This window comes from Myodes glareolus, chromosome 8 (assembly GCF_982192425.1).
Source record: "Myodes glareolus chromosome 8, mMyoGla1.1, whole genome shotgun sequence".
Taxonomy (NCBI): domain Eukaryota; kingdom Metazoa; phylum Chordata; class Mammalia; order Rodentia; family Cricetidae; genus Myodes; species Myodes glareolus.
The window spans coordinates 70,110,168-70,229,060 of record NC_142033.1 but is presented as its reverse complement, the minus strand read 5'-3'; the positions used below and the strand labels follow the sequence as shown (position 1 = coordinate 70,229,060).

At 52.0% G+C, this 118,893-nt stretch overlaps 1 protein-coding gene across 1 annotated transcript; it reads left to right on the top strand.

The window, feature by feature from the left end:
* The first annotated feature begins 19,856 nt into the window (after nucleotides 1-19,856).
* Ablim2 (actin binding LIM protein family member 2) lies at nucleotides 19,857-118,112 on the top strand. Its single transcript, XM_087909093.1, has 22 exons — nucleotides 19,857-19,967; nucleotides 32,345-32,488; nucleotides 36,506-36,689; nucleotides 41,289-41,404; nucleotides 44,579-44,705; nucleotides 47,291-47,384; nucleotides 58,058-58,145; nucleotides 60,511-60,569; nucleotides 64,242-64,298; nucleotides 65,669-65,746; nucleotides 69,598-69,747; nucleotides 73,665-73,785; nucleotides 75,290-75,388; nucleotides 80,626-80,727; nucleotides 82,005-82,058; nucleotides 90,062-90,114; nucleotides 90,722-90,860; nucleotides 98,587-98,648; nucleotides 104,428-104,482; nucleotides 105,880-105,887; nucleotides 106,076-106,156; nucleotides 116,446-118,112. The coding sequence occupies exons 1-22, from the start codon at nucleotides 19,943-19,945 to the stop codon at nucleotides 116,557-116,559; spliced, it is 2,010 nt and encodes a 669-aa protein (XP_087765219.1). The 5' UTR covers nucleotides 19,857-19,942; the 3' UTR covers nucleotides 116,560-118,112.
* Nucleotides 118,113-118,893: the final 781 nt, after the last annotated feature.

Here is a 118,893-nt window from a genome sequence, read left to right as displayed (position 1 = left end):
GGTCCTGGCTGCTGTGCAACCCAGGGCTGCTACTGACACTCTCTGATATGCTTCTTAGATGCGCGAGGGCTGGATACTGGCTCCCAGGGGCCTCCTGCCCTAATTCCTGGAAGTTGTCACTGTGTCAGCTTTGCATGGGCAGCGGGAGTATTCGGATGTGACTAAATGAGGACCTCGCCGTGGGGACGTGATTCTGGGTTACCTGGGTGGGTCTTCATTGGCGCGAGGCAGGTCAGAAGAGATGGAAAAGTGATAACCAAAACAGAGTCAGGAGGGGAGCTTCCGGGCAGCTGGCTCCAAATATGGAGGAAGGGTCATGCGCCATGGGATGTGGAAAGCCAACAGGGCAGATGTCTTAGGAGAACCAGCTTTGTTGCCCCTCAAGTCCTCTCTGCAGCCACCCCAAACCGTTTCCCCTATGGGGGAATCTTGCTTTGATGGAGTTCAACTCCTGCACACTCCTAAGTGCCCATTTGAACCTCACTCTGCCAGGAAGCCCTCCCAACACCCCCATGGGGCTTGTGCATCCCTGGCACCTCTGAGGATAGAAGCCAGATGAGATTCTTCACCGTGGTTCTGTGTTCCCAGGGTAGGGTGTAGTGGAGCTGGAGTTGGAGAGGCTCTTGTCTCCCATCCCTAAACCCACTGACCTAGGACCCAGCTCTGTTGTGCTGGTCTCTAAGGCCTCCCCTCTCTCAGATGTGGGATCTGGTTTTCTCTTGATGCTCACGGTGAGGGGAGGTGACCTAAAGCCAGGGCCTTCCCTGCTGCTCCTGGTCACCTGGAAACTGTAACCCAGAGCCAAGGTCCAGGGCGGTGCCTGGCTGTTGGTTGTCCCTGGGAGCCATATGGAACAAGCAGAAGAGCACAGATGTGTCCATCAGTGACTCGGGAGGCTAGTAGCTCAGCCTGGCTGACGTCAATGTGTAGCTGTGCTGCCCACAGTCCCTAGGATAGTCAGCACTTGTCTCTCCCTGATTTGGTGACCATCTACATTTCATGACTCGTAGCCTCATCACTTCAGTCTCTAAGGCCAGGGCCTGCAACCCTCTCTTCCATTTTCCCATGGTGACCTGCACATGTAAATTCCCTCTGCTTCCTTCTTATAAGGACAGGTGTTATATCACCCGGATAATCCTGAGTGACATCGATTTTAACTTCATGGCATCTTATCCAAACCACAAAACCACCATTATCCACATGAGTACAATATTTCCAGATATTTTGAGGAGGAAAATGGCATCTTTTGGAGACCATCAGTCAATACAGGTTCTGCAACAGTCTGTGGCTGGGGTGGATGCATCTCCTCTTGTCATAGGTAGAGTCTGAGAGTGGGGATGACTTCTCGTGGGTGAAGAATCTATCTCTTAATTTACGAAATCTAAACACCTTGTGTGCCTTGAGCTTGCCACGCGCTTACCTGGTAGACAGGGCTGTCTCTTTGGAAGCAGTTAGGGAAATATACTGAGCCTTAAGTACCTAGGACTTCTGAGAGCAGGGTGCTGCCTCGGGAGGTGCTGCCTAGGAGCGGCTGTGAGTATGGTTGGGGGGCTGGGCATCAGAAGCCACAACAGAGGGAGGATGATGTCATCTACTGTCCATCCAGGCAGAAATCACAGGCCAGGAAGGCCAAGGTCCATGCCAGCAGCATCTCTCAGGCTTCCGGTGCTCCAGGGCCCAGAGTTGCTAGGACCCTGAAGTGCTTTTATGTGGCTTGCACTTAAGGATATTTGCTGAGCTAGAAATTAAAATGCAGAATTTTTTAAAAACCTTTAAATTAAAAGTGTAATAAACTGCTCTCGCGTGAACCCATGAGCATAGTCAGTGAGTGCAAAGTCGCGCTTCAGATTTGTGAATCTCCTTAGCACCCAGCTTCACAGACGGTGACCAGACTCTGATGTCTGGTTCTGTGATCAGCTGGTTGTGATAGCACACGTGTGGCCACTGCAGTCAGGAGACAGTGAAGGTGACCGTCAGCTTCTGTCGCCACCAGAAAGGACCCACGGCGATCACTGATAAACAGATAATGCTTCTTTGAGCTCTTCTCCACGGGGTCCCCGGGCTTTCAGGTCTCTGGTAGGATGTAGGTACAATGGTGGGGGCACATGGCAGAGTAATTCTTCTTGTCTTGTGCCAGGAAAGAAAAAGAGGATAAGGAAGAGGCTGGTGCCCCACTGTGTGCCCTGAGGACACTCTCTCTCTGTGGCCTGGAATTTCCCTTGGCCACATTCCCTAAAGATTCTGCCACCACCTCTCAATAGTGCCACCTGAGGACCTAGACTTTCTCACTAGGGCCTTAGGGGGAAAAACAACCCCCAAGCCCCAAATCAAACTGCATCCCTGCGTGATGCAAATCCTCATGTTCACCTCAGGGCTCAGACTACAGCATGTCTCGCCTGTCCCAGCGCTTGTTGTCCAAATCCAAAATAAGAACAACAAAATCTACCAAACAAAAAGCCTAAATTCAACCAGGCAGTGGTGGCACACGCCTTTAATCCCAGCACTCTGGAAGCAGTCTCTGAGCTCAAGGCCAGCCCGTTCTACAGGGTGAATTCCAGGACAGCCAGGGCTACACAGAGAAACCCTGTCTTGACAACAAAACAAAACTAAACAAAAAACCAGGAAAACAAAAGATGAAAAAGTCCATGTTCGAAGTTTCTGAGACTCAAATATTCTAAGCTGTGAGCCCCTGGAAATTTTTAAAAAAGAAAATAGTACTTTCTGAGGTAAACATTGTTATTTAAAATTGGGGAATACAAAAATAGAAGTTATTGGCTCCAAACAAGACCAGAACGCAACAGTACAGACATGAAACCCTGAATCTGCATGGCCAGCATCTGAGGAGCACTGCAGAAGGGTGCAGGCCCCCGAGGGTTTATGCAGCCCTGGCACTCTGACTTGCTGGCTGTAGCACCCAGGGCCTCTCTCCAATGGGTTTCTGTGCCACCTACAGCTTTCCTTAGCATCTCTTTATCCGTAAGGTCCTGGACTGGGGACACCGCAGGCTACAGTTTCAGTTTATGGTTCTGTGCAGCACTCTTTCAGAGGCTGTTTGCAGGCCTCTTTCTGGGCCTTCCTTTGCTATGCCAGTGGAAGCCATCATGATCCATAACCCCACATTGTGCACCCCTGTGAAACCAGCATCCTGTGGATAGTCCAAGATCTGTGAGCTGGGGAGTTGTGTCAGAGCTGGCTTGGACCACAACAGCTGAGGTGACTTTTGGATGCTTTGTTGGTCCAACTTAGGGCTAGGGCACACAGAGCACCCTGGTGCTCTTTCAAGGAAGAATTCCATTCTGGAAGTTCTCTAAGACAGATTTGCCTTCTATGTCTCTCGTTTCTGTGATCATAGTGCCTCTGTGGTCACTCCCCTGTCCCTCAGGACTTCAGGAGCTCTGTAGGAGTCATATCGATCAGCTAAAACTTTATACAGGCTCCTGGTCTAGCTAAAGTTTCTAAATCTTTCTGTTCTGCTCCTCTTTGCTCCTCATTCTTCTTGTTAATCTAGCTAAACACAGCCTGCAGGTACCACACTACAGCTGGTGATGCCCACGCCGAAGTGTGGTGTTGTGTTGCTATGACATGGCTTCTGTCAGATAAACTAGCCTCTCCTCTTGATTTTCCTTATACATGCTGTCAGGCATTGAAAAATGCAGCCGTATTCTTTGCTGAGCTATAGCAAGAGAGATAACTTGCCGGGTTCTGGGTAGAATCCCCATTCCATCTGAATCCTTCTCAGCAGAGACTCCACTGTGCACACATCCTGTAGCATCTGGTTTCTAAGCTCCTCAGAGTGGTCCCCCTGAGCTCCTCCAACAGCTTCCCAGGTCTCCTCTAGCCCATTCCTCCAGAGGCATCCAAACTCCTTCCCCAGCTCATACACTCGTCCTCCTCCTTAGGGACAGCCTCAGTCAGCGACTTGACCTCTTAGACAATTTTCTGTTGCTATCACAATAGATCCGAGGACGTTTAACTTATGAAGAGAAAGTACCTATTTGGACCTGGAGTTTTAGAGATACTGGGCCCTCACTGGGCAGGTCCATTACTTTTAAACACCTGATGGGTTATCGATGGTGACGTTGGACATGTGTCTAAGAGTGAAACAGCAAGAAGAAGCAGAGAGGTTGGGACCTCACTGTCTGCTTTCAAGGCCGTGCCAGTTACTATTAATTGTCTGAAATCCCCAGGGAGATGGGACTATAGGGGTCATCTGTGCTGGAGGGTGTGGGAAGACCCACCTTAGACAGGGAGGGTCTGGACGGTATAAAATGGAGAAAGTGATCACTGACTATGATCACTCATATCTCGCAGTTTGCTAATTGTGGATGCCATGTGGCCAGCAGCCTCGAGCTCCAGCCGCCCCCCCCCCCCCCGATGGACTGGACCTTAATATGTGAACAAAACTACTTGAGTTGCTTTTGTAAGGTGTTCCATCACATCAACAGGACAAGAGATGAAGACAGGGGCTTAATCTTAGTGACCCAAGGACCTCTTTCTAGGCCTTTCCTCTTAAGGATTCTTCCTTCCCATAGGACCACCTGGGGATCACACATTTTGAGAACACTCAGTATGTGCCTTGTTAGTTTATTGCTGTGAAGACACCTTGACCACAGCAGCTCTTTTTGTTTGTTTGTTTTTTGAGACAGGGTTTTTCTGTGTGTGTAACTTTGGAGCCTATTCTGGAACTCGCTTTTTAGACCAGGCTTACATTGAATTCACAGAGATCCCCCTGCCTCTGCCTCCTGAGTGCTAGAATTAAAAGTGTGTGCCACCATCACCCGATGATCACGGCAACTCTTATAAAGGAAAACATTTAATTGGGCCTCCTTTCAGGTTCAGAGGTTTAGTTCACTATCATCATGGCAGGAAGCATGATGGTATACAGGTGGACGTGGTGCAGGAGAGGAAGCTGAGAGTTCCACATCTGGATGTGTAGGCAGCAGGAAGAGACAGTGAGCCACTGTCCCTGACTCAAGCTTCTGAGACCTCAAAGAGTACCTCCTGGTGACACACCTCCTCCAGCAAGGCCACAACTACTCTAACAAGGCCACAGCTCCCAATAGTTCCAGTCCCTATGACTCTATGGGAGTCATTTTCATTCAAACCACCACAGTGTCCAAATCAACAAATGGCCAGAACATTGTAGTCTTAGTAGCAAAATGGTCTTGAGCTTGCTAGAGCCCCAAGAGGCTCTTGGGACTGCCAGGAATCTCTGGACAGCTCTGAGAACTTCTGAACAAGGGTGGGATGTTATGCACTCATTAACATGATAGTGAGGTTAGCATCAGTGCCAGTGGTAGAGGCAAAATTGAGGATCTACATTTGTACACAGTGATGTCTTAGACATTTAAAACAAGCACGTTAGAGGAAAATCCATCACGAGATGACGGTGTTATGGCAACCCTTCCTTTACCTCTAACTGGGTGTGAATGATGGCTTTGCCCAGACTGGTCTCAAGGATGTTCCCCTGAAGTCCATTCCGGGCATTATTCCCTCACTGCAGAGCAAAGACTCTGAGTGACACCTGGCATGCAGCCAGCCAGGGATCCAAGTGCGTGTGTGATGTGATCTCTGGTGACGATTTCATCCACTGTTATAAATGAAAGAGGGATTTCTGAGCGGGAGCAAATTCCCCGCTGTTGATGAGAAATTCACTGCCGTTCTGAGATTCTGCGCCCTTGGTCAGATGGAATGCCCACACCTGGCAGGGCCTCAACAGAGAGCTAAATATACTCTGGGCGTGGCAGCCTCAGAACCCCGGCCGCTGACCGGGCAGATCCTCAGGGAGCCACTGTTTTATCTCATAGAAATCGATGCCTGTGCCGTTATAGCACCCGAGGGCCCTGGGTACACTGGGGACATGAGCAGGCGCAACCTCCAACCTTCCCAGAGCCAAGTGGTGTGAAGCCATCACTCCCATTCCCTAGCATTGTGCTCCAGGTGGACAGGAAGTGTCGCCTGCCTAAGGTCATGTGGCAGATAGGGCTAGGCAGTGGGGCTCAGATCTGCAGGCCAAGAACGTGCGTCTCCCACAGTGCTTTTCCAACTCTAATACCGGGGAGGAGGCAGCCCTGTGTGTGATAGAAACCGTCTGTAATGGCTGATATTGACTGCCAATGTGGCAGAACCTAGAATGACCCAGGGTGCACACCTGGGAGCATATCTGGGAGGGAGTTTCTAGATTGGGTTTACTGATGAGCGGAGGGAAGACCCACCCTGAACACGGGTAGTACCATCCTGTGGGCTAAGGGCTCAGATGGAATAAAACGGGAAATATAGTCTGGGTAACAGATTTGAAGTAACTAACAGTGTCCCTCTCATGGGTAGAGCAAACTGCCTGTGAGCTGGTGGCATAGGGGCCATCGATAGCAGAGCACTGACCTCACCTCCCTGAGGTGTCACCCATTTTATAGGAGGACACACTGAGTCAGGGAGGAACCTTCCCAGTGACACTCAGCATTGGGCCATCCTTCTGTACAAACTCCTTCCTCTCTCCAGCCCCTTCCCACAGATAGAGCCAGCGCTCAGGGGTGAGAGAAACTGTTCTTCAGCCATTGTGGTGCTGGTGTGTCGTATTAGTGTGTGTAGTGCTGGTGTGCTGTGCTGGTATATTGTGGTGCCAGTGTGCTGTGGTCCTGGTGTGCTATGGTGCCCGTGTGCTGTGGTGGTGGTGTGTGGTGCTGGTATGTGGTGCTGGTGTGCTGTGGTCCTGGTGTGCTGTGGTGCTGGTGTGTGGTGTTGGTGTGTGGTGCTGGTGTGCTGTGGTCCTGGTGTGTGTGGTCCTGGTGTGTGTGGTGCTGGTGTGTGGTGCTGGTGTGTGGTGCTGGTATGCTGTGGTCCTGGTGTGTGTGGTACTGGTGTGTGGTGTTGGTGTGTGGTGCTGGTGTGTGTGGTCCTGGTGTGTGTGGTGCTGGTATGCTGTGGTCCTGGTGTGTGTGGTGCTGGTGTGTGTGGTGCTGGTGTGTGTGGTGCTGGTGTGTGTGGTGCTGGTGTGTGTGGTGCTGGTGTGCTGTGGTTCTGGTGTGTTATGGTGCTGGTACATACTGTAGAAAGGGGAGTCCTCCCTTTTACTTGAAATGGGACCTGTGGCCCCATGGCTGGCACCGTAGAAACTGTATATCTAACCATAAGTTAGAGTCTCGGGGTAATTTTTGTCCCATGTCAGGGGCCCTGGGGTTTCTTTCCCATTGGTGATCTGCTCTCAGGTAGGCCCCTCCTCTTTCTGACCCCAAGCCCCCTAACTACCCTGAGGCTCAGTGTGTCTCACTAGGGCTCTGCTCAGATCTGGGACCAGGGGCAGCTTAAGCTAGCCGGACATTTCTCCGAGGTGGGCAGCCAGCTGGTTCTATGATGTCCAACAGCTCCCCTTGAGCTGAGTCTGCCATCCATGGGCCTGAGAAGGACATGACACTTGCTGATGGGACAGATACCAGCAGGCATGTCTTCCAGATCTCACCTTCTGACAAGGTAGCCTCCCCCCCCCCCCAACAGTGTTCTTTAGGCAACTGGTCCCTAACACAGCCAGTATAGTACAGTGGCTGTAGAAAAGCTGGTAGAGCCACTTCTGTGTCAACCCCTGGCCAGAGTTGTCCCTGATGTCGTTCCTCCCCCAGAAGCTCCCAGCCACTGAGGAAGATAGACAATATGTTGACTATACATGGTGAGAAAGAACTTCTCAAGGAGGCTGTGGGTGGAGACTTATCTCGATGAAATCCTGGCATGCTGTCTGCAGGAGGTGGTATACAATCAAATAGAAGCTTGACAGGCAAAGGAGTGAGAGAAGGGCACCCTTGCAGGAGGATGTCGTGGAATGGCTTCATTTGTGCCATCGGCCTTGTGAGCTCCTCGTCTGTCTTTTGCATTGCTGGGCACTGCACTTCTCTGGTCCTGAGAAGTTGTGTCTAGGGAGGTCCCCAGCCCTGGAGCGTGGGTAGTGGTGAGGAAGATGAAGAGAAGCCAAATGACCTGAGCACCAGTAATGCAGATTCCTGGTCCCCTGAGCTGTGCTGATACGGCTGGCCTGTCCAGGACCTCCATGTTCCACAAGCCCCGCCCCTCCTTCGCACAGGGTTCTTATTTGGCCACAAGAACTGCTGTGGTGACATCGTGTTTAAGATGGGAGGGAGGAGAGGACAGTACTAGGAGCTGGTGTGATTGAGAGAGGACCTGGGCATTTGTCATTACAGATGGGAGGGAAGCAGGTACCGAGGCCACATGCTATGTCTCTTCCCAGTCCTGAGTGTTGTCTAGAGCCACTCCGGCTGACCCTGCAGTGGGCCAGGGGCTCCACAGTTCTAGTTGAGGGGCATGCTGGGGCAAGAAACCATGAGCCCAGGGCTACATGATTTGTCACGGGCAAGGTTTCTGTTTGGGAAACGCTGGGTCCCTTTCCTGTCCACGATGTGACCACAGCTATGCCCTGGAGTTGCCAGGAGCTAACAGCCAGCCACAAGGGCTGCAGCCTCTGCAAGCCCTCTGGGAACTGAACCAAGCTGCCGAGGCTGTAGAAGCCATGGCCTCAAGGCTTGGTCCTTCAGGATCCGGGCCACTGAGGGCGATTGTGAGGTCTGGGGACTAGGACTTATGTCCTCCATGCCCAGAGATGGAACGTCATCTAGTCACGAGTGCTCTCCCTGGGCATGGGGGTGGGGGGGCTGTGTTGTCCCCAGGTAGGGCATATGGCAATGGTGACAGAACACAGGGTCCCTGCCCTGGGGGACTTCCTGGCTAAGGACAGGAGACCACAGTGTCCAGGACCACACAAATCATGAGAGCCAGAGATGCAGGAGGGGCGACCCTGGAGTCGCCCGTCTTTGCTTTCAGTTCTGTAGAGTCAGGTGGGAACAGAACCTGTTTCCCAAAGGCCACTTCATCCTGGGGGGCTGAAGGGAAGGGCCAGCTACCTCTGCCTTCCCAACTCACAGGCCAAGAGCCAGAGCCTGGCGCCGAGCAAGCCTTCTCCTACTAATGGAGACTGGGTCGTTCAGATATCAGCCACCTGACCCACATCAATGTGCTTGTGTGTGTGTCTGGCAAGCGCCATTTCCCCAGGTGCCCATGAACTCTGGTGGGCAGAAATGAATTGCAGGGCGAGCTCTGAACTCTGCAGGGAGGCTGCGGTTTGCAGAGCAGGAAGAAACCAGCAATTAAAGCAGGTCGAGCCTCGGGCCTGGGCCTGTGGGTTTATGATCCATGATTACAGCTTCCATTTGCACAGGGCTGCACACATCTCAGAGCAGTCCGAAATTGGAGACTCATTAGACTTTGTGGAGCATCCTCAGAAACGTGCAGGGAAGAGAGAGCCAAGGCCACATGGCTGGAGAGAGGTAAAGCTGGATCCGAGGCCCAAGGGCCGGGCCCTTTTTGCCACCTTCTGATGTTTGGTGACATCTGGTCTGCCAGGACTTGAGTGGCTTGTGTGAACAGGGCCAGGCTAGGCAGGGGGAAGCCCAAGGAGGTGACATTATCTGAGCTTGGGGTCAAGCTGAGTGAACTCAGAGAAGAGCCCTCGGGGAGGCTGGCTCTGTTGTCTGTTGTGAAATTTCTAAAGACACTGTCCACTTGCCCAGGCCTCCTCTGTGTGGCATCTCTTGGCTGCCACTCCCCTACCCTTGACCCTGGAGTGTGGAAAATCTGGCTGTCCCCTCTGTTGGCCCGAGTGACTTTGTCACTGAGAGGGCTGACCTATGCTGTGGTTGTGCCCTTACCTGCATGTTCTCAAGGTTTCTCTTTCATCTTTAATATCAGCACAGGGCCAGGGAGGAGGGGCAGGCATGCAAAAGGAAGGTTTGTTTTGGAAAGAGCTGGTGGTCCTTTGGCCACCTGGGAAGGACTGTGGCCACAGTCTGCTTCCTCCAGCTTCTCTCAGGGGTCTCTGGACCTCCCTCCTGCCCCCACCTTGGGTACCTTGCCTGCTTTCCTCTGAGTCCCATTTCCTGAGCCTCCACAGCTTCCAACCTCCTGCAATGACAAGTCTGTCCCCATTGAGAGCAACTCCACTTCCTGGGTCCTGTTGTGGCTCAGCCATACTCTCTCCTGTCTTCAGGTAGAGAGCAGCTTTTGTTTTGGTGAGTTATTTGATCTGATTTTTATTGTAAAATATTTACAATGTAAGATTTATTTAAACCACGTTTAAGTGACCAGTTGTGATTAGTAATTAATAATCGCCATTAGTAATTTGTCCATTTCCAGAACTCTTGCATCCAAAACTCTGTCCTCACTGATCTCACCCCCACCTCTCCCAGCATTCCCTGTTCTGTCTCCATGTACTTGGTGTGTACCTTTGGGATCTCCTTCGAATGGATTCCTCCAGTGTTTATCTCTCAGCACTAACTTATCTAGGCAGTACAATGTCCTCCAGCTTCATCCGCGTTCTAGAAGGTGGAAAAATGTCCTTCCTTCCCCCCCCCCCTTTCCCCCTTTTTCTTTCTGTGGCAGAGTTTTGTTATGTAGCTTAAACTGGTCTGAAAGATGCAATCCTCCTGCCTTAGTCACCAAGTGCCGAGATTATAGGCCTGTGCTGTTACACCTGACTGTCCTTCCCATTGATGGTGAGTTCACAGTTTGGATGGACACTGTGTTTGTTCATGATGACGGACGCTGGATAGCTACTGCTGGCGTGGCTACCGTGTGACAGTGAGCCTGGTGGGGGACACCACCCGGGGAACCCGTGGTGCTTAGGTGTTTGGGGGACTGCCATGTTGATTTCTGTAGTACCTGCACTATTGGACCCTTGGTGGGATTGTTTCTGGGGATGGCAGCCTCACAGTAGCCTGGCTAAGGGCTGACTTATGGCTTCCCCTCCTTGACCTCCCCCATCACCTCACATTCCCTGGCCCTACTTTGCTCAGTTGTGGAGATTTCCGCTCAGGCCTCTCTTCCTTCTCACAGCCACGCCTTTGCACAGGCTGTTCCCTGTCTTGGGTAGCCTTCCCTTCCTGTCCCTGTCACCCACCCCCTCATGACACCCCATCTGGTAGCTCCCTGCTGTGCTCTTCTGAGAGGGTGCTGGAAGTGGGGTATGGAGCGCTCAGCTGTTGGCTGCCCCTTGCTATTCTGTCTCAGATGACACAAGGCTGTCTATCTGTCCAGGTTCTGTTTCATGGCCTCTTTGTCTACTAACTTTAACCAGGTGTGCCTGGAAAGGGGATGCCTCCGCCAGTTCTGGATGCCCTGATTCTTCAGCCTCTGAGTCACGGTGGGGCCCTATTACTGGTTGCACAGCACTGGACCAAGTATGCACACATTTGGGAATGCAGTGCCAGGCTGCAGGAGGGCTTGGAGACTCAACATGGATTCTCCCCACCCATAGGCCAGAGCTCCAAGGCCAAGGCAGACTCTCTGGTGAGGGCCCATGCTTGTTTCTGACTGGTGCCCTTTTACCAAGCTCTCTAGGTGTCTTTCATGAGGACATTGATCTCATCCTGAGGGTTCTGCTCTGACTTCGTTACCACTCAAAGCCTCCACCCCACAGTCACCCTGGGTAGAGGTTCCCAACATATGGATGGAGAGATGTTCACTGCAATGGCTGCAATGGCCAGCCTCAGTGTGCCAGACTCAGAGAGACATCTGAGCTCTTTGCAGCCTGCGGTGGCTGAGGCTTGAGCTGGGAAACTAGCTGTTGGCTCTTGAAAATCAAGTTGGACCCATGGTCATGCGGCTTGGTGCCCTGCAGTGTGACTAAGAGGCTTGGGAGCAAGCACTTTACACCACTTCCCAACATGTTCTGTCCCTGGCACCTTCATAGCTTGGAGAGTGGATGTTGTTGTCCGAGTCCACAGCCACTGTATTATCTGGCACTCTGGAGACTCTGGGGGATGATGGATTGATGACCCACAGACCTACCTCAGGGTGGCATGGTACTTCTCTCTAGTTAGCCCTGCCAGTCCCCACCCACCTCATTTGAGTGTCACTACCCCAGGTACAGAGGATGGCTGCAGGAAGTCTTGTGTTTGTTTTTAAATCATGGATACAGCAGAACATCACCCACTGAACCATTTTAGGAGTATTCGGGGGTACTGAGTACACTGTCAATATAAACATCATTACCTCCCACTTCCAGAATTTTCCATCTTATGCAGCGGGAATCCACTGGGCATGGTTGTGCACTCAGCACTCAGGTGGTTATCTATGAGTTACAGGCTAGTCTGGTCTACACAGTTCGCTCCAGAGACTAGCCCACTCTTTCCGACCTTGGCCTGGCCCTCAGCAGTCGTCTTTCTGTCTGGGTGAGTTCTTCCCACTGGGATTCTCATCTGAGAATCATCACACCGTTCTTGTCCTCTGGTGACTTAGCCTGTGTCCTCAGAGATCGCACGTGTGCTAATGCCAGAATGCCCTTCTTTTGAGACCTGATGCTGGTCCACTGGGATAAACTGTGTTTGTTTTTCCACATCTGCCTGTGAGTCCAGCGTCCCAGTCTGCAGCTGATAAATCTGAAGCCAGGTGGTACTAGGTACCAGCCTCTGGGGTGGGCACTGGGTTCAGAGGACAGTTGCTTCCCTTTAGAGCCAACCTCACTCTCATCACATTTCCCGCCCAGCTGCCTGTGATGTGCTTCATCCATACTCTAACTACACGCTAGTTCACTCGGACTGGCTGTGTCTGCTCCTCACCCTATACTAGGTTGAGCCTACCCTACACTCAGTCCTACTTTAGAACTCACAGGTAGGCAGCATTATTGTTGTTGTTGTTGTTGTGTGTGTGTATCTGTCTCTTCATGTGTGTGTCTGTTTATATGTCTGTCTGTGTGTGTATCTGTTTGTCTATATATGTGTGTGTTTCTCTGTGTGTGTATGTGTCTCTCTCTATGTGTCTGTCTATCTGTGTATGTCTGTTTGCCTGTGTGTGTGCCTCTTGTGTGTCTGTCTGTCTGTGTGTTGGGGTGGGTGGCTAAGATAGACAGATGATTGATTGGCTGTGTTTGCTGAAGGTGCCAGAGGTAGTAGGACAATGAGGAAGTTAGACTACAAAACGGATTTTCCAATTCTATGACAGATGGGGAAACTGAGGCAAGGGCTAGGTTTGCACAGCTGTGAAGCCAGTTCTGTGCTCTGTACTGCCTGTGATCCTGCAGAGGTCTTTGAAGGGCGAGCAAGCGAGGCGAGCTATCTTCTCCCTGGTGGAATTAGCTTCTGCTTCATCAGCTTGCCACCAGCTTTAACAAAATATGCGCTTTTGGAAAGAAAAATTGCAGAGAAATTGTAAAAATAAATTATGGCAAACACCCTGTAACCCGTCTCACTGGACACACTTGCTGTTGATGTCTTGTTACGTTTGCTCTTCTGCTCAGTACGTCTCGTTTGGCTCATGGCGTCAGTGGCAGGAAAGTTCAGGAGGCATCATGCTGGCACCTGGTGAGGGCCCAGCTGTGTCACTGCATGGTGGCAAAGCAGAAAAGAAGCTAGGAGCTGGACAACTGCATTAGCGTCTGGTCACATGGCAGTCAGTCCCATGAGAAATGCATCAGTTCTTTCCAGAGTAGAGTCCCCATGATCCACTGGGCCCCAAGACGCTTCTACCACCTTGGTATTATTAACTATTAACTGGGGAGTGAGCTTCATCTCAGGACAGGTTACTTACAGGTGTCCTGGACCTGTTTTCCCCCTTTCCTTGGAGGTCCCGGTTAGACTCCATACCATGACTGGCTGTCGTGTTTCTCCTTCCTCTGTCCTTTATTCTAGAACAATCTTTACCTTCTGTCCTTTTGCTTTTGCTTAATGTTACTGATGTGCTTGAAGAATCAAGATCTGTTTGCTTGAGGCATCAGGTTGGGCTGAGTCTGTAGGCTTGCGTTGGCTGCCGTGAAAATTCCCTTGCACGGCTCAGCGTGCACCCTGAGATAGAAGGGAAAGAACATTCCTGTGGGTGGGATGTCCACAATCCCTTCTACCAAACTGCCTTCCCTAAAAGTAGCCCAGTGTATACCTACACAGAAAGGGGCACAAGGGTCCCTTTTCTACACCCAGGGGCCAGGGGATAGAGTGGCCTGCTGGGCACTGGCCTCTGAGCTGATGCCAGGGTTCTGGTGATGCCTGATCATATTGGAACCTGCCTAATTGTACTTGGTGTGCAGTAACTAGTGAACTGTGGGCATCATCCATGCTCTGACCGGGAAGGACACTGGTCTGAAGTGGGGGAGGGGCATGCTGATGTTCTAGCGCTGGGATCCCGAGGGCCTGTGACTGTGGATTTTCCATCTACTCCTGGTTTGCCTTTTGCCCAGTTGTTTGTTATGGCCCTGTTGATTCAAGAGGGAGCTGGAGTGTGGACTGTGTTGTCATGGCAGCTGCTGAGTGGACTGCATCTTGTCACACAGGGAGAGGAGTCCCCTCTGGTTTTAGCCTGGCTGATGGACTAGGAAGGGTGCGTGCTGGGGGGCAGCAGGATGGTGGCTTCCTGGCTGGGGCAGCTGTTGCTGGATTCAGAGGCAGGGTGTGGTAGAGAGAGGCTCTCTGAAGGGGAAGCGTAGACCCTAGCCCTTCAGATCTGTTATTCTTTTAATTACCTTGGCCACCTACCAAAAAGATAAGAGACCCCTTTATCCTGTATTCAAGGCTCCCCTGGGCTCCTCCTGCCTCTGTCTCCTGGCTGCCGGGCCCTACCATCTGCCCTTGCCTTCTTCAGCTTCTTGTTGTCATTTGAAGGTTGATGTGACTGTTGTTCCCTAGAGAGGTCCTCTGCCTCTGTACTCAGTGCCTTCGGGCAGCCGGGAGCTCACCTCCTCCCCTCTCCATACTGTACTGACCATAGTCAGCCTAGCAGGTTACTTATGTGTCCATCATCTGCCACACCCCTAGCCTATGAGTGACATGTAGGATGAGACCATGCACACCTTGTCTGTGCTACCGTGCCTAGCTCCACAGGCCCTCCCTGCATTGCTGAGAGCAGGAGTGTGTATTCTGCATAGAGGAAGACATCTGCCTAAGGAGCTCCGCTGTCCAGGTTCAGGACTCTATTCCACTGTGGCTAAGACCTATGGGTTCCTTAGGGGCCCTGGGCATTACTCTTCAGGGGAGTTGTGTGGCTCACTTTCCCGCAGTGGCATTGGTTGAGGTGAGGAGGAGCACAGGTGGGTTGGCCTCCAGGGCGTGCACAGCGAAGGAGAATGAGGACAGGCAATGGGGTGGGACTGAGGGAGGGCTGTGTTCATGCTGAGTTCTCAAAATGCGGAGATGAGGGGTTTCCTCTTGTTCTGGGAGGGCTCATGAATACCCAAAGATGGCCCTTTGTACAGGGGGCCCCAGGTCAGGACGGCAGGGATTGAGGTCAGTAGTGGCAGAGAGAATGGGATGCCCCATAAAGTGTGAGGAGAGAGTGCTGCGGGGACTGATCCCTGGCTCTGGTTGATCCAAGCCTGAAGGTCACCTTGAGGAAAGCAGGAAGAAGGATGCTAGGAGGTGGGACACGCTCCAGAGGCTTCCCTGATTGCCAGCTTCTGCCCTGCTGTAAACATCTGGTCAATAAGAGTTCCTGACGTAGGGTGGCCCCATCTAGTCTGACTGTTGTCCCTAGATAGAGCCAGGAGGCCATGGTATGGCCATGGGAGTGGTACAGCCACAGGCCAAGGACAGCCCGATGGCCTGTGACCAATAAGGCCGGAAGGAGACAGGGAAAGGCCCTCCCTAGGTCACAGAGGAGATGCGGGCCTGGCATTCATCAAGTTGATGCCTTTGCTCTCTGATCTGTGGGGGAATCAATGCCTGCTATTCATGGGACTTTGTGCCAGTTGGCCAGGATATTGACAGGAACTGACAGAAGAGGCCTGCCCCGAGGGCCAGCCTTGTCCCAGCGTGTCTTCTTCTCAGCCTCCTGCAACCCAAGTGGGACATATCCCTGATCTACACGTGGACAGATAGGCCCCAAGAAAAGGTCACAGGGTGCTGGGTAAGAGAATGAAATGGCAGAGCTGAGGCAGTGGGTTTGCTGTGGTGATTGAGAAGACAGCAGTGAGGCGTTCCCTGGCTTTGAGAGTATGTGGGTCTCCCAGCCCAGTTCTTGAGAGAGCAGGGCTGACATTCCTTACCAGCACCTAGGCAAGGTCTCAGGCTCCTCCGATCCCGAGTGTGTTTGTCCATGAAAAGCCATCGATGTCTTATTTACTTTAAAGACACATTGAAAAATCTCTGTGGTGTCATAAGTGTTTCTGGTACCTGAATTTACTTGTTTTAAGCCACGTTCAAACGTGAAGATGTAGTCAGGCAGTGATAGTGCACACCTTTAATCTCAGCACTCAGGAGGCAGAGGCAGGTGGATCTCTGTGAGTTTGAGGCCAGCCTGGTCTAGAAGAGCTAGTTCCAGGGGGGAAAAAGGTGAAGCTGTTAGTCTAGTTGGAGGGTGCCTCAGCTGAAAATACAAAACTCAAATGCTCCAAACCCTGAACTTTTGGTGCTCCTGCTCACTGCCACAAATGGAAAATTCCACAGCATGCACCTTCATTTTTGTGCACAAAATTATTTAAAATATGATGTCAAGTTACCTTCAGACTGCAGAAGATCAACGTAAGGTAAATGAATCTGAGGTCTAGGCCAGGGTCCCCTCCATCCCGTTATGCATATGCAAATATCCCGAGTTCAGGTATACTTCTGGAAGTCAGTAGAAGTCACGACACTGGGGTGTGTCACATTGTGGTGGGCTGTGTGAAAATGCAAATAAGGGGTTCTTAGGGTGGGGCACTTCTCAACCCATCAGTAGAGCTCGAGAGAGAGAGAGAGAGAGATGAGTTGGACAGCTACACCATGATACCGAACCTTTGTTTCCTTCAACAAACGCTTTTCTCTCAGAAACACAGGCTCCTGGTCTGAGCTGGTACCTATGGGCTGTTGGGGTACAGGCAGCAGCCTTGGACTCTGGCATGAGGCCAAATATGGAGAGTAGGTGAAGTGTCCGGGTGGGATGGCATGGGGTGGAGTTTCTACTGTGGATTTTTGTAAACAGCTCACTTCTTCCCTTGAAACTTGCTCTTCAGGCTGTGGCCCCTACCCTGCCAGGACAGCTGTGGGGGTTGGGATAGAATATTCTGCACTGCAGGTGGCGACCCGTTCTCTGGCATGAAATCAGTTTAGTGGGTCGCGGCAGCAGGCTTTACATAAGAAGTTGAACTGAATAGGAAACGGCAGAGCACATCACTCACAATAAGGACAAGTATGGCTTTGAGGGGACCCAGCACACACTTACTGTCACATTAGTCAAACCATTGCTAAGTATGGGAGACTTGGAAAACAAGCAAACGAACAAACAAACAAACAAAAAGCCAACCAGCCCTGTAACCTGCAATTGTCATCTTAGTTTGAAAACAGGAGAATTACAGGTGGGTAAGAATGCTGAGACAGGAGACTGCAGAGGATGATGTTCCAGAGCCCTCTCCCCAAGTGCTGTCACAGACAGTTACAAGAAAGGGGAGAGTATAGTCAGCCCCACAAAGAAGGAAAATCACCCCAGAGGCAGAGATGGGAGTCAGCAGCTGGGAGAGGCAAGGATGGAATCTCCCCTTGAGTGTTCAGAGAAGCCTGGTCCTACCCACTCCTGATCTTCCCAGTGACCCCTCACTTGGCCTCTGGTCCCTAGAACTGTTATACTTAGTACCTAGTCTGCAACGATTTGTCCTGGGTGACCCAGGACACTGATATACCCACAGCAGAACAGTCCAAGGTCACAGGCATTCATTGACAACAAATTCTTTTTTTAAAAAAGAGATTTATTTACTTTGTGTGTATGAGTGTTTCACTTGCATGTAGTATGTATGTATATGCACCATGTAGATGCCTGGTGCCCACAGAAGTCAGAAGAGGGGATTGGATCCCCTGAAACTAGAGTTACAGATGGTTTTGAGCTACTATTGGGTGCTCAATATTGGGAACCCAACCCAGGTAATCTGTAAGAACAGCCGGTGCTCTAAACTGACGAGACATTTCTCCAGCTCCAATGGTGAATTCTTATCACTTGTGAGGGTGTGCAGTGGGCTGGAGATGAGCTGCTTTTGCTGGGTGTGTGGGACCTCTGTTCCTTTTCTCACCATCCTCCTAGGCCCACAGGTTGCCTCACATGTCCTGCCACAATCACAGAGGCTTAGCAGGAGTGGCCAGACTTGCTTGCTCAGGCTTGGAAGAGGAATGGGTCACATGGTCACTTCTGCCCATGAGCCATGGTCCAGACCAACCACATGAACTTGCTTGTACAGAGTCACGGGACAGGAAAACACTCCTAATAGTGAGAGGCTGTGGATTCTAGAGTGGTGAACTCCACCCACTGCAGGTAAATGTACGCACATGTGTGTGTGTGTGTGTGTGTGCTGTTTGCAGTGTGCAGGTCCATTTGTGTGAGAAGTTTGGAAGCCACTAGCTAATGACAGAGGACATAGTGCAAGAGGCTGAGGCCCCTCTCTCCACCCTCAGGGCTTAGAGATGTGAGGAGTGCAGTTCTGTCTCTCTGAGACCTTCTGCATTAGCACAGAAGGTTCCATGGAACACAGGAATAGTGCTTCAGCACATCTCCCTCACATCCTCATCCCAAAGCCTCAGGAAGAAAATGGAGCACAGCCTGGAGGACCTGGGACAGGGGAGTATTCTTCCCCCAAAGCCCAGGCCAGCGTTCCCTCATCCCTCAAACAAACATATCCCTCGTAATGGAGTATGCAGATTTCTTACTAGCTTAAGCCAGTTAGCTGGAGGTGGGACTTCTCTTGCTGAGTCATATGATTGAGAATGGACAAGCAGGGAGACCGTGTGCTATGGCTGGTGGGGAAGGCATGGTGGCCGATAAGACAGTCACTGTCAACTCCTGGAGCCCTATTACCCCACTGGTGAGCAGAGACCAGGTGCTTCAGCACACCAGACGGAGGCTTAAAGATGCTCCTGGGTCTATGTCACACCGCCTCTTGTCCCACTCAGAAAGCTAAAGGAGGACCCTGTTCTCTCCAACACCAAGGTGCACGGGGCAGGATGCAGACATAAAACTCCACCCCCAGCCAGGACTCAACTCTAAGGCTAGGGGCTTTCTCTCTCTCCTCTCCTTCTCTTTCCTCACAGGCCCTCCTTCAGAAGCTCATCTCTACCCCAACTGTGGGCATCACTGATTCCCAGAGCTCAGACTCCACAGGAAGGTGACCTGTGACAACCTTTGCCTCCTTCCCCTCCTTGTGTCCTCCGTTCCTGTCCCTGAGGCCACCAGTCATGACAGTTATTCCTATGATGAGGGGGAGATGCAGACAGAGTGTAGAAAGTGGATATCAGGTGTAGAGATTGTGGGTCCTCTATGTATGCCCTTTCTCAGTGAGTACCAGGCATGTGGGGAGGATGGGTGGGCCGAGCTTAGCCTGTAGCATCCCTGGGATAGCCTGCCCACAGGGCACTGACCTCAGCATGCCCAGACTGTCACTCTTTCCACTTGGCATTCCTGAATACAGGGCACCGGAGGCCAGGCTCACTATGCCTAGGTTATCTCTCTTCCCACTTGGCATTCCCTGTCTCTTAATAGTCCAACAGCTCTGGAAAGCAGGGCTGTAAACCTTCATGTGTGCCCCTTGGTGGTGCTGTTAAGGCATCTGGGAACACTGGTATAGGCTGTGACCCCTACTACCTAGAGCCCCGAGGGGTTGTAAACTCACCGCCCCTGGCACCAACCCAGGGGCTAGCAGTTATGCCACCCTGCCAGTGCCTTGTCAGAGTTCCCTTTCCGGATACTGAAAAACAGGTGCATCTCTGGAGCAGCAATGTGGATGAAATAGCAGGATGCTATTTCAGTGTTCCAGGAAGGGCTTGGCCCTGCCCTGCCTTGGCCCTGGGGGTGGTAGCTGCCATGTGATTCTCTGGCATGCCATTGGGAGATGTGTCAGCCACAAATGCCATAGAGGCTCTCCACTCTCCCAGATGCCGCCTGAAGTCTCCACATTGCTGGGCCTAGGCTTAGAAGGAGCGCCACTGGCACTTCCGGAGGAGGCTGCTCCATGGGGATGCCTGGAGGAGGGTCAGGTAAAGCTCAGAGTAGCCGTCCATTCACTCCAGTCAGCCAGGGAGGAAGACTCAGCTTCTAGCTAGAAGGAACAATCTTGAGACCCATGGTTGAGCTTGGAGGGTGGAGCCTGAGTGAAGGGTGTGCTATCCAGCTTGGCATCTCATGGTGAAAGCCAAGACCTATAGGTGTCTATAATATCAATCGTATATAGGCTCGGGGGACCTTCACAGTGTGTGGGATGAGGTGGGTGACCCCTTTTATAGATGAAGAGACTGGGGCTCACAGAAAGGAAGGTCAGCACCTCTGACCTGTGTTTGGGGTGGAGTTGCTGGGCTGTGGATTCTCTGTGCCTGCTCCCTTCTTCCCCAACTTCTGTCTCCATCAGTCTTTCTTTTCTTTAAACAGTGGTTATCAAAGGGGTCTTGCTGTTCCCCGGGGCACATTTGACAATGTCTGGAAGTACTGTGGTGGTCACAGCTGGTGAAAAGATAACTAGTATATGGGGGAAGGGGTCAAGGCCACTGTGACTGTTCTGTAGTATACAGGCCTCACTGCATTGACAGTTACACCAAGGAAGCCAGTCATTAAGGATTATAATAGGAATGTCCCTTCTTCTGGTATGGGCATGCCATGCCCCTGAGATTAAGGCATTAAGTCTAGAGGGCTGTGTGTTGGTAGGATGGCCTCCAGGGTGAGCATGGTGGGGCAGGTCTGGGGGCCCAGAAAGAAGGGGAGATTGGAAAGGAGCTGGACCCAGAATAGAGGTCTGAAATGGGTTGCAGTTGTGCAGGCTTCAGGGTAGCCATCTCTGGCCAGGCTCATGCTTCTATTAACAATGCTCCCACCCTCCTATGAGAACCAGGCACAGTGCCTAGCAGGTCTCTAGGGAGTAGGATCCAGGCATCCTGATCTGTAGGGTTTTTCCAACAGCAAGGACCCTAGCCTATATCCTTGTTCCCTGGATGTTGGTGCAAACAACACACACTTGATATTTGTCTTAGGGTTTCTATTGCTTTGACGAAACACCATGACCAAAAAGCAAGTTGGGAAGGGCTTATTCAGCTTACACTTCCACAACACTGTTCATCATCAAAGGAAGTCAGAACCTGGAGGCAGGAGTTGATGCAGAGGCCTTGGAGGGTTACTGCTTTACTAGCTTGCTCCCCATGGCTTGCTCAGCCTGCTGTCTTATAGAACCTGGGTTCTTATAGAACCCAGGACCTCCAGCCCAGGGATGGCACCACCCTTGATGGGCTTGGCCCTCCCCCATCAATTGCTAATTAAGAAAATGCCTTACAGCCAGATCTTATGGATGCATTTTCTCAATTGAGGTTCCCTCCTTTCCGATAACTCTAGCTTATGCCAAGTTGACATAAAGCTATTTTGCATTATATTGCACTCCCAAAAGGAAAAGCAGTAGCTACTCCACCAGATGGTCCAAGGAAGGAGTGCTCACTCCTGGCCTCAGTTTGGCTGGATTGGGTCTGGTGGCTGGGTTTTTAGTACCCTGCTTCCCTGCTATTCTGAAGATGCTGCGGATGCTGGAGCTGGGGACATGTGACCATGTCCATTTCCTAAATGACTGTCTCCTCTGTGGGGAGCCGACGCATTCAGCTCACCCATGGCAAAGAACAGACAGCAATAGCAAGAACACAGCACCACATCCCACCCTGGGACAACTGCAAACCACACCACCGCTCCTCAGAGGAAGAAGCTTGGAGAAGACTACAGAGAGCCGGCATCTGCTGAGATACTCAGCGGCAGGGGAGAGGCCGTTCTATTTATGGAAAGTTATAGAAAGAGCTGAAATGCAAAGGCTAAGATAAAAAAATAAGATAAATATTCATTATCTTGTATTGGGCGACAGTTTCTTAGAAATAACTCTAAGAGCATGAACTACAGAGGGAAACCCAGAGAAATCAGGCTTCGTCAGAGCTGAAGCCCTTTGTGCTGCAAAGAGCCCTGTGAAGCAGCAATGGTGCTGCTCGGAGGGTGAAAGGGGAGCCACCGGTCACAGGTGTGATGGGAAGCTTGCGGCCAGAGTAGACACGCAGCTCTCAAAGCGATCACAGCTGACAGCCAGCTCAAAACTGGGCGGAGAAGCCTGTGTCTCCAAGGCAGATATCTAACTGTATTTAACAGCACCAACCAGGGGCAGGTCAATCAAAATGAAGCAGCACCTCACTTCACCAGAATGTCGAAAATAAGGGGTTGGGACCTCCCAGGGTTGGAGGTGAAAGCAACCATGTCCCGAAGCAGCTTGAACTGAATAAATCCCTTCCTCTAGAGCTCCGTAGGCTCTGGACATTGATTGTGAAGGCAGGGCCTCCCAGGACAGGTGTCGCTTCTACACCAGGAGAGGATATCACTGTGTAGTCTCACCTTACTATGGCACCTAGAATCAGAATGGCCACCAACAGCATAAGGCCTTGGGGACTGTCATGTCCTTCAACCCTTGCTTCTCTTTGGGTCTCTGACAACAGTGAACTCATGTAATTACAGATATTTTTGTCTCCGTGTCTCCGGAAACTAGCCTGGCCAGGACTGGTCAAGCTGGCAGTCCGTGATGAAGTGTTGGTGTACCCTGTCCACCCTTTATTATTAACCTTGTGCTCTATGACTGGACCCTGTTGGCATGCACAAGTTGCCCGGAAGCCTACTTCTTAGGCATGGCCTGTCAGAACCTCAGCCCGGTGATAGGTCAACTTTCCAGGTTCCCAGCCAGCAGTTCCGATCTCAGCTTTAATTAGTTGTTCAGGAAATGCCTTCCCAACACCAGCCTTCCTTGGACCCACTGAGGAGGACATGAGAAGAGCCAAGAAGTCAAGGGGAAGGAGCCAGAGGGTTAGGGAACCAGCCTTCAGGGGAGCTTCAAAGCCCAGCCCTGCCTGCTTGTCTCATACTGTATGGACTTGTAGGTTACAGCACCCTCTAAGCTCCCTTAGATGGCCTATAGGTGACACTAGTTGGTGGCAAGCCAAACTGAATGTGAACTGTGTGCTCACACCTAGCAGGCACATTTGAAACTTGGGTGTCATGACCTGAACGAGCCCGTGCCGGTGATGGCCAGTTTGCTCCAGTCCAGTGCATTTATTTGTACATCAGTTCTCACATAGACCAGGCTGACCTCAGACTTGCCATGTACTGGAAGATGACCTAGAACCCCTGATCCTCTTAAGGGCTAGGATTTACAGGTGCATGCCACCACACCCAATTTATACAGGGCTGGGGGCCAAACCCAGGGCTTCATGCATTTTAGCTGAGTGAGCGCCAACTGAGCTGCCTCTCCAACCCTGAGCTGATGATTTTAGCGCTACCGATTCAGGTGTGCCCTGAGTTGGGGCCGCTTATGCCGTCATCACTTTGTGTTGAACTCAAGGCCAAGACTTCCAGGACCATTTGGATTGCATGAAGGCTTACAGATGGTCTACTGCACCCACCAGACTGGGTGCTATCTGCTAGCCACCCATCTACAGAGGCCTGGTGGGGAGGTGGGAGCAGCTAAGTTATAGCCAGGATATACCTGTTGTCAGGTCCCATTCTGGAATGAGCCATCCGGGTAAACAGAGCCAGTTTAATCAAATGTTGGCATCCCTGAGTGAGGTTGTGGCAGAATGGCCCAGGAGTGGGCCTGGCTGTGAGGAGATAATTGATTGCCCCAGATGCACTTCCTGTTTCCTATTAGATTTGAGGAGTCTCTGTGGGCAGCTACTGCTGCTGCTGCTGCTGAAGCACAAGGTGGTGTGACATGGAGACACACTGGGCAGAAGCCACCACAGGCCTTCTGCATGGCTTGGACACTGATGATCTGGGTGGGGGAAGATGGCCACATGCCCCTGACCATCTGCACGCTACTGTAAGAGCAGATGCCCTTGGTCCTGAGAGGCTGATTCATCTGGCAATGAAATGCCATCCTGCAGGTTATGGTGGCTGACGATGTTGACTGCTGCTTGAAGCTGCAAGAGCTAGGGCTGAAGCTAGTGTTCCCTGGGAGCCATGGCCAGATGGAGCAGCTGAGGCTGCTTCTCAGCTGTGTTCTTCCCAGACCTTGTCTCTGGAAGAGACCACCTCAGTTGTTTCTCTCTCACCAACCCCCACCATGGGCCAGCCCTGTATAGCCACTGTCGTGTGGACATTCTGTAATGAGTGGCGTTGGGTGGGTCACAAGGCTGCTTTTGACTCTGTCACTCCAACGTTGTCCATCCCACAGGCGGTGTGTAAGACTTCTGTAGTTCTGCCAAAAGGTGCCACAGACGGGGTGACTTCAGAAACATAGTTCTGGAGGCTAGAGTCTGAGATCTGGGTGTGGCCAGGTGGGGAGGGCCTCTGTAATAGGGCTGTTGGGTGAGCCTGGGTAGATGGCGTCATTTGTATGTGACTCCATGGTGTGTGGAGGTGGGAGGATCTACTGCAGGAGGCTGGCCTGAGTATGGCTGCTATGGACAAGGGATGGGGCTGTTGAGGATGCTTCTGGAGAGCAAAAACCCCTTTTCAATCAAGCAGCACCTAGGTCTTATGTTTGCTCATCCATGTGTCTTAGGGACGTACCCAGCCACGATGCCTCTGGTGCAGTCCTGCACAGTTCCCAGTGACTTGACTTGAGGGAAAGGCAGACCCACAGACAGACAGAAATGCTGGGTTTAGGTGGGCTGGGCTTTCTCATGGAGAAGCCTCAACACCCCAGAAGCTCAGCATGTTTATTATATAGTGTTGAACAGAGAAGCGAGGTTATTGTGCCTGGATGAACCAAGAGACAGGGTTATTATAGAGAGATGAACAAGCAGTGGGGACTTCAGCTAATCTCATTAGGAGCAGTTGCTATAGGGAACAGTTTCTGAGCTGTAAGCATCTAGGGAAGAGAAAGCTATGGTGAACATGTTCTGCACACGTTATCAACATTTTCACTTGAACCAGGAGGGAAGGCTCTGCCCTTTTCCCATGGGATGGTACTTTAGTACCTGACATGGCTGTCCCTATGTTAACAATACATATTCATTCAGGCCCTCGTGTACTCAGGGCTTCCTCTGTCCCCTACAACCTGGGGGATTTGTTACAATCACCAGAGACCCTGTCCTCTTCCCACCCTGTCCCTGGGCATCTACACACAATGGCAGCGTGTTGTTCATGTCCTGTAACACAGATTAAGCTGTCCTCTGCAGGTCATCATGGATTTTGGTGTGTTCAGGGCTCCTTCAGAATCCCCACCGCCCTGAGACACTGGTTGACACCTTGTGTCCCTGGAAGGGCATGGGTATGGAGGCAGAAGCGGGACACAGACAGGTCAGTTGACAGCCACCCACAGGGATCCAGGCCAGCATGCAAAGTGTGCTTTCTTCTGCCCCAGAAGGTACTGCCCAGCCCGAGCCTCCGTCCCATGCCACTTTTAGAGGCTCTCCCGCCTACCGTGGGTTCACCACGCTGCGATATCGGCCTTCCACCTAGAGCGTCCTCCCAGCTCATTGTCACAGAACCACCTGAAAGAGGGAGAGGGACTTAGACATCACACCCCTCTCTGTGGATAAACCAGAGCCACGGGACCGAGAAATGCCTGGTCACAAAAACCTTGCTTCGTATCTTTAGAACAAAGAACACTCAGGAACCTCAGAGCAGCTGTTTGTGTAATACACACAGCAGCTGGAAGGTTCTCCAAAGCTACCTTGGCTGCTAGAGTGTGACAACCATTAAGAACCCTCGCTTTGGCTAACCCACCTTTCCTACCCTTCCTCCTACCCTAGAAAAGAGAAAGTATAATCAACCTGGGCTTCTGATTAGCCAGGTCCAGGCCCCTGTTCAAGGGTCCAGGGACCACTGGTGCTTAGGCAAGGATGGAATACAGTATGGGAGTCAGGCCATGCAAGGGAATAAAGAGTTGAAATAAAGGGGTTTCAGCTTGGCTAATGCTTGGCCATCCAGGTCAAACAGGAGTTTGACTGCCCCACAGCTCATGTGCCTGATGTAGCCCCTCCTGCCACGAGTGTCTGTGGTGTCCGGCTGGCACATCCATCTCTGCCAGTGATTTCCAGAGCAACCTCAGACCCACACTGAGTCATTCTCCTAGCTGGGACCACCCCCAGCCGCCATCTTCTCCTCATAGAAGGTGGTTGGCCATTTCTGATGAGGTGGGGTCCACACTGGAGCATGTCCAGGACCAGGACCTTTTGTCTTGCTCACTGCGGTCTTCCAAGGCCCAGTGTGGTTCATCACACTGGATAGGGTCTGAAGTGTTAATCAGAAAAATTAAGGAAGGAAGAGGGGAACTGCTAATGTCCTTAGGGTCATGGCACTGGCCCTGCAGGCCTGACTTATACAGGGAAGTTGGCAGAGTTTGCAGAATTCCCAAGGACTGGTATCATTGAAGGATGGGCTGGTGACTGGGCAATGGGAACGGCAAGGCAGAGCTTTTAGACGGCATCCTTGCTCTGGATCCCGTGGGAGAAGCTGGAGATAACATATACACATGGGATACATGGTGCCACCTCCAGGTTTGATGAGGAGGGACTGCAGGACTTTTAGAACCTAGAATACCCACTTAGCCTTTCAAGGAATGTGTGTGGGCCCTGCCGCAGGTGTTGCGGTCCCTGGGGAGATGGTTTCCCTTTTCTGTAATCCCTTCCTGACCCAGCCTATGGCAACTCTGGCCTCTTAGCCCAGGAGGGAGCTCTATTCCCAGATGCCACCTCTGTCAGACACTATAGGGCGCTTCTCTGCCTCAGCGTGACCTTCAGAACTCTTCAGACTAGCCCCAATTTGCAGGTTTATACAAACAGGCTTTGAGAGCCTGGCCATTTCTCCGATATCATGCAGCCGACTTTCTCGGCTTCTCCAGGCTCTAGGGCAGGTGCCCAGCCGGAGTCCAGCTGTGGGGATAAGAGGTGTGGGTTGCAGTGAATTCCTGTGGGTGCTGTCCCCACAGATAGAGTTAAAGTTGACGGTTCCCATAACCTGTTCTCTTTTCTCTGACAAGGCTCCCTGGCGCTGGGGGTTCATTGACACAGGGCTTAAGTATAAGTAGTCACAGCCTGGTGTGACTGATCCCTACCACTTGAGTTGACACTTCCTGTTATTATCACAGTAAGAGGTTGTTAACCACCTATTAGAGCCGATCTAGAAATTATGGAGCAACAATCCTGCACACTTGTATTTAGGCCTTGGGTGTAGCAGTTCCTTGCGATTGACAGAAAGGGCAGAGTTCCCAGCATGGCTTTCCCCTATTGTCACTTCTTGCAATGCTACAATATGTGCATTAGGACTGCTGGGACAGCACTGACGTACACCATCAACAAGTCCATGGCTGAGTCAGGGTCCATGCTCGTTTTGTAGGCCCTGTGGGTTTGGACAGATACTATGGCATGCCTCTGCCTTTCCAGTGTTATCAGACTGCTCTTAGAGTTTCCCAGTTCATTCCCCTCTCCCAACCCTAAACTGGTTCTAGAGACCATGATGGCCTTGAACTCAACGGAGGTCTGCCTGCGTGTGCCTCAAGTGCTTGCGTTAGAGGCGTGCGCCACCTCATCTGGCAGCCACTTACCAACTGTCACCAGGTTTGCCTTTTCCAGAAAACCGTAGTGGAAATCATGGGCTGCAGCATTTCCAGATTGGCTGCTTTCCCTTAGTGACATGTGTCTACGGTCCCTCCGTAGCTCTCTGGGGATCGGCATCCAGTTCTGCTTAATGCTAAGTCACCTTCCTTGCCCAAGAGTTTCTCTGCTACCCTTCTGGAGGCATACAAGAGACTTCTGCCTCATCTCAATCCCTCAAGTCCACCTTGACAGGCTTTGAGTCAGGGCCTCAGAGGCTGTGATGAATCTCACTTGATTCCTTCCAAGGCCTTCCCTGTCCGGGGCAGTTGACAGACAGATGGCAGTGACCCTTTAGCATGCAGATGCTGTGCCCAGGTGCCCACCACATGCTGTCAGGTGTGAAGGCCTGCCAGCCTGGGGAAATCCTGGAGGACTTTCCAGAGGCAGTGGCACAGGGGTTTGCTCTTAAGGCGGAGGTGGAGACTGAGAGGCCTTCAGCTCAGACTCCCAGGAGCCTGTGCACATCCAGGAACAACGAGGAAGCTCAGAAGAAACCACCAGCTGTGATTCTGTGAACTAGAGCTGGGGTTGGCAGGGGACGCTGGAGATTGACAGGTCCTGAAAAGTAAGCATAGATGCCTAGAAATAAAGCTGGTGTCTGATGAAACTGGGAGTGTGGGTGCCTTATCAGCTGCTCCTCTGGAAGATGCAGGGGATGCTTCACCTTGGACTAAGATGCTCGAAGGTTCCATCTTTGGCCCTACCAATGCCAGGCCCCAGATCAGCCTCCTGGGAGCAGGCCTTCTGCCCTGTGAAGCCCCTTCCTCCCAAGTTGGACTCCCGTGGAGCAGAATATAGGGTTTCAGGCCTTGGATGATGCCTGATCTCCCAAATGCAGCCCAGAGAGAGGCCCTCTGATGGGACAGACATAGTCAGGTCCCAGCCATGTACCCAGCCAAAGTCACTGGGATAAACAGCTATGGGATGATTTGGAATCACCAAAGACGTTTAAAAATTCTGGGTTCCCTGGATTATTGGCCCTTTTATGAGCCTCAGGATTGCACTGTGCAGTCTCCCCACCCCCTCTTGATTGGTCTTTCCAAGTCTTGGCATGGCTGACCATGTCCCATTCAGCTGCTTTTGGCCTCAAGTTCCTCGCTTGTGAGGTAAGCACCATGTTGGCTTCACAGGGGAGTCAGGAGGGCTGAACAGACCCCTTTGCACCCTGTAGGTCTGAAGCTAAGCAGGGTGCTGAAAAGAAGTTACACTGTTATGTTCCCTGGTGACTGACTTCACAGTGTCTGGCCTGAAGCCAGGGAAGGGGGACTCTGTGCCCTGTCCAGCCCAAGCCAAGCAAGGACAGGAGATGTCTGCCTTGGAGGCGCCTGGGTCTTTGTCGGCTTTGTTCGGGTAGTTTATTAGTTGGAAAGATTGCTTTTTCTTAGCAGTTATGTGCCCCTGGTTGCCAGGCTGTCTTTAACCTTCAAGGACAGATTGTTCAGCCTTGGTTTGGGCATTTCTATATTTGGCATGGTTTTAGGGAGGCAGGGTCACTGGATGAACCACACCAAACCCCTGCATCCTGAGTACTTCTTCTCTACCAGCATTCAGCTCCCTGTCGTTGTTCCCCCTCCCCCCATAGATGCCCAATGCGACAGTTTGGGACTATGCTTTCCCGATGTCCTCCTATCTGTCTGACTCTGTCTTGTTGTCCACAAGTAGCTGGAAATGACCTGATTCTGCCTGCTGCTCTGAGAAACACTGACAGGATGGAATGAGAAGCAAGCAAGCAGGCTGGGCAGGCTTGCTATTACCTCTCTGTGGGTACACTTGACCTTGCTAGTCCACAACTGCCTCAGGTTCTAGGGCTGAATCCTACTAGGGGCAAAATCTGCAACCAGTTCACTAGTCTAGAGGGATGCTAGCTTCTCTTGGGATAGCTCAGCTCTTCCTCTAGCCACCAGAGGGCAGCACCACTACCAGATCCACAGCTCCAGGCAGCTCTAGTGGGCAGAGTGGGATTGGGCCAGCAAATCCACACTCTTAATATAGCTCTACCCTCAAACCAGATGCATTTCCAGTAACTTAGGAACTAACTGGTGCTGGGGATGGAACTCAGGGTCTTTGCACGCTAGGCAAGTGCTGTGCTACTGAGCCACACCCAGCCCCCACATATTCCTGAATACGTGGTGGTCATTGTTGTGGAAAACATCAGTGTTTGCTGGGCTGGTTGCTAAGCAAATCCTTATGCCCTTGATCCTGGTTTCCCCTAGGACCAGGGATGTGAGCAGAGGGTGGGTGGTTGGAAAGGACAGATGGAAGGACAGCTCGAAGTCAGAGGGTGGGTGGCTATGCAGGACAGATGGAAAGGCAGATAGAAGGCGGGGGTGGGGGTGGGAAGTGGAGTAGGATGGACAGGAACTCTCTCAAAGTCACACCCCACAAGAGGCAGAGCTGAGACTGTATCCCAGACCAGCTCACCCCACAGCCTACGGGACCCCAAAATCTGAAGATGACTTCCTGCTTACCTTGGCTTTGAGCCAGATTCAGGCCATATAATCCCTGCCTTGTCTGATCAGGAGAAGATGCTGCCCATTGTCCTTGGTGTCCCAAACTGGGAGGGCATAAACATTCTGGAGCGCTGCCCCACCCTGTATCTCTGAGTCACACAGGACTCGGGTGAGTGACATGGATGACCCCCTCTGGACCAGCTGTGAGCATTGACTCGAACTCAGCTTCTTATCCATAGCCAAAAGCCCTGGCAACACAGAGTCTCTCCAAGTCCTGCTGAGTCAGAGGCCCTGGCTCTCTGGCCTCCTGCCAGCTTTCTATAGTATGGACGGAGATTCCTGATCCAGTTCAGTAGTGAAGAGAGAGGGGGCAAGTGCCATAGAAGTTCCACCATGGCCAGGCCAAGGTGCTGGCTGGGAGGGTGTGGGCATAGAGACCAGCTGCCTGTGACAGCAAGGGCTGTGGGCTGCACCATGCTGCTGCTGAGGGGCCACCACTGTTACTGTGGCCTTCAGAGTAGCATAGGCCACAGAGGTGGGAAAAGTCCTGTGGAAGAGGGAGGGTGAAGAGAGCCCCCCGGAAGCCATCAGCCCGGGTAAGCTGAAGTGGCACCTCGAGGTAGATGTCTGAGTGACAGGTTAGAGGCTTCTATGGCTGGTCCTAGCTGGGAGACAGGGTCAGAGGTCAGGCATCAGCTGTAGGTGAGCAATCCCATTTTGGGCTTGTTGAATCATGCTGCAAAGGTATGGTTTAGCTCCCAGGATGCCACTAGAGATAACACCTGCCTTCTGCATGGCTGGCTGTGCCACGGGGTTGTGTGGTGGAAGGAGCCGGGTTCTCTGGCCCGTGGCTGTAGGCCATGGATCCCCACACTGAATCTGTAGTCCCCGGGCATGGCTCTGCATTCATTCTCAGCTTGATGGTTCAGACAGTAGCTGGCTAAGATTACTCTTGTGGACCGCTGTTGCTAGTGGTAGATCCTGCCCACTGCGAGGGGAGAGGGGCAGATAGCCAGTGTGCTCCTCTCTGTCTCCTCTATCACTGCCACTGTGTGTGTGTGTGTGTGTGTGTGTGTGTGTGTGTGTGTGTGTGTGTCTTGTGGCTATACTAATGAAGGTGGACAGCTCTGGAGGACCGAGGCTGGGCAGGTTATGCTGGGCTGAAGTTGAGGCTGTGGCTGTTCCTTCCGTAACTGCGTGTGGAACCCTCACATCACCTTTGCTGGCTTCTGAAGATGCCAGTTCTCATGGATCATAGTCCTTCCTCCTTAAGACTAGCTACACTGTGTCTCTCTGACCTCTTTCTTAATCATGTGTCAACTGACTACCCAGGAAATGTCCTTTGATGATATTAGACCATGCTGGACAGCCAATGGCCTTTCCTTGGCCTCCTCAGTCCCCGTCTGAGCTTAGGAGACCCAATGTCTCATACATGGCCATAATGTCCTAATATACATCTGGGTCCATTACTGGGGTGGCAAATTTATGCATCAACCGAGTGTGTGGCCTCTCTAGGCCAGGGTCTGGTAGTCCCTTCCTTCTGTCCACAGACCCACATGATCCCTGTATGGCAACCTGGGACCTGTGGCTCTTTAGTTCCTCTAGTAAACTCAGTTTTGCTTTAGTGTAAAATCTTGAGTCTCCTGGATACTTCCCTGTTACAGGGCTGCTGAGGGGCAGACCTGAGGCTTCCATACCATGGCCCAGCATCCCATGTGCTGGCATCTGCAGGTGCTTTAGTAGGCCACAGGGTCTGGTACCTGGTTGTGCCTGGTCTTAGGACTACAACCCTGACTCTTGAATCCTGGTCTCCAATGCCCCCTTCAACTGCCTACCTGACTGTGACTGACTCTTGCGGATCATTGACAATGTTTAGTCTGGTGTTTTGGGACTCGAAGGAAATGTGGGACCATCTCTCAGAGGAATGCAGCCCTCTGAAGAAGAGGCTAGAGGTCCCAGGGTTGCAGGACCACTGAGATGTCTGGCCGGTGATATCCCTCTGAGACTTTGGGTGTCGACATTGTACTGGATGAATGCAACAAGGGTTAGTTGCTCTTCCAGAGGGAACAATGGTTGTCTTGCTACTCCAGGAGTGCACAGAGACATGTTGGGACATCATAGATAAGTATGTAGTGATATGGATAAGACAGCTCCCTGAGTAGAGCAGCCACAGAGCCCACAATGGGTTTACCAAATGTCATACAACTTGAATGTCACTTAACCCCAGATGGAAGGAGGGGATGGACCCATCATCTCATGCTATGTGGGTCCAGTGCTGAGGGTGGGGGCATGCCAGGAGGCCTCCCGCTTGCTCTCCCTGTGCTGAGTGTCCCTCACTTTAACCTGGCCCCTTTCTCCCCACAGTGTCGCAGCCCCAGGCTGCTCATGACCCCCTGGAGAAGCCAGCCAGCACGGCGATCCTCTGCAGTACCTGTGGGAATGTGTGCAAGGGTGAGGTGCTGCGCGTGCAGAACAAGTACTTCCATATTAGGTGCTTCGTGTGCAAAGGTGAGTGTGTACTTGGCCTTGTGGTTGGCCACAGAGTGCTCCAAACTGGGCTTCCCAGCCACCCTTCTCTCTCTTTCTGGGTCTAGAAAGCTCTCTGGTCACACCTGAGCATCTGTAGAGTTCTGTGTCTTTCCAGAATACTGTCTGGCGTGACAAAGGAGTACTCTCAGGGAGATAGGGAGACTCTGGGTCCGCAGGGGTGGAGGCATGCAGCTAGCCCAGAATCAGAGATGCCAACCCTGGAGCCACTGGGACACTGCACAGAGTGTCAGCGGCCTTTGCTGGCTGTGCAAAATCAGTAGTAAGCAGTGTTCAGGGAGGATGCTGCACCGATGCTGCCTCCCTCCTGCAGTGGCCCTGTAAACATTCTAAATGAAAGTCACTCATTTTTCTTTGCTTATAAAACGTAGCCTAAAAAACACAGTAAACTTAAATAATACCAAGAAGATAAGAAGAGGGCCTGAAGCTGTGCGTGCAACCTCTCCAGAGGGTGTGCCTGTTTGCATGATCTCTCCAGTGTGTGCCTGTGTGTGCGGCCTCTCCAGCAGGTGTGTCTGTGTGCACAACCTCTCCAGTGGGTGTGCCTGTGTGTGCAACCTCTCCAGCGTGTGTGCCTGTGTGTGCGGCCTCTCCAGCAGGTGTGTCTGTGTGCATGGCCTCTCCAGCAGGTGTGCCTGTGTACGCGGTCTCTCCAGCATATGTGCCTGTGTGCACGGCCTCTCCAGTGTGTATGCCTGTGTGTGTGGCCTCTTCAGTAGATGTGCCTGTGTTTGCAGCCTCTCCAGCAGGTGTGCCTGTGTGTGCAACCTCTCCAGTGGATGTGCCTGTGTTTGCAGCCTCTCCAGCAGGTGTGCCTGTGTGTGCAACCTCTCCAGTGGATGTGCCTGTGTGTGAGGCCTCTCCAGCAGACCTGTCTGGGTTTGGAACCTTCCCCTCTGCCCTGCATCTCATGTGCATGTTGGGGATTAAGCACACCTCTACCCAGCATTCAAGAAATGTGAGAAAAAGTAGGACCCACCTACTGGGCACGGCGTGTAGTCTCACAGAACTGGTAGTGTTAAAGGGATAGTGTTTTGGAGCCCATGGATGCTTCCCTGCACTGTGGGCAAGTCCTATGCCCGTGCCCTCTGACTTGGCAGTGGCGTTCTCCAGGGCTGTCTGGAGACTGACACTGCCTTCATCACCGTGACCCTCAGTGAGGGGAGGGAATGTTAAGCTTATTGCTTGGGCAGAAAAAGTAGTAGTCAAATCCTTGGGACATAGAGGTCTATAGGGAACGTCCAGAGGCTTCCAGAAAGAAGTCCATTGAGGAGGTACATTTGGCTGTAACTTGAAGATAGAAATTTGCCAGACAAGAATAAGGCTGCCCTAGGTGGGAGGTGACCCCACCAAGTCATCTGTGTGTGTGTGGGAAGGGAGAGGGGCTGGTGACTGACCTTAGAGAGGGGATGTAGAACTAGGAGCATCTAGGGGTTTGATTCCAGGTCCTCTCTGGCCCCTGAGCCTATAGAGGTGCCTGGGCTTCTGTTTGAGGAGTTTTACTCGCTCCACTCTGGTCCTCTGGCCCAGCTACAGTGTATAAAGTCCCAGTATTGAAAAGAGAATCTTTGGCAGAAGGGGCCACCCCCAAAACACCCCTGGTGCTGTCAGTTTTGGATGGTCAGCCTCCACAGGAGAAACATGGCCTGTGGGGTGGTGACAGGAAACAGCCTTAGCTAGCTTTTACTGGGTCTCATTCTGGGACCCTGAGGATCTGCTGTCAGCTGAGCCAGATACCAGCCTTCAGAGGCCTCATCCTAGGGCATCAACAATGGCTCTCAGTGGTGTCCCAAGAGCCACCAGATTTGAGGGCTTCAGGGGCATCGCAGTCACCTTGGCCCTGATGCGTTCTCACAATGACCCCTCATCTTTCTAGCCCCTTCCCCACTGTCACACATGACAAAAGCTCCAGAATCCTTTGTGATTGCCACCCCAGGACTGTGACTGGAGCTGCTTGAGAAAAAAAAAATGATGATGACACGGGCGCCTCACTCTCAGCATAGCCAGGGAAGCCTGCACCTCTGGCTCCACAGAACGGGCATGAGTCGGGGGCTGGAGGGCCAGCCTATCCTGTCATCTCACACAGTTCCAAACCACCCATCCCCAGAGAAAAGGGCATGTCAGCTCTGGGGGACTTTCCTACAGAGAGCAGCAGCCACTGTCTACAGCCTGGATGCAGAACCCCAGGACCTGCAGAAAAAGCTAGGTGTGAGTGTGCATCTGCTTAGCCCGGCGCTGGTGAGTAGGCAGAGGCAGGAGGATTCCCTGCAGCTCACCAGGCAGCCAGCGCAGCTGAATCTGAGAGCCCCTGTTTCAAAAGCAAACATGCAGAGCAACTGTGGAAGACATCGGAGTTGTCCACTGGCCTCCATAGACACACAAAGACATACAAATTACACACAAGAAAGAATGAATTCCAAGAAGTGACCCTGCCCTCTCATCATCTGCTACCAACCCTCGTGTCCGTCAAAGAAGAACACCTCCCCACTCCCTCCAGGCCTCTGCTAACTTGATCCTTTCCAAACTGTAATGTGATAGAGGCGCATTGTCTCAACCAAGGACTTGAGTTACTGGTGAACTTGGACTTTTTATTTTTAGGAGCAGAGGTCTGGGATGTCACTGCCTTGGGGTGACCTTGGGATCCTCAGAGCAGCCAGAAACCAGGAGGCAGCTGAGGCAGCAGGGCCAGGAGCCAGAGTCTCACAGGGCATGGGGCAGGCCTGTCTCTGTGTCCCTCTCCCTATCTTATAGTGTGACTCTCGGCTCTGTGTCTCTGCACACATTCCTCTTTCAAGGGCTGACCAGTGTTGGCACAGCTGTGACAAGCAGACACAGCCCAGAGTCAGCACCTTGAATACTTGTGACTGTCTGTCTCCAAGGCACAGCAGTATAATCCTGTGCCTATCTGTCAGCCCCATGGCCTGTTCTCATAGAAGAACATTTGTTTGATCTATAGTGGGACAAGATTAAACCTTGGGTTTCATTCCCAGACTGGGTGTGGAGAAGGAATCCAGCAAGGCTCCAGGCTGGCATCTAGCAGCCATAGGCTGAGACAAGGAATGTACATGCTCGTACATGACATGGGAGGTCCCTCTCGGTTTGTACCAGCAGCCATGTTTCTGCAAGTGGCATTGTTGTGACAACTTCTAGGCTATTCTATCTGGGACGCTGAATGGCTCACTCGCATGTGCTTCTGGGGATGGAGAGTGTGAGGGAGGAGCACACTGTGTCCCCAGAAATTGACCTGAGGCCTGCCAGCTGTTGCTGACCAGCAGTCCACAGCCTGCAGTCCTCTCTGCTCCTCCACTAGGCTCAACAGTCTCCGCTCCCTGGAGCTGTGTGTCCAGACAAGAGACTCGCAACTAGTGTCTCACAGTGAGCCTGTGGCTTCCCCTCCTGCTCTGGATCTGGCCTTGCCATGCGACAGGGGTCAGGGGCTGAGACCTGTGAGAACCGGGTGCAAAGGGGAGGCACTGGGAAGTTTCTCTGTGGACTAGGGGGCCACGTATGGGCTCAGCTGTCCTCCACGGGGACTTGCAACCCAGAACAGAGCACAGAGTGTAAAGCTGGGCAGCCTCTCCATCTCTCTCTCTCTTTCTCTATACCATGCGCGCGCACACACACACACACACACACACACACACACACACCCCTTCTCACCCATTCTTCTAGCACTGGAACAGCTTGAAGGGGCTCACAAGGTCTTAGAGGTCTAAGAGTCTCTTCACGCCCTAGAAATGGTGGGAAGCTGGTCCTGCCCTCAGTTTCTCAGTGTCTATTTCTGGAAACTTCCACAAGAAAAACACACACGATTCTAGGCTAGCAGGGAAGCCTGTGGCTGTCCCTGGAGCACCATCCTGGGTAACCTTAGGCATTTGGATTTGTAGGACCTTGGATCAGGTGGGCTGGGGTCAGATCTGCTGGCCCTGAGACGTGAGTTGGTCAGCCTGCTAATCCAGCCTTTGATCTTCTCCCCAGCGTGTGGCTGTGACCTGGCTGAGGGTGGCTTCTTCGTGCGACAGGGTGAACACATCTGCACACGTGACTACCAGCGGCTCTATGGCACTCGCTGCTTCAGCTGCGACCGCTTCATTGAAGGGGAAGTGGTGTCAGCACTTGGCAAGACCTATCACCCTGACTGCTTCGTGTGCGCTGTCTGCAGGTGGGTGGCCCAGCCTCTGCCCTGCCGACCTCTGCCCCCTCCTTCTGGCCCCTCTACCCCGAGCCCTGGCTCCACTCCATCTTCACACACCAGGCACAGGGAGGTACAGCAGTTTGTTTGGGGGTCATCCAGAGCAGGTTCAAGGGAAAGCAAAAGCAAGGACCAGTCTTTGCACACCATCTCTGTGCACTTCCTCCAGGTGTTCTAGCTTCCCAGGCTCAATCCCACCACAGCCCTTACTGCCCTTCTTGCCCTCTTGTATTCTACCATCTTTTGACTCCTGGCAGGTCCCAGCTGCCACCACCCAACCACACAGTAAGCCCTCTTACCCCTGGCTTCCAAGGTGGCCCTCCCTAGCTTACCCTTGGCCTTGGTCTCTACATTGCTTCCTGCTATGCCTGCCCAGGTGGCAGTCTGTTCCTGCTCACCCACTCCCACAGGCCAAGGCTCTACTTCCTATGTCCCCACCTGCAGATGACATGCCCCTATCCACAGAAGTCTCACACATTACTGTCCTCAAACCCACCCAGCCACCGTGATGGCTCTGGACTCCACAAATGACTGCTCTCTGCCTGATCCTCACCACTGCCACCTGTTCCCAGCATCCCTGGACCCCCAACCTGCACCCCAGGCTCCCGATCCTGCCCCAGAGGTGTCTCAGCCTGTTATTCCTTATTTCTGTCATGGCCTCTTTCCATCATCCATTTAGCCCATGGGTGCTGGGCCCCGGGCTCTACAGGCATTGACTCTGGCCCTGGAACCTCAGCTCCTTAGATGCCTTCAGAAGGGGGAAGCAGACCCTGTGGGTAGCTCCGTGGTCCCCCAGTCTCCAGCAGGAAGCAGGAGTATGGTAGCTCCTTTATTCTCTCCTTTCTCCTTCCCTCCCACCCAGTAGGTCCCTTCTTCCTTCCTCCCTCTCTCCCTCTGTCCTGTCTCTCTGCATGCTGACCCATTCTGGTCCACAGCTGTGTCCTGCCCAACACCATGGTATGATCTTGTCACAGATAGCTGGGGGAGGGTGGGGTCTGGGAGGCCTGGCTCTGGTTCCTAGTACCTGGCATAGAGCAAGTGGACTCCCCGTAAAGAGAATGGATGCCACCCTGGCAGCAAGGCCTTATGATTACATATGCCTTCTGACCAATGGCAGACTTTCTGGGGTCCCTGTACCCCCCTCCCTTGCCCTCAGGAAAGGCCTCTGGCTGCTAGTACAGGTCAGAGTGAGGAGCAGAGTGTTCTTGGTTGTTCCAATGCTGTTGTGTCCAGCCTGAGTGGTGTTTCCTATGTCCTTTCCGAGTACTCGGCTATCGTCATAGCATGTACTCAAGGCCAGAATGGAGCCTTTGACCAGGAGACATCAGGGGAGGAAGCTCAGTGGGGGACATTTCCCATGGAAGAGTTGCAGTGTGCTCTCTAGTGTGGCTTGGTCAGAGGTCTCCAGAAATACCTTAATGGTTTCCATGCAGCATCCTTACGTGGTGGGCTCTGCCACAGCTGGCCTGAGAGCCCACATTGGGCAATCTACCAAAGTACAAGTGACAACTGGTAGCACCGTTCAGGGTGTAGGGTAGGGTGGGGCTCTGCCACTGCACATAGCCAGACTAGACACCACACAGAGTTGGCCTTCAGCAAGCACACACGGAGCCGGGGCCACAGTCCTGCTTCCTGCTGGAGGCTGACTCCGGGGGACCACAGGGAACAGAGGGAGGTGTTTCCTGACCAGGGCGAGATGACGAATGGAAAGGTGGTATTGGCAGGATGTGTGAGACAAGGGGAGAGAATGGCTGCTGTGAATCTCAGGCCAAACACCTAGTCACGTCAGCCACATCACCATCCTTCACTCCATGGTGACAAATGCCCATGTGAAATGCTTTAAAAGGAAGAGCCCTGCCCTTCCCTGCTCTGCCCTGCCCATCATGGTTTCAGAAGACTCTGCCCACACTAGATGGATGCATAATGTTGCTGCTGCTGCCCACATTCAAGACAGATTTCCTTCCTAGAAACACTCAGATAGATCCAGAGGTGGTGTAATGTCTGCCAGATATTTCTCAATCCAGTCAAGCCGACAGTCAACATGAGCCATCAGTGGGCTTAGGGACAGCCAGGCTGCTGTGCTGTACACAGTTCCCAGCGGCACCGAGTTCTAAGCACAGTGGATTATCCTTTTTGGGTACTGCAGGGGTGGCCTACCCTGGAGCAGAAGCTGTTATGCACTCACAGATGAAGGGTGAGCCTCCTTGAGATGTCCCTTGAGGCTGGCAGTCCACCCTCCTTCCAGGAAGGTGTGAGAACCCTGCATCCAACTGGATAAACTCTATGACATCCAGTATTTACTCAGAAGTGTGGACCCCAGATGAGATGATGATCCAAACATGAAGAAAGGTTAGTGGAGACTACCAGGGTTGATGTCAGTAGATACCGACATGGGGGCAGTCATGTCCTCTGTTGTTGTTGAACAGAGACTGTGCCCAGAAGTGGGAGAGCTATGGCGGTACAGAAATAAACACCTGGCCATCTAGAAGCCAAGCATGCTGATCCTGAAGTGATCGGTCACATGCAAAAAATAAATGGAAGTCCAAAAAAATGTCAGTATAAGCTTCCATACTGGCACACAGAGGAGGGGTGTAGAGCCACTGTCTGCCTCTTCATTGGTCTACCTGTCTGTCTGCCTGATTGGAGACAAAAACCAATCCTTATGGAATAATGGTTGAAAATTGTCTAGATTTGATGAAAGCTAGAAGCCTGCAGTCCCCAAATCTCAGAGACTTTAAAAGAAGAGCACCCTGATATTCAGTCAACCCTATGTATCACACCCCAGTGAGAACTCACAGCCACACTGCTAAAGATTTGCAAGAAAAAAAAATCCAAAAACATCAGAAAAAAAATACAACTGCCACAAGAACTCCCCACCCTCAAAATACAAACAAAACACCATTTGTGTGGAGGAGCACGGGAAACAGTAGGAAGATGTCTATAAGCACCAACAGGAAAACAAGATCCACCCGCGCTGTGCTTAGCCAAAGTCCTTCTGAAGAAGGCCAAGGTCATTCTGTAGGATGATTAATCTGACCCAAAGTTGAGTGACCTTGTTGATAAAAATGGTGATTGAAATGTTCTGAAATCGGCCGTGGTGATGGTGTCCCAGCTCTGGGCACACTAACCCCATTGGGTTATACACTGAGGCATGAGAATAGTGAGCATCAGTAAACAGGCACCATAAAAAGAAACGTATTGGACACAGAAGAGCTAAGTGAACTTGACCCCAGCAGGCCTGCCCTGCTACAGGGTGATGGTTTTGAAGCTGGAGGGAACTAACGTCAAAAGGTATCAGCAGAATCCCGAAGGAGCTTGAGTAGGAGGCTAGCCTCGGCAATAGGCTGAAGTTCTATGTCAGAGCAGACAAAAACATAAAATCTAAAGCAGGGAGTGATAAATCCTTCCTCTCAAGATGTTTTTTGTTGGACATTTTGACATAGCAACGAGGAAGTAACTGATATAGGCCAAATATGTAAAGAACTTCTACAATCCAAAGGAAACATCCAGAAGGAGCCAAAAGGGTTTAACAGATGCTTCAACAAAGAACATATACAAATGACCAAAAGATACAGAAAACACACCTCATTTGCACCATTAGCTAATGGGGACATCGACCACAACAACTGTGAAATGGCAGCTGTGCCTGCTGGCATAGATACAAAGTATGGTGGGTAACAGCAAGGGCTATGACACCAAGGCCATACAGCAAAGTCTGAGAAGTGAAGTGGTACAGTTTTCTTAGAGACAGAATCACATAGTAGCTGACCAGGAATTCCACTTTGGGAAAGGAAGTTCCACGATGCAGGTGCCATTAATTCCAAGTGGGAACGATGCTCTGGAGTAATACTCAGCCCTGAAAAAGAACACACTGCTGACATGAGGAGTGGCAACACCGGCAGGTCATGGCAGAGTGGCCCTGAACAAGTGCTCGAATGGCTCTCTCGTCTGGGATATGGGAAGTGGAGTAGCAGATGAGAGCCATGGGGACATTTTGCAGTGGCCAGGTGTTCCATGGCACGATGGCACTGATTATACTGAGAACATTTTCTAGAATATATCTCTGTCAAGTCATTTGAGCTTGTAGGGAAATGGCCACTGGGCATTCACAGCCCTGGAGTCTAGGCTAGCCTCTTCCACCATGGATGTCTGAATGGATGGCAAGTCTGTGGTGCATGCCATGAGTCTTCTCTTGCAGGTGAGAAACGGGAAAACAGAGAGGCTGCGTAAGGTATTGAGGCTGCACAGCTGGAGGATGAATTAGCATATTAGAGACTGCTAGGGACTCCCACTCAGTCCCGAAGTCCCCCCACACCTGGGAAAATGCATCATGGTAGCTTTCAGACCACAGCACTGGCAGGCAACAAGTGCTGGCATCCATGAGCTGCAGGGAACCCAGGTCAGCCAAGGGATGAGGTAGTTGCAGGACCAGCCAGCAAGACTGGGACCTGGGCCCAGTCTAGTCTGTGTAAGTTCTTGATCTCCCAGAAAGAGGGCTTTCTGCTAAGTCAGGAGCCATGCCCTGGAGTGACACTGAGGCGGCCAACAGGATGTTCACTCTCATTCCAGGTTGCCCTTTCCTCCTGGGGATCGTGTGACCTTCAATGGGAAGGAGTGTGTGTGCCAGAAGTGCTCCCCGCCCACGACGCTGGGCAGTAGTGCTCACCTGGCCCAAGGCCTCCGGAGTAAGTGCGGCTAGGCCTCTGAATAGTGGGTGCTAAGCTGAAAGTGGGGGGTGGGGGTGGGAAGGGGGTGGCTGAGCCTGACGTTATGGGACCAGCACAGTAACAGAGCGCTGAACACCGGGGACCCAGTAGGTAATCTCCCTGTTCCTGCCACTGAGCCTCTGCACAGGCTATGCCCGTCACAGCCACCTCAGGTTTTCCATTCCACATCCCTTCTGCTGTCACCTAGTGCTAGGCCACCTCCTCCTCCAGGAAGCCTTCCCAGTCTCCTCTCTGTCCTTCCCTTTTGGTGCCGGCACAAGACCCAGCCGACCTTGACGGCCAAGCCATATGCAATGAGCAGGGCCGCAAGCAGATATCTCTGGGAAACCCTGTAGATCTCTCATAGACCACTAAGGATGTCCTGTGACTGGCAGATAGGCAGTCGCTGTCACAGAACTGCTCTGCCAGTGGCAGAGCCATGCAGGGCTGCCAGGGCACCGGAGGCATTAACAGTAGGCACTGTGTTCCCATGACAACACTCCTTAAAACCTTTCAGGGACAGGCATGGGGGAGGTTGTTGAGAGCAACTTTGTGATGGCCCAGAGACACAGAATCGCAGGCAGAGGAACCCAGACAGTCCTCCACTCCCTACTCTGGAGTACCAGGTGGGTTGGTGGCAACAGAGCGGCAGTCATTCCTGGGACCTCTGCCGCAGCCCCAGCTCTGGCCACAGGACTAACCGTTAGAGCAGAGCCAGGCTCTCTGGTAGATGTCGTCTGTACCTGCCTTTCCTCATTCATTAGGTACAGCCTTCACAGCCAGAACCAGTGCCTGCCTTTGCTCTCTGTGGGTCAGAGCTATCATTAGCCCTCAAGAACATCACCCTTTCCTTGGTATACACAAGTGACTTGGCACCGGTCATGTAGCAGCTGGGAGGCAGTTAGTGCCTGGGCCTCGGGAACCTCACCTGGAGATCGCCTCTCTGACACCTTTGCAGGAGGCATGTCTTCTGGCTTTTATAGCAGTCTGGTGTGGTGTCACCCATAGGCCAGCCATTACCCAGAGAAGCTGCTCACTCCCAGCACGATGGATATTTTTCTCTGGGGTAGGCGCTATACAGAGCTAGGCAGGAGGCTTAGCATCTCCAATTCCACATTGCACACACAGAGGCCTAACCCCTATTGCAGCCATCAGAAGGGTCTCCAGATCTTGTTTAAAGTCCTTTGGGAATGAATCACCCCTGCCTGGGAGCCACTGGCTTGGTGCTCACAAAATGTGGCCTACCACCACATAAAACGCTGCACAACTGAGTGTCTCTGTAATCCCAGAACTTGCAAGGTGGAGGCAGGAAGATCAAGAGTTCAAAGTCACCCTCAACTACATAGTGAGTTCGAGTCCAGCATGGACTGCCCTATGTCAACAAGCAAAAGCCCAAAGTGTGTGTGTACTGAGCACGTGCCGACATCTTCCTTGTCGTTATTGCCAGTGAGTACAGCGTGTTGACTGTCCACGCAGTGCTTATGTGCTCCAGACAGCACTGGTTAAAGGAACGTTAAGGCTGTGGGAGGTGTGTACAGAAGAGCAAAGGCTGTGCCTATTCTGAGACAAGACTTCAGTGTTCCAGGGGTCCTGGCTCCCAGCCCTGGAAACTACAAAGCAGTTGTGCCCACACAGGCTGCACACAGCACATAATATACCCATACATAAGCCGGGCAGTGGTGGCACACGCCTTTAATCCCAGCACTTGGAAGACAGAGCAGGAGGATATTTATGAGTTTGAGGCCAATCAGGCCAACATATTAATACCCTGTCTCAAAAACAGAAACAAAGGGCAATGGTGGCACACACCTTTAATCCCAGCACTCGGGAGGCTGAGGAAGGTGAATCTCTGAGTTTGAGGCCAGCCTGGTCTACAGAAGTGAGTTCCAGGACAGCCAGGACTACACACAGAAACCCTGTCTCAAAAAAAGCCAAAAATAATAAAAAATAAAAAAATACCAGCGCATCTTTGCACAGATACATGCAGACAGGATACACACGTCCCCCACAGTCACCCCTGCATTGCTCTCCCTACACTCCCTGCCTGTTCCACTTTGCTGGGAGCCCACACATCCTTCAGTGAGTGACAAGGACCTTGTTACATCAGTTCCCTGTGTGGAGGGACCAGTTGGCTCAGCCAAGTAGGGCCAGGACCTGAGACCCAGGGCCCTCAGAGGCGTGGAGCAGGGTGGGCACAGCGGGAGGGCAGAGTCATCAGGGAGCAGGGTGGGCACAGTGGAAGGGCAGAGGCATCAGGCAGCTTCCTGATCAGGGCTTCAGACCAGGACACTGGCACACAGTGAAGAATGGCTGGTCTTCATGGCAGGGGTGGAGGTGGAGTTCAGAGAGAGAAAGCAGAGATGAGTAGAGCAGGTACTGAAGAAGTCGTCTGGGCCTGGGATAGTCCCCAGCCGATGAGGGGACAGAACAGAGAGCAGAGGGGAGGAGAATTCCAAATGCAGGGGCCTCATAGCCAGAGGAGGAGCTGGGGACATGTGGATCAAAGCGAATCCTTAGGAGGGGGCTCCAGGCAGGTGAGATGAGCAGGGAGTAGAGGTGAAGGCTGGGACTCAGCTCTCCAGGAGGGGAAGCCAGACAGGTGGGGATGTGGGGCCAGGAGTAGGAGTGACAAGAAGGGCTGGGGTTCAGATCTCTCCGGGGAGGCCATGTCCCTCTGGTGAGATGCCGTATTATGTGTAAGTTCAACATTCTGCCTCCAGCAAAGGGTGGGAAGTTCCTGTACCAGGAGATGCCAGTGCACAATCAAACAGGTCGCCCCAACCCCAGGCCAGCCTAGACTCAGCACACCCTGGTGTGAGGATATGGTTCTGCACTATGACGGATCCCATCTTTTAGAAGGCCAGCTTCATCTCCACCTTGGCTTACCCACTCTCCAGCCCAGGCTGCCTAGTGCCAGTGTTCCTCATACACAGGATCAAGCCTTACCACGACCTGTGCAAGGGCTCCCTGGAACTGTGGGACAGGGTCCTTTTAGCACGCCACCGTGCCTGTCCCTCTCCTCCAGGGCTGTTCTGGGTGATTCTGTGGGGCCTAAGATTCTGAGGGGTTGAGTGCCCCTGGTGGGGTTGCTGGGCCTTGCAGTAAGAGGCCCCTGGGCCCACAGTGAATGTGTCTGTTTGTTCTCTATTTCAGGTTGTGGGGGCTGTGGCTTAGAAATCAAGAATGGCCAGGCCCTGGTGGCTTTGGACAAGCACTGGCACCTGGGCTGCTTCAAGTGCAAGACTTGTGGGAAACTCCTCAATGCAGAGTACATCAGCAAGTGAGTGTGGCAGACAGAGACAGCCCAGAAAGGCCTTGCCGGATGCTGCAGGGGGAGCAGGGCATCCAGTCCTGGTAGGCCGATTAATCCTGTTCCTGGGTAAAGAGCCAAGGCCGGGACTTGCTCTGGTCCCCGAAGCCTTCCTTTTCCTCACTAGCAGCCCTGCTGAAGTGGTTTGCAGCTTCAGCTCTGACTTATGGCTAGAAGCAGAGGAGTGGAGCTGCCAGCTCTGCCTTCATAGAACACCTGCCTATGTTCCAGGATGCTACCACCTGTCTAGTGCCTGGACATTCCTGGCACTGGATGCCCTGCGGAAGACATAACAGCTGATAGATGCTAGCTGCAGGGACTCATGAGTCTGGCTGTCCCCATGGGAGCATGGGAGCTTACAGGCACATGCTCTGATCTGCAGAGATGGACTCTGAGATATCCTCTACCCATTGGCTCAGTACTCTCCCAGCATGCTGTTAAGGGGGTGAGCCTGCTTGGGGAGGAGGCAGCATTTGCCAGAGGCCATGAAATCATGTCTTGAGCTGGGACACACACACACACACACACACACACACACACACACACACACACACACACACACTCATGCACACACACACACTGGCTTTCCCAAAGCTACTGGGTTTCTCTGTAGCTTTGGAGCCTGTTCTGGAACTCTCTCAGTAGACTAGACTGACCTCGAACTCACAGAGATCCACCTGTCTCTGCCTCCTGAGTGTTGAATTTAAAGACATGTGCCACCACTGCTTGGCTAAACTGGAATATATTTTAACCCTGGGATCAGGGATGTGAGGCAGAAAGTGCAAGTGAAGTGAGCTGGGTGGTGATTGAAAGAGTGCCCCTAGAACAGGAATGTCCTCCTCCATGCTCCAAAATTGGAATCCATATAGGAATTGATTAGGTAGAAAATGTCCCCTGGTAAGATTGCATAGAGTGGAGTGTGTGTGCACATATGTATGCACACAGGTATGCACATACAGGCATACACAAGTACACGCACACATGTATGCATACAGTACACATAAACATGCATGTTTGTGCACACCCATATGTACATGTATGTGCATGCATACATCTGTACATATATGCAAATGTCCAGGAGGACATATACAGCATCCTAGAGGCCACTGTGCTCATGCTGGCACCCAGATTGAAAGTACACTCTGTCACACGGGACTGAATAGAGAGTACCAGGGACCTCTCTGTGTTCCTGGTTAGAATACTATGTGACCCACTGAGCACAAAATGAAACATTGCCTAAAGTGATGTCCCCAAGCCAAAGTGGGCTTCCACTCAGTCGGATGTGTCTGTGAAGCCCGAGTCCCCCGGCCTCCATTACCGTCATACTGTGGGGTGTGACTCAGGCGGACAGAGCCTGGTGTGTAGGACTCTGAAGAAAATGGCAGAGTTGCCCCATCAGGTACCACCACACACAGGGCGTTGGTGGCTCACCCACACCAGCATGTTACTTAGCAGCCTCCAGAGCCATCCCAGAACTGAGGGGGAGATCACACTGGTGTTGCCATGGAGATGGAATCTAATAACTTCCTGGGTTTGCTGTAGATATGGGAGCTTGTGGGGTCTCTAGGTCTGTGTCCTCTCTCCTGGGATCATTGGGGTCACAGAGGGGCACCCAGCTCTGGAGCACTCATCCTGGGGTCTTTTGTGGGTTCCAGTATTAAGGGAAAGAGTGTGGCACCCACTCTAAACCCCAACAGCCTGAATATGCCTGCTTGTCATGGCTGCAGAAATCTAGGTAGAGTTCACCATAGCTGTAGTGGGTATGCAGATGTCTCCCTCCTGTCACCTCCACACTAACTCCTGGTGAGCTGTGGCCCGTGGCTGAAGACAGCCACAGCTAGCAACAGCAATAGTCTTGGACACTGACAGGTGCTTTCTTAAGCCAGCCCCCAGCATCACCTTCTCTTATGAAGACCTCACTCACTCTCATTTCTCCTGTTTTACTGTGGGAAGGGCTGAGGTTCAGTGATGTTAAGTGACACACTTGAGACGTGGCATTTGAGTCCAAGACTGTTTGCATATCTCCTCTCAGGAACTCTTTCCCATCCTAAGTGGAGTGATAAAGGTCCCACCCACATCCTCCATGCCTCCCTCAGCATTCCCTTCCCTGAGCCCTCTCTCCTGCTTTTGTGTCCCTTCACCTGTTGCTAGGCTTACAGTGCTGGGGAAAGAGGATAGGTAAGCTGGGGGATATCCTGTCTGCACCGTCTTCCCATGACACTGGGCTGATGGCTAGCCCATCACGGGAGAGTTGGCCAGTCTCCTGAGCACAGCTTCTAGAACTGTCTGCCTCTGCACTGACTCCTGCTGCCATCAACGGGGCTGGGTGTACAGCCACACATGAAGACAGACTGGAGGAGGTCTCACCCCTTCATATTTCCCGTGAGTTGGCAAAGCAGGTGGTAAATGAATGCTACCTGTCCAGGAATTGTCCCTCGGAGTAGGAGGAAGCTGCCCTGCGTCCGTGTTGAGCGAAGGTTCTCTTATGACTTCTGTTGCTTGTTGGGGACAAAGCGGGTGACCCCATGCCATCCTGACTGCCTGTCTCATTGCAGGGATGGGCTGCCCTACTGTGAGGCTGATTACCACACCAAGTTTGGCATCCGCTGTGACGGCTGTGAGAAGTACATCACAGGCCGCGTGCTGGAGGTGAGAAGCCTGGGGCTGGGACTGGCACTTTCTAAGAGCTAAGTCATCTCAGAAAGAGCCCCGAATCCTTTAGCTGTCCCTTCCCTGTGTCCAGAACTCTTGGCATAATCCAAGCCTTTTCCTCTCCATACAGAGTTCTTGTTGATGGTGCCACACCATGTGGATCTCTTGTGATCCACTTCTTTTCCATAGCCTGACACTCATAGCTCACTCAGATGTATGCATGTGTCAACATGTGTCACACACCTCCTCACATAGGACCTGAGACATGCTAGGCTGTTCCCTTTGTTAGACACGGCATACTCTGATTTACTTGGTAAATAAGGCTACAGCGAACATCTTTTCCCAAGGCTCAGTTCATGCTAACAATCTCCCTACTCTCGTTCAGATAAGTCCACAGAAACATGGCTGCCGGATCAAAACTGCAAACGCTTGCACAGTTTGTGGCAGTCACTGTAAATTGCTTGCTTTTTGGTTAGAGTCTTCTGGTCCTCTCCCACCTCACCCTTGGCCGACCTGGCTCTGGCGTAAGGCTCTGCCTTTCCCTAGCCTCGAGGCAGGCTGGATGCTCCACCTCTTTATCATAAACCTTGCTTGCCTCTGCACTGAGGTCTTCAAGTTGTTTGAGTGGGTTGTGCAGTAAGGTTGTGACTTTTGTCTCCTGTGGGTCCTGTGAGTCTTGCCCTGTGTGGGGAGCACAGCTGGTATTCATACAGGCAAATCCTGGCTGAGGACAAAAGACCAGCCTGACCCATCCAACTGCCTAGTCCCACCCCCATTGACCCTTGCCCTGCCTTTTCCTCCCACGGACTCAGGAGTTTCACTCTGTCCAGGATCCTTCCCTGTTTCTCTCCCTGAATAAGAAGTTCATCCCTGATGACTTTTGTTTTCATTATTTTTTTTTAATTTTTTTGAATTAGGGTCTCATGAAGCCCAAGGCTGACCTTGAACTTCTTGCATAGTTGAGACTGACCTTGAACTCCTCCTGGTCCTCCTTCTTCCTGTTCCAGAGTCCTAGGTGCCCCAGGGGTTTTTAAAACAGCCTAAGTGGCTCCTGTTAAAAGAGCATCTGCCAGCGTCAGCCCCTGAGATGGCTTTGACTGCGACCGCTGTGTGGTTTTGCTTCCCTTTGACAGGGCACCTGGCCTCCCTGACTCAGTGTCCCTTCCCATGCACACTGAAGCCTGCACTTTGCCCTCCCACAGAAGAACTGAAGCTCAGGGAATCATCCCTGTCTTCCCTTATGGATCCGGGGCTCCCGCCTCTCCCTACTATCTTGGCACCTGTGCACCTGGCTGACCACACAGCTGTCCTTCTTGGGAATGAAGAAGGCTCTAGGACTCAGCCAGGTGTGAGGAAACCCCCAGCAGAGTCTCATTTGGACAAAGGCTGCCCTAAATCTCCTGACCTCTGCCTGAGAGCAGGCCTTGAGTGGCATGGCAACCTAATCTTGTCTCACCAAGTCGTGACCTTATGGGCTGATGTGGGTGCCTCTGGGGTCTGTCTCTGCCATTGTTGTTGCTACTAAAAGCACAGTTTGGGATCCCAGCTCAATTCATAGCAGAGCCCAGCAGACCCTCGCCTAGAAAAGCTAGTTTAGGTGGGCAGACCTGGCCCAGTGCTGAGAGCTGGGCTGAGAGAGAGTTGGTGAGGTTTATGTTATGACATGCGCCATGCCCCATACCTCAGCTCTGAGTTGCCCCAGGATAATGCATGGGAGGGACATCCCTGTGAGGCCATTGGTGTTCCTCATGCATGGTGAGAGCAAACACATGACCACATCTGTAGAGTGAGCACTCTTATTGTGTCTCTGAGCCAAGTGTGGAAGTAGGGACTAGGGGCTGTGGAGTACTGTTGGTGTACTCTATCTGGATTGTGGAAAGGGGCTCTCCTAGCCGGTAGGATCTGGACAGTCCTGGTTTTCCTCTATAGCCCACAGGGGAGGAGAAAAGGGCTTCCAGGGAATTGCATGCCTTTGGTTTTGCTTTTTCTGGGGGCGAGTGTGCTGCGGTGGTGGTGGTAGTAGTTACTGGAGGTGGCACGACTGAGCCATTGTGCCGCGGACTCAGCACAGCTCTGAGCATCCTCCTGGCGGGTGTGAGGTGGGAGCTGCGGGTGGAGACAGCCAGCTCTGCAGAAGGGAGCAGCGCTGCAGTGGCACCGCCTGAAGCTGGGCCAGGCAGGCTGGCGCCCGGCTGGTGACACCGGGCGCTTGGGGAGCTGCATGAACGAGGGACTTATTGGAAGAAAGGAAAAAAGGACAAGCATATGAAGGCTGGCTGAAGGCGAGGGTGACACCCTCAGGGCAGGTGGTCCGGGCTCGTGCGCTGACAAGGGCTGGGGACAGACCCTGTGCAGGTAGGAAGCCTGGCAGAGCTGGCAGGAGCTGGCAGGAGCTGTGCTGAGCCAGATGGGTGGGCTGCTGGAGGTGCCTGCGGTTCCTCTTGACCCCAAGACCATTTTCAGCCCCCAGCTGTCCTCTCTGTGAGGCCCACGTGGGAGCCTCCTGTGCTCCCCCACAACAGCCCCATTTGTGCTGTGACTGTGTGAGGTAGGCACAGTGCCATCCTAAGCGCTTGGTGCAAGCAGTCCTGCCTGGGAAATGTGCGTTCCTGGTGATGGAGGGTCCTCCTCCCTCTTCTTGTCCTGTCGCTCCTGTCACTGGCAGCAGTCCTGAGGAGCCTGCGCCATGTGGGCTCATGGGGTCAAGGAGGGGCATTAGCAGAGACAGACAGGTGAGGACAGATGTGGCATGTGGGCGAGGAGGCAGAGCTCACACCTGGCTGACAGGCAGAGACCTGAAGTGGCTGAAGTCAACACTCAGAGAGCGGCAGTTCGCTGGAGGATTCATGAGGCACGTCCTTAGGGAGTCCTTTGGAGCTGGGTATGGGAGAAAGGTGTGGAAGGAGCGTGTATCCCTTGCAGGGCTCAGAGCCTAGTCCTTAACGAGCCATCTTGTAAGCCCTATTTCTTCTTTCTGCAAAGGTGGGGGTGAGCATGGTATGAGTGTGTTACTTGGCCCCACTCTATTAACCCTGATGGCACCGTGGTGTGGACCCCACTTTTAGTGCAGTTTTATACCGACGGCTATCACCATGGCAACATGAAGCTCAGGCCCCACTGAGACCACTAATTAATTCCTTCCTCACTTCCTCCCTCCCCCCATCTCCCTTTTCTTTCCTTCTCCATTCCTGGCATTAATTTCTATGGGGTTCACTGTGTCCCACTGTGAGCTGGGGGCTTGCCCCACAAACATGAGGTAATTGGGTCCGGGGTCCCTGCCATGAAGGATGGTAGGAGCTTCTACAGGAGAGGAGGAGTTCGTCTGTTTGCATACGCTGTCTCCTGTGATGTGGGGTGTCGCTTTTCATTGCCCACTTCTGTGTCCCCGTGGGCACCTGCCTTGCCACTCTCTACGCATGTGCTCTTTACTAGTGGCAGAGAAAAAAAAAAACCTGTGTTTTCAAATAGTTGGGAGCATTTGAAAGCTGAAGACAGCAATGAAGATTGCATCTCAAGCCCCTAAAGCCGGTGTGCTTATTTTAGAAGCGTATTCAGGAGACTTATGTAAAACAAACGATAAAAATCACTCCTAAGTGAATGCTGACACCTAAACTATCCACTGGTTAGAAATGATATTTTTGTGTTTCACCTACACACACACACACACACACACACACACACACACACAGAGAGAGAGAGAGAGAGAGAGAGAGAGAGAGAGAGAAGCAACCCACAGACTTACACATGGATACAATACCCAGAGACACAGAAAAGCACAGACATCCAGCATGCCACATGCAAGCACACAGACACAGAGACATAGACATGTATGTACATATGGACAACACAAATAGGCACACAAGCACACATATAGACATGAATGTGTGTACCATGGTAGGCTGGGATCCTCTCCTGTTCCCATGTGTGTTTGGCAGAACTCTCTGTCTCCAGGGAGCACTTATGCTTGACTGTGGTCCTGTGTTCCCTCTCAGAGCACTTTTCATGGATGTGTCCCTGGGTGGACCTTAAGGGTGGTTGTGTGGGTATATGGCATGGCTTCCCAAGATGGCATCTTAAGTGGCGCTGATGGTGAGGATCAAGATGGGAGGTGGAGACAGGGGAACCGGGTGGGGGGCTAATATGTTGGTAACAGATCCTGAGAAGTGAGGAGCTAGAGGTGTGGTAAGGGGGTTAAGCACTGGGATACAGACAGAGTCTGGGAAGGGATGCCATTCCTCTGGGGCTTTGCTGGGCATGTACTAACTTGGCTCTTCTTTTGGGAGCAAATGATTCCCACAAGGACTCAGGTGGAAGAGCCCTGGGGACTCATTACAGCTGCAGCCATCAGCCACTCCTGGGCTGCCTGGCACCTGCTCTGGGTCTTGATTCTTTGCCTTGTAAATTTCATTTCCTCATACAATTAGGACTTTTAACATCTGGATTCAGTCTTGGAGATTCACAAGGAATTTGCAAGCCAGGTATGGTGACACCCACCTGGAATTCCAGTATTCAGGAGGCAGAGGCAGTAGATTTGCAAGTTCAAGGCTAGCCTGTGCTGCAAAGTGAGACTGTCTCTACAGACCAAAAGCTGGGATATAGTTCAGTGGGAGAGCAGTTGCCCAGCAAAGGCAATACTCTGAGTTCAAACCCAACATTTCAAAAATAAACAAGAATAAAGGCATATATACTTTTGAGACTGACCAAGGAATGCCCTGGGCTCCGAGCAGCCACTTGAAGGTCCAGATCTGCTTTCCATGGAGAAACTAAAGGAAGACTCAGGGGCAGAAGGAGACATGTCCAGGTCCCTAGACAACTTGCTTTATCAAGTTGGGTCTGAGGAAGAAGGTACTGGCCTCGGGTATGTGAGGCTCGGTTAGGAAGACCTGGATTTCTGCTAGCCATGTGAGGAGTGGTCCCTTGCTCCACCCTGCAGAGAAGAGGCAGTGTCTTAAGGCATGAGGCTTCTACCCCACTTAGGTGCCACTGACCCTTTCTGCAGGGCTGCTGGGAATAATCCTGGAGCCCTGTGTACTGACCTGGCCCTACTGGGGCTGCAGGAGCTTTGTGCCCTTGTGGGCTACTCATGTCTCCATAGCCAGCCTTGGTCTGTTTTGCTAAAGATGACAGTTGCTTGTTGGGAGGCATAAGCTATTTTTCTAACAGCACACATTGCCAAAACATTTTGGGCTTCTGATGCACTGTTCAAATCTGAGCCATCTTGAGCCCAAAACAGGCAAGGGGTTAGGCCATCTGCCTGCTGGGAATGCAGGGGTAATGGCACAGACATTCAGTGCCTAAGCAACCTGCTCTTGATGCTTTGGTTTTCCTGTGGGAAACTCTGCTTGGATAGATGACTAGAAAACCCCTCACTGTAAGGGAAACACAGTGACAGTGGGCTGTGACAGCAACAGTAAGGATACTTAGCTTTGACTCTGTCACCTTCACTGGCCTTTTGTGCTCCCTTTGTTTGTAGCAGCAGCAGCAGCAGCAGCAGCAGCAGCAGCAGCAGCAGCAAGAGAAATAGAGAGGTTTGACATACCTGAGTGTCCTCACAAGTCAAAGAGCCAAGGCAAGGTCACCTCTGGCCCCTGGCTGCCTCTGTGGATTTGCCTGTTCTGGGTTTTCTGAGTCACACATAACTGACCTTACATAACTGGCTCCCCTAGGCTGTCCACACTGTGACACCTGTAGGTACCTCCTCCTTTCTAACACACAGCATCCTATGGATGGTTGTGCCGTACTGCCTCCTTCACAGGGCACGTGTGAGCTTAGGAGCCATTGACCAGCATGTGCCATGTTGCTGTGAACTGGGTGTAGGAGTCTTTGCTCTTTCTTAGACACCAAGCAGTGGATTTCTAGTCTGTACGGCGAGTGGACACAATTCCCCACAGGCTTCCCATGGTCTTGATTGTTCTTGTATGCATACAACTGCTCTGAGGGGTATGAGACACCTCGTCTGCTCAGGTCAGGAGCTGGTTAGCAAGTCCCTTTGACAGTGACATGTGACACTGACCATCTTTTCTGCTCCATCACTTTCTTATCATCTTTGGAGAAGTGGCTATCCAAGTTGCCCCACCCCCACCCGTGGTGTCTGTACACACATGTGCAGAGCTGTGTGGCTATGTGCACCTGCACTCAGAGGCCAGAGGAAGGTGCTGGGGGTTCTCTCTCACTCTCCATTGTATTCCTTGAAACAGTCTCTCCTGGTCTCCTGGTCAGCCAACAATCCCCAGCCCTCCTCCTGTCTCTGCCCCGGCCCTCTGTATTGTTAGAGGAGCACATGAAACCATGCTCGGCTTGTTACATGGGTGTTAGGATCTGAACTCAGCCCCTGTGGATGCACAGCAAGCCCTCCTAAGCTCTTAAGAGATCTTAAGATCTCTCCAACCAATTTCTTCAGTCTTTTAAAGACATACCTAATTGGTGTCGTGATCAAACCAAGTACACTTGGCAATCAACTGGCTGAGTGAAAAATCCTGACGTTAAAATGCTTGGAGGCTGGTGGCGCACACCTTTAATCTCAGCACTTGGGAGGCAGAGGCAGGCAGATCTGTGAGTTTGAGGCCAGTCTGGCCTACAGAGCTAGCTCTAGGACAGCAAGGGCTACACAAAGAAACCCTGTCTCAAAATACCAAACCAAATCAAACAAACAAGCAAAAACAGTTTGTTGAGAGCTACATGCTTCCCCCGGAACAGAAGCAAACACAGCCGATCACAGGTACTGTCCTGAGTTCACAGTCTGTTGTCCCCCGGGCTTCCCTGTCACATCTCTAGCCTTCCTGGCCCACTAGACTTTGTTTCCTGACAATGGTTAGAACCTTCTGCCCCTTGGGTAGCACTGTGGCTGCTGGGGCCCATGGCAGTCACCTTGGTTTCCTGGTTTGGCAGAGTGTTAGGAACCTCCACACCATAGGACCAGAGCTCCTGCCTCCAGAGTCCTTCATGGGTCCAAAGTCTGAAGATTGAGTTTTGTGATTTCTACCTCCATAGGAGTCACCACCTACACAGTTGCCACTACTGCCATCGCAAAGCTTCCTTTCTGTCCCCCATTGTTAAAACTCTCACAGCCACTCCCACCGTAGCTGCACCCACCATTTCCATAGCCTCTGCCTTCTCCAGAGGAACCAGGACTGCCTCACCCGAAACCATCATCATTACCAAACTCCTTAGAGTCATCAACACTGCCCCTATATCCACCAATACAATGGTCACTGTCGTTTCCCTCATGACCAAGGTGGTCATTGCTACCCAAGCTGCCTCCACAACCACCACCAGAATTTCCAAACCATGTGGGCCTACAGGAAGCACTGGACATCTCAGGTGTGAACAGGGTTCACTTCCCAACCTTCTCTCTTCCCTGCGTGGCAGCCACTCTCAAGCTGGCCGCTCACAGTGTGGCATTTCTGGATGACAGCCTCATCCACAGAGTTGTGGTCCTCTGAGGTAATGAACAATGCTGTCCTTTCTCCTGCTGCCACCACGGTTCCAACTGCTTCACTTTCCCTAGCTTATTTGTGCAAAAATAATGTCTAGGTGGCTTTCCTCGGTGGTGGGCAGGGTAATGGCCGACAGGTTAGGTCAGGACCGACAGCTGTAAGGACAGAGGTGGCCAGGGTGTCTTTGGCTATGGTCATAGAAGGAAAGATCCTTCCCACGGTTAAGTGGGCACCTAGTCTTTGAGAATCTTCTCTCGGCTGCCTTTGGTTTCACTGTTCTCTTATGCACATTATGTGGCCTTTCATTCCTGGCTTCATCCGCCTCCTGCCCTGTGGCAGTGAGTGTTCTCTGGGGTGCCTCAGGTATTCGGAGATGGTTTAAAGCCCCGCCCTCCAATAAGAGCTTGCTTCTTGGACCTGACAGCAGGGAGATGAGAACTCTCAATAACACTTCCTCGGCATCATCCACAGGCAAAAGTGCTGTTCCTTTCCTCTCTGGGCTGGGTCTCGTTAAGTGGCAATTGTTATTTATATATTCTGGACCCTGTGCTCTTACTGAATCTATAACTTGCAAAGCTATCCTCCCCTTCTTCCATTTGTCTTCTTAGCCTCCTCATGTGCCATTTGCTGAATGGGAGCTTTTGACAGGTCTTGCTGAAGTCTGCTTTCTGATTGTCCTTCTTTTGCCTATGGTTTGGTTGTCCAATCTAAGTCTCCAGGCTAACAAGGGCTCTGTGAGAGGTTTCTCTTGACAGTTGTGTTGTTTTGGATCTTGTAGTTAGGTCTTATGTCTGCTTATGAAACTCTTAGACGTGAGTGTCCATGATGCACACTTACATGCAGAGAGGAGCAGCCATGTGCACCTGGACACACAGGTAGCCACTACTCAAGTTAGAACCACAAACACACCCAGCCTCTGTGGACTTTTTCCAGTCACCCCAGGACAGTCACCACCCTCTAACCATGTAGATTCCCTCTCAAATGGACCCGATAAACCTGGGTCCAGCACCTCTGTGCTGGCTGCTCTTCCCTACTGTTGAGACTATCTGCTTCCTCTCTGTCTTTGTTCAGGGCATGAGGGTTGAGGGGGACATGTGAATATGTGATCTGCACCCTGGAGTCGAGGACTTTGAAGTAGGTTGGGAGCCCACAGACCCAGTCTGAAATGTGTTCACTTGGGGCCTGCTGGGCTTCTATCCTAGCTCTACTGTGTCTGCCCACCAAATGGCCCTGCTCAAGTACCCCTCTGCCCCCATGGCTCTTATCACTTCATTTCAGTGAAGGCTGAAATGCACCCACAGTGTATTATATAAAGGACTGCCACAGAACTGAACCCCCCCCCCCCCGTATGTGTGGATCTGGCGTGTGTGTGTGGGGGGGGGCGGTGTTCACGTGCGCGCAGTGTGGCAAGTCACAGGAATGACAGCAACTGTTATAGAGGGAAATCTGTCTGTCTCTCTGTTGCTTTGTCGCTCTGTTTCCCTCCAATGTGCTTATATCTCCATGTATGTCATGTGTGTGGCATGCCTGAAGAGGACATAGGATAATCTGGTGCTGGAGTTACAGGTAATTGTGAGCTGTCCAACGTGGGTGCTGGGAACCGAATTCAGGTCCTCTGGAAGACCAGCAAGCTCTCTTAACCACTGGACCATCTCTCCAGCCCTGAACCTAGTATCTCTGAAACTGTTTCCATCAGTGTTCTATGTCCCTTTAAATTCACAAGTGGACACAGGGCTTGTTTACCCTGGGGCTGTCACAGACTTGCTGGGAGGACTTGTGGGGAGTAGGGAGAAGGAAGGAAGGTCATGAACTGGGGAACATCAACTTTGGCTATCAGCTGACTTTTCTAAAATTACAGAGTAGTTGTCAACCTTTGCTCAGAACTCAAAACACAGTGTTCCCCTGCCCACTCACTGTTCTCTATTGTAATTACCAAAGTGACCCGGACCCTTACCCTGTCATTCAGGCTGGCACTGGGTGCGGTCATTGCCCATGAAGCAGTTCAGTCCTGGACGGGCCCAGGCACCAACCCTGCCAGCAAAGCCCAGTGTGTTCTGGGAAGAAGCCTAGATATTTGCCAAGCCATGAGGGTCAGAAGGGATGAGATTAGGGGGTATCAGGAAGGCTCCTATGAAAGAGGTGGCTTTGGGAGCAAAAAGGCCATTTTGTGAGGCTGGGAGGTCCAGAGGAACCTGGGTGCAGAGTTAACATGAGCAGGGGCCCGGACTGGGGTCAGCCACCATGGTTGGGGTTTATTTTCTCTGCCTTGAGGATCCTTTGACCCAAGACATGAACATGGATGGGAGCTGAGTTGATAGCCAGAGGAAGTGCAGAGCAGCTGGCAAGGCCCACACAGGAGAGAGTCTTGATTCTCCTTTCCCATAAGCAGGGGCCTTGGCCTAGTTTTTCCAAGGGAAAACAGGCAGAGGTAGTGAGTGCGGTAAGGTGCTCTTAGCACCCCCCCCCCACTTCTTATTCAGGAAGGTGCCAATTAAAATTCAAGTTCAGAAGCGGGCGTGGAGCCTCTTCCCATTTTAGGCTGCTGTGAGACACGGCTTCATCTTTCACATTTAGCTGCAGGCCCACCTGCCACACCCTGGGAGCAGCACTCACTGTTGAGGATGGTGGAAACAGCACTTTAGGACTTTTTTTGGCACCATGGAGAAGTAAACCAGAGGCAAGAAATTACAATTAGTGTAATCTATTTATTTTAGGATTAAAATTCGTAATCTAATTTAATGGTTTTTAAAGAATTACTGAACTAGAAAGTGCTAATTGAGAGAATTGAGGAGTACGGAGATACAAAACAACACCCCCCCAAAAAACTCAAAACCCCCAAATCCCAATCTATCCTCCCTGTTTCCATCACTGGAGAAATTAAGTTGTCCTTCTCACCCTCCAATCCTTGTTTCCACCTCTTGTCCCCTAGGCCACGCAGAGGTGAAGGGACAAGGCCCTCCTTTTATGGCCTGTCCACAGTCATACCCAGGGTAGTTGACTACATGTCTGGTCTCCAGAGATCAAAGATAAGGCAGGCGGAGCTAGGTCTCCCAGCTTCTGAACAGGCCCTGGATACTCCCTAGCTTGTGTAGATCTTTGATCCCAGTGGCTTCTGGGCCTTTGATGTGCTCACTTCCCCAGATATGTGCACAGGACAGACGCCCACCCTGCATGCAATGGCCCGGTGGGCACCCACCGCAGTGGCAACATTTACCTGCTTTGTGCTTTGCTCAGGCCGGGGAGAAGCACTACCACCCTTCGTGCGCGCTATGCGTCAGGTGCGGCCAGATGTTCTCAGAGGGCGAGGAGATGTACCTGCAAGGTAAGCACTCGGATGTGCCTATTGCACGCTATGCTGGGGTGAGAAACTCCCACAGTGCTGCTGGGAGCTGGCATGTCACACACTGACTGTGATCTCGAGTCAGAGACATTGCCATCGAGGGTGTCAATGAACCCAAGTGAGTGAGATCAGGCTGCCAAAGAGTAGGCCACGAGGTCCCACCGCTGCCCCTCAGGCCTCATTGCACGCAAGGACTCAAAGACTTTAATTGTGCCCTACCTGAGCCTTCTGGTGCCCCTTCTACATTTCAGTGAGACCACGTTTCCTTCCTGCCGTGTGCAAAGGAGCTGTCTTCACAACATTGGCAAAGGGAAATTTGGAGAAAGGAGCCTTCCGATGCGTTCCCTAGAACCCTACCCACGTACCATTAAAACTCGTATTGATAGGGGCAGTGAGGTGGTTCAATGGCTGGAGCCCCTGACTGCACAAGCCTGACTGTGGGAATATGCCCTCTGCCCTCTGCCCTCTGCCCTTCACACACTTCACACGTGCCACAGCAGCCTCCCCAATACCAATAAAGTAAAAATAAATTACAATGATAGTGTCAAAATGGAAAACAACAGCGAAATTTACCCCCCTTCATGGCTATATGTCTCACTTAGAACCATCCAATGCTTCACTCCCTAAAATAGACTGAGCGGCCCACAGCCGAGCAGAGGGCATGGTGGTATAGACCTAATGAAGCTGCCAATGGCAGGAGTGGCAGAGAGGTGATGTCATTGCCAGGTCACTGTCCCCCCTGAAGCAGTATGGGGGACAGAGAAACCAACTGGAGGTGGTTCCAGGTCACACAGGTGCTTAGGAGCTTGCCAGTCTATCAGGCCTGAGAGGGAGGTTATGTCTGTTCCCTTCCTGTCCCGTCTCTTGGAAAGTCAAAGAGGCAGCATAGTTTCATCTCAAAACTCTACTGGGAATGACATCATTTAGGTTAAGATGTTCAGTCAGGGCCTGGTGCAAGAGCTTGGTCAGCCTACCCTCCAGAGCTGTTAGTCAGAAGGAGCAGCTGTGAGGCCAAGACATCCCAAGACACCAGCAGAAAGGCTGGGAGTGCTGCTTGGAGGAGGTGTGGGCTTGGCTTGGCCACAGTGAGAGGCTGGAGGCTACAGGGTGTATTGGTGAATAGGAAGGCAGACAGCCTACATTCAAACTGAAGGTGGCAGAGGATTGGCTCAGCCTGGTGATCTGGTCCCCACTAGACTGAATGCAGCAAGAGGAGAGAGCTCACCCCTCAACCCCTGCCCAGGGCTAGTGGGAGAGACAGATGCGGGAGGCTTGAGGGGCTTGACTTCATCCCAGACCACATGACCATGGGACACTGGAATGGCTGGGCGGCCAGGAGCCAACAATAGGGTGGGCATGATCAGTGGCCTTGTTTGTATTTCATCTCTTTGGCAACTTGCTCTTTCTCCTGGGGTCCTGGGCAAGGGCCCGAGCTGGTAGCAGCTGCATCTGTTGTGTTCTGTCTATAGACTGAGGCTGAGTAACCACAGAGAGGCATTCCAATCTGTGTGCGAGACAGGCCTCCCTTTTCTGAGGCCTCCCCTGACTGGGGTGATGTCAGATGTGTCAGTCTCATCCCTACTGTCGCCTGTTGTTTCCAAGGGAGATCCTGAGAGTCAGGCCAGCCACCATGGCTGCTTTGTGGGAGGCCCTCTGCAGAGGCCTCACTGTAGATGTAAATGGGGCCCTTAGACAGAGGGCCAGCCAATGCCAAGCACGGCTCACTGGCATAGTGGCTTGGGGACACGTGCTCACATGAAGGTGTCCTTATCTCTGGAAACAAAGATCCCCTTCATGAGTCTGGGATGTCCTACCAATGCAGTGGGGCCTGCCAGGGCTTTCTGTGGGCGCGGTGTCCAGGCTGCCCTCTCATGGGTTTTCCACACTGCAGTGAGGGTCTGACCAGGCTAGTGGCACTTACTTGTGCTCTCTGGGGAGCTGAAGACTATGGCCAGGAACTTATGTGGGACCCCACCATTCCCAGCTACTCCGAGGACTTCTGTTTGGCTCCCCCACCTACTCTCTCCATGAAGGTGGTCTCTGGCAGGTTGTCAATGCTATGACCAGAGAGAGCTCTGGCTAGTGTGGGTGCTATGACTTTCATGGTATCACAGCCATGAGAGCTTCTTCCCTATCCCTGCCTCTGTACTTGATGCTACCTCCAAGAATACCCCATTGGGAACTTCTCTGCTTTCCCTCATGCCATTACCCCACACGAGCCAATCTGCTCTCAGTGTCACGGAGAGGAGGTGTGGAGTCTGTCTGAAGGGTATTGAGCAGGTAGTCATGCGTGGGCACCACACCCAGAACTGCTCTTTGACCTCTTCCTCTGGGACTCTATCCACAGGCTCCTCTATCTGGCACCCGGCCTGTCGGCAAGCAGCCAGGACTGAAGACAAGAGCAAGGTTGGTGAGATTTGTGGCTTCCTGGTGTGTTCTCCACATGCAGGTTAGAGGAGGAGACGCAGGCCAGCCTACTCACGCTTCTCAGCCTGGTCTCTGAGGCGTCATAGGACAGCCAGGCTCAGGGGACAGAGGGCCACAAGGTAGGGGATCAGATAGGTCAATGAGCCATCATGCAGGTCTAATGGGGTCCCAGGGACACCAGATGGTCCAGCCCTGCTGATTTTCTTGTCTAGTCAGTGAACATAGATGGCCATGGCAATTTAGGAGAGCCCTAATAGTCCCTATGGCCGTCAGAACATTTGTGGGCCCAAATTGTGCCTGAGCATAACAAGTCCTACACCCTCACTGATAGCTGGCCTGCCTGCCACAAGGCAAGTTCTTGAGGGCAGATTGGTCAGAATACACAGCAAGTCCCAAAGCAGAACTTCTACTGTCTTCTCCCTGTGGGGACAGGCATGTCACCCTCCCACACAGATGCAGGACAGGGCACATAGAGCACTGCCAACCAGGCAAGCTCCATGTTCGAGATTTCACCGGGGCTCCAGCAAGGGAAGAGTGTGGCTCTTTGAGCCCACATGTGAGTCAGCTGAGCCCCTGCAACCCAAGGCTCTTGTCCTAGGGTACAGGTTGGTCTTGCCGACATGGTCACCCATACCCTGAGATGATCAGGTGTGGTCAGCCCTCTCTGAGCACAGCTGCTGCTGAGATGAGGTAACTATGGCCCCCTAGAGGCTGAGAGTAAAGGTCAGCCTCTAGGAAGGCATGGGCTCTGAGCGCCATAGATGCCCTGCTGTGTGCCAGGCACCAGGATTATGGAGAGACAACAACCACACTGGATGGGAAGGAAGCACAGCATTCAGAGAGTGCACTAGAGCCTGTACAGAGCTCAAACCCAGGCCCTGGGAGAAAAGCAGCAATGATTTCCAGGGTGGTTAAGGTACAGGGCAGAAGGAGGAGGGGGAGAGGGAAGAGGGGTGGGAGGAAGAAGAAGAAAAACACAGGAGAAGGAAATGATGGGGGAGAAGGGGGAGGAAGTCTGGCTGTAACCAAAGCAGAGGATACACAGGCAACAGGGAGGAGCACAGGGAGGCAGTGGCTAGCAGGGCGCTGTCCAGGATCCTCTCAGCAGCCCTGCCATTGGCTGTGAGGAGCTTATACACACCCCCGCACCTCCCCACCTCCCCACCCCCCAGTGACTGTGCATCATTCTGCCTCATTGCTCTGACATCCTATTAAGTCTTTGCTGTGGCTTTCCAGGTAGGAGGCCAATGAGCAACACACGTTGTATGCTCTTTTTCCGTCAGTGACTGATTCTCTCTGCAAACTATGAATCTGCCACGCAGGACATCCCTGCACTCAGTCTTGGTCTGTGGAGATCCTGACACCATCTTGTCTGCAGGGTCCCCTGTGCTGCCCAACCATTCAGCAGAAGAGGGAGCCTGACCTGCCCAGAGGCCCCAGATAATACTCTCACGCATGCGTACACTCAGGGAAGTAATCTGACCTGAGATTGAGCTAGGAAAGGGAGCTGGTACCCTGCTCTTCTCCCTTCCTCAGTCAGCTTCAAGGACCAGGCAGGGTAGGGTGGCCCTGCCCCACACCAGCTGCCGGCGACAACAGCCTGTCTCATTTTCTGTGGTCCCTGGCCAGATGGAAGGCCCTGAGGGATGGTTGCTGCCAGACAAGGGAAGAAGGCAGCCTTGTTTTCCTGGGCCTGTGCAGGCGGGCCCTACACCCAGGCTCTCTGGTCTGTACAGAAGCGAGTAGCTTAACCCGAAGGCTGTCTTCTTTAGTCAACATTTGGGACAGAGCCTGGGCAGCCTGAGACAAGCTGACTTCTTGGTATTGAGCCCGGGCTCCCCAGGAGTGGCTGATGTCTGGTCAGACCGGAGGGTGAAGGGGACAGACTTCTGTGAGCTGCCCTTGAGTAAGGGAAGCCAGGCAGGCCTGACTGGCTTATGAAAACTCCTGTCCCTGAGAAACACAGCATGAAGCCGGCATCTGTGTTATTGACTCTAACCTACTTTCTACCCAGTGACAGACAAGAAATGAATTCCCTGTCTTGGGCTTAATAGTCACCATAACAAGTGACTCTTGGGACATCTCTAGGACACTCAGGGGACTCATTCTCCTTTAAGACCCTGGCTCTTGATTGGTCTATCCATGCAGGGCCAGGCCAGCAGGAAGAAACATGGGCTTTCCTTGCTCTTTGGAAAGCCACTCCAATTGTGTTGCTGTCCCTCCTCTGCTCAGGCAGGGAGAATGTTGTGCACAAGGACCACTGGTTACAGGGTTCTGAACATCTGGAATAGGTGCAGTGGACATTGGGAGATGTAGTCATGACTGCCCAGATCCACAGGCATTGTGGAATCTTTAGCACCAGCACCCAGCACCCAGAACCCACAGGTATCATGGCATCCTTAGCACAGCACCCAATGCCCACAGGTATCATGGCATCCTTAGCACAGCACCCAGTGCCCACAAGTATCATGACATCCTTAGCATACCATCCAATGCCCACAGCTATCATGGCATCCTTAGCACAGCACCCAGTGCCCACAAGTATCATGACATCCTTAGCATACCATCCAATGCCCACAGGTATCATAGCATCCTTAGCACAGCACCCAGCACCTATAGGTATTATGGTATCCTTAGCATAGCACCCAATGCTCACAAGTATCATGGCATCCTTAGCTCAGCACCTACTGCCCATAGGTATCATAGCATTCTTAGCCCAGCACCCAATGCTCACAGGTATCATGGCATCCTTAGCACAGCATCTGACACCCACCATGTGTTTTTTTTTTTTTTTCTGTACCTGGAACTGGGGAGGGGGCAGCGAATGAGGCTCATGGACTTCCTACCAGGTCCAGGTCCTATTCTTATCTCTGTGTGTGGGAACAAGGCAGTGCCACAAGGCCTGTGGAACATGACACTGAAGTTCACTGTGGGTTTTCCTGGAATACGAATAGTACCCATCTTCTCACCATGGTGACAGTCACCCCAGCTCTTCTCCCTGTCTTCTCTGCTGATGGCGAGTCAGGTTCTGGCCTCTGGCCTCCCTCACAGAACTAGGCACTGAGCCCAAGGAGGGCTCACATCATCTCTGCTCAGAGTGGCTGGAGCCCATGGGACAAAGAGAGCTGACAGCAGTCATCTCTGCCAACTCTGCGGAGCTGGCTCAGATACTCCCCTGCCATGACCAAGGGACAATGCTCTGAATGCCACATTGGTCTGCAGTGCACGCCAGGAATAGCAGGCCCCTGTCTGGGCATCTTGCCATTTTCCAGAGAAGGGGCCAAGCAGGCATCATCCAGGGTCGGTGGAGCACAGTACCCACTTGGCCTCTCCCCGACAGAAGAGCAGGCCCTGTCTTACAGGCACCAATTACAGGCGTGAGGGGGCCACTGCAATGAGCAGTTCTGAGGTATGTGGTGACTAAGGACTGGACAGTCAGTACTGTGAGGCGATCCCATTCCTGTCAGCCTTGAAAGCTGTGGTGCCGGGGAGGGGTACCTGTCAGTATATTCCAGAGCTGAGGTGCTGAGAAATTAAGGGCCCCAAGGGGAGGTAGAGCTTGGTGCTGAGGGGTCCAGAGCACAGGAGCTGCAGAGGGATGGCAGGATACAAAGAGCAAGCTTCACGCCATCCCTCCTCTCTCCCTTCTAGATGCACAGCTCTGTTTGCAGCCAGCCCTGCCCGGGCACCCTGCCCTGTGCCTTACAGGTTTGTGCCCCCTGCTGCCTTGTGTGGCACGTCTGGTCCTGGTGTCTGCCTGTCCTTGCTGGTGTCATGCTAAGTGTAGGAGGAGCTCAGGAGGGGAGGCCTCCTCCAGGTCAGGCTTGGTTCCTCTAGCCTGGAGGTTTCAACACATTCCCTACCTCCTTGTGGCGGGGATCAAAGCAGCAGGTGATGGCCGGCTGGCTCCTCCTGAGGCCTCTCTGATTGGGGTTGGTGGCACCATCTTGTTTTCTTACATGCTTGTGTGTGCGTTCCCGTTCTAAACTCTTTTTAGGATGACTCCAAGCAGATTGGCTTAGATCCACCCAGTGACCCATTTTACCTTTGTGATCTCTATGAGGACCCCCATCTCCACACGGTCACACTCTGAGGTCCCAGGATAGGGCCTCAACATAGAAAATTTAAGAAAACCAACTAGGACCTTAATAGCTGTCAATTGCCTCAGGAGAGGAACATGGCAGACTCTGGAGGCACAAAAAGAGCCTCCTGAGGAAAAGTGAGGGAGAGGCGGTGGTGGTGTGGGTCACTGAAGATATGCAGGGGAGGACATGAGGCTGAGGGCAGAGGGGTCAGAGCTCCTGGTGGAAATATGCTCCTCTGAGATGAGGCGAGCAGGAGGAACAAGAAAGGGCATGCGGGGCACTAGACCAGTAGAAGGGGTCTAGAGTGACCAGGGGCACGGGCCTTGCCTGTAAGCATGAAAGCCAGGTGTGGGGCATTCAGGAGGCCTGTATGAGGGAGGGGAAGGAGGAGCTAGAGCTAGCGATACAGAGGGGAGGTGAGGAGGGCATGTAAGGAGGGTTGGGCACTGTCAACGGCAGACTGGGAGGAAGCTGGTTATGCAGTGACATCACGCACCACCTGTTACTGGCAGAGCTGAGCCTAGGTAAGGAAGGAAGGAGTAGCTGAGACGGCCTGGGTCAGCAGAGGGGAGGGTGTGACTGCTGGGTGTGGCTGGAGGACTGAGCTTGTTCCAAGGAGAGGGACTAAGCATCAAAGAATAGCAGAGGTTTCATGCACCATGGAGATGGTGCATGACATGGTTGTTAGACATGCCCACCTGCCTTCATCCTCAGAGACATGATAACCTCACCCCAGCATCCCTTGGGACATTCTGAGCTTTTCGTGAGTATTAGGTTGTGGACACCTTTTCTTCACTCATGGCCTGCTGTGTTTATTGTAGTCTTCAGTTGTTCTTCCAAGCCTGTGCGTTTGTTCCAAGACTTCCCTCGACCTACAAAAGGGGAAAAATTCTACCTGCCGAGCTCACTGGCATTCCTGCCCGTGTCCTGGAGATGCCTCCAGAAGGTGCCCAACAGCACCACTCCAGGTCAACCTGTACAACTCTGTTCTAGGAAACCAGGACTTCCTCAGAGAGCATTGTCTCCGTGCCTGCATCCAGCACGTCAGGGTCCCCAAGCCGTGTGATCTACGTAAGTGAGGGCCGTGGAGAGGGCCGTGGGGTGGTGGTGGGGTCATCACTGGGCCAGTTCTGTGGGGACTGCAGTCTGCTGAGGATGGTCACTGTGGGCTCCAAGAGTGAGGCTGGACCCTCAGCACTACCTTGGGGGAAAATGGGTCGAGAGCTGGAGAGTGACTCGAACTCTGAGGCCCGGACATATCCGTGCAGCCTAGGAAGGCCACTAGGACTCAACCGACTGGTGATGAGAGGGAAGCATGGAGCATAGTTGTGGTCATTATCTTACAGGAGGGCAATGCCTGGTCTCTAGGTAGTAAGCCAAGGCCATGTGAAGGAAGGATATGTGGGCCTACAAGCCGCTATGCAGGTCCACGCACCTTCACAGAAGGCTCCTGCCCAACTCCCCAAGAGAAAGGTGTTGTAAAATGGTGCCAGACAGACTTTGGTGGGCCAAGGGGTCACGTGGTGGGTGAGAATCAGAGGCCTCACAGTGGGTAGGAGACAAATATGCCTTGCACAATCACTGTGACCAGAGTGTGGAGAGGGTTCTAGAACCCTGGGAGGACACTTGTGCTGAGTCTCAGCCAGTGCCTGTGAGGTCCGGAGTCTGGCTGTGTATCGGAGGCAAGGTGTTTTCCCTTGGGGGCCTTTGAAAGCTCATTTGTAAGCTGGGGTGAATCCAACCCCACTGTCTAGGGTTCCCCATGTGAGGTTCTCAGTACAGCTCTGAGCCTAGATTAAGGACAGAGAACATGCCAGCTCTCAGTACCATGGGCCTGCATCCAAGATCAGGGACTGGGGCCCAGCTCTGGAGCCTGGAATCCAAGGCCCAAGAAGGGTAGGGCTTGTTCTTCCTGAGGCCTCTCTCCTTGGTTTGTAGACAGCATCTTCTCTCTGTGTCCTCACAGGGCAGGACTGTGTCCTTCTCATTTGTCTAGTCTCAAAGCCAAGTATCAAGCAGCAGCAATTCTGAAAGATCCTTTTAACCACCTTAGAACCAACCATTTATCTGTCTTTATTCCTTTCTGTTCCCCACTCCTTTCTTCCCTTCCTTGAGACATGGCTCCAAGCAGCTCACAGTCTCTCAAACTCCTTGTTTAGCCAAGCACAATCCTGACCTTGTGTTCTTCCTGCCTCCACATCCCGAGCACTAGGATTATAGGTGTCACTATGGTTGGCAAATGCGGTTGCCAGGGGTAGAATCCAGGGCTTTGTACTTGCTAGGCAAGTCCCCCTACGGACTCCAGCCCCTGCCTGTTGTTTACACAAAATAACAGTGGCCAGCAGGAAGGGGAACAAGATCACCCTTCTTATCCCTCCAGCGGAGCTTTCCTGCTGGAGCTCAGGGGCTGTGACCTGTGGTTGCCTTTCTCACAATAAATGTGGTTGATTGTTCATCAATGGGCAAAACCACAGTGAACAGTATTTTGGTGCCTCTTTCTGGTAGCGGCTACGGGCATGAGGAGAAAGAACAGTCACCACGCTGTGTGTTGTCCTTGGCTGGAGCATATTCATTTGCAGTGTCCTATATGGTCATCTTTAATTTGCTCCATAGAGAAGAAAGCAAAAAGGAAAACCACACACACACACACACACACACCAATAGCCTTCACCAATTAGAAAACTAAACCCACTGTCAGGGCAACCATCCAAGGCCTTTGCACAAAGAAAGTAACTCCATGAGCTATTTGGCAACCACTGTTTGCAACAGGCAGCTGCTAGGCTGTTGAGGCCCAGGTTGTACAGGAGCCTGAGGAAAGAGTGGATGGATCACCCAAGGTCAGGTGGCCTTCTAGTCAAGTGCTGCAGGCTGGGTGAAGATAGCCAGGGGAACAGGTGAGTTGGGAAGGGTACATCATTCCTGGCTACCTGGACATTCGGGTTTCTGATATGTCCCACTACAGCCTGCAGGACCCTCTGCGGAGCGTTTGAGTGAGATTCATAACAGTCTAGAAGTGTCTGAAGCACAGTTGATGGCCCAGCAGTGTAGGAGACAGAGGCCGGTGCCACCCAGTCTGTGCAGGTGCCTGATTGCTCAGCTTTAGACAAAATGTGGTCAAGCCGGTGGAGTCCCGAACAACTCTAGTCCTGAACTGGGGATGTAGGAGAGGACGTGCAGTCCACAGAAGGTCAGCCCTCCGATCTGGATGGAAGTGAGACCTCCATGGGTGGGAATAGCATGTTACACAGCTCTCAGATGAAGGATGGAAACTACAGGAGCCAAGGGGCAGGACATATAGAATGGGGCCAGAGGAGACCAAGATCAACTAATAGTCAGGGAAAGATCCCCCGAGCTCCATTCATCCAAACAGCTAGGACATCCCAATGGGATGGTCCATGGTGATCATAAGCCCTGGCTTAACATTTGACCTCAGGTATTTCAAGACCTGCCCTGGTCTCCAGAAGAACGGTCAGAGATGCGAAGCTTTAGGCCTTGAGTCTTAGTGCAAGGCTAGGTGCAAGACTCTCTCTGCCAAATGTCCCCAGGGAGTCCTGGAGTGAGTCTAGTAGTCAGGAAGGCTTCCTAGAGATGGGTGAGGGCTGCTGGACTCTGGAGGGCCTGATAGGTTCTGGAAAGACAAAGATGTGGGTGGCCTGAGGTAGAAGATGCCTGGAGGTATTGTTAGGAGCCCCTTGATGGTGTTGTCAGGAGCCACTTGAAGCGTCTGCGGTTAGAGAGAGTTGCTAGGATGGGGAGTACCAATGGGGGAAGTGTTCTAGAATCATTCCGCTGCTATGCCTTCTTCGGTGAGTGACTCTGGGAAAATTATCCAGCCTCTCTGAGCTTTGTACTCTCTTGTAAGTGGGAGCACTGTGAGTGTTCCCACCACAGGGAGCTGTGACTTTCTGTCACGGATATAGCTCAGTGTCCGCTGTGGCTGTTGAGGCTTTGTCTCAGAATCCCAGCAGAGGAGACCTGGCAGAGACTGATGCAGAAATGGAACCTGAGCAGGGAGGGACCAGCCCAGAGCCAGGCTGGGGACTGGAGAGAGTGGAGGTGCTCCGCGGGCCAGAGCAGATCCGTGGGACCATACAGAGAGCATGGGCACAGTGGGACACTGTCCGAGACGGCAGGGAGGAATAAGCAGGCACAACAGCAGCCACGCGAGCCTCATCTGAGCCAGCATGGTGGCTGACAGCATCTCACAGTCAGTGAACACATGTGGGCCGGGTCCCAGCACCCTGTCAAATGCTGAGCAGACATCTTGCTGCTGTTTCTGTACCTGCTCAGAACTGCTAAGAAGAGGGGCGAGAGAATGAGAATGAGTGCAGAGGTGGTCGGGTGTGTGCTCATCTGGTGCAGATAGAGTGAGTTATGCTAGTGTATGTGTCACACACATGTGTGTACAAGTTTGTAGGAGTCAGTCCTGGTGTGCAAGTAGGTATGCTAGTATATGGATGTGTTGTGAACCAGCCAGGTGTGTGTTATCACGTAGGAGTGGGTGTAGTTTTAGTTGTTGTGCATGCCCTCATCACCTCAGAGAGGCACATTCTCTGTCTGTCCTGATGTGTGCAGGCACACCTGTGTGTGCATTGATGTGAGCAGTGGATTGTGTGCATGTAATCTGTGATATACGTTCATGCTGTATACCTGTAACCATGGGTGGTTTTCGGTCATAGCCTGAGTCTCCTTGTCAGGCACATTATGGGTTCATCAACACATTATGGGTATAATGAACAACCTCAGTGTCTGATCCCGAGGCTCTTCCTGTGATCAGGTCCTGGGCCTTGCATTCCTGTCCCACCTTTCCTGGGGGCTCGGTATACTCAGACCTTGCTGTACCATCGTCACTGCTGGCTGTGAAGTTGCTCTGTCTTGGTGTGTGACATCAGTGTCTGCTCCTCTGCTCTCTCTTCCATCAGGCGAAGCTTGGCGATGAGATCCTGGACTACAGGGACTTGGCTGCTCTTCCCAAAAACAAAGCGATCTATAACATTGACCGGCCCGACATGATCTCCTATTCACCCTACATTAGCCACTCGGCCATTGGGGACAGGCAGAGCTATGGCGAGGTATGGATCGTCACCATGTGTTGCATGCTTTCCCAGATGCTGGCTCTTGTGGACAGAGTTTAGTCATGGCCACTGCTCTCAGCTTCTTTGCCCCCAGATAACACGCCCATCTTATTTAAGGCACTCCTAACTAACCACGCCCGCCTCCCTCAGGGAAGTGAAGCTGAGAGTGAATTGGAGCTGAGCAGAGTTGGGGTAGGGGAAGCATATTCTGAAAATGTCTGCATTTTCCTGGCTACTGAGGGTTTTCATGACACACGAAGTATGTCATTTTCCCTCTCTGGACTGTATAGGCTTGAACCCATATTCCTAGGCTAGCTTTTCTTCTGTGGGTTCCTTGAGTCCATCTCTAGGCTGGTTGAACAATATGGGTCATGATTTCCGGCTGCGTTGCCGAAAATAGGCAGCAATCTATTGATGGTGTCTGAAAGTAGGCAGCAACTATTAGTGATATCTGAAAGTAGGCAGCATCTATTGGTGATGTCTGAAAGTAGACAGTATCTATTGGTGATGTCTGAAAGTAGGCAGTATCTATTGGTGATGTCTGAAAGTAGACAGCATCTATTGGTGATGTCTGAAAGTAGGCAGCATCTATTGGTGATGTCTGAAAGTAGGCAGTATCTATTGGTGATGTCTGAAAGTAGGCAGCATCTATTGGTGATGTCTGAAAGTAGACAGTATCGATTGGTGATGTCTTATTTAGGCTGCCTGTTTCCATTGAGTGCTGCAGCTCTTACTGAGTCTCATTTTCCTTCTGTCAGGAGGTCTTAGTGTGTTTTTGGCTGTGTGTGGAGCTCAGAACAGATGCCCACCTGGGACAGAAAAATGGTTATTCCTAATATGTGCTCCTTTGACTCCTTTCTGTGGCTTCAGCAAGGCCTCACAGGGCCTAGCTTGGCCCTGCATAGGTTATAGCTTCCAGACAAGCCTGCAGGCATTGAGGGCCACTCAGAGATCAAGAAGAACAAAGGGACTGACAGGTGGCCATCCTGGTGTGCATGCCTGAGGAGGGGGTCACCAGCCTATTGCTACTGTACCACCCGCCGTGTGCCTGAGCTGGGTGTGGATGTCACCATCCCACATCCTGCCTTTGGGCATCAGGGAGCTGAAGAGGCTCAGAGACCAAGCAACTTGTCTGTGTCCCTCTGAGATCCAAAGCTTTCCCCCCCCTACAGACCGTGCACTGACTGTTTCCTTGGCTGATTCTCAGGGACATGGAAGTCAGGCCTCAGAGCTGGGTTCAAGTCCCACTGTGGTCAGCTTCAGGATGTCACCAGGGCTCTCCCTGAGTGGAGCATTGGCATTCCCGCACTGGCTTCAGGAAGCCGTGGTGGGAAGGGCTTTAGTGGGCAGTGGTGATATACAGGACCACAGACTGCTGACAACCTTGTCCTATATCCCTGGGTCACACAGTGTTGGCGTTCGTGTGTGGCATAGAGTGGTGAACACGGTCTGGAGACCTCTGAGGTTTCTTTCAGCATCTGAGACCACATAGCAAGATCCATGTGACCCACAGATAGTCCTGACTTAAGGGTCTGTCCATCAGAGGGCAGTGGGACAGCCTGGGAGAGTCTTTATGCGATTCAGGAGTTATCCTCTCCAGTATCTGCTTGGCCACAAGCTTGTACCGTCTGCCTATCCTGCCTGTGAGATATGCTTCAGCAGAGGTCAGTACCAGGCTGTCCTGGGGAAGGACACTTCCTCCCAAGGCCCGGGATGGTGCGTGGTGGGGAAAACATAACACAGAAAACCTCAGGCTCTTGTAGGGCACATTATATACAGAGTATCCAGTGGCTTCGTTATGGCCTCACTGCCTCATCCCTCTGGACCATTCTCAAGAGCAGAGTTTTCATTTCTGTCCCTGTATCCGGCCCTGGGAATTATTTTCCCCAATTGTACCTAAGAAAACCATGGCGAAGTGAGGCTCAGCTAGGGCTCACAGGGGCCCAGGTGAGCTGGCTCTGGCCCCTGCTCTCCGAGTGTCCTGAATGAGGTAGAAGAGCCATCCTTCTAGTGGAGAGGAGCCATTGGCTAGAAACATAAAGACTGACGCATCCTCTCTGAGCCTCTGTCTCCCTGCTCTCTCCCAGCCAATTGCCCTAGTCACCCTCTTTCTGCTGTCCCCCCACCCATCTGTCCTCTCCAGAGAAAATGAAAGAGTCAAGCCCAGTGGGTAGTGGGTATTACCACAGTGGTCCCTGAACCACCAACTGCTTTGTTATTGATCATGGTCTCTGTGGAGAATAAGGATGGGGTCAGATAGGCTGAGTAGAGGAAGGCACTGGGCCAAGCAGCACCAAACCATCTCTTGTGGTGGGGCTCTTTCTTAGCTAGAGTCTCAGGTCACCGAATGTGGATGCCTGTGTTGCCTGTGGTTACCAAACAGCCCTCTTACCCCAAAGCAACCCCTGGCACAGCGCACTAACAGACGGCTCTGTTGTGTCCACAGTCGCCTCAGTTGCTCTCACCAACGCCGACTGAGGTAACCACCACCTATGCCTGCGCCCCGTGTGCTCATGGTGCTACCAACTGCAGGGTTATAGAGATGACCAGCATGGCATCCTGAGGGCCATAGGGCCATAGCCGCGCCTCACCGGGGACCCCTGCTGGTTGTTTTTATAATCGCATCTCATCTGCATGCTCCCCCTTGTGTGTGCAGACAGGTCTTTACACACAGGGGATGTGGTGTTGCCTGGCAGCTCCTGGCCTGGGTCATGACTTCCTTGGGTGAGCTGAGGTCCACTTCTTGCCCCCCGCCAACTAGATATACAGGAAGTTCTAGGATCTTGTGGCTGAGCACTCGCTGAGAGCTGTGCTCTCCAATAGACTCAATAGCACTGCAGGGCTTCTTCTTGCCTCAGAAGCAGTGGGGCAGATTGTGGCCTCTCAGACCCTCAGCCATGTGACAGAGTCCATGGGGAGGACATAGCGGCACAGCACACTTTTGAGTCCTCTCTCTGTGCTGGACACAGCTACCATAATTTTATACCTGATTCCTTTAGCCCAGAACATTACCCAGAGATAGCTTCCAGAAGTTCTCCATTTTACTGATGGGGAAACTGGAGCCCAGATGTCAAGTAACTGGGCAATTTTTTTCCTACCCTCCCTATCCTTGGGGAGTGTCCCATTCCAGCCCACAGAGCTGATCCCAAGAGTGAGGATTTCCCTGTCACCTCAGACTGAGGAATGCTTTTTACTTCTTGTAGCTTTAGAAGTAGGATCTATGGACAAGAGCCCCTGCCTGTCCCTCCACGACCTCCTCAGCCTGTCTTCTTAGAAACCATACCTGGGGCATTGTGGGGACCCTGGTGCTGTGGGGTGTCTGGGGTTGAGATGAGGCTAGGGGGGCTGGATGACCCAGGCCACCAGACTTCATTGCCGAGGGATGGGCAGTCTGACCCTCAAACCATGGTGCCATGTCATCACATGCTGCTGTCGCCTGCTCTGGCTGCTCCTAGAAGCTCCTCTTCCTGCTAAGCTTGTGGGCCTTGTTGTTTGGCTTCTGAGCCCAGAGGGCACCTTCCCACCTCAGAAGGTACCCCAGAATATCTAGCGCCTCCCTCACACACGGGGAGCATTTCAGTGTGTTCTCAAACAGCTCCAAGAGTCCAGAGTTCTGGGGATGGTTAAGAGGGAGGGAATGGGGCAGGGAGAATGCAGGTAGGGTCTTTTCACCCCATCCCAGAGGGTCAGATGGACAAGAAGGGTGGATGTCTAATGGTCCCAAGGTCAGGCCAAGGGGACTTGTTATGGCTCAGACCTACCTCGCTGTCCGGATGTGCTCTGTCTGTGCTCTGAGACCCTGTTTTAGGGCTGTGTTGTTTCTGCCCTTGGGATCTAGAGGACAAATACAGTGGGGCAGATGAAAGGCGGGCAGTGCTTCTGACCCAGGTGCTCTCACACTGTCTTCCACCCAGGGGGATCAGGATGATCGATCCTACAAGCAGTGCCGGACCTCCAGCCCCAGCTCTGCTGGCTCCGTCAGCCTTGGGCACTACACCCCAACATCACGGTCACCCCAGCACTACAGCCGCCCAGGTATTTATCCCCACCCTGCTTCCCTTGACCCCTGACGAGACTGTACTTCTCAATGAGTTTGCAGATAGAAAGTAGCTGCTATATTCATTGAGAAAAGTGGCCGAGTTGGGGGTGGCGGGAGTCAGTGGGTGGTTAATGGAGAGTCACTTAGCCATCAGGAAAAGGATTGCCTTATGCCTAGGAGCAGGTAGCCATGAGGCACCCTGGGGCTGGAGAAGCTGGTTAAATCCACAGTGCACATCCTGAGAAGCATACTGCCCCAAGGCCCACACAGAACAACCAGAGTGGGGTTCTGGGGGGTAGTAACAGGACACTCAGAATGTGGAATAGCACATGAGGCAGGGCACTGAGTCACAGCCTGTTGTAAGCCTACAGGAGTTTGGAAGGACTTGATCTGAGAAGTCAAAGTCAGTGGCTACACCACCACCCAGGCAGGATGTCTAATGCTGTACCTATGACTCGCTAACCCTGAAGACAGCCATCCTAATAAAGAAGCTGGCAAAAGACCTCTATGTCCTTCCAAGCTGGGACAGAGCCCTGTGCAGGGCCTCTGATCCTGTTGCCTCATTCCCCCCACCCCGCCCCTCAGTTTGCATCGTCTTCCTCAGCTTTGAGCTGGCATGTGAAAGCCACAGGGGCCATGCACAAAAGCGATGCCTTTTGGAGGGATTTTTCCAGCCTGCTTCTTCCCTTTCCAGCCGTGCATGACCCATTTTCACACCTATGGACCATAGCTCTTATTTTTGAAAACTCGGTGGAAAAATCAACTTAATTGTTTGCAATCATTGTCATCGGTTCCTTGCAATACACCTGGCCCTTCCTGCTTAGCAAGTGTGAGGAACGAGGGTGAGTGAGTGTGGATGGGAGAGTGAGTGAGTGAGTGAGTGAGTGAGTGTCTGGGCTGGTGGATAGGTGTGTGAATGAGAATGAGTCAATGACTGAGTGAGTGAGTGACTGAATGAGTGAGTGAATGAGTGAGTGAATGAATGAATGAGTGAATGATTGAGTAAATGAATGGAGATCTGCGATTGAGTGAGAAAATGAACAGATCATGGGTGTGTGGATAGAAGTGACTTTCTTGAGCCCTCCCCCTAAGGCTCCTGTGACTTGACCTCTGACTTGGCATCCCCAAGAGGGCCTGCCTAACTGCTGAGTGCTTGGTCAGGGGTAAAGCCTACAGGGCCAAGCTTTCTATCTGAGCTGGCAAGTGCCTTGAGGATGCTGGTGACAGATCACTCCCTGACCTCTGGAAGCTGACACCCCAAAGTGAGCCACAGGCAGGACCAGAGGCTGTGTCCCAAGCCCTGGCTGCCACCCTGTGTCCCAGAGGCAGCATCTCCTGACCCCACCTGGAGGAGAATGGCCCACAGCCTGCTGGGTGACCCTCTTCAGGTGCTCCAGGAGAGCAGAGGGACAGTGTCCCTGGCCAAGTGGGGACTAGGACAAGTTGGTGGCTCTGGGGTGGAGGAGCCCAGGGTTACTGACTGCTCTCTGTTGCCCGCAGCTGGTACTGTGAGTGTTGGTACCAGTAGCTGTCTGTCCCTGTCCCAACACCCAAGCCCTACATCCGTGTTCAGACATCATTACATCCCCTACTTCCGAGGTAAGGCGTGCAGTACGCAGCGGGGGGTGCTCGTCCCATGTCTCCGCATGGCTTCCAGAGCCTTGTGTCTCATGCCTGTGTTCCTGTGTTGTGTGTGTCTGGCTCTATTTCGTCAGTGTGTCCATGTTCCTGGAAGGAGAGCAGGGTTGATTTGTCACCAAAAGTGCAACTGGAGGGAGCATGTCAATGAACACCTTGCTCCAGGCTTAGGGCCCCACTGGAGTCATTGCACACGCGTCCCCATCAACCCTCTGTGGTGGGGTGCGTCCGATAGCGTCAGCCTTCAGGAGCAGGAGCTGAGGTGTGAGAGGTAGTGATGTCCACAGTCTCAGACCCCTGGCGGCTGGCCCAGGACTCAACCCAGGGGGCTCTAATCCCAAGCTCTTTCCAGGATGCAGAACCAGCCATGATCCATGTCCTGTAGACTCATATGTGTGACTTCCTTGGGGAGACTGGACACCCTTGTGTTTTCCTCCATGCTAAGAACTGAGTTATGTGTACCCCAAGTTCACATATTGATGGCCAAGCCCCCATGTGGCCGTGTTTGAAGGAACACAGTGGAAGCAGCAGTAGAGGTAGAGTGAGGTCTCAAGGTGGGACTCCCATCTGCTGGGACTGGTGGCCTTGGAAGGAGTCCGTGGGCATTGCCCACACATTTAAACTTAGTGGAGAGGTCGTCAAGAAGCCAGGATGAAATTCACCAAAATAAAACAAACAACAACAACACCAAAACCCATTCCTGGGCTTTGATCGTGACTCCTGAAGTGTGAGAAATGAGAGACTGAAATGGATGTAGACTCTGAACTATGAGTTTTGTTACACAGCCCAGCTGATAAAGGCACCGGCAAATGACATCTGGGGACTTAAAACATAGCAACGATTTTCTCAAGAGTACCTGGGCGATATATTAAGTTCCCTGTCTCTCACAGCCACACAATGGCACCCATGGAAAGCTACATCCCACGGGGTGCAGGAGCAGCTGACAGTTAGCTCCTGTCACTGGCAGTCAGTAAACAGCCCGTTCTTCATCTTTATTCTCACCCCTGGCCCTGCTCTTGGCCGACTGAGAAGAGCGCTTGGTACTATCATGTCTTCCTTGCCCCTACATGGGCTCTCCACACATCCCAGTCTCTAGCAGGGGTTGAGTCTCCAGTGAAGATATACAACCCCAGATGGCACATCCCTAGAGCAGCAGAGTGGCTTTTGGGGCCTTGATACACACATATCATTTGTGTGTGGGAATCTCAGAGTGAGGGGTGCTCCCAGGACCTGGAGGGAGCCTGACGGCTCTGGGGAGTCAGACAGGCCGCATAGTCTCATGTTTTTCTTCCGTTTGCTCAATAGTGCTGGACACGGTTTTCCTCCTATCTGTGCGGCCCTGCCTTTGGTAGGTCTGTTATACCTCTGGATCCCTGGTCAGACTGTGACCAAAGACAAGAGCACATGCTAGACACTGGCCATTGCTGCTCCTCTTCTTAGTGGGGTGAAACAGGAACCCGCAACTCTGCCCACAGATTGATTTCCATGGGAGGCTGTGACCTTGGACTCTCCAGTGTCTTTCCAGAACATTCCTTGAGGAGATAAATGAGTTACAGACCCTGAGATCTTCGTGGGGAGCATCCTGTTCCTAGCCTCTGGGCACCCAGCTTATCCCTGTCCACAGGACACAGCCACAGGTGTGGCATCTGCCCAGGCTCTGGAGAATTCCTTCCCCCATGGGTGCTCTGCAGTATTTGGGACACAGTAGAGACACCTCACTGTCTGATGCTGGGTGAGGGCCCCAGGTAGACACGTCTTTCTGTGCCAGGACTCTCCTGACCTACCCTCTTTCCACCGTCCACTCAATCCAGACATCATCCCCTCCTGCTGTGTCTCAGTGCCTAGGGCCTCACTACCCCAGACCTGCCGCAGGTGAAGGACTAGTGAAAGTTATCAGTGAATTAGTGGGAATTTCAGACTTTGGTTGGGGTGGTATAAGGCTTAAACCTGACCCTTGCTTGATAAGGGACAGAGTGTAAGGACCGGAGATGTAGATTGACAAGGGGACACATGCTGCTGATGTCACTTTTCTGGGAACTGATGGGAAGCACTTCCACAGCCCTAGTGGCATGCAAAGGAAGGGAAGCAGAAGAACTTAGGGGCAGAGCCTCAGGCCAAAACCCCAGCATTCACTATGCCCAGGAGGCGTTTCTCATTCTGCTAAAGACTCCCTCCTTCAGCTCTAAAACAGGTTCCTAAACTTTGGTCCCTCAACCTCAGGATGTGTGGTGGATGCCTCAAAGAGACTCCAAGTAGAAACTGCACATGCCTTGGCCATGGTCCTCCAAGGTCCTGACATATAGTTGTGAACCAGTCTTGTTCTGATGTGACTTTGGGGAAGTTCAACCAGAGACAATGGCAACATCTTGGCCATAGCCAACTATAACATCTTCAGGGCCAGAGCCAACTGTAATACCATCCAGGCTAGAGTTAGCGACAGCATCTTTAAGGCCAGAGTCAACTGCAGCCATAGCAACCATAGTTGGAGCAAGAAAATAAATGATGAGTCATTAGACTCACAGATGACAGAATGTCCACAAATCTGTACCGAAATAAGAGCATGGGGGACGATTTCTGCACAGAATTTGTGGAGGTCATGGGTCACAGAGGTAGGCAGGACCCCTCCTCTTAGCCGAGTGCAGACTAAGATCTCGAACTGCATCACTCCCAGGCATGGCTCTTAGCTCCAGCTCCCGGGTTCTGCGACAGCAAGTGCCCTGGGAGGATGTGACAAGGATGACATGCCACCTCCATGCTTTCCCCCTGAATCTATAAGCCCTCTTTTTCTCTCTCCCAGGTGAGGGACATTCTGTAGCACCCTTCCCCGCCAGTGTTCTAGGAAGTCAGGATCTGTGACAAGGGATGCTGGTCACAGCTAGGAGAAGTCAAAGTGTGACCATTGGTATAGTGTGATGACCCAGGCGGGTGCTAAGACAGAAAAGATCTCAAGTAAAAGTGGGTGAAACTCAAATAAAGTATAGTTAACAGGACACAGTGGTTCCAGGTTCTGGAAGGGTAGCATCTTCTGGAACCATCTAAAACCATTCCAAAGTAAAACATTGGCTTAAACTGAAAGAAGTCATAGGCCACACCAGAACCTGAGCTGCCCAGTCCTGTACAGGCCCCTTCCACGGGAGGTGTCAGAAACACCCTGGATATGAAACCTTCAAAAAGAGGCATGAGCCTGGACAAACGAGACTCCATGCCTGTCCTTGGGTGGCATCAGTGTCCTGGGGACCTCATCACAGAGATCCAGTGGGAAAGTTGTCAGTGTGCCCACCTCACATAGCATAGTTCCTTGTCCTTCTCAGGAGGTGACAGAGATGGTGCCCACTGTGTGGAACTGACATGGCATACCATGAAAGCCCACAGCAGAGCTCCAGACAGGTCTGTGGGGTTGAGGTCAGCAGGATGTTTTCTCAGCTGCACGAGACAGGCAAGCATGCTTGCGGAAAAGAGAAAGACCTGTGGTGGCCTTGGCCTCCTGAGAGTTTTGTCAGCCAGATCCTGAGTCTGAACCAGGAAGGTCTAGACAGTGTGGAGCCTGGGAAGGACCTTGCAGGTCAGGTAAGGGGCAGGAAAGATTGGTGGTAGTGTCCAACACCAAGGAGGCTGGTGTTGAAGGCTCCTTTAGAAAATGTGACAGGGTCCTTGTGGATCATCAAGGTTACCACCCTGTGCCTCAGCTCCCTTGGTCTTGGCCTCTCTGATCAACTGAGGAACTGTAGCCCTCTTCAGTGAGTGCACCCATGTGTAGGAACTTCACTTATCACTTCAGAGAACATCACACTATATAAAGGTCAAGCCCTGGAGAGGATAGGAATGTTGGATCATTTTAGAATCCTCTGTCAGTTGGGCGACAGGGTAACAGAAATGACCATGAAGTCTAGATAGAAGAAAGAAAGGCGTGGTCATGTGTGGTTCTAGACTCAACAAGGCCAAGCCACAGAGGCTCAGCCCAGGGCTGCCAGCCAGTAGGGACAGTCTTCAGCCAGTGTGCATGACTTACAGTTGTGTTTTCAAAGCCGCCGTGTTTGTCATAACTTAAGTGACACATGGAGTCATGGTGTCATGCATAGGAGACTGTGGTTCCCATCTTCCTGGGGTGAGACCCCTGCTGTTGCCAGGAGGAACAGAGGCTCAGTGGATGCAGCCAGACAGAAGGCTCCATACAGTTCTAGAGCAAAATCTTTGAGTTCTCCAACTCCCCATTGGTGTTTGCAGGTGAATTCAGTGGCCATGCTCAGGCAGGAGAAGACTCCCAGAGTAGGAATCACGAGTCTCCTTTGGTGGCCACTTACTGGGCCCTCCCTGCCTGCCTGTGATGCTCCTGCTGTCTCCAGTCTACTCAGGCCTGGCTTCTGTCCCATTGGCGTTAGGGTCCAGCTGCTTGATCTCGCCATCCAAAGGCATGGTTCTCGCATCCAGGGAGCCCTTTCCTAGCCAGGCGATCAGGCACAGCCCTGCAGAGTTTCCCACGTCTAAAGGAAGGGAACGTTTGTGCCATGGGGTGTCCTGCTGTGAGCCGTGCTCCTCATCACGTGTCCAGTGCCACCGTGTTCTATCCATCACATCCTGTATTGGCGGGAGGTGGGGCATCCACTCAGGTATCTGATGGGTGATTTGATCATCTGACCTCCTTCACAAAACACAAAACATAGCTCCTGCTGAGACAGAGCTTGGAGGCAACAGAGTACCCTGATGCTCGTTTTGCTTGCCAGAAATAGCCTGTATCTAGGACTGTGGAAGTTGATGGTTGTTGACCCCCCAGTTTCCTACATGGGCAAAGTGTTTGTAAGAGATGCTTTTTGACCCCTTCCTACACCTTTGTCCCCTTCTCACAGTCAATTGGTGGAATCTCAAAGCAGTCAGGACCTTCCTGCATAAGTTACATCAGAGAGGCAGGAACTGTGAACCTGGGGTGTGTGTTCATACCCCAGGATCCTGGGCTCTACCCACCATCCACACACTAACACGCAGTTGGCCCTCCAATCACTGCCCCATTGTCCCTTCCACCTCCTGGGGCCAGGTACACTGCAGATCGGGGCAGAAGTCATAGAACCCAGGCTGGAAGACTCAGGTGTGGGCTTCCTTCAGGCAGGAGAGAGGGGGTTCATTGCAGACCAGCTCTTTTTGCCTGAAACCGTCTGCTTTGCTTTCTTGCCCCTCACCTGCTGCCTCTGCTCTTCCGTCTGGAGGCAGCGAAAGTGGCCGTAGCACCCCAAGTCTCTCGGTGCTCTCCGACAGCAGGCCTCCTTCCTCTACCTATCAGCAGGCGCCACGCCACTTCCACATCCCAGGTAGGTCCCCGTGTGCTTGTTGGTTCCTCATGTACCATTATGGCCACACTAAAGTTGTCAGAGCATCCCCAAACACCAAGCTTCCTTAAAAGTTACTCGGTGGAATAGGTTGCATGCCCGTTGTTTAGCACTGAGAAGGCAAAGGCTGGAGCAGCACAAGTTCAAGGCCAACCTGAACTAGAAAACTGCCTGGTGGTGGTGCACACCTTTAATCTGAGTTCTAGGCAAGCCTGATCTACAAAATGTGTTCTAGGACATCCAGGGCTGTTATACAGAGAAATCCTGTTTTGAAAAAAATAGCTCAGTGGTTAAGAGCTTTGCTTGCTCTTCCGAAGGTCCTGAGTTCAATTCCCAGCAACCACATGGTAGCTCACAACCAGCAGACATGCAAACAGAACACTGTATAAATATAATAAATAAATAAATCTTTTAAAAAATAAGGAAAATGTGGTACATTTACACAATGGAGTACTACACAGAAGAAAAAAATAATGACAGCTTGAATTTTGCAGGAAAATGGATAGAGCTAGAAAACATTATTTTGAGTGAAGTAACCCAAACACAGAAAGACAATTATCACATGTACTCACTCATAGGTGGTTTTTAAACATAAAGCAAAGAAAACCAGCCTACCAACCACAATCCCAGAGAACTTAGACAACAATGAGGACACTAAGAGAGACATATATGAATCTGATCTACATGGGAAGTAGAAAAAGACAAGATCTCCTGAGTAAATTGGGAGCATGGGGACCTTGGAGGAGGGTTGAAGGGGGTAGGGGAGAGGCAGGGAGGGGAGCAGAGAAAAATGTAGAACTCATTAAAAATCAATAAAATAAGAAAAATAATAATCAAAACAAAGAGGTTCTATCCCCAAACAATACAAAATCCTAATGCAATGGGTTTGTATGTCCCCTCAAACTGACATATTTGGGTTTTTCTCCAAGTCTCACAAATACCGAGAAAACGTTTTTTGTTCTGGATCAAGGTGGAGAAAAGGGGCTCCCCCAGCACCCCTTGTGACCCAAGGTTCTTGCTTGCCTCCTTCCCTGTTCACCTCTCTCCTTGTCCCCTTCCCATATGAGGTGGTGTCTAGAGTAGGGGATGCTTGGTGGAGGTGTGGGGCTCCAGCCTAGCCTGCTTTCTGTTTGTGAACTTTGTGGGTGATTCCAGGCTGGGTGAGCCAGGAGCTGACAGAAGCCATAGGGTGGAGAGCATTGCAGCTGCTTCCCTGCTTCCCCTCACGTTCTTTCCTTCTCTTTCCTTCTTCTTCCCAGACACTGGCGTAAAAGATAACATCTATAGGAAACCCCCTATCTACAAACAGCACGGTACGGTTGGTCTGTCGGGCTCTGCTGCCGTGCTTTGCCTGCATGCCTGTGCACCCTCTTGCTTCTGAATGCTTCCTTTGCTGTGTCCTGATCTGAGGCTTGGGGAGGCCCTGATGGCTGAACGTTAAATGCACACTCACTAGTAGGCTCCTGGGAGGTCACTTTTCACAGAAGGAGACATGTGGAGAGGCTAATGCATGGCACCTGGGGCGGGGGTGCGGCTGCTAGAACTAAGAACCTTTATTTTGTGTTTCTGATGCTACTATGGGGGTCCCAGTCTAAATGGCGAGGAACTGGGGGGCTTCTCACCCATGCCCTGACTCAGGCCTGATTTTGAAAAATAGTGACTTGGAACCAGCCGCAATTTAGGAAGGCTTTAGGTCCCATCTTTTGGGAATATCTGTGACAGAAGAGGATGCCTTGCCCTCAGCTGATGGGGTTCCTTGCATTGTGTGGGAGCTAGAGATGGTTGGTAGAAAGGGTATCTCTATCCCCCGACCCCCACATCTTTTCCACATGAACCTACCTGGGACAGATGTGCAAGGAAGAGGTTGCTTGGGCCATGCAGCAGGACTCTAGAAGAGGGAGAATGGGAACTTCTGGGTGAGCGGGGCAGGTCACCTCAGTACCATGAACCTCAGTTTCCTCGTCTGCAAACTGGACTCCTTTCCCACTGTGCCTTCCACCTCCTCACTGCCATTCCTGCCCCTTTGTCCCCTCATCCCTATGGGGTTGGATATGAGTTGCTCACAGAACCATTAGGGTGGAGATAGTTCTAAACTGTGAAGGGCTGCACGCAGCGTGGGGACTGTTATACCATCACTAAGATGCGAGGGAAGAGAGATTCCCACATGGACAGTTATTTTTCAGATGTGGCCAAGGAAAGCACCCCCTTGCATACTGACAAGCGGTAGCCAGCTTATTGGAGGCCTACTGTGTTGGGTTTTATTCCTCAGTGTGGAGAGAGGCCTGTGCTCTGTCTTTCCTCTTCCTCGCAGAGGGGAAGAAGGAAACTGAAGTCCTGGTTTCCAGAATCCAAGCAGAGAGCACACCTCTCCCCAGGAGATGGATGGGGACAGTTAGACTATGACACCTTTTACCAAGAAGAAAACCGTAGTCGTAAAAGTGGGGAAACAGGCCCAACCAAAGAAAAGAACACCCATTAGGTGACCCCTGCAGCACCATACTGGACAACCTTGGAGGAGGACCATGGGTTCTGTACCACCCAGAGCCCAGGAAAAAGACTGACTTACAGGGCCTTGATTAACCACTGTTACCTCTGCATCGCCACTAGGCAGCTTAACTGCGTGGTTAATACCCATGGTCCAGGCAGAGTTGGCCTCGGCACCTTGCCTTAGAAAGCCACTTTATGTAACTGACCAACTGTGTCTGATAGGATCAGACTGAGTCAGAGTGTTAGGGTTCAAATCTTTTACCTGAGCCTCTGGGGAAGATCAGGTTCCCAGTTCCCAGGCACCATCCTTGTCGTCTAGACATAAGACACTTACTGTTTGCAGGCCACTCCAGTGTGAAAGAACCATGCAGTTAGTTACCAAGTCTAGGATTCTGTACATTTTGTAAAGAAACAGATCTTGGCATGCACCACCTTGGCTAGGCATTCGGCAATGCAAACTCACGCCAGAATGCAGTGAGCTGTGCAGACTGCAAGTGACTCGAGAGCTTTAGCAGTACAGAAGCTCCTTAAAGACCCCTGGGAAATACAGATGTGCAGGGGTGCCTTTGGTTTCCAGTTCATGCAGAGACCATTGGTATGCACAAGGCCTCCCCACCCCTGATTACAGGTAGGACATGTGCATGCATGCCTTGTGCATGTATACCTGTGTACATGTACATATGTGTGTGTGCGCATGTGTGTGTGTAAGTGTGCGTGCACCGTTCTACCTCCACCAAGTGCTTGCTCCATCAAGGCAACTTGACCACGAGCCTTCCCCGAGGAGCTCTGGAGCCCGATCTAGGCATGGGCAGCAGTATTTTAATCCCCACTCCAGCTTGAAACAGCCCCTGCGAGATGACAGTGAATCACAAGACTGTTCCATTAGCTTAAGATCCTATATTTAACATGTCGCAAGCAGCCAAGCCTTTCCCCCAGATGCATTGGCTCACAGCGTTCAACTCTGTAGTCACTGGACACGGTTGCTGCTGGTTATAGTAGTGTTCTTCTCTGACGCCGGAGTCTCATTCCTGCTCTGAGAGCCATGAGGATGGCTGGGCCTCTGTGCCCACTGGTTGGAGGTGACACTTGGGGTGGAAAGCAGGATGCTTTTGAGTCCATGAAGCTCTCAGGACTGTGCGGCTGACTTCTGACCCAATCAGCTGCAGTTGTCTTTTTGTTTTTTTTGGCATTTTGGGAACAGTTAAGTTTTACTTGCTTAGTGTTTACTGGTTTTAAAGAGGAAGAAAAGAGATGAAGAAAAGTAGGAAGTGATGAAAATGGAGTAAGCAGGGGCAAAAGATAAGGAGCCGTCCATACCACCAGGCATTGCAAGGATCAGCTTGTAGTACCTGTCAGGAGGAGGAGGCACAGGGTCTTGGCAGCTGCTTGAGACAGAAGCTTCAGGATGGTCTGCAGCTCAAGAGAAGCTGTGGACTGTTTGTGTTGCCATGTGAAAGTGGCACCTCATGCCTGCAAACACACATACCTGCACATGTGTGTGCACACATACACTTGCCTGCACACATATACATACCTATGTGCACACATACACCTGTATTCACACATGCCTGTACACACACACACACACACACACACACACTTATACACACTTGCATGCAAACTCACCTACACAAACATATGTTGACTGAGTTTTCTGTCCCACCTGATCCCCGCAGCTGTTAAGTCCCAAAGAAATTATCCAGAGATCTACATTAGTTATAAACTGATTATACCATTAGCTCAGGCTTCTTATTAACTCTTATACTATATATTTGCCCATTATTCTTGTCTATGTTAGCCAAGTGACTCGGTACCGTATTCAGTGAGGCAGTCACATCTTACTTCTTCTGTGGATGGGTCACAACTGCAGACCAAGCTTTCCTCTTCCTAGAATTCTCTATTCTCATTGACTTGCTTCTACTTCCTGTCTGGTTGTCCCGCCTATACTTCCTGCCTGGCTACTGGCCAATCAGTGTTTATTTAAAATATAATTGACAGAATATAGATCATTGTCCCACACCACACATACACACCTGTGTGCACACATATACCTCCATTCACACACCTGCATACACACACATGCATGTATACATGTATAGAATCCAACCTTGTCACCTTGGGGAGGCAGTTATAGGTGAAAATACAGCCGTCCACATCCAGCTACTTAGCAGAGAGAAATGCTTTCTTCTTCAGGGTTCATCTCCTCCAGAATGGGATTAGGCCTGTGCCTCAGAGCTTTCAGGCAGTTTCTAAGAATGGCAGAGCTGCTTGACGGAAGGGGCTCTCTGGAGGCGGCCAGTCTCTCGGAGGAAAGAAGGCATCCACTTTTAGACTGTTTAGTTTGTTTTCCTGCCGCTGTGATAAGACAGCCTGACAAAGCGGCGGAAGTAAGAGGTTCTTTCCAGATCCCAGTTCAGGAGTGCCATCCCTCTCGGTAGAGAAGTCACAGTGGCGGGAAGCACCTAGTCATGGCATGGGTGCCACCAGGGAACAGGGCGTGTTGAAGGGCAGTGTTAGCTAGACTTCTCCTTTCTATACAGCTCAGAGAATGGTCACCCACGTTTAGCGTGGGTCTTCCTACTCCAGTTAACTTAATCAGCACCACCCTTCCTTCCCCAACGGGCATACCCGAAGCTAGCGATTCATCATAGATGCAGCTGGAATCACTTCCAAGGTGATTCTGGGTCCTCAGAGGTTGACAGTTTACAGTGATCATTACGACTGTCTAAGACAAATAGTGCTTCTTCAAAGACTTTTTAGACAGTTTGGCTGTCCAGGTCCAGAATGGAACTGCCATTTCACCAGGTTTACATTTGATTTCTAAGCAAGCATGAGCCTGGGACAGACATGAGTGAGTGGGGGAGGGGGCCTGGCCACCCGTGTTCTCAGGGTCACCATCCGAGTAGTAAATACATATCTATTCCCAGTTGTTTGGTCCCTGGTTGAAGATGGAAATAAGGGCTTGCTGTGACCCTCTGGGGTTTCTTCCCTGGAAGATTGAGTCTCACTTTGGTTTGGGGTCCTCTTCTGAGATATCATGAAAGACCAGGTATCAGGTAGGCTCTGTGCTCATAAAGAGTATTAGAAATTTGGTACCCCAGTGGGACATTCCTAGCAGAAGTTCTTGAGGGACATGGGACAGGAGTGTAGGAAGTCAGTCGTTCCAGAGAGGACTTTGACAAAGGCCTGTGGGCCTCAGAGGAGCTCCTGTGTGTGGTCTGGAGGACACGATGAGCCTCTTTCTCTGGAAGAGGGACAGTGGGTGGGAGAGGAGCCAGCAGGCAGAGGTGCCAGCTCTGTAGCTCTTCCTCCGATGCCACTGTCAGCTCTGGTAGCAGTCAGCAAACAGATGCCATTCCCCCAGCTTCACAGAAGGAAGCCCAGCGCCAAGAGATGCCAGAAGCTTTCACTAATTTATCTAAGGGGTGGGTTTTGAGCATCCACTGTGTGTTTGGCTCTCCTTCAGAGCTGGAGCCATAGAGATGGCCAAACATAGCCTGCCCTGTGAAGCAGAGTCCATAGAATTGCCCTGAGAACATATGATCAAGTACATCCTTGCCCTGCGAAGCTGAAAGTATATAATTGCTCCCAGTGTGTGTGCATGAATACATACACATATACACATACACATATGCACATACACACATGCACACACACACGCATGCATGCACATGTGAACATGTTCATTCTCTCTGATGTAATTCCAAAGCAATTTAAATTGTATGGGTTGATACATTGGGCAAGGTAAGAGAAGTCTTGCTCATGGGTCTCGTTTTCAGAAACCCAGTCTGGACATGAGTAGAGAAGTAAGACCCCCCCACCCCCGCCCTTCTGGAACCCTGAGGCCTGAGGAAAGACACCAAGCCCCAGAACCCCTCCCCATGTGTACAGAAACGCTGCCTACTAGTGATAGTACCAGCCAGGTGTGACTAGGGCCCAGCTATCAACATGTGTGCATAGACACAGCTTGACAGGGATGGCAGACAGAGTTCCAGGTGAGACTATCTGATGACCACAGACTATCTCTGAGCACAGTCAATAGTCCCCCGGAAGCCAGAGTTATAGAGGTATAGGTGCCACCAAAGACAAACTGCTTGACTCCCATGGAAGCTCTGGGCTGTGTGCATCCATCCACTTTCTGCGTCCACTGTTATGTTGGAGGTCAGGGTGTGAGACACTCTAGGAGGCACCAGGCACATCAGATGTGCTGTGACCTTGAGCATCTACTGGTTGCTCAGTGGGGAGGCAGATTTGTGTGCAGGTCCCTGTGAGCAAAGGCAAGGCCCTGGAATGTCTACACCTTGCAGAGAGAATGAAGTCAGTCAGCTGAGGCTGGAAAAAAAATGTCTGTTTTGTGTTCCTGTGCTCAGGACGGGGCAGGTGCAGGGGTGAGGCTGAAGGGCTAGGTGGCAGAGGCCCAATATAATGTGGTCAGGGCAGCGTGGATGAATGCATCAGTGAACAAAGAAATGGAGAAGAGGACAAAGAGGGGTATGCATGGGTGAGTGGGGGTGAATAGCTGGAGAGTTGTGGATAGGGGAGCTGGTTAGTGGATGAATGTTGGATAGAAGATAGAAGTAGGTGTATGGCTTAGTGGATAAGTGTGTGGTAGATGGATGGATAAATAGGTGGGTAGATTAGTGCATGGGCGGATGGATGGAGGAATTGATGCTTGGTGGGTATTGATAGGTGAATAGATAGATGATAGATAGATAGATAGATAGATAGATAGATAGATAGATAGATAGATAGATAGATAGACAGACAGACACCTTAGTGGATGGGTGGGTAGGTGAATGGATAAATTGGATGAATGATGGGTGGCTTAGTGGGTAGGTATAGTTACATGAGCAGAAGCATGGGTTAGTGTCTGGGTAGGTAGGTGGATGAGCAGGTGGTGGAAGGATAAGAGAGTAGATAGAAGTGAATAGATGGGCAGCCAGAGGAACACGTGTGTCACATGAGTGTGTTCAGATTTAAGTGAATTAGAGGAGGGAAGGAGGGAAGAGCTGCCTTCAGATTACCTTCAGGGTTGACTTCTTGCCGAGTCCTAGCCTTGCAGAGCTGTAAACCGGCCTTTGTATTCTCAGACACTGTCTCACCTAGTCCTCACAAATTAGAGGAGGTAGGGTGGCATTTTTCCCATTTTACAGATTAGGAAACTGAGGCTCCAAGTTGTTGTAGAAGCAACCTACAGACAGTGCAAAATACTTGGTGAATTTGGCTCTGGCCCGACAGAGCTTGTAGTGTTTACAGAGGACCCTTGTCAAGTCTCCACAGGACATTCTTCTCAGCAAGTGGAGGAGCATTCTGGAGCCCTGCATGGCACTATGCTGTAGCGTGTTGACTAGTGTGTTACCCGTGGCTATATGGAATCTTGAAAACCCATGGCCTGGGTAACTGGGGTGGGATCTCACAACCCTGAAGAGTCTCTGGCACAGGTGGTGGGGCATAGAAATCAGATCTCGGAGTGGCCACAGCTTGCTTGTCCCTGTGCCCTTGGCCAGCTGCTGAGAGTGCTGGTGTATTAGCCACATTCGGTGACAGCCATTGAGTAGCAGGAGTGATGCTGCCCATCCCTCTGGGTCCCTCCATTGACCCTCCCCAGCAGGTCTGTGGTTAATTCGCCCCTGTATGTGGAAAAAGCAGAGGGTTTATTTTCACCCCCAAAAATTAGTCTCTCCCTGGAAGAGACAGGCAGCTGCAGGGCAGGGAGACACAGAGTCCTTATGTCTAGGATGGAAGTACTCAGTTTACAATTTTGGCCCTATCTTGTCAAGGTCCTGTAGCCCAGTCCCCAATGTCCAAGCTCTCTGACCTGGTGTCAGTTTTGTCCTTGGTGGTGCAGGAGGCAGGGCGCTCCAAGAGACGGGCAGGGCTGAGCCCACCGCAGGCTGCAGGTAAGAAGCCCGCCTGCTCTCCTCCCTGAGCTGAGCCCTAGCTGGGGAGGACCCCAGGGCTTCCAGCCATTGCTGTGTGCACAGGGTTGGGGTAGGTCTTGGCAGGTCCTGGAACAGACCAGCATGCCTTGCATGGTTTCTCTGTTTACTCCTGGGAAAGGGTCAGCCCAGCGGGATGACAGAATGCTGCCCAGAGTCTCCTTGGTCAGCTGTCATGAGGGTGTGAACTCTTGCTCCAAGTGGGCTCTCCTCCGGGTGTACTGTCACCGGGTGCACTGTCACCGGGTGTACTGTCGTGCTTGGCTGTTTCTTGTGGGCTCCTCCCAGTGGCAGAGTTCAGGGCTGGGCAGGGAGAAGGTAGCTTAGTGGAACAGGCAGGGGAGACTTTGGACTTTGACTGTCTGAGTTCATGTCACCCTTAGCCCCCTCCCCTCAATCCATGCTGGCCCATGACCTCAGAGCAAGTCACCTCCCTGAACCTCAGTCTCTTGATCTATGAAATGGGCCAAATTCCAGTTTTGAAGAGTTCATGTTGGGAGAGAAGCAGTTGATACCCAAGAAGCATGCAGCTGTGGCTGGCACCAAGGGCTCTGAGACTGAGACCTCTGTCCCTTCAGGGTCCCCCTCACAAGGTCAAAAGTATGCCTATCAAATCCAAGTGAAAATGTGACTTCGTCTGAAAATGTGACTCCATTTCTCCTGGCTGGAGGTGTGGCTGGAGCTTGCGAAGAGGTGTCACTTTGCTCGGGACACGCCCACCTTCTGGGCCCTGTTCCTGAGGAGGTAGCTCTAGTGCATCCTGGTCTGAGAAAGGCGCTCATTCTGTTGTCCTTTTCCTTGGTTTTCTTTGACTTTGGAGCATGATGTAAAGCAGGGCCCCCAGGACAAACATGGCGAGCTGCCTTTACAAACGGATTTTTTCCTTCCAGCCACCAGGCGATTGGAGGTGGAGGACAGCAGTTTTGATCAGGACAGCAGGAAGGTAATGAGGTGGACCACGTTCCTGCAGGGTGGGACAGCCCCTCCAGCTGGAGCTCCAGTCCTCTTACTCTGCCCCTGGGGTCCTGGGAGGCCCAGGGTGGGAGCCACCCCCACCTGCCTCCTCCTGCACTCAATGTGAGCACATTCTCTGCTAGTGTCCTGGCTCTGCCGTGCAGCCAGGACATAGCTCTGGGACTGAGGAGGTGTGAACACTGCAAAGGAAACAAACCCAGTACACTCTGGGGTATTAGACATGAAGGCGCTAGAACAGCTTGGCGGGTGTTTTTTTATACATGGCCAGAGAGTAGAAGGTAGTAGACCTTACTGATATACTTCTTTGATGTGGCCTTGCTATGAAAACGACCAGAGAGGATGTGAGGGCAGGGGCATCATAGAAACAGGCTGTGAATAGCATTTGGCCATTTCTTCAGATGTTTCACAAACTTTCAGAGTGTATGTATGAGACACCCTTAATAGCAAGGCTGGTATTAAAAGCAGCGGGGTCGGCTTGTGAAGTAGAAGTACAGAAGCTACTAGAAGGTTCTGGTGAGGTGTTTTCACCATAGCAGATGACTTCAGTGTTCCCGTAACCTTCTGTTCCTCTGCAGAAGACTACCTGGCTGCTCCTCAAAGGGGATGCAGACACCAGAACGAATTCTCCAGACCTGGACAGTCAGTCTCTGTCCCTCAGCAGTGGGGCTGAGCGGGAACCTCTGCCAAGGATGCCTGGGGACAGCCTCTACTCACGTGAGTGGCTCCTCTGATGTGCACTGGACACTGCCAGCCAAGGGCCCCTACTGAGTGGGCCCTGAAATCTCAGCTTTCCTCCCTGAAAACACTAAAACCAAGAGATAGCACGTAATCCAAGCATTTGGAAGACTGGGGCAGAAGGATTGCTGTGAGTTTAAGACCAGTCTGAGTTGCACAGGGAGACTCTGTCTCAAAAATAAAAATTAAAACCAAAATCACCCAAAGATCATTCAAATGTGAATCAAGCCAGCTAAAGAAAGGTCTGAGCCCTGGCCTCATCCACCACCTCTGCAGTGACGCAGCTAACTAGTGTGCTCACAGTGCCCCCTCGTGGCTTTCTCCGAGCTGGCAAGAAAGCAAAGAGAACAGCACTCAGGGCCTCTTTCCCTGGGTGGGTGGGGGCTGATGTGGTCATGGTCAGGAGGCGAGTCCAGACCTGGAACTGGTACAAGGCACTGTCCCAGTCCCTATGACATTCCTGAGCAAAGCACTTGGAGATTCTAGGAGATATGTCCTGACATCACAGGTCACAGCTGATGTCTGCCTAGCCTTGGGGGTGTTGTGAAGTCTGGCTTGGGGGTGGTTCTCAAGAATGGAGTGAATTGCCCATTGCATTGTTCACTGAAGATGCTGTAGGTCACAGGCAGAGCCAGCACAGGATTGCAGGCAGACTCAGGTTCTCCCAGAAGCAGTCTCTGGTATCTGCTGAGCAGGGGGTGAGGGCGGCTTGTTTTCTGTGGCTGTGGTTGGAAATGGAGGTCATGAGAATCTCTGTGGTGTAAAAAAGCAGAACAAGCACCTGGCGTCATGGTGGCACCAACTCTGGGTGTAATCTGGGCTCTCTGATGACTGACGGTGATAGAGACCAGAGCAGCAATGCTGACTCATTAGTCCCTGGGCGTGCAAGAGGGCTTTGACAGGCAGTCAGTAAACAGCCGGGCTGTTCCCACCCACCTTCCCTCCTGACCATGGATGGCACTCTCTGACCACTGCACACCGGAGGTGCCCTGCAGCAGAGAGAGGAGTGGAGAGGCAGGCTGCCGGACACTGACTAATTGGCAATGGGACTGCTGTTTCGTGTGCAGCCTTTGTAAGCAGATGAGGTCCCTTGGGATCTCAGACCAGGCACACAGGCTGATGTGAACATGGGAGGGCCCCATAGGTCTGGGTCCTCCTGTAGGTTCTTTTAGGGGAAGAGCTAGCTGAAGGCATGATGAGAGGAGGTGGAGATCCCTCTTGCCTGCCCGGGCCTGCTGGGGTAGCCACATACCATCCCTTAGTCCTCTGTCCCAAGAGTCTCTGCCCCAGATGCTGTCCTCCTGCTGGCTGTGCATGAATGTTTTGTGGTACCTGAGTAATGGAGGCCCCTTCACAGAGCAGGGCGCAAGGGTTACTCATAGCTCTCACTGCCCCGTGTGGTGTCTTGGCATCCAGGCATTAGCTGGGGGCCAAAAATTTATGTTGGTATTTCAGGATGGTGCGTTCCAGTTTCTGGTCTTTGTTCTGTTAGGGAAGTACCCGGTTCCATTCCCGTTACCTCACCCAGACTCTCCCTGTGTTGTCCAGCCTGTGCCCTCAGCAGTTCCCACTGGAATGTATGGACTGCCTGTGGCTCAGGAATGAGGGAGCAGGGATGCAGTGAGGGAGGAAGCCGAGCTATAGATGGTACCTCTCAGGGTCCCACTTCTGCTCTCACCATGCTGTGCGGCCCGTGCATGGGCCCTCCACCTCCTGCGGTTCTTTCTCTTCTGCAGATGCCAGAATGAAGCTGTTCATTCCAGGCACTTTTGAGTAGGGTGGTCTCTGTGAGGCAGGCTGGTCCAGGTGTCTTCACTGGTCACCCCCACAGTGACAAGGACTTGCCTGCCATCTCATTCCTCTGCTGCATCCCTGCAGCCAGCCATCATGAATGGTGTGGACAGGAAGTAGCTGTTGTGTGGGTGCACCTGGCCTGTGGGAACCCAGTCACCTGTGCTTGAACCCAAGTCACCTGTTATGTGCCTCTGCTTCTGCCTCTGCTTCCCCCTGGTGTCCTGACTTTAGATTTCTTGAGTAGGAAGCCCACAGGGTCGAGCATCACACCTGTGCCTTTACCTCCATCCCAGCGGTGCTGCACCGTCCCACGGGGCAGCAGTTCTCTGCCAGGCTCTACTGCCCTATCAACGGGCATGTGTTTTATTACAGATGTGCCTGCCTTCCTTCTGTATCCTATGCAGGTGCTTCCTGGCTCTGCGCAAGTGCTCATTAAAGTCTTCCAAATCTGCACAAAAGGGAACAAGGTTAGCTTTTCTCATAAGAAGAGGGCTTGAAGGCCTTAAAGAGAGACTCTATGCCCCGAGTCTCCTCCCTAGCTTGCACCCCGTGGACACATGTCCTCTGGGTCCCACATTCCTGACCTGTCCTGTCCTGTCTTCTTTTTTGTGGTTCCTTATGCACAGATGTGAATACAAACGTGCACACACAAACACAAGCATGATAGTGGTTTAATTCAAGTACTGGGGCTGTAGAAGACACTGCCCGGGGGTTTCTGTGGTCCCTAGCAAGGCCCCAAAGTTTCCAGAGAGTAAACCCAAGCCCCTGTTTTATATCACCAGGTTGAAAGGAAGGTAGGAGGAGTGGGTTCAGGGTGGCTTGGGTCTTGGGGCTTGGAGATAAATGAGTCTCTTTGACTTAGCATCCAGGAAGTACAGGGAAGTCCTCAGCAGAGGCCACTTCACCCCAGACTGGCCTGTGCCTTCACTGTTGCTGTCACCTCTGTGTTCTCCAAAATGAGGCCCCTGTAGAGTGTGGAATGATGGAATGTGCCAGTCTCTGCTTCTTAGCTCATTGTCCTCCCTCTCAGCCACTCAGCAGCAGCCAACTAGAGGACAGGTTTCTGTGACTGTCTTCTTCTCAGAAGGAAGAAGGAAGGAAGGAAGGAAGGGAGGGAGGAAGGAAGGAAGGAAGGGTAGGTGGGTCAGACTTTCCCTCCTCCCTTTGACTCCCCCAGAGTTCACGGTGAGAAAGAGCTGCCCCACATTCCTTTGCCTGTGGTATGGAGAGCAGGCTCCTTATGACCTGTCAGTCTCCTTGGAGTACTGAGGGGGCGGCCAAGCACCTGGTGGTAGAGCTGTGACTGAGACCCCTAGGCAGCAGAGTCTGCAGATATCAGAACTGGAAGATCTTTGGCATTTCGGGTGCCAAATCAGGGTCCAGATGGGCAGGAGCAGTCCAGCAACCAAGCACAACACTTTCTATGTCCCAACCCTGTTCTGGGTGTGGAACCAAAGCAGGACCTGAAACAGAAAAGGCCTCTGTCCTGTGGCATTGCAGTGAGGTGGTGCAAGTCAGGTGGCATATATAGGTCAGTTGCTAGGGCATGCTGGGAAATGTGCCGTGGGAATATAAGAAGTCCTTGGGGAGGAGGCCACTGTCCAGCAGGCCTCAAGATGTGGTCCTGAAAGCAATGAATGCTTGGGAAGGGATGATCCAGCTGAGGGTTGAGGCAGGGCTAGCAAATTGTGTGACCATGTCATTACTACCAGCCCCCATCCCACCCTGTGCAATGACAGCCCCAGAGGACTTTAGCTTTCTCCCATGAGCTAGGACCCAGTTGGATGGATGGTGATGGCTGCCAGCATCTGCGCTAGGGAGGTATCTGGGCAATGCATGGCATATATGAAGGTTTGGAGATTGACTTCTGCAGAGTTCCAGGAAGACAGGCACAGCGGTATAGTGTGAGAGGGACTAGCCAGACCCAAGATGGGAGCAGGCATTGCTTTCACAAAAGAACTGAAGGCAATTAATATGTCCAGGAAACCACAAGAGGAATGGACACAGAGCTCAGAACCTGTATCTGGGCCCAGCGGGTAGAGCCCTAGCAAGGCACTCCTGAGTGACCTTGGGTCCCTAGCAAGCCTCCTTGGTATGAGATTTCCTTATATGCAACAACAAGAATGATCTGGGAACCTGCAGGATGAGGGGCTGGCACCTGGGCATGCAGTCCTGTGAGGACATCCGGGTGGAACTCTCAGACTCACATGCCAGGTTGCAGCAAGACTGCAGCTGCCAGCTCAAGCCTGTTCCACCAGCGTCTGCTTCTACAGCCTAAAGCGCACCTGTTCAGGGCCATTGAATGCTGCTGTTCAGAGTTGAGAGGAGCTACCCTGCACAGAGCAGGCAGTGCCGCTCACGTGCTGGACCCCAACAAAGGCATGGTGGCCTGCTGTGGCTTGCTGGTCAGCTGTCAGAAGAATGTTCTCAGGTGTTGTGAGAAGCCTGCACCTCCCACGGCACCAAGAATACACCCTGTCTCTCTCAGTCACTTGTCTTGAGTCTTCAGTGGCTTCCCTGACCTTTTATGAGCCATCTTGGAAGAGGACAGAGCCAAGAACAGAGCCAGCTTCAAGAGCAGTCAGCAGCTTTATAGTGGCTGTGGGTGGCCTGAGAGCTGGCGCAGGAGTGTGTGGTTAGGCTAAGCCTGGCCTAGCCCAGGAGTTAGTGGGGTGTCCAGTGCCTAAAGGGCCTGATTTAACCTAGGATCACAAGTACACAGCTGGGAACTTCTTGGGGGTCCTCTGTCCTCTGTACCTGTCCCTTCTTGTGCACACCCACTTCTCAGTCATATCCGCATTTGGCCACACACTCTTGAAGGCATCTGACCATATCAGATATGCAGGTCTCTAGAAGGCCTGCTAGGGTCATTTGATCTTTATACAGGTCACTTGATCTGCCTAGGCCCCAGCTCCCTTGTGTCGAAGGCACAGAGGCCCTTGAGCACAGAGATGGCACTCTGAATGTGTGAAGGGATTTTAAATACAAAATTTATCTGTTCTACTGTACACGACACTCTGGAACCTTTAAAAATAACACAATAGTCGATCCCTCCCTCAGAGAGATTGAATGTGACAAAACCTAGATATCAACTCAGAGGACAGGAACACCTATGGTAGACACACCTGTGGAACTTTCCCTGCTAAGTATACCTGAAAGAAGGGGGCTATAGCAGAGCAATCAGTCACAGGATGGGAAGGAGGAGGAGGCTGGCCGCCCCTGCAGTGGCACGGGCTGGGGATGGAGCCTGCAGGGAGGTGGTCCAGGGAGATGGTCTTTGTTTATCACTAGCATCTTCTGCCTCCCAGCTGGTGGGACAAACAGACAGGGAGCTCTATCAGTGATCGTGGTGGGCACCAGCAACCCCAGGCAATTCAAGGAGGATGGAGTAGCTTATGAATCACTCTGAAAAACAATGATTACGGGAATCAGTCTGTGTGCCTGGTCCCGTGCACTGGGCCCAACAGAACTGTGCTATGCCAAAATGTAAGACTACCCAAGATCCCTTCTCCTCTCACAGCAACCGAATATCCAGGACTCAATCAAAAGATGATTTGCAACACCCAGAACTGTGGCGTTAGTGTTGGAATGAGAAAGAGTCCCCAGACCAGACCACTGGCGAGAACTGGTGTTGACATCATCTGACAGGGATTCTACGACATCTGTCGTAAAGATGCTCCAGTCGGCAGCTGTGTCGAAACTGGAATAGAGAAAAGGTCTCACAGAAGAAACACAAATTACTTCGAAAAGGAATCAACTGGGAATTGGCATTGAACTGCAAAGTAAAATAATGAAAAACCTGTGGCGTGGGTACAGGGACAGAATAACTGATTCCTACAGCAGACGTCAGGGTCTTCATTCCAATGTGGACAATGGAGAGAAGGAAAGCAAGCACCAGGGACCTGGGAAGTAGTGCCTGTGTCTGTGAATTCCCTGAAGGGGAGAAAGAATGGGTTAGAAACGTTCAAAGCGACAATGGCTGAAAACATGGCAGACTTGGCAGAAGATGTAAGCCTGTGAGGTCATGTGACCGAGTGAACCCCGAAGGAGATCAATCATAAAAGTCCACACCAAGACATGCTCCTAAACTTTGAACACGAAGGTTTTAGAAAAACAAAATTCTTGAAAGTCCACAGTGAGGAGAGCGATGTCATCTACAGGAAGCTCTAGTTGGTGGCAGCCAACTCCACTTGGAAACAACAGGGACCCGAAGCGAGTGGCTTGTCTTCCTGTGCTAATGGGAGGTCTGTCTGTGAGTTCTCCGTTCAGCGGGACTGTACTTCGGGATGGAAGGCCCAGGGACCTTCCCAGGTGGGGGAAAGCTGAAAGGAGTTGTCACCTTAAAGAGTGGTTAAGGGACCTTCTCCAGAAAGAAGAGAAGTGCACAGGCTCAGAACCTCAGAAAGGGAAAAGTCTGGGCATAGAGGGTGGGATAGCATGGCCACCAATCCCCTTCTCAAGTTTCTTTCTTTAAAACGTGTTTTATGTATATGGATGTTTAGCCTGCATGTATGTCTGTGCACCAGTGGGCACACAGTGCCCACAGAGGCCAGAAAAGGGTGTTACATATGGTTGTGAGCCACCATGGGGTACTGGGAATCAAACCCCAAAGCATCTCTTCACCCCCATCTTTCCAACTTAAAGGGAAAAGTATGACCAGGGCTGGAGAGGTGGCTCCGTAAGTGCATTGCTCTCTTGCAGAGGGCAGAGCTCAGGTGCCAGGACCCACACTGAGCAGCCCACAACTACCCACAACTCCCACTCCAGGGCCTCTGACCTCCTCTTCTGACCTATGGGTACCAGCACTGACCATGCTCTTACCCTTTTTCCTCTCCCACGCTCATACACATAATTAAGAATAAAATGATTTTTAAAAATTGCTCAGCCCTGTCTGGGACAGTTGTTAGGGAGGTGGGAGACACATGTGGCCTGTGGAAAGAAGGTTGTCACTGCATGGGAGAGGTTGAATATTGAGCCTGGGAAGGCCATGTGCAGTCCCTGACTAGAGAGCCAGAAACACAGTTGAGACATTTGCTGTTATTGCTCATCCAAAGGGCCTGGGGGGCTTGCAGAATCATAGGCTTCTGATGCAGTAGGGTCTGAGCGGAGCCGAATCTGTGTGAGAATCCACACAACAGACACGTTCTTTATTTTTGCTAGCCTCCTCTTGGAAGGGAACGACATCTAGCACCTTCAGCTCTCTTCGGCTCCTGACTTTCCTCAGTGGGTCCCTTGGGAGGAGGTCCCACAGGGCACCTTGAGGTAATGCCTAACCCGGCATGCTCAGCAGCAGGGCAGACAGGACAGGTGGCAGCTTTGTCCCTGGTACTCATGTCAGACACCTCGGTGTGAATGCTGTGGGGTATGGCCCATAGCCCCCCTGACCCTTCCCTGGCTTCCTGGGAGCTCCCATGACATTTGGCTTCATGCTAGTGAGGATCGAGGACCCCTGTGTCTCTGCCTGGCCCATTCCATTTAAAGAGAAGCTAGTAATCACTATTTGGACTTGAGATTCACCAACCTCAAAGATCCCCAGCCCCATTTGACTAGGGGGTGGCCTGTGGTGGCCGACAAAGTACAGGATGACCACAGTCATACCTAGCCTAGGACGTCTGAATCTGGGCAAGGAGTTAGGCATGGGTGGTGTGATACTGAGGTTTTTCCTGAAGTTGGGTACCAGCTGGGCTGGGCCCCATTTCAATGATGTTCCTGGTGATAATAACTGGCTCAGATGTTTCCCCCCCCACACCGTGTTTTGGGGATAGCAGGTCACAAACAAGGCAGGCAGATTATCTTTAGGGGCCTCTGCTTATTCTCAGCTGCCAGTCTTGTCTCTATTGGAAGCGTCATGGGTCCTGCCCTTGCCTGGCCGGGCTGAGTGCGTGACAAGGCTGTGCTGTGTCTGTTACAGGCTTCCCTTATTCCAAACCCGACACTCTCCCAGGACCCAGGAAGGATGGCCTGGACCTCCGGGTAGGTACTTGGACCCTCCCTACCTGGGGGGCACTAACCATCACTTGCTGCCTACCCGCACTTGTCCCCATGGCTTTGTGACAGCCAGAAAAGACAGGAATCCTGCTCGCCCATCTGCCTTTGCCTGACGCCCTGCCCAGATGCTGCCACCGTAGCCTTTTCCACACCAAGAGTGACAGGACCGCACCTGGCTGTACTCTGGCTTCTCTCTGCTGTGTCCCAGAAGCCAGAGTCCCCAGTGTGTAAGGCAGGGGAGATATCGGTCACCCAGAGTGACGAGGACTGCTTTGAGATGCTCTTCAGCCTTGCCTCCTTCTCTAGCGGCTAGATCCAGCCAAATCTGGAATGTTGGAGTGTTTCTGTGCCCGTGGCGCCATAACCGTCCCATGTCACTAACGTGTGGTCACAAGGAACGTGTCTTTATTGCATTTCTAATTTCAAGACCCATGAATGCAAGTGCAGGAGGGCTTCAGCCTGCCTCCCCGAAGAGAGCCTGGCATGTGTCCTGGTCCAGTGTCCTTCATGAGAGCCTATAACCATATAACCATGTTGGCTATCAAAGAAGGCTGGGGTGTCCTAATGACCCAGAACCCCCAGGCCCCACATAGGCACACAGCTCCAGGAGAACCTCCATCACCCAGGGAGCTTTTCCTAGTGTCGGGAAGTTTGTGTATAAATCAAGACAATTCACTTATCAAGAAAATCAAATAGGTGTGTGTGTGTGTGTGTGTGTGTGTGTGTGTGTGTGTGTGTGTGTGTGGTGCTGGAGTGGTCTTATCAAAATGTGAACTCAGGGCCAGCTGTCTGAAATACGCTTCTCTCTAAGGCTATGGGACACTCCCAGGACCAGGGAGACATCTCCAGAAGCTGCAGGCGTCCTTTGGGACTAGCTATTGTTTTCTTCCATCTTCTCAGGCTCTGATTTACTGTGTTTCTGTCCAAGACCCAGCCTCAGGGTGTCCCCCATACAGATGCCTCTGCATGGATGGAATCTAAAGGATCATGGCTTCCCCTCCCATTAACCTCTCTTCCTGCTGCTCTGGAATGGACCTTGCATGTTGCCTGCTTCGTTGAGTTATCTCCAATGGAATTTATTTTCCACAGGGACAGCAGAGGGCTAGAAACCACACAGGACTCCTCTGACACCAGCTGGCAAACCTTCCACTCAGAGTCAGGGCTCTAGGGGCCGTGGGAGCCCTGTCTGTCTTTCTATAATGTTCTCTTTTTTATCTGGAGCAGTTGTTCTCTAAGCAAGGGGCCCACAGAAGCCAGTGACCTGGCTTGACCTAGCTAATATATCCCCCTGCTCAAGCAAAGTTCTGGGGGTTTGCCTGGTGAATGGAGGGAAGGAAGGACACTAGACTGTCTGCATGCCCAGCCTGTGTCCAGTCAATCCTCTGTGAGATGACCCCCTGGGAGAGTCTCAGCCTGCCTGTGGCAATGATGAACTTTGTTTTCAGAGATCATGTTCTTTACTGGCTCCTCCTAGTCCAGTTGTAAATAGGTGGTCTGGACCCTCATGAATCCGTATTCTGTCCAGAACTATTGTGAACATCATCTTAACTCCCTGCAGTACCAAGAGGCAGTCCTTGTGTGAACATGGGATGGAGAGTGAGCAGATCTGAGCATCCTGGGCTTGACCTCTGAGAGCCTCAGCGGTGGAGTCCATCCTCACCAGAGGAGTTCTGACTTTCCACTTGGCCCTGGGATCCCTTGCCCCCCACCCATGCTCCTGCTCATTCTCACTCCTTCTAATACTTGTGTGCACTCCCCCATCTCTTCAGCAGAAGGCTGGCTATTCACTCACCTGAGCAGCCTTTTATAGCCATGCCCAGCAGTTCAAGCCTGGCCCCTCTCTCTGGAGTTCCTGCAGTACTTGCCCACAGACATTTGCCGGTGACCCGCAGTACCCCAGAATCATTCACTGGGTGCTTTGCTACCAGAAAGGATTCATGTGTGTGTGTGTGTGTGTGTGTGTGTGTGTGTGTGTGTGTGTGTGTGTGTGGCAGGGGGAAGCAGTCTAAGTCAATGCACAGATTCAGTGAGACCAAAATCCAAGAGATGGAGACCTCCAGAGAACGTTCTATCGAAAAAAAAAAACCAAATGACAGTATCTGAGAAAAGCTGCCAAAGCATCACCTATGTGTCCTGGTAGTGAGAGCTTAAAAGCTGTGATCATGATTTTTATAGTTTCCCTCATCTGAAAGGGAAGGAGTCCTCCTGAGTCTTGATCTGAGAGGAGTTTGTCACAGACCTAGTGACCCCTAGATTTGTACATGCCAAAAGTCATGAGAATGTCCTGATGCCCAAACCTGCTGCAGGAGGACGATACTCATAGTCCTGCAGGCTAGCAGCTGCCTGCTGCGAGTCCTCCTGCGAATGATGCAAGAATGATTGACATGTGCCACCTGGCCCATCAGTAAGATAACGGTGACTGACCACCTGAAGGTCTTTGTGGCTGATCCCCGGAAGAAGTCCCGCTTGGAGAAATGCCGGTGTTACCTGTGAAGAGACTAGATTACAGTATAAAACAAAAACAATACAAACAAACAAATAACCAGACTGTCAGGTTGGTTAGAAAAATAGTATTATAGCATGTCGTTACATGATACATACTGAAAATGTGTTCCTCGTTAGAAATGGTAAGAAAGAGATGCTAAAATCACAGATGGGAGGCAGGAGTAGAGATGCTACGGCAAAGTGAAGTTAAGTTTCAAACAAATGATACATGAAGAGGGAGCAGTGAAGCGGAGAGTGCCAGCGTCCTGGGCTCAGTGAACCATGGCAGATCTCAGAAACGTAAATGTACCAAACAGCACAGTGATCATAGGCAAGACCGACAGGCACTTTGCATGTTCTTAAAATAAAACATCTGCCTAGTAAACAAGAGTCTCCCAAACACACCTTAATCCCAGCGTTTGGGAGTCAGAGGCAGTGGGTTAGAGGCCAGCCTGGTCTATATAGAAAATTCCAGGATATTCAAGGCTACTTAGTGAGACCCTGTCTCAGACTATTTAACTTTATATTTGTAAAGTATCTGTCAGGAGGTAGAGACAAGAGGACCAGAATTTAAGACCATCCTCAGCTCTATAGTGAGTTCAAAGCTAACCTGGGCTCCCTAAGACCTGTCTCTGAGAGAGGCATGGTGGGGGCGGGGCTGTCATGTGGCTATAGATCTTCAGCTGTGGTCCTGGAAAGAACTTGTGTTTGAATTAGACAGCCCTGAACTCCCAGCCATCTTGAGGCAAGTTATGTAACTTTCGGAGTCTTTATTTCCTGGAACTCACCAGGGTGGAGGGGGCTGGTTCTTATATCTGAGTGATTATGCGAACAGATACAGCTGTCAGATCTCTTCCTGAGCTCTGTAGCATGGTTTCCACATGAGTCAGGACTTCAAAGCAAACCCTCATGCCCTCTTCTGCACCAGCATCTGCTGAGTCAGACAGTTCATTCCTACGTGGCTTTAGCAGGAAAATCACAGCCGCCAGTGTGGGCGGCTATGATCTCATTCCTACTAGCGGTTATAGTGTAGTCTCAGGAAAGCAAAGCGCATGGACTCATCCCCCTACAGTCCTGTCCGTTTTCTGTGTGAATTCAGCAAGGTTGCTTGACCTCTCTGAGCCTTGTCTGTAAAGCCTGAGGGTGCTTCCCACTTTGTGGGGTGCAGCAAGATTGGAGAGCAGTTAACCAGGGTGGGACCAGGCAGTGCCGTCTTGGGCCGTTTCTCTGCTGCTGGTCCACACATACAGATTAGCCCAAGACTTGCTTGCGATGAGTGGTCTGTAGAGCCACACGGGGCATGGATTCCATTATTTATGCTCTAGACCAAGGCTCCTGTTCCTCCATTTGCAGGATGACACACTTCCTGTCTTTCCTATCTTTCCTCTCTTTCCTCAGACCTAGAATGCTTGAGGAAGCTTGCTTGTTCAGCTTGGAGGTCTTGGCCTGGGTGGTCGACTGCTTGTGATACAAGATCCAAACACTAGGTGGCAGCATTCATCCTTAGCGTCAGTCAATCTGGGCTGCAAAGGTTGGGACCGGGCCTACTGGCCTCACTTTGCCAAGAGGCTCTCTGATGGACAGGTGTGCCTAAGGTGCTAGTCTGAGGCTGAGACAATGTTCCCAAGAGCTGTTTTTGAAAACGTCTATGGGTAAATGGTGAGAGGTCATGGAGAGTTACTGACTCTTGCAAAACCCTGGCTAAGGATTCAGGGCTTAGTACTCAAAGAGGCAAACTATGGTTGAACCCGAGGATGGAATCATTGAAGTACATTACATGTTACTGCAGTGGTGTTAGACCCAAATGCACTGGACTTGGTAGGGATTAAAGGCACACCTTTAATCTCAGCACTGGGGAGGCAGAGACAGGGAGGGCTCTATGAGTTTGAGACCAGCCTGGTCTACATAGAGAGTTCCAGACCAGCCAAGACATCTCAACAAACAAAATGAGAGAGAATGAGAGCGAGAGCGAGCGAGAGAGAGAGCGAGAGTGGGAGAGAGAGAGAGAGAGAGAGAGAGAGGGAGGGAGAGAGAGAGAGGGGGGGGGAGAGAGAGAGAGAGAGAGAGAGAGAGGGAAGAGAGATCCAAATCCATGTCCAAAAGTCCACGATAAGTCACATATCAAGAATATCAAGATTTTTAAATAAAGGCCTGCTCCAACCCTCTGTTACCCACACTCACCCTCTCACCAGCCGGCCATAGCCTGCTGGATCCAGCTCTGAGGCAGGAAGAAGGTAATGACACATCTCTGGGCCTCTGTTTCTCTGTTTCAGAAGAAGGATTCTAGCGTGCAGGGTCCCTCTACTTCCACATCCTCTGGGATGTGTAGCCTGCTCCCAGCTTGCCCCCAGGGCCACCAGAAGCAGCTTCTCTTGTAACTATATCTGTAGGTGGAGCACTTGGTGCCTCCGCCTGCAGTGCTCTGCTGAAATGCAATCCCTGGGCCCAGTTTCAAAAACTCTGTCCAGCAGCTCTGACCCTGTTTCAACTCCTGGACTGCGCTGGGGCTTGGGGTAATGTCAGGCATTCTTCAGGGAGCTCAGCTCCCTCGCAGTTCTGGTACAGACAGCGGGTATGGCAGGTGCAGGAGTCAGACAAGACAAGGGTGGTGCGGTGCTGCGGGTGGTGCACCCTACAGGGGCGGACCCCTATAGACAGAGGTAGCTTGTATAGATGCGTTTTTCTAAGTGGACAGAAGAGAAAGAAAGAGCTTCAATGCCCACGATGCCGCTTACATGACAGTTTATTAATGACAGCAGGTGATAGCTCCTACCCCCAAGAATGTCACTTCTTGGGTATTAATGTCAGAACAAGGCCACTTTGTCCAGGATACAAGGGACTTCTGGACACCAGAATCCTTTATGATCCCGGAGTTGTGGGAATGCCTATGGTTTCCGCAGAGAGGCAGAGGACCCTCTTGTTTTGGAGCTTTGAGGTGCGTGGACATTGGCAGTCTGGACTGTGTAGCTAGGCTAGGCACTGGGGACTCTGGGAATAGAGTATGGATGATGCATACCCCCCAGGAGGAAGTGGCCAGCAAGTGCCCCTTTGCTGTCTTGTAGGCATAGTGGGACTGTGATGACTCTGAGGTCTCCCTAGAGTGTGGGTACTCGCCTTCCAAAGCTCACCTTTACCATCTGTCTGTCACCCAGCCCTGCCAAACACCTTCCTCCTTCAGCAGTGTGAGGACCCAGGAAGCACTGGGGATGTCTCCGAGCCCCCTACTGCCTGCCCCTTGCAACCTGCCTCTTGCCGGCCTCTCTCTCTTTCTCTCTTCCAGAATGCCAACCTGGCCCCTTGTGGAGCAGACTCGGATGCCAGCTGGGGCACACGAGGTACACACAGTGGGGACCCCTGTGGGTCTCTGGCTAGGCCAGAATCACTAGCACATGTCTAGCAGTCTCATTCCGAGACTATCCCTCCGGGACCTGCTGGCAGAAGGCTCTGCACCATGGACGAGGGATCCCCTGGGGGATCCCTGTTGATCCCTCAGCTCTCTTATCCTGTGCTGCAGGGCCTGTCACTACTCTTTAGGTTCTATGAATCTCTTGGAGTGGGGCCCAGAGTCCCAAGCAGGCAGCTTCCAGGGTCTGAGCTGAACAGCATAGGTCAAACCCTGTTTCTGGTCTTTGTCTACTGCGTCTGCTGGCATGCGAGTGGTCCAGGTCATGTGGCAGCCACTAATGGCTCCTCTCCCGACTCTGAGCAGGGCCATGCACCTGGCCATGCTCACCTCCTTGTTACCCTTTGGAATGCTGGGGGAACCCTGCTCTTGCATACCAGTTCTTATACAGATGGCAGCACCAGGGCACCAGCTTGACCTTAAAGTGCTTGTCTCAGTCCCCAGCCTCAGATCCGGGACTTCAGAGTCCCAAGTGGGAGGACCAAGGAAGGGCCTGCCTCATACAGGCATTTTCCTTTCAGAATGGTTTGAAGCCAAGATTCTTGAGGCCCTTCCTGTGTCTATGGAGCTCCTGCCATCTGCACCGCTTTAATTTCTATATGATGATAGCTGAAGTTGAAAGAATAACTTTATCAGAAGGAGTGTACAGTGCTTGGCGGTTTATAATAATAAGCAAAGCATGATGAAGAGGGACTAGGGTGCGGCTGGGGTGGTAGAGTGCTTGCCTCACATACATACAACACTGGGCTTTATCCCCAGTATCACATAAACCGCACGGGATGGTGCATACTGTAATCCCAGCACTTGGGATGGGAAGCCAGGGGAATCGGGAGTTCAAGGTCACCCTCAGTTATATAGGAAGTTCAAAGCTAGCCTAGACTCAGTGAGACCTTGTTAAAAAAGATGAGGGAGGGACTGGGGTGATGGGATGCATATTGGTAAAGGTGTCAGACTCCACAACACCCCTCAGAAAGTTTACCCTGGAGAACCCACTGCATGGCAGGGTAAACTGAGATAAGTGTCTTTCTCAGAGTAACCCAGAACACCAGGAAAGACATCTCCCAGCCTAGGAGCACAGTGCCACTATCCAGCTTCCAGTATGGCCTCCAGCTTCCTGGCCATGCCTCCTGCTCTCTGTGGGAGACCCTTGGCCCCTCTCTTGAAGTCCAAGAACAGAGAGAGACCCATGAAGTCTGCTCAGGAGACCAAAGACCAAGCATAGGCCAGCTGACTGGGGGTGGGGGCTGCCCAGGAAGAAGATTGCTCCCATCCTGGGCATGGATGTTTTGTTCCTAAACCAGTCCTGTGGTCTCTGCTCTTTTCTTACAGAGTACAAGGTAAGGGCCTCCTGCACTAACTGACCTCACCCACCGCGCTGTACCAGCCCAGGTTAAAAGTTCCTTTTTGTTGCATTTTCTCTGAGATGTGCATGTCCACAGCCCACACACGTATGTATCCTAGCTTACCTTTTGGCCGGCTCAGGAGTTCTTACCTCTGAGATAACCCTGTGGTGTCTTCTTGGCAGATATACCCATATGACTCCCTCATCGTAACCAACCGAATCCGGGTGAAGCTGCCCAAAGATGTGGACCGGACGAGGCTGGAGGTAAGGCTAGGTCGGGAGGTATCTATTGAGACAGACTCTATGGAGCTCGGCCACAAGATTAGGTTCCCACACATGTACACACCAGGAGATGATGTCCCCGTGGTGACAGCACAGGACTTGGAACCAAGGACACAGGAATCTTCAAAGGCAAAGGGACATGGTCACAGACCCAACTAAGCTGGCATTGCAGCAGGGTCCTAGATTGTGGCTGGGGTAGCGAAGACTGGTGTACCAAGTAGTGCTGCTATGAAAAGATGGGCCAGTTTGGAGGAGAAACTTCTGGGCTCCTCTGCTGTTCTAGAACAGGGAGTTCCTCTGCGGAAGACAAAAGTGTAGCTGCAGCTGAGTAGTGCACCCTGCCTATCCATGCCTCTCTGTTCCTTCAAAACTACCCAGCATCTGCAGCATCTGCAGGGTGGGGGGGAGGGAATTCCCCTCCTGAGCCTTGCACATAGGCACTGTCTCTCCATGCCTCTTGCTGGGGTGGGGGCATCTCCAGGCTCCTGAAGGCAGAGACTACCTTCCTCCCATGCCTTGGGCAAGTAGTAGACCCTGTCGGACCTTCTCATGGGGCAGCAGCTTCATGTGTGTGGCCAGGAACAGGAACAAAAGAAACGGATATATCCAGGGGCTCCAGCAGGGCTAGGGCTTTGGGGGGTTGGTAGAGCAGAAGCCCAGTAGATGGATCCACAGAGAGGTGGCCTCTGAGGTGGGACAGAAGGGCCTGGCTGGGACTGTGCTTAGGCACAGAGTGTGAAGGTCCTGTCTGTGTCACAGAGAGTGTGCTCAGGATTGTCCAGGGCCAGTCAGGACTTTCACAGGCGACAACACAGGGCAGCGTGAGTAAAGCAGCTGTGCAGAGCCTGTGGGATGTGACCCTGGCAGGGACAGTGTCGTAGCAGCATACTGGCTTTCCTCGGCTGGCCAGTCATGTGCCCTTGAGCCTTCATCTCTACTTACGATGAAAACCCGGAGCGGCTTAAGCGTGTCATTGTGCAGTCTGAGGTTGTTTGGAGCCCTTTCCCCCGGGCCCTGGTAAACAGTAGTTCCTCTGCACAGGGAGGCGGCAGCAGAAAAGGTATGAGGCAACCCCATGCTGCATGGGGAGGTGGTGCCCCCTTTGACCAACGGGTACTTGACCTATAGTGACTTACATTGGAAAGCAATGGGTTCATATGACTGAAGGGCCCCTTTGGGTATGGCTGGATCTAGGACTGAGTGTATTTGCATATCCAGTGACTAGGACTGAGTGTATTTGTATATCCAGTGACTGTGCTCCCTCTACACTGGCTCCCTCCAGAGCTCAAGCTCCGTCTCTCTCATCTGTCTTCATACAACTCACACCGAGCCTCTGGGTGGTCATTGCCCCACCCCACCCTTAACCCAACTAGTTCTACCCAGGGCATATTATGGCCTGAGCAACCAGCTTACCTGGAGTTAAGGGGGCTGCTGATGTCACCTGAGCTGGGGAGACCTAGGTCGTTCCTGGAAGAAACTGAGACCTGCCATCTGAGATGGAAAGAGGCTGCTGGGCAACAGGCAGGTGGCAAGTGTCCACTGCAGGGAGGTCAGGGAGGGGACAGAACAACATCGCAAAGCACAGCAAGATCTCCAAGATCAGCAAGATCAGAGTAGCCAGTCCACATGGTACATATCTATCATACCAGCCAAGGAACCTTGGAGCCAGAGCTCACTGCAAACAAGAAAAGGCCCCAGAAACATTTTTGTGTATTTTGATGAGCATATCATTCATGGGAAGGGCCAGCAGCTAGGTTGGTTAGGAAGCTGATGAGATTGGCAGGGTACAGATAGCCTGGAGGCCACTAAAAGACAGGGTTCTGACTATGGTCTTGGAGAGTGGGCCCCGCGAGTCCTTGCCTGGGTGTCAGTTACGACATTGGCATCAATGATCCACAGTGGGACGTCTTGCTCTCTGGCTGAAGCTGCGATTGTTGGTGATGAGGTCATGGCCAAGAGTACTGCTAACTCTATAAAGGAGCGCAGCTGGTCATTGGCAGCTCATGGGTCAGGATCAGGGTCAGCCTAGAGGGATCCTATTTGCTTTGTGTCTTGGCTCCTTAAAAGGTGTGTCCTTGTGGATAAGTTACTGGGGGCTCTTGGACCAAATGCTTCACCCTTAGATGATGCTCGGAGCTCAGATGACATCAGTAGTAGTAGCTCCTGCAGCCTCCTGAGAGCCTGCCAGGGCTCCCTGTTCCCTGTAGGGCTGGGGTGTGTCTCAGGTGACTTCTGCTTTGCTTGTGAGTGTGTCTGCTGAAGCCAGCTGTAGCCTGGGGAGGGGATTAAACCTTTCATATTCAGGTGAACACGCCCAAGAGTATGACTCTCAGCTCTCTTCCCCTTCAAGCTCAGCCAGCCCCAGGAACTGGAGCAGTTACCAGAGTGGGGCGAGCACATCTGTCCTTTCTTCCTCATCAGCTTGGGGACAGGGATATGGCCCTGGAAGAGGTGTGGTGGGGCTTTCTTGCAGGAGCAGACCCCCCATGCTCCACACTCCCACCCATGGGAGAGAGCTTTAGTTTTATAGGTGAAACCAAATTAAAACTTGTAAAGGTCCAGAAAGCCACAAAGAGGAATGGGAAGGGGAAACGCCTTCTGGGAGTCCCCAGTGCCATCTCTTCAGGGCGGACAAGCTTCCACAAATCTCTCTCACATGACTCAGGCAGTAGCTGAGTTGTCTTTCGGGTAAGGAAGGGTCACTGTATACTCAGCTCAACACCTACTTTCCCCTGAGATTTGATACAGAACTTTTCTGTGCCAATCCATGGGATTCTGGCCCCATCTGGCCAAGAAGTCACAGGAAGGCTGGTTTCTGGAAGGGTCCTAAGGACAGAGTTGCCACTCACAGGCTCCTTAGCTGAGCTTATCACGTGACATCACTTGCTGTAAGGCAGGCTGGGAAGTGAGGTTAGTCATGTGCATGAAGAAGCTATGGGTGTGGTGGGCAGGAGATGGTGTCCTCTGTAGCTCTGCAGGATTTGTCCCCTGACTGCTGACTATTATCCAAATTCAGTGTCAAAATTGTCGGCCAAGTGTCCCAGCCATTCACGGACATGGGTGCTGACTGGGACCCCAGGGAAGTCTTTGAGCAAAACCAGACATGAGCTCTGCCCTGGTAGAGAGGTGTCCATCAACTGGTTATCCAAATGAGTATGCATAACCATAGCCACGCTAGTGCTCAGAATCTCAGGAACCTGGTTTTCTCTTTCAAATGAGCATACTTGTATGTGTGTGCCTGTGTGTGAGGGTTTTGTTAGAAAACTATTTGTGCAAAGGCCAGGGAACAGAAGGGCACCTGGGCTATTTGAGGAAGTGGACCTATGAGACTAGACCTAAGTAGGTAGAGGGAATGATAGTCTAGGCCTCACAGGGCAGTTTGGCTGTTAGCTAGCCTGGTGACGGTAACAAGATTTGGCTTGCAGTTTACAACATACCCTGTGGCTGTATTGTGGCGTTTAGGCTGGCAGTGGGTACAGACGGGGAGTTCGGGGACAATGTGGATCATCTAGAAATCATGATGCTAACTTGAATAGGGGTAGCATGACTGTAGGTGAGATGTAAATGAATTCAGGCAGTGTTTGGAAAGTCGAAGTCACAGACCTTAAACATGAAGAATACGTTCTTGGCAGGGCATTCCTGACTTGACTGTGGCCAGCCTGGGTGGGATGAGATGTGGTGGCCTCCCAGAAGAGCAGGATGCTCTGGGACCAATGGCAATGGCATTTGGGCACAGCCTGGCAGCAGTTAAAGGTGCCACACAGGTGCCCAGTTCTGCAGTGTGTGATCGCCAGTGTCTTGTGTTCTGGTTGTGAAGGTCCTCTTTGGCCTCGCAGGAGGTCAGATGCATCACACAACATCCATACCTGGAGCAAAAGCCAGGTCTCCATCCTCAGCTATGGAGCTCTTTGTCCTGGAAGATCTAAATCTCAGTCCATGGCCATAGTACTCCAAGGGTCTCCTTCCCAGAGGGACCCAGTCCCCAGTGTGTTCTGAATGTTTGAATTCTGAAGACCTTCTGGGCCCGGAGTTCCCAGTCCAAGGGATAGGATCTCTGTTGACCCTAGATGGAATGTCATAATATGGGTCATTCCCTGCATGCCCTCCATGTTCATCCAAGGTGGCATTGGTCTGCTTCTAAGATGGTTTTCTGCCATCCCTAGTGGTGTCACGGAAGAGGCTGAGCACTGGGAGTCAGTGAGAGCTGATGCGAATCTAGTCTCTGTAATGTCTACCTGTGTGGCTGTGGACAAGTGACCATTCTGGGCCTTTCTCGCCTGTCAGGTGCCAAGGATTGCACCTGTCAGCTGAACAGTTGTAAGCATTTAAATGAAGGCTCAGAGATACTTAATTGAGCATCTACAGTGCTGAGCAGCAGGTGGCCACCTGTGTGCATCTCATCCTCTAAACTGAGTGATAGCCCTGCATATACCTAGATTGCCATGGATGTGGTCCAAAATGATGATTGCAGAAAACAGGAAGAAATAGTGTTGTATACAACCTTGTACATGGACAGAGGGCTGTGTAGTCAGCTGGGGGAGAAAAGTGCTTTCGTAGTGCCCTGATTGGCAGACGTAGACAGCATGAACATGGCTAAGCATCGCAGATGGTGCTGCTGTCCCTTCTGTGTGGTCGGCTGCATTCCAAGCACATGGCGTATTTTAACACTTCTTTCACAACATCACGAGGCACCCAGATGGCTTCCAGGGCCATGGTTCCCAGGAGGCAGAGGTGGGATTCAGCACTTGTAGCCACTCTGCTAGCCTACCTTCTAGATCAATTACAGTACGTAGCTGAATTGCCAAACAAACCTGTCTTTAACTTGTTTTTCTCACAACTATGAAGATTGACACATAGACCTTAGAAATATGCATTCATATACATGCACACAAACACACAGACATATACAAAAATATACATGTGCAGGTGCGGAACACATGCCAAGGCACATGCTCAGAGGAGAGCTTCACAAATCCTGGGGCTGGGACTTCTGAGATGTGGCAACTCAAGGCAGGCTTGCTTCCTCTCCTTTGGTTCTTACAGCTTTCAACACCCTGGCTGAGTCCCAACCACATTTTCTAGGGCAACCATTTTCTCGTAGACAGTAACTGGATGATACCCATGCCTCCCCAACACCTTTGTAGTAACATATAACCAACGTTAGATCAAACCCCCAGCCCTAGGGCTTAGGAGAATTAGTATGTACAATGTATATATCAAGAAAGGCCAGCAAGGTGCTGGAGGGGCTCCTGTCTGCAGCTGAGGTTATGTCACCATGTTGATGTGCCACTCAACGGTGGGTGGCTCCTGGGTTGGGGTTCTGAGTTCTTTCTGCGGTGCCCCAGGGTCTGCTGACTGGGAAGAGGCTGCTGCAGAGGGTCTGGGTTTTCCCTGCTGGTCCTCACACACCCTTAGGCTAACTGCGTGTGTTTGTTGGTGCAATAATCCCAGGGTGACTCCACCTAGCAAGTGAGGACCCCGAGGTTCATGTGTCCTTTCCCTGCTCAAACTTGTCCATTCAGTATGATGAGGACAGAGCACCTTGAACCCTGATGGCCAAGGGTGATCATGAAGGGGTTTCGAGCCCTCAGGGCAGGCACCCAGGCCCTTCCTGATTCAGGTGGAGAAGCACTTGAGGACTGTGTGGCAGGACAGATAGACCTAGGTGGGGGCTCTGGTAGATACCAGCTGCCAGGAAGCTCACTGTGGAGCTGCGTGGGCAGAGGCAGGTGTCAGAAGGGGCACTAGAGGACTGCAGTCACACATGTGATCCCCTGAGGAGCAGAGACCTGCTGCCCTTCTGGAGTTGAGTCAACCAGCTTAGCTGGACTTTGGTGCAGGGGACTCTGTGTGGCCTTGGGACCCTCTTGGGTACCACAACTCAGGCAGCCTCACCTCTGGGAGAGCTGACATTTGAGTCAAGGCCTAGAGAAATTGGAGATGTTGCTGGTGACCCAGGGAGAAAGGTGCTGAAGGTCCTAGGACTTCCTACCAGGCAATAATGTCCCCTAGAAGTGAGACTGGCCTGCTCTCTGGAAGGCACCATGAAGGTCTCCCTTCTTGTAGCTACAGAAGAATCTTAGAATCCTTAGCATTGGCAGCACCTGAGGAGCCAGGAGCCAGGGAAAAGCTGACCTAAAACAGCTCCATGGGTCCCTGTAGTTAGCTATACCTCATAGTTCTTCCTCCAGGGGAGGCCCTGGACCAGGAGACACCAGCAGATCCTCCACCAGGCACTAGCTTTTCTGACCCACCCTTACCTACACTCTGGAACTCAACAGAACCTGGGCAATCAAGTCCTATTCCCCTCCAAGATGAGCAAATGCCTCAGGAACTGGGGATGTGGTGGGGCGAGGGCCAGGGGCCTCAGGTCTTTCCTGCTGGCTGTCTTGCCACCCTCACCACTCCAGTCAATGCACCTTCTCAATTCCAGCCATCATATGTGTGCCCCTTCCATGCTCTCAGTTGCAACCAGCTCTCCTGGGCTGTGCAGAGAGCATCACACAGAATATGGCGGGAGTTTGGAGCAAGCCTACACTACATAGTAAGCTCAAGACCTACCAGGATTGCACAGTAATCCTACAGTAAAACCTACAGAATTGACAAGACTGAGGCCTTGTCTCAAACAACAATCAACAAAACCAGGGACCATACCTCAAGCCACCTCCCCAGTACTTCCATCTCTGGTGGTCCTCTGAAACTGGTCTCATCCCGCCCCACCAGACACCTTTTGCTCTGAGTGCCCTTGGCCTCTCTGAGAGCATCCTCCAGTAAGTTGGAAGAGTGGGAGCAGGCCTCAAAGGGCTCCGGTGAGACAACACAGTACCTTCTACGTCTTGTGGTCTAGGAGTGACCTTCTCAGCCCCTCAAGTCACCCTGGTCTCACTAGGCAGATGTTTCCTTCCCACCTCTGGGAGGCTTGCTGAAGGCTGTGTGCATGTGTGGGTGACTCCAGGTCCGTCTTCCAGATCACCCACTCAGAGCACACAACACAGTTTCAGTAACAAGATTTGTTCTTCATGCTTTTCAGAGATGACTGCATTCTCTAGCCCATTCTGAGACAAGATCCCCTAGAGCGCAGCCTGTCCTTGAACTTGCTATGTAGCCAAGGCTGGCCTTAAACTCCCTATCCTTCTGCCTCAGTTTACCAAAGGTTGAGATTGCCCATGTGTGTCCCCACACCCATCTCTCATCCATTTTTCCCTCTTGATCATTACAACGATCTTCTTTAGTGTCTTTGCTTTAAAGCTGTGGAAACTGTACTCTTTTTTGCCAACTTTTTTTTTAAATTGTGGCAAAATTCGCTGTTTTTAGCATTTTGAAGTGTGCGACTCATGCATCTGCACTTTTCCAGTTTCACAACCATCATCACCATCTGGGTCCAGAACATTTTCATCCCCCAGAAAGGAAACCCCACGCCCTTCATCAGTCAAAGCACCCACCCCTCCCATCCACACACCCCCCAGCAATCCTTCGAGGCCTGCTCCGGACATTTCATTCAGTGGAGTCATTCCATGTGTGGTACGGTTGGCTCTTCGCACTTGGCCTGATGTTTTTGAGGCCTATAGCTTCATGTTATTCTGGGTTTGATGATACTGCACTGCATCTTATTTTCCCACTGTCCAAAAGTTGGCTTGTTTCTGCGTTTGACCCTTGGGACGAATGCAGTGAAGGTGGGCACTTGAGAGTCCATGGGTGTTCCTATCTCTGTTCTGGGTGTCTGCTTTGGGCAGGAGAGCTGGTATCCCTCACTCCATCACTTTGTTGAGGACCTGTCCCCTTCTTTCCCATAACAGTCAAGAGGCCCTGCTGGGGAAGGAAGTTGGCAGGAGACTGTCCTAGCCAGGCCTACTCCCTCTTGCTTTCTTGCTACCTCATCCTATCTCCAGCTTCCCTCCTTTCTCCCTGCTGAGCTGAGGGGAAGGGAGGGACCTGGAAGGGTACCTGAGGTCATCTGAGTGTCTCAAGGAACAAGAAGTGGTTTCTTTTCTTTTCCTCTATTTTCTTAGAAGGATGTGTGGGTAGTGAAATGGGGTCTCGACCCAGACTGGCCTTGAACTAGAGGATGACATTAAACTCCTGACCCTCTGGCCTACGCTTCCCAGATGGTGGCATAGCAGGTGTGCACCTCCCAACTTGGCTGAGAAGTGACTTCTCAGAGCCTGGTGTGTGAGATGGCTGTGAGAATAACAGGCCAGGAGCGCTCAAGGGACAGCCCACATTATAGTATGGGGCTCTAGCAGGATTGTTCTTACTATTGGGGACCACCATGAGCAAGGCCAGAATCCACGCACACAGTCACAACTGGTCCTAATGCTAACTGACCAGCACTGACTCTACTCACCCAATCCTCAACACTTCAGGAGGGGGTGCTGTGGTACAGGTTTTCAGACTTCCTCTCAGAAGCCCCACAGAGGCGCTGATGATCGTAGCCCCAGCTCAGGAGTCAGGCAGGCTTAGTGACTCAGAATGACTGGCTTGGGACCACATGTCGGAGCTGGGGGGGGGGGGGAGTTGTGCCATGGCCTGGGCCCAGCTTGACTTCTTTGCTGCATGCTGCAATGGAACACCGTGACCAAAAGCAACTTGGGGAGGAGAGGGTTTATCTGGCTTACACTTCCATTCACTGTTTATAATCAAAGAAAGTCAGGACAGGAACTCCAATGGGGCAGGAACCTGGAGGCAGGAGCTACGGAAGCCATGGAGGAGTGTTGCATATTGGCTTGCTGGCTTGCTGCTCATGGCTTGCTCAACCAGCTTTCTTGTAGAACCTAGGACCACCAGTCCTGAGATGACACCACCCACAAGGGGCTGGGCCCTCCCCTATCGATCACTAATTAAGAAAATGTTCTGCAGGCTTCCCTACAGCCTGATATTTTGGAAACATTTCCTTTTTTTTTGGTTTTTTTTTTTTTTTTTGAGACAGGGTTTCTCTGTGGAGCTTTGGTGCCTGTCCTGGAGCTATCTCTTGTAGACCAGGCTGGCCTCAAACTCACAGATCTGCCTGCCTCTGCCTCCCTGGTGATGGGATTAAAGGCGTGTGCCACTGCCACCTGGTGGATTTTCTTAATTGAGGTTCCCTCCTCTCAGATGCCTTTAGCTTGTGTTAAGCTGACATAGGACTAGCTAGCACACTGCTCCTTGGTTTTCTCAGCTGGGAGATGGGAACAGATCAGAATATACTGTCTGAATAGTCGCTCTCCCAATTAGAGAAAACGATAAACGAGGCAGCCTAAAGGAGTCTACAGCCTAAAGGCTCCGAGCAGGCAGGAGTCCTGTTGCAGGGCATGGCTATTGAACTTGGCCACAGGGAAGTTTTGTCCAAGGGAATCAGTAGTCAAGGGTGCTGTGGCAGCCCCATGCCAGTCCCTGTGCATCCCTACCAAGACTGTCCTCTAAGCTTGTTTCTTTCACCACAAAGAAGCCCTGGACATGCCAACGAGGTCACTCATCCTCAGTGGCAGCTCTGCTCCATCCAAGACCCACAGAGAGCTGGCCTGGAGGCTTGTTGCTGCAAAGCTGTAAGCAGATTTGTAGGGCAAAAGCTGCAGAGCCTGAAGTCATGATGGGCCAGGCTTGGCCGCTGGCCCTAGCACAACTGCTCAGCAGTGGAGGAGACAAAGGTCAGTTTGCAGCTGTCTTCGGAAGATGGAGAGCAAGCCTTCCAGCCATCCCGGGAACTGACGTGATCTTTAGCTGTAGATCTGGGACAGCTGGAGAACTGGACCAGGATGAGAGGGGAGCGGACGTACTCGGTCCTGGTCCAGCAGTGGCCTGGTTGGTCACTGTGTCACTTCTGGTTCTGCCTGGTGGTCAGAAGTCCTTCTCGCTTGAGGGACAAGAAAGTTCCCGTGAGGCAGTTTTGGGGTTGGGGGAGTGTGTGAGTTCACCATGGGGATGTGTTTGTGAATTCTCTGTTATTCCTGGAATCCAAGGTGACTGCAGGCTGAGAACAAGGGCGGGAGACATTCAGGCTCCTTTTCTGTCTGGAGCGGGACACGGGAAACACGGGCCTAGAAGCCTCAGTTCTTATCTTTGCACTGCTTGTCCTCAAGGGTCGTAGATAGGCTTGCACGGTTAAGCCTATGTACAGAACTAAGTAGGAACTGGACCCAAACGACAGGCACAAAAATGCAAAGGGGCCAGGCCTCCGCGCTGCCTTTACGACAGGGGTCCAGGTGAGGAGCCAGTGTTTCTCAGAACATAGGCAACTTCTCAGGTCCAGTTTCAAGCACCACTCACTGACCATCTCTGTTTTCCCTTGTCTGAAGAGACACCTGTCACCTGAGGAGTTCCAAGAAGTGTTTGGGATGAGCATCGAAGAGTTTGACCGCCTGGCCCTGTGGAAGAGGAATGACCTCAAGAAGAAAGCCCTGCTCTTCTGACAGCCGCCAGAGTCTTTCCAGAAGCCTGTTGGGGGGCAGAGCCGAAGGACCCCACTGCCCTTCTCCCAGATCCCCCTCCTGCACTTTTTCTCTGCTTCTCTGTGTCAGTGAGGCAGGCGGGGTGACTGAGGGAGGCAGGGTGGGGCCAGGCCCCGAGGAGCATCCAGCAGGCACGGTACCTTCTGCAGCAAGGATGCTCCCCCTGTGTAGTTTAGGGCCAGGTGCCAGCTTGACTCGCTCCTTCCCGCCGCAACCTGAGATCAGGGCAATGCTGTAGCCAGCTATCGTAGGAGATGGGCCAGAGCATTCGGCTAGCCCAGCACCTTCCCAGTGCCCCTGGTGTGTGGTGTGCCCACACCTGTGCCAGGCACTTGGGCAGAGAAGCGTCCAGGAGGCGGGTGAAAGGCTCGCCAGTGCCAGACCCTGACACAGCAGGGGTGGTAAGCGTGAGACTCCTCAGAGCATGAACAGGATGCAGGCAGGCTGAGGCAGGGGAGCCAGGCCCGTGTCCGAGAGGCAGTGGGACTGTGATGTTTTGCGGTTATTGTGATGGATCTTTTCTGGGGAATGAATGTCGACCTGACAGGGTGCCCCCGACTAGTGCTCTGTGTACTGTGCCCTTCCAAATCACCCCCTTAGTTGCCTAAATGATATCTTTCAAGTTCCACAGAAGTTTTTATTTTATTAAAAAGTATCGCTTCCTTACACATAAGAAGACATATATGCAGAGTTTAGTTTTACGGTCCCTCCGAAGGGGATCGCCTCCGCCTTACACCCCCACTGTGCAGGCCTCTGTGCTTCCAGTCCTCCGCGTTCCTCAGAGGCAGGAGCCCATCTGTTTCCCTTCGTCCCTGCTCCTTTGTATGTATCACACAGACCGCCTCAAAGACAGACTCGCTCAGTAGTGCCGTTTGTAAATACATGTGAAGTGTATGTCTCCTTTTTCCTCACCGTCGTTTTCCTAAATCCCCAAGAGAAGAGCGCCCCCTGATGGCCAAAGTCCTGGAATAAAGGTTTCCCCACTGTGGCCTTGTCTCACAGGAACCTGACCAGTCTTCTCGGTAAAGACACTCACTGTAGCCCCCACAACATAACACACACATGTTCAGGAGCTGTGCTGTCACACGCAGCTGCGACACAGGCGCTGAGTGCTGCGGGAGAGATGAGTAGAGGTGGTGCCTCTTCCAACCTGGGTGTCTAGACGTGGGCGCTAAGTGGGGCCTGGTGACAGACATAAAGGAGCATGACTGCCACAGGGTGTGTGGACACCGTGGTCCTGAGTGACTCTAGCTGTCCCCATCCTCTGGGCTGTCACGCACACATTCTCACACCCCAGGACACGTTGAGTCTTGTTTCGTGCTGGAGTTCTCACCAGCATGGCTGGGGCGTGGAGGGGAACTTTTGGTACTTAATCTGCTTCCTGCCACTTAGCAGTCCGGACCTGCACAACCGGAAAACCCCACCTCCTCACTCACGAGGTGACATGTCATGTCTGATTCCTGGACACCTGGGAAAATAAACGGTGACACACTGTGACGTGTGCAAAGATAAAATGTGTTCAAGCATGCTTGGTTTCAGAGGCATGGGCAGGGGGTGTGTTCATGGAGCAGGACAGGTCACCTGGGAGGGACTCCTGTCCCATCCAGAGGTGGCCATGAGGGCTGGAGCTCTGGCTTGGTCAGCCTGGGGAGCTAACATCGTGCTAACAGGGGCATCTGCCTACCCTAGGCAGGATGAGGTGCTAACTGCTGTCCCATGGTAAAGGTCCAAAGGGGCCCCCAATGTGCTCCCTGAGGTCAGGCCATGCTTTTTAGAGAAGGTGCCGGGGATCAGGCTTGAAAGATGGAGGGTCTCAGCAGCATAACAGGGAAAGGTATCCCAGGCAGACAGAACAGCACTGTAGGATGCTGAGGCTGTGAACGGCGTCATATATTCTGAAAGCTTTGATGTTTGGAAATGGCTGAGTACGGGCCTGAGGGAAAAGGCTGGAAGGAAAGAAAAGGTCAGCAGGGGTTTTTAGGAGAACTGACGGTACCCTGGGGTAAGTGGGTCACACTCTCTAATCTTATACCAATAACTGACAATTGTGATGATCTCGGTGTCCCCCCACCCCCCGAAGTCTACTTGGCATGCACTCCATGCTTGCTATGTTAAGCAGCACCAGGGTCTACTGCTACTCAAGCAAGAAGCTGGTACATTCACAGCGCGAATTCTAATTGGTTTTAATAATAAAAACCTGGAGTCAGATAGCAGCGGGTGAAAGCTGAAAGATCAGAGAAGCAGAGCAGCCAGCCACAAGTTAAGAACTAGTTAAGAACCTCTAGGAAATCCTCA

Bases quoted from the DNA above. Each gene is read 5' to 3' on its own strand.
- Ablim2 (XM_087909093.1), top strand. From the start codon at position 19,943: ATGGGGATGCCTGGAGGAGGGTCAG. The intron at 41,405-44,578 runs GTAAGTGCGGCT...TCTCTATTTCAG, and splicing joins CCTGGCCCAAGGCCTCCGGA to GTTGTGGGGGCTGTGGCTTA. The intron at 47,385-58,057 runs GTGAGAAGCCTG...TGCTTTGCTCAG, and splicing joins TCACAGGCCGCGTGCTGGAG to GCCGGGGAGAAGCACTACCA.